At 39.0% G+C, this 121896-nt stretch overlaps 1 protein-coding gene across 2 annotated transcripts; it reads right to left on the reverse strand.

Annotated features, from left to right (window-relative positions):
- Window positions 1–17616: 17616 nt before the first annotated feature.
- Window positions 17617–119766, reverse strand: ELP3 (elongator acetyltransferase complex subunit 3). 2 transcript variants are annotated; one of them, XM_046657140.1, is made up of 15 exons: window positions 119664–119766; window positions 116409–116508; window positions 113563–113701; window positions 106780–106850; window positions 105911–105974; window positions 104117–104185; window positions 101574–101728; window positions 77673–77834; window positions 74610–74736; window positions 66002–66195; window positions 51553–51643; window positions 48996–49061; window positions 46869–47096; window positions 45823–45904; window positions 17617–18884 (listed from the first exon to the last, which is right to left on the reverse strand). In XM_046657140.1, exons 1-15 carry the CDS (start codon window positions 119680–119682, stop codon window positions 18808–18810), a joined length of 1644 nt encoding a protein of 547 aa, XP_046513096.1. In that variant the 5' UTR covers window positions 119683–119766; the 3' UTR covers window positions 17617–18807. The 2 variants fall into 2 exon arrangements, with proteins under 2 accessions (XP_046513096.1, XP_046513097.1); XM_046657141.1 differs by lacking the exon at window positions 113563–113701 and having other exon boundaries at window positions 119664–119695.
- Window positions 119767–121896: the final 2130 nt, after the last annotated feature.

Here is a 121896-nt window from a genome sequence, read left to right on the forward strand (position 1 = left end):
CTCTGTGTTTTCTGCCTCTAGTCTCATCACGATTGACTTCAGAGGGTTTGGGCAGCAGAACATTGAAAGAGTGAGCACAAACTTTATCAGCAAGTAGCAAACACAAGCTTGCTACAGATGAGAATTTGGAACAGGTTCACATGGGCATTCTGGCCTCAGGTTATAAAGAAGGTACAATTGCACCGAGGATTTGAGGGTGAGGTTCCTCAACATGTCTGTGTCTTGAGTTAGCCTGCTGTAATCTGGATTTGTTCTCCTCTGCACCGGGTACAGCCGTCATTCTAGGAATCTCCCTTCACCATCATCTAGAGGATTCCCATCTCCTCTCTTGCATGTTGGATATCCTTTATCTTGTCTCTAATGGCATCTTCTTTCTGGGGTTTATTCCATTGCTTTGGTAGAGCACATCCTCAGTAGCTTCTTCAGAAGGAGTACACACAAAGTAAATTTTTTTACAACTTAAATATCTGAAAATGCCTTTCTTCTATCCTTACACCTACTTGATAATTTGGCCAAGAATAGAATTTGCAAATGTCTCCCTTCAGAATTTTTAAGGCATTGCTGCCTTTCTACCTTGCTTTCTGTGTTGCTGTTGAGAAGTCCAAAGCCATTTTGATTCCTGATTCTTTGTGCGTATAACTTGTTCCAGAGTGCCATCAAAATTTGAGGATTATTTTACTCTCCAGTGTTCTGAAATTTGACAGTTCTGTACTTTGGTATGGGTCTGTTTTCAAACAATCACACTTGAAAATCAAAATTCCACTTCAATCTGGATATTCATATCCTTCAGATTTGAGGAAATGTCTTAAAATTTTTTACAATTATTTTATTGAGATCATAATGGTTAATTTCAGTTGTACATAAGTACTTATCAATTTCTGTATAGACTGCATTGTGTTCACCACTCGTGGTCTAATTTTTATCCATCACCATACATATGTGCCCTTTTACCCCTTTTGCCCACTGCCCAGCCCCCTTACCCTCTGGTAACCACTAATCTGTTCTTTTTATCCATGTGTTTGTTTACCTTCCACATATGAGTGAAATCATGCAGTATTTGTCTTTCTCTGTCTGGCTCATTTTGCTTAACATCATACCCTCAAGTCCATGCATGTTGTTGCAAATGGGTTGATTTTGTCTTTTGTATGGCTGAGTAGTATTCCACTGTATATGTAGACCACTTCTTCTTTATCCATTCATCAATTGATGGGCACTTGGGTTGCTTGCACATCTTGACTCTTGTGAATAATGCTGCAATGAACATAAGGGTGCATAAATCTCTTTGAATTTTTGATTTCATGTTCTTTGGATAAATACCCAGTAGTGGGATAGCTGGATTATATGGTATTTCTATTTTTAATTTTTTGAGACATCTCCATAGTGTTTTCCATAGTGGCTGCACTGGTTTGCATTCCCACCAGCAGTGTATGAGGGTTCCCTTTTCTCCACATCCTGTCCAACATTTGTTATTTTTTGTCTTGATAATTATAGGCATTCTGACAAGTATAAGGTGATAGCTCATTATAGTTTTGATTTACATTTCCCTAATTAGTGATGTTGAACATCTTTTCATGCGCCAGTTGTCCATCTGCATGTCTTCTTTGAAAAAATGTCTGTTCATATCCTCTGCCCATTTTTTAATCACGTTGTTTGTTTTTTTGCTGTTGAGTTGAATGAGTTCTTTATGTATTTTGGAGATTAACCCTTTGTCGGATATATGATTTGCAAATATTTTATCCCAGTTGGTGGGTTGTCTTTTTGTTTTGTTTATGGTTTCCTTTGACCAGCAGAAGCTTTTTAGCCTGATGTAGCCCCAATTGTTTTTCTTTTGTTTCCCCTGCCTGAGTAAACATAGTATCTGAAAAGATGCTGCTAAGACCAATGTCAAAGAGTGTACTACCAGGGCTGGCCCTGTGGCTGAGTGGTTAAGTTCCTGTGCTCCTCTTCAGTGGTCCAGGGTTTCACAGGTTCAGATCCTGGGCGTGGACATGGCACTGCTCATCAAGCCATGCTGAGGTGGTGTCCCACATGCCACAACTAGAAGGACTCACAACTAAAAATACACAACTATGTACTAGGGGTCTTAGGGGAGAAAAAGGAAAAATAAAATCTTTAAAAAAAGAGTGTACTACCTATATTTTCTTCTAGGAGTTTTGTGGTTTCATATCTTACATTTAAGTCTTTAATTCATTTTGAGTTAATTTTTGTGAATGGTGTAAGATAATAGTCTACTTTCATTCTTTTGCATGTGGCTGTCCAGTTTTCCCAACACCATTTATTGAAGAGCCTTTACTTTCTCCATTGCCGGTTCTTGGCTCCTTTGTCATAGATTAGCTGTCCATAGATGTGTGGTTTTATTTCTAGGCGTTTGATTCTGTCCCATTGATCTGTGTGTCTGTTTTCATTCCGGTACCATGCTGTTTTATTATAACTTTGTAGTATATTTTGAAGTCAGGGATTGTGATGCTTCCACCTTTGTTCTTTTGTCTCAGAATTGCTTTGGCTATTTGGGGTCTTTTGTTATTACATATAAATTTTAGGATTCTTTATTCTATTTCCATGAAGAATGTCATTGGGATTCTGATAAGGATTGAATTGAATTTATAGATTGCTTTAGGTAATATGGACATTTTTACTGTGTTTATTCTTCCAATCCATGAGCATGGAATATCTTTCAATTTCTTTATGTCTTCTTCAATTTCTTTCAATAACGTCTTGTAGTTTTCATTGTATAGGTCTTTCACCTCCTTGGTTAAATTTATTCCTAGACATTTTATTCTTTTCGTTGTGACTTGATTTCTCTTTCTGGTAGTTTGTTATTAGTATATAGAAATGTAACTGATTTTTAAAGTTGATTTTGGACCCTACAACTTTGCTATAGTTGTAGGTTATTTCTAATAGTTTTCTGTGGATTCTTTAGGGTTTTCTATATATATAGAATCATGTTGTCCACAAACATCAACAGTTTCACTTCTTCCTTTCCAATTTGGATACCTTCTATTTCTTTTTCTTGCCTTATTACTCTGCCAAAACCTCCAGTACTATGTTGAATAGGAGTGCTGAGAGTGATTGCCCTTGTCTTGTTCCTGTTCTCAAAAGGATGGATTTCACTTTTTCCCCATTGAGTATGATGTTGGCTGTGGGTTTGTCAGATATGGCCTTCATTATGTTGAGGTACTTTTCTTCTATACGCATTTTATTGAGAGTTTTTGTCATAAATGGATATTGGATCTTGTCAAATGCTTTCTCTGCATCTATTGAGATGATCATGTTGTTTTTATTTCTCATTTTGTTAATGTGGCATATCACATTGATTAATCTGCAGAAGTTGAACCATCCCTGCATCCCTGGTATAAATCCCACTTGATCATGGTGTGTGAACCTTTTAATGTATTGCTGTATTCAGGATGCCAGTATTTTGTTGAGGATTTTTGCATCCATGTGCATCAATGATATTGGCCTGTAATTTTCCTTCTTTGTGTTCTCCTTGTCTGGTTTTGGAATCAGGGTAATGTTGGCCTCATAGAATGAATTAGGAAGGGTTCCATCTGCTTCAATTTTTAGGAATAGTTTGAGAAGGATAGATACTACATCTTTGAATGTTTGGTAGAATTCTCCAGAGAAGCCATCTGGTCCTGGAATTTTGTTTTTTAGGAGGTTTTGATTACTATTTCAATCTCTTTTCTTGTGATCGGTCTATTCAGATTTTCCATTTCTTCTTGATTCAGTTTGGGGATGTTGTATGAGTCTAAGAATTTATCCATTTCTTCTAGGTTATCCAATTTGTTGGAATATAGTTTTTCACAGTATTTTCTTCTAATCCTTTGTATTTCTGTGGTATTGGTTGCAATATCTCCTCTTTCAGTTCTAATTTTATTTATTTGAGCCTTCTCTCTCTTTTTCTTAGTGAGTCTAGCTAAGGGTTTGTCAATTTTGTTTATCTTCTCAAAGAACCAGCTCTTAGTTTCATTGTTCCTTTCTACTGTATTTTTAGTCTCTATTTCATTTATTTCTGCTCTAATTTTTATTATTTCCCTCCTGCTGACTTTGGGCTTTGTTCCTTTTTCTAGTTCTGTTAGGTGTGGTTTAAGATTACTTATTTGAGATTTTTTTTTGTTTGTTGAGGTGGGACTGTATTGCTATAAATTTCCCTCTTAGAACTGCTGTTGCTGCATCCCATAAGAGTTGATATGTTGTATTAGTATTTTCCTTTTTCTCCAGGTATTTTTTGATTTCTCCTTTGATTTCTTCATTGATCGAATGGTCGTTCAGTAGCTTGTTGTTTAGTCTCCACATATTTGTGGGTTTCCCAGCTTTTTCTTGTTTCTAGTTTAAATAGCATTGGGGTCAGAAAAGAAGCTTGATATGATTTCAATCTTCTTAAATGTATTGAGGCTTGCCTTGTTTCTCATCATATGGTCTATCTTTGAGAATGTTCTATGTGCACTTAAGAAGACTGTGTATTCTGCTGTTTTGGGATGGAATGTTCTATATATATCTATTAAGTCCATCTTTTCTAGTGTTTCATTTAAGGCCACTGTTTCTTTGTTGGCTTTGTGTCTGGATGACCTATCTATTGATGTAAGTGGGGTGTTGAGGTCCCCTATTATTATTGTGTTGGTATCAATTTCTCCCTTTAGGTCTGTTAATAGTTGCTTTATATGCTTTGGTGCTGTGTTAGGTGCATATATATTCATAAGTGTTATGTCTTCTTGGTGGAAAGTCACTTTTATCATTATATACTGCCCTTCTTTGTCTCTCTCTCTCTCTTTTTTTATCTTGAAATCTGCTTTGTCTGACATAAGTATGGTAACACCTCCTTTCTTTTGCTTGCCATTTGCTTGGAGTATCATCTTCCATCCCTTCACTCTGAGCCTATTTTTGTCTTTAGAGCTGAGATGTGTTATCTAGAGGCATTATATTGTTGCTCTTGTTTTTTAATCCAGCCAGCTGCTCTGTGTCTTTTGATTGGAGAACTCAATTCATTTACATTCAGAGTGATTAGTGATATATGAGGGCTTAATGCTGCCATTTTATGTCTTGTTTTCCAGTTGTTCTATATTTCCATTGTTTCTCTTCCTTTGTATTTCTGACTGCCATTTCATTTTGGTGGTTTTCTCATTATTTATGAACTGTGGCTCTCTTCTGCTTTTTGTTAAGTGGTTACCATGAGGTTTGTATAAAAGATCTTGTAGATGACATAGTGCATTTTCTGAAAGCCTCTTACTTCATTAGCCTAAGCAGGTTCCATCCCTTACCTCTTCCCCTTTATGAATTATTGTTGTCATAAATTATTCTGTTTTGTGTTGTGAGTTTGTGACTAAGTTTAAGTGTTTATAGTTACTTTTGATACTTTATTTCCCTTTATCTTTTTTCCCCTTTATCTTTTAAGTCATAATCAAGTATTTGCTACCCTGTTCTGAAAGAGAGCTGCAATTTTCTGATTTTGTCTGTCTATTTATCTCCTTGCTCAAAGCTTTGTAGAGCCTTGCCTTTTTGTTTCAGGTATAAGGGCATCCTTGATAATTTCCTGTAGGGGAGGTCTAGTGGCAATGAACTCCCTCAGCTTTTGTTTATCTGGTACAGTTTTATTTCTCCATTGTATCTCAAGGATAGTTTCACTGGATAGAGTATTCTTTGCTGAAAGTTTTTGTCTTTCATTATTTTGAATATATCGTTCTATTATCTCCCAGCCTGTAAGGTTTCTGCTGAAAAATTCACTGAAAGCCTGATGTGGGTTCCTTCATGGGTTATTTTCTTCTGCCTTGCTGCCCTTAATATTTTTTCTTTGTCATTGACTTTTGCTAGTTTTACTATTATACTCCTTGGAGAAAGTCTTTTAGCACTGATGTAATTAGGAGTTCTATTTGTTTCATGCATTTGTAAGTCTGATTTCTTGCAAGGTTTGGGAAGGTCTCAGCTATTATTTCTTTGAACAAGTTCTCTGCCCCTCTCTCCCTCTTTTCTCTCTCTGGAATACCTATAATCCTTATGTTGCTTTTCTAGTTGAGTCAGATATTTCCCAAAGAACTATTTCATTTTTTAAAAGAGATTGGCATCTGAGCTAACATCTGTTGCCAATCTTCCTTTTTTAACTTTTCATCTCCTCCCCCAAAGCCCCCCAGTACATAGTTGTATATTCTAGTTGTAGGTCCTTCTGGCTCTGCTATGTGGGATGCAGCCTCAGCATGGCTTGATGAGTGGAGCTAGGTACATGCCCAGGATCCAAATTGGTGAAACCCTGGGCCACTGAAGTGGGGCATGTGAACTTAACCACTCGACCATGGGGCTGGCCCCCATTTAAAAAAAAAATCTTAGCTCTCTCTCCTCCTCCACCTGAAGCAGTTCTATGTTTATATCCTCTAAATCACTAATTCTTTCCTCCATAATGTCAGCTCTATGTTTTAAGGATTCTAGATTATTTTTTATCTCATTAATTTTGTTCTTCATATCCAGAATTTCTCCTTGTTTTTTTTTATAGTTTCAATCTCTTTAGTGAAGTATTTCTTCTTCTCATTAATTTTATTCCTGAGCTCACTGAACTGTCTTTCTGAGTTTTCTTGTAACTCATTGAGTTTCTTTGACAGCTATTTTGAATTCTCTGTCATTTAGTTTGTAAATTTCTGTGACTTCATGGTTGGAATCTGGAGATTTGTTAGTCTCCTTCTTCTCTGAATTGCTGCTTTAGGGGTTGGACCCATGGCCGAGTGGTTAAGTTTGCGTGCTCCACTGCAGGTGGCCCAGTGTTTCGTTGGTTTGAATCCTGGGCACGGACATGGCACTGCTCATCAAACCACGCTGAGGCAGCGTCCCAGATGCCACAACTAGAAGGACCCACAACGAAGAATATACAACTACGTACTGGGGGGCTTTGGGGAGAAAAAGAAAAAAAATAAAATCTTTAAAAAAAAAAGTTGCCTACTGGTAAATATTGAATTGCTGCTTTAGTTTTTCATAGTGTTTGATGAACTAATCCTTTGCTGGTGCATTTGTGGTAATGTCAGGTCACACATTCCACCTGCTACCACTGGGGGGAAGCAGGAGCTTTGTTTACTATCCCATCCCATCTACTGGAAGTTGTTTGAGTACAGTGGGCAGTCCCACCAGCCAGGAAAGTGTTCACAGATCAGCTCAGGGATGCCACCACCTCTTCTTACAGTTGTGCTGAGGCACATTCCCACTTGTGGGGCCACAGGGGAAATGTGGCTGCTCCTGCCATCTTGGAAAGTGTTCACATGCATGCATAGATTTGCCACCACCTCTTCTTACAGTTGTGCTGGCCACTGTGGTTAGCAGTTAGGGCTTCTTCACAGGGTCTGAGCCTGGGCCACTCATTGGGACCACAGCAGCATGGTGGGCTCTCCTGCCAGCTGGGAAATTGTTCACGCTTAGGCCCAGGGCTGCTGCTCCTTCTTATATTCGTGCCAAGGTGCATTCCCACTTGTGGGGCCACAGCAGTACTACTGTGTGTTCCCACTGGCCAAGAAAGTGTTTGCACACACGCATAGATCTGCTGCTGTCTCTCCTTATGGCTGCATCAGCAGATGTACTTTGTGGGCATGGCTTCTCCACAGGGTCTGAGCCTGGGCCACTCGTTGGCACCACAGTGGCACAGTGGGCTCTCCCACCAGCTGGGAAAGTGTTCATGCATGGGCTCAGGGCTGCCTCTGCCTCTTCTTACAGTTGTGCTCAGGCACGTTCCCACTTGTAGGACTGCAGTGGCACTATGGGCACTCCCAGTTGGGGAAGTGTTCACACACGTGCACATGATTGCCAGGGAAGGCTTGAGAGTGTCCATCTATCTCCACTACTTCCCAGAGGCCCAATCCATCCACCTGCAGATGTATGGCTGCTTGGGTCTCTCAGGTGTCCTGTTGTGCTGTGTGGGTATCCTCTCCTGATCAATGACTGTCCATTTAGTTATAGTTTAAAGAGGGAGAGATAAAGGGAACAGCTCACTCCACCATGTTGCTGACATCACTCTCTGGGAAAATATCTTAAATGGTTTTGCTACAGAGTCCTTTCTCTCTTTTTTTGGTCTATTACATCATTCTGTAACTCCTATTATTCAGTTGTTGGACCTCATGGACTGGTCTTCCAATTTTCTGTGATATTCATTTTATCTCCATGTTTTTTCTTAGTGTTTTTGTTTACCTTTGTGAATATATATACAGCATCTTGCTATTTCATGGATGTAATATCATCTCTTATCTCTTTGAGGCTATTAATGATTTTTGAAGTTTTTCTCCAATGTATCTGTTTTCTCCAAGTCTCTTTTGCCTGTTTGTTTTGGATCTGACTTCCACGAGAGAGGTTTTCCTCAGAAATCTAATAATTCTTGGCTGTCTGCTCATGCTTAAGAGGGGAGGGGAACTAAAAAGGTGATGGGAAGCTCTGGGTGTACAGTGGGCATCTAATTTGCTTGGGTTGCTGTAACAAAATACCACAAACTGGGTGGATTAAACAACAGAAATTTATTTTCTCACAGTTCTAGAGGCTGGGAAGTCCAACATCAAGGTTCTGGCAGGGTTTCATTCCTGGTGAGGACTCTCTTTCTGGCTTGCAGATGGCTGCCTTCTTGCTATATCCTCAACATGGTGGAGAGAGAGTGAGTTCTCTGTTGTCTCTTCTTTTTTCCCCCACTTTTATTGAGATGTAATTGACACACAGCACTGTGTAAGTTTAAGATGTACAGCATAATGATTTGACTTACATATATTGTGAAATTATTACCACAACAAATTTAATTAACATCCACCATCTCCATATAGATAAAAAAAAAAAAAACGAAAAAAATGTGCTTTTTCCTTGTGATGAGAATTCTTAGGATCTACTCTCTTAACAACTTTCACATAAACCATATAGCAGTGTTAACTATAGTCATCATATTGTACATTACGTTCCTAGTACTTATTTATGTTATAACCGGAAGTTTCTACCTTTTGAATACCTTAATCCAATTCCCTGTCTCCCTACTTCCTACCTCTGGTAACCACAAGTCTTACCTCTTTTTCTATGAGTTCAGTTTTTCCTTTTTTAAAAAAGATTCCACATATAAATGAGATCATACAGTGTTTGTCTTTCTCTAACTTGCTTCACTTAGTATAATGCCTTCAAGGTCCATTATGTTGTTGCAAATGGCAAGATTTCCTTCTTTTTTATGGCTGAATATATTCCATTGTGTGTGTGTGTATACTTTTTTATCCATTTATCCTTTGATGCACATTTAGGTTGTTTTCATGTCTTGGCTATTGCAAATAATGATGCTATGAACATAAGGGTGCACATATTTATTTGACATAGTGTTTTCATTTCCTTCAGATATATTCCCAGATGTGAAATTGATGCATCATATGTTAGTTCTATTTTTAATTTTTTGAGTGGCTGTACCAGTTTACAATCCCATCAATAGTGCATAAACGTTTGCTTTTCTCTACAACCTCATTTGTTATCCCATGTCATTTTGATCATGGCCATTCTAACAGGTGTGAGGTGATATCTCATTATCATTTTGATTTACATTTCCCTAATTATTTGTGATATACTATTCCATTCTTTCTTGGCCTAAAAAGTTTCTGTTGAGAAATTCATGGATAGTCTTATGGGAGTTACCTTATATGCAATTTTTCTCTTTTCTCTTGCTACTTTCAAAAGTCTTCCTCAGTCTTTGACTTTTGACAAGTGAATTATAATGCGTGTTAGTGTACCCCTATTCAAGTTCAATATATTTGGGGTCTTTGGGGCCTCACGGATCTGGATGTCCATTTGTCTCCCCAGATTTGGGACATTTTTAGCTATTATTGCTTTAAATATACTTTTTGTCCATTTCTCTTTCTCTTCTCCTTCTAGAATTCCCATAATGTGGATATTGTGTGTTTTGCTTGTGTCCTATAAGTCCTGTAGGCTTTCTTCACTCTTTTTCACTCTTTTGTCCTCTTCTCCTCTGACTGATTAACTTCAAATGACCTGTCTTTTAGGTCATTGATTCTTTCTTCTACATGGTCTAGTCTGTTTTTGAAGCTCTCTATTGAATTCTTCAGTTGAGTCATTGTGTTTTTCACTCTAGGATTTCTGTTTTTTCTTTTTTTTTTTAAATGGTTTCTATTTCCCTGTTGAACTCATTTTGTTCATGCATTGTTTTACTAATTTTGTTTAGTTGTTTGTGTGTTCTTGTAGTTCACTAAACTTCTTTCAGAGGATTATTCTGAATTCTTTGACAGTTCATAGATCTGTTTCTTTCGGGTCAGTTATTGGAGCTTTATTATTTTCCTTTGGTGCTATCATGTTTACCTTATATTTCATAATCCTTGACTCCTCACATTGGTATCTGCACATTTGAGTAAGCAATCTCTTCTTCCAGACTTTACAGGTTCCCTTTGGGAGAGATAGTTCTTCACTGGTCAGCCCAGTTTTGATTTCTGGACATATCTGCTGGTAATGTTCTTGGGCAGGTAGGACTTGCTAGCAGGGTCTATTTTGGGGACAGGTTGCTACCTGAGCTCTGAGGCTGGAGTAGGGTGTGCCACTCTCTGACTGAGAACAGTTAGATAGGACTGCTGGCTTGGTTCCGTGCCCAAGCGAGGCTGTAGGATGAGGTCACAGTTACCTGGGTTCTCTGGTCAGACTTACCAGATGGTCAGGACTGGGTAGTGTACTCAGCAGTAGGGGATGTCTGAATTAGCTTCCCTGCCCTGGAAGGGCAGCAGGACAGGTCTCAGGGCCTGCACATTCATTGGGAACCCCAATCAGGCAAGACTGTGTACTGAATTCTCTGGCCAGCTGGAGTCACTGGTTATGCTCTGAAGACAGGGAAAGCCACAGGCTGTGCTCTCTGTCCAAGTGCCTCTGTAAGCACTTCCCACGTGCTCTGCTTAGGTTCCCTGGTAGGGTGGGCTGAAGGCTGTATTCAGCAATGGGTAGGGCTACAAATTAGTTCCCCAGGTGGAGTGAAAGAACCAGCTCCAATGCTGATAAAGCTGTTTATTTGTTGTCTTGACTCAAGCTGACCCATGCCCCAAGTTCTCTGGCTGAATCGTGCCACTGGCTTTGCAGACAATCAGCTCTGCCTGCCATACTCTCTGCTTGAGCATTGCTGGGCTATGCAGCTTCCAGGTGTTCTGGCCAGGCTTTCTGGTCAGGCAGGGCTGGGAGCTATACTCAGCAGTGGATATGGCTATGACTCAGCCCCCCTGCCAGGGTGAGATGAGAAGGGCAGCTCCAAGCAGCCTCCCTGGCGTTACCCATCCGGTTCTCTGGTCGGAAGAGTCTGGGAGCTACACTCAGCAGTGGGTGGGACTATGAATTAGCTCTCCTGCCTGGGCAAAGCAGGGGAACCCTCCAAGCTTGGCAAGGCCTTTTGTTTGCGGCATTGACTCAAGCTGACCAATTTCCCCAAGGTCCCTGGCCAAATGGTGCCACTGGCTTTGCTCTGCGGTTCATCAGCTTTGCTTGCTGTCTCCTCTGCTTGAGTGTTGCTGGGCTACGCAGCTTCCAGGTGTTCCCAATTAGGCCTTCTGGTTGGGAGGGCTGGGAGGTACACTCAGCAGTGGATGTGGCTATGACTCAGCTCCCCTACCTGGGCAGGGGAAGACCAGGCTCCAGAGATAAAAAAAATGCTCTTTGTTTGAGGACTGAGATCAGGCAGACCTGCATCCTGCTGAGTTCCCTGGTCAGACTATGCCACCATCTTGGCTCTGCAGATGAGCAAAGCAGCTGCAGTGGTTGGGACTACTACTTGAGCACTGCAGGTAGGAACTAGGTCTGCCAAGATCCAAGCGCTGGTTGTTGCAAGCCCCTCCCCCCTTCCTCATCACAATCAGCTTCCCGGTAGTCAAGTCCCACAGATTCTCCTGCAATCCCCCATGGGGCAAGACCAGAGTGGCGCCTCCCATGAAGTGACCTACAACACTGAGGGAGCGTGATGTCCACCTAGGCTCTTTTCCCACTGAAAGAACTGTAGGCTCAGAGGTGACCTCTTGACATCGTGCTGCGCTGGCCTGGGGGAGGGACAAGGCAGTCAGCATGTAGCTGCTCCTTTGACCCCTTTATATGCTATCTGTCTTGGTCTCTATGGTGCAGGGGGAGTGCTTCGGCCTCTCCCTCATGTTCTAGAATTCTTCTCAGTGGTTTCTAGTCCATGAATAGTTGTTAGTTGTTCTTCTTGTGAGGGGGCACAAAGCCGGGAAGGACCTATGTTACCATCTTGGTGATGTCACTCTCTTTTGTTGTCTCATCTTACAAGGACACTAATATTATTGGATCAAGCCACATTGCAGGGGATGGGGATTCAATATATGAATTTTGGGGGAACAAAAACATTCAGCTCATAGCAGTGGGGCTTATTGATTTTGCTGTGGAGCAGCCATATGGGTTGTTTCTTGAGAAATTCTATATGACAGTATCTTTAGGTCTTTCCTCTGGGGCTGGTGAGATTTTCCAGAAGAGCCTTTCAACTTCTGGCCTGTAGGGAATAGGTCTAGCTGCCAGCATTCTGAAAACTGAGTCGAGGAAAACAATTGGAGGTCTCAGTACTCACTCTCTGGTATGCATGGGTCACTTAATCCTCCTGTTCTCAGTTACATTACACTGACCTTCAACTTTGTCTAGAGTTCTCTCATCCAAAGATCCTTTGTTTGACCCTCTTTAGAGAATAAACCTCCAGACTATTGCTGAGGTGGGAAGAGAGCATCTGCTTAACGGAAGGAATGGGATGGGGACCTAGGAACCTAACTGCTGTGAAACAACTTTCAGCAGTCCTCCTGATTTTGGCTTCTTCCCTTCCTCTCCAGTGTATGGTACAGTCAGTTCCTGTGGCTTTTGAAGTTTCTGACGTAGAAATTGTGTTGGCTGTGAACTTTCTCCACTGCCCAGTCTCGAATGCTAAGTGAGTTACTACATCCATGTGCTTTATAGCCTCCAAAATCTTACTACTTTTGCCTTGTCTTTTGCTCTTCCTGTCATTGTGGATTTATGTTTTTTTTAAAATCGCCTTTAGTCTTGTGTGAGGTTCGGGTGGGAGGAAAACTAGATGTGTGTATTCAAGCCTCCATTTTAACCCAGAAGCTTCCATTCTTTTCTATAACAGTAACTTCCAGAGTTAGTTTCAGTTCTCTATTTAAATAGATTGATTACTTACTGCTGGGTCTTTCTTTCCATATCGTTCTTATTCCCAATTTGGATGTATCTGTTGGCTATATTTCTTCAGCAACTAGTTTTTCAAAGAGCTCATTGGCAGTTGTGCCAAGAAGTGGCCTGAGGTAGGTGGGTGGAGGGCAAACAGTGTCTGCTAGGGAAACACAGCTTCAAAAGGATCCTTTTCCAACACAATCACCAGCCCGAAACCCTTTATTTTAGAAATTCTAGAGCCACCACTCCTCATAGGTATTAGAGCCCTTGAATCTTTGCAAGTCAGCAAATGTCAATCTGTTGCCTTTATACGCAGCTCTTCACTTACTAACTTTGTGGCCTTGGTTAACTTGCTTAACTGTTTTGAAGCTTGGTTTCTCCTTTGTAAAATGGAGACCGTAATTCCTAACTCAGAGGACTGTTGTGAGGGCGCCAACAGGCCTCTGCTCCGCAGACAGGACTTCTCTTTCTTCCTCCCTTTCCCCAGCGTTCCTTTCCTTTCCTTTCCTTTCCTTCAGGCAGATGTAAATGATCCTTTGCCTGCCGCCCTCACCCCCCAGACACGCAGTGGTCCAAGACCCTAGTTCTTGCCAAGCTAGCCAGAGGTGAAAGCAAGCTTCGAATCAGGCAGCTGCAGGCCAGGCCGGCCCTTCCTTGGGGGTCCAAGTGCTGAGCCCTTCCTCTCCTGCCCTAGTTGGGACAGCAGGTATGGTCGTCTGCTTGGGGCTCACATTTGCTAACCTCACAGACGAGATGGGCCCCGAGACAAGAGGATAAGCTTCTCTGCGGGGCTCCAGCTGGCAAAGGAATCTGACTTGAAGCAGTAACTTGCATCGGGGGAGAAAAGCTAAGGTGTGATCACCTCAAAGTCAATAAAAGCATGTTCATGCTTCAGTGCCTTTCAGTGAACCGGCAGCCTGACATTTGCATGACAGGACTTGTTCCCCATCAAACGTGCCGCTGTCTTCTCAATGAGAAAGGCCAAGTGCCAGGCACCTTTGCTCCTCCCCCACCTCCTGGAAGGTGGGTTTTGAATGAAGGGTCGAAAGACTTGGGGACAGAAGAACTAAAGGGAGGGACACAGAAGCAGCCTCCTGTGGATGAGTGAATGCTTGCAGAAAAAAGCTTACAGCAGCAAATCTTAGTATTGAGTCAATGAATGTGTGCAGCCCCACGCTTAGTACATGATCCTAGCTATTGTGACAATGAGAATATAAAAGAAGATACGAAAGACCTGCTTCAAAAAATTGTGGCATCTCAGAGAATGGAATATCAGGTATGCAGTCATTAAAAAGGATGAAGCAGATCCGTGTGCACTGACACGGGAAGATGTTCACATTACATTCTGTCCAGGAACACAGTTCCAAAGCAACATGCACAAGGTGACCGTTTTATGTCAAACGATCCGATGTGATGTTCGTGTGCAGGAGAGACAGCTGGAAGGACGTTCCTCACAGTGCTTACCACAGCTGTCTCTCTGATGGTGGGATTCCAGGTTATTTTGCACTTTTCTGTTTCACTTCGTTATAATGAGCATATGCAATTTTTAGGACAAAAAAAGCTCTATTTATTTAAATAAAAAGAGCAGACTCTTGGCTTTGCACTCTCTCTCACTAGCTGCAACTGTACAAGCTGGTTTGTTGTGAGGATGAAATAATACTGTGAAAGCACACACTCGTTGCTCAGTGCTTCTTTAGTGTCCTCTTTAAACATAAGCTGGCTGGAAACTTTATTTCTCCCTAAAAAAGGAAACGTGGGGTAGAGTGGAGTGAGAGAGGCTGTGTCACCGACTTGGGTTTGAATCCTAAATCCACTCAGTAGCTGAGACCAGGGCTGCCGTGCTGGGCCGCTCGGGGGCACTTTTCGTGTTAGTGTATGCGATCCGTGGACGGTGTAGGAATGGAACTGGGTAACATGATGGCCCTGTCTCTGACTTCAGGAAGACACCAGCCCCCGTGTTCTCATCTGTTAACTGGGGGAGACAGGCGTTCAGCTTTCAGGCTGCAGTGAGGATAACCCAGATGGGGAGGCTGCAGCCTAGGGTAGAGGCCAGCGCCTGCTGCGGCTTGGGTGGCAGCTCCTTCCCTGGGAGGAGGAGTTTCCAGGTGGACAAGAAGGGTATTCTGGCACGTGAGGACAGAGGCAGGAGACGACACTGCACAGCTAGATGCAGAAAGGCAGCTGGGTTGCTACTTCTCATGGGCATGTATTTGATTATCTGCCTATGTTAAAATCAGTTTCTTAAAAAAGTCTGTAAACTTAGTTTTTGGAACTGCTTCACAGAGTGAAACACAAACATATTGCCGGCATACACAACCCTAACATACAGAAATGTGGCCCCACCCCTCCCCACCCCGAAAGGCTGCCAAACTCCCTCAGAGACTCCCTGAGCGGACACGGCTGCCAGCACACACAGGGGACGTCGGCAGCCCATACTGATATTGGCCTGCTTTCTGGGAAGCCCCCAGAATGAGAGTCATATCTTAAAACACTGTTGTGCTGTTGCGGAGTCTGCCTCTCGTCCCTCAAAGCATGGATTTGACAGTCATTTGTAACCTTAGACTCATGTGAAGGAAACAGAAGGACCAACTAGAGGATGGGAGAAGAGAAGGCCTCAGAGCACCAGAGAATCTATTCTTCTGACACGGCTTCTAGCAAAATTTAGAGATTCTAGCAAAAAATCAGATTCTATTGCCAACTGATAAGAAACTCTCATTAAGATGGGCCAAATACCGCACTTGTCAGATATTAGTAACAAAAGCTAGTACTTCTAGTGTTTTATGTTCCACAGACCTGGTTCTAAGACCTTACACACACGAGCACACTCAGTCCTCACAGGTACTGCAGGAGGGAGGTGCTTTTATCATTTTCATTTCACAGCAAGGAAACTTGCTAAGGCACAGTTTACTTGCCGAAGGTCACATCTGTCAAGAAGCCACTTCATTAGTGTAACAACTAGTTATATAGCGTTCGTCCTGGTTTACGCAATACCTCTCAAATGTGACTACATCCGATCCTTGCTCTCACCCTGAAAGATGGCTCTTATCTCACGTTACAAACGAGGACCTGTAGCTCAGAAAGCTGCGGGGACTTGCCCAAAGCTTCAGAGTTAACAGAGGAGCCCAGGTTTTCAGAACCTAGACCTTGAGCCCTTTCATAAACTCAAGGGTCTGTGAGTTCTTTAAGAACAAAATTCTGTCTTCAATTAGATGATAATCTTTAAAAAACTCACAAAAACCTTTGGAAATGCAAACTTGCAATTTGAAAGATGTTTTCAGAGAACAGGCTTTGGGTTTTAAGTTGTACTTTTCAGTATTCTTTTGGGTCAATAGGTATTTTTTCCTTTAAAAGGGGTCCATTCATTCCCAACTTGGAGAAACAATGAGCTTTCACCAGGCCCTTTCACTTGGTGATAATGTATTTTTAAAATCTCATTTTCTATTCAAATAGATTTCAGTCTGTTTTTCATATGGCTTTTTTTTCTGTTTTTAAACTCTCCAGGTGATTTAACAAAAACCTGAACTGAAAGCAGAGCTATCTGACTGGGCTTGAGATGGTTGCTAAGGAGTCATTAAGTATAGATCAGAAACACAAACTGCAGCTTTACAGGTTTCATGCTGAGGCCGGCAGGATCACGCCTAACTGATCTATCTTGTGAGGCGGCCCGTTGGACCGAAGAGCACACACCTCCGGAGGGCCAGGCCATGGAGGTGCCAAGTACTGCGGATGCCAGGAAAAGTCCTTGCAGTTAGCAGAGAAGCTGAAGCTTCCAGTGCCAGAAAGGCTGCAGGAGCTCTGCCCCACTGGTGAAGCTTTACAAGCTCTGCAGCTGTGCACAAGGCTAGGAGACTCACTGCAAGGAAGGCTGAGGAAGAGCTAGAAAGGAGGTATTCTCAGGCCTAAGAGGAAAATACAGATAAAAAATGACAGATATCTAGTAGAAATGTGCAAGATCCTAGGCAATTGTTTTAAAATCTTGCTCTAAATTATCTTTTAAAGGAAAGTTTACATGTGAATGCCTTTTTACAATTTTATAAAGGACGTGTTTGTACATTACAGGTTTTGGTCCTTTTAGGTAGACAGAACAGATGGGAAACTGGAGGCCCAGACTCTTGTGTTAGCCAAGTCGTGCTGCAGGCAGAAGCGAGCCTGCGCCCGCAGTCAGAGACCAGCACACTGTCCACTCTATCTCCAGTTACATGTGCTAACAGCTAGTATGGTGTATGCTTTTTTAGTTTAATAGTTTCATTTTTATAGGGAAAACAAGCATAATTGAGAAGTAGCTAAATTCCCTAAACTGTACTCATGGAAAGCCTTTGTAGTTCCCCAGTGAGCCCACAAGAAAGCCAATGCCATCTGCCTTGTGGCAGTTTCATGAAATAGCAAACAGTACCCAGGAGGAAATAGTGTCACAGATGGGAAACTCAAACCTATGAATTCATGGCAAATGTCACTGCATTTACAGGGAGAGGAAAAAATCTTACGTGATTCTTCTTTGTATGCTGAAGACTTTATTTTTTGAAACTTTTAGGGGAATCAATTCCATTTAATAAGCATTTATAGAATGCCGCAGAAGCCCAGGGGCGCAGGGGTAAGCCACGCTCTGAAGAGCTGCCCCTCTCCAGGGCGCCTCCTTGGTAGGTTACCCGGAAGTCAGAAAGAGGCAGTTCTACAGGATGAGCCTTTGAAAACGCCAATCTGTTCCCTATTTTTAGGTTTGGATCTGTTTTCTATTTTTTGTTTTCATATATGAGTTGAACTCTTTACTTTTCTCCACTGAGAACAAACCAAAATCCATCTTAAAGAATTAAAATGCAGAGAAGAGCTTCTGTGGAAATGAATCTTGACTCAGGGTCACACAACCTCAGACACGTGCACGTCAGACTCTGCGTGCTCAGGACAGACACAGGGGAAGCCAAACGCTTCTCTGGGCCTGAGTGCTGCTCACATTGTTTTGCAGTTGTCAGAGTGTGGGAAGTACAGACAATAAAAAATGTGAAATAAAGGCTGTTTGTAATGGCCCATCAATCATGGTCGACTCCTGAATGGGGAAGGCTGGTTTCAAGCTTGAAATACAAACCTAAAACCTCAATTCCTCTCTCCCCATCACACTGTTATTTCATACATCAGCACAAGAACCAGAACGAGTTGCATGAAAACAAAAGCTCATTTTCCTGTACGGGAATGCATCCGTTGTTAAAGGCCAAAGATCAAAGCCTGACAGTTTTCATGTTCCAACCTGACCTACAGTATACTATAAACAACCTAGTCCTAAGTTTACTCCTCAAATGCTAACAGCTAGTTTTATTTCATGAATTATAGTGTCCAAATGAGTTGATTAATTTGCTTTTCTCACTGTGTCTGAGTCAAGCAGGCCTCATGCAGAATTCAGAAATTGGACAGATGACAAACTTTGAAAACTGAAGTGACTTCTTGAGAAGGGGCAGGAGAGGGAGGATGGGAGCTCTGTGTGCCAGAGGCTCGGGGGGCTTGGTCGGCTGATGCCCGGCCTGCTCCTGAGAGCAGTTTCCAGTCTCTGTGGCCACAGGCTGGGGGTGAAGCTCCTTGCCAGGAGACAGGGTAGGTCCATTTGCTTTGCTCAGCCTCTGCTGAGTATTCAAGATATCACGATCTCTTTTTCTGCCAGGGAGGATACTGCACCAAGGGGGACTGGTGTGGCTGTTACTTTAGCGTCTTTACCATGTACGGGCCTTGTAATCTGTAACCAATCTTTCTGTAATAATTCCTGGTGCCGACCCCTGTGAAGGAGCAGAAAAACAAAAGTAAGAAGAGTCTCTACTAAGCGAAACGTCAGTACCCCTCGAAAGCCAGCAGAGGCTCCCCTTTGAGCTGTCCTCCTCCCCTCTCCCACTCCCGTTCACAGACCAAATTCCAGTCAATATGAACCCCATTTCAATAAGTTCGGCACAGTTTCATTACTTTGGATTCCAGCTGTATTAAAATACAGAAACTCTATTTCAGAGCCTGCGTATTTCCAACCCTGCTGGCAGCACACAGCACTACTTCAGGCGTCGCAGGTGAATGAGAAGAGGTGGATTTAATGGGTTAGATGTCTACACTTGCAATGAAGCCAGACAGTATTATGGTTTCCTGGAAGTTTGAAGGAGAGAAGAGGGGATCCCGAGAGCTGCCAGCAGCAAAGGCATGCTGAAGGAAGAAAGAACTCGCGTATGAGTGTCAGTGCCACACTCACTCATCACGAGTGACAATTTCAGCAAAATCTCACCATCAGTCACATTAAATTAATGGTACTTAATTTGCGTTCTATCAGTTTTGTTTGTATTAATTGGTGTATTTGTCTTGTTATATTATCAGCAGAAGCACCGAAGTTTAGAGCACTTTTATGTTTGTAAACATTTAAGGAACATTAGCTGCTTTAAGTCAATACTGAAGTCTATGAACTGTTTTTCTTTAAAAGGAATCTATATATTAAGTTTGAGAAACACTATCCTAAATGCTGCCTCTAAAATAAAACACAGGATAAGAGGGTAAGGCAGGGCTTACACGGGAATACCCGTAGGCATGGTTAAGAGACGGGGCTTTTTAATTTTTACTGAGGTCATAATAGTTCATAACATTGTGAAATTTCAGTTGTACATCATTATTTGTCAGTCACCATACAAATGTGCCCCTTCACCTCTTGTGCCCACCCTCCCAATCCCCTTCCCCTCTGGTAACCACTAAACTATTCTCTTTGTTCGTGTGTTAGTTTATCTTCCACACATGAGTGAGATCATATGGTGTTTGTCTTTCTCCCTCTGGCTTACTTTGCTTAACATAATACCCTCAAGGTCTATCCATGTTGTTGCGAATGGGATGATTTTGTCTTTTTTTAGGCTGAGTAGTATTCCGTTGTATATATATAATACATCTTTATCCTGTCATCAGTTGATGGGCACTTGGGTTGCTTTCACTTCTTGGCTATAGTGAACAAGGCTGCAATGAACACAGGGGTACATAAGTCTCTTTGAATTGTTGATTTCAAGGTCTTTGGATAAATATCCAATAGTGGGATAGCTGGATTCAGCAGTGTAAGAGGGTTCCCTTTTCTCCACATCCTCTCCAACATTTGTCCCTCTTTGTCTTGGTGATTATAGGCATTCTAAGGGTGTGAGGTGGTATCTTAGTGCAGTTTTGGTTTGCGTTTCCCTGATGATCAGTGATGCTGAGCATGTTCTCATACACCTATTAGCCATCTGTGTATCTTCTTTGAAAAAACGTCTGTTCATATCCTCTGCCCATTTTTTGATCAGGTTTTTGTTTTTTTGTTTAGTTGTGTGAGTTCCTTATATACTTTGGAGATTAGCCCCTTCTGGGATATATGATTTGTAAATATTTTCTCCCAGTTGGTGGGTTCTCTTTTTGTTTTGTTCATGGTTTCCTTTGCCTTGCAGAAGCTCTTTAGTCTTATGAAGTCCCACTTGTTTATTTTTTCTGTTGTTTCCCTTGCCCACATAGACATGGTATTTGAAAGGATCCTTCTAAGACCCATGTCAAAGAGTGTACTGCTGGGGCCGGCCCTGTGGCCGAGTGGTTAAGTTTGTGTACTCTGCTTCGGTGGCCCAGGGTTTCGCATGTTTCAATCGTGGGCGTGGACATGGCACCGCTCATCAGGCCATGCTGAGGTGGCATCCCACATGCCACAACTGGAAGGACCCACAACTATGTACTAGGGGGCTTTGGGGAGAAAAAGGGAAAAAAAAAGTGTACTGCCTATACTTTCTAGGAGTTTTATGGCTTCAGGTCTTTGATCCACTTTGTTTATTTTTGTGTGTGGCATGAGACAATGGTCTACTTTCATTCTTTTGCATGTGGCTGTCCAGTTTTCCCAACACCATTTATTGAAGAGACTTTCCTTTCTCCATTATATGTTCTTAGCTCCTTTATTGAAAACTAGCTGTCTGCATATGAGTGGTTTTATTTCTGGGCTTCAGTTCTATTCCATTGATCTGTGTCTGTTTTTGTACCAGTACCATGCTGATTTGATTACTATAGCTTTGTAGTATATTTGAAGTTGGGGATTGTGATGCCTCCAGCTTTGTTCTTTTTTCTGAGGATTGCTTTAGCTATTCAGGGTTTTTTGTTGCGCCATATGAATTTTAGGATTCCTTGTTCTACTTCTGTGAAGAATGTCATTGAGATTCTGATTGGGATTGCATTGAATCTGTAGATTGCTTTAGGTAGTATGGATATTTTAACTATATTTATTCCTCCAATCCATGTGCATAGATTATCTTTCCATTTCTTTATGTCATCATCGATTTCTTTCAATAATGTCTTAGTTTTCATTGTATAGGTCTTTCACCTCCTTGGTTAAATTTATTCCTAGACATTTTATTCTTTTTGCTGTGACTGTAAATGGGATTATATTCTTGAGTTCTCTTTCTGTTAGTTCATTATTAGAGTATAGAAATGCAAGTGATTTTTCCAAGTTGATTTTGTACCCTGCAAGTTTGCTGTAGTTGTTGATTATTACAATAGTTTTCCGATAGATTCTTTAGGGTTTTCTATGTATAAAATCATGTCATCTGCAAATAGCGAGAGATTCACTTCTTCCTTGACAACTTGGATACCTTTTATTTCTTTTTCTTGCCTAATTGCCCTGGTCAAAACCTCCAGTACTATGTTGAATAAGAGTGACAAGAGTGGGTATTCTTATCTTTGTTCCTGTTCTGAGAAGGATGGCTTTCAAAAGTTTTTCCCTACTGAGTACAATGTTGGCTCTGGGTTTGTCATATATGGCCTTTATTATGTTGAGGTACTTTCCTTCTATTCTCATTTTATTTAGAGTTTTTAGCATAAATAGATATTTGAAACTGTCAAATGCTTTCTGTGTGTCTACTGAGATGATCATGTGGTTTTTATTCCTCATCTTGTTAATGTGGTGTATCACACTGATTGATCTGTGGATGTTGAACCATCCTGTGTCCCTGGTATAAATCCCAATTCATCATGGTGTATGATCTTTTTTAATGTATTGCTGTATTCGGTTTGCCAATATTTTGTTGAAGATTTTTGCCTCTATGTTCATCAGTGATATTGGCCTATAATTTTCCTTCTTTGTGTTGTCCTTGTCTAGCTTTGGCATCACGGTGATGTTGGCCTCACAGAATGTATTATGAAGTGTTCCATGTTCCTCAGTTTTTTGGAACAGTTTGAAAAGGATAGGTATTAAATCTTCTTTGAATGTTTGGTAGAATTCTCCAGAGAAGCCATATGGTTCTGGACTTTTATTTTTGGGGAGGTTTTTGATTACTGTTTCAATCTCTTAACTTGTGATTGGTCTATTCAGATTCTCCATTTCTTCTTGATTCAGTTTGGGGAGGTTGTATGAGTTTTAAGAATTTATCCATTTCTTCTAGGTTATCCAATTTGTTGGCATATAGTTTTTCATAGTATTCTCTTCTAATCCTTTGTATTTCTGTGGTATTGGTTGCAATTTCTCCTCTTTCATTTCTGATTTTAGTTATTTGAGCCTTCTCTCTTTTTCTTAGTAAGTCTGGCTAAGGGTTTGTCAGTTTTGTTTATCTTCTCAAAGAAACAACTGTTTCATTGATCCTTTCTGTTCTTTTCTTTCAGTTTCATTTATTTCTGCTCTAATTTTCATTTACCACCTCCTGCTTACTTTGCGCTCTGTTTGTTCTTTTTCTAATTCTCTTAGGTGTATTTTAAGATTGCTTATTTGATATTTTTGTTTGTTAAGGTGGGCCTGTATTGCTATGAATTTCCCTCTTAGGACTGCTTCTGCTGCATCCTGTATTAGTTGGTATGGTGTATTTTCATTCTCATTTGTCTCCAGATACTTTTTGATTTCTCCTTTAATTTCTTCAATTGTGGTATTTTCACACAATGGAATACTACATAGCAACAAAAAAGTGAAAGGACTATAGCTATCTGCAACAACATGAATGACTCTCAGAGACTTCATTTTGCATGAAAGAAATCAGATATAAATTCCATCAACACGAAGTTCAGACACAGGCAAAACAAATTTTATGGTGATAGAAGTCAGAATACTGGTTACATTTGAAAGATATGGACTGAGAAAGGAAAAGGAAAGTCTTTTGGAGTGCTGAAAATGTTGTATCTTGATCTGGGTTAGTAGTTAAATGGGAACAGATAGATGCAAAAATTAATCAAGTGGTATACTTAAAATGTTGTACTTTATTGCATATATATCTCAAAAAAACAAAAACAAAACTCGAGGAGGCACACCTATTTAATAGATGTTTCAATGTGTTTTAAGAGCTCAATTTGTCCAAAGAATTCAGTGAAACAAGGTGGAATGAGTAGGATGAGAGGCAGGTGGTTAAGAGCCATCACTATATCATACAGACGCATCTGAAGTCATTCAATGCAGTGCTTTCCGTTTCTAGAATCCCACTTGCTAGAAACTATTTTTCCACCTCCCTTTCTCCCACTTTAGCATCCACATTCAAAGTGAACTATGCTCTGTGACATGACAGCATTCAGCAGAGGCACAGGCACGTCAAAATTAAAACCCGACTTTTCCTCATCTTCAGGGACATGCAGAGGCCATTAGCATGGGCAGGTGAATCTAAGGATTTTTGTCAAAGGAGCGACATGACTGACTTGCATTTGAAAGAGATCACTCTGATTGCTGTTTTGAGAAGAGAAGGAATGCTCCAGAGGGCAGGGATTTTTATCTGTTCTGTTCACTGCAGAATTGCTGGTGCCCAGAGCAATGCCTGGCACATTATTAAGTACTCAATAAATATTTGTTCAATGCATAAGTGATCAAGGGCAGAAATAGGGAGACCAGTTAAGAAGATCTTGTAATAATCTAGGTTAGAGATGGTGGTAGCGCAAAGGAGAGTCATGGCAGTGAAAAGTAGCTGGAATCTGGAAATATCTTTTAAGGCAGAGTCAAAAGAATTTGTTGATGGATGTAGGGTGTGACATAAAGAGAGGGGTCCAAAATGACTCTAAAGGTTTTGGTCTGCATAAGCAACGGTTTGGAGAAAGAAGGAGTTGCCGTTTACTGAGACTGGAAAGATGGTGAGAAGAAGGGGTAGAGAGGGAAATCAAGAGCTTGGTTTTGGCTATGCTGCAGATGAAATGGCTATTAGACATGCAAGTGGAGACACTGAGTAACATGTGATTTTGGAAGCCTTTCTTTCTCTTAAAAAGAGACAGAGAAAAATGATCTCTTTTCTTGGACTGAGTAGAGCAGTAGCCTTGCAAGGGGAGTTGGCTGAGGAGGAAGCAGTGATATATGGAGAATGGCAAAGTGGGAAGATGGAGACAGTGGTATGAAGTACATTCACATGGTTGTGCAACCCTCACCACCATCCATCTCCAGAATTCTCTTCATCTTGCAAAATTCTGTATCCGTTTAACAATAGCTACCTATTCTCCCTTCCCTCATCCCTGGCAACCACCATTCTACCTTCTGTCTCTATGAATTTGGTTGCTCTAGGTACCTCAAAGTAAGTGGGAATCACACAGTACTTGTCCTTTTGTGATTTGCTTATTTCACTTGGCACAATAGCTCAAGATTCATCCACGTTAAGTTTAAGCCATTTTGAGCTGAGTTTTCTGTTACTTGTAACTGAAAATATTAGAACTGACATGTAAGCTTGAGGAGAGGAAGAGATCAACACATGAGGTCAAATCAACACTTAAAATCAAAATCCAGAGTGGTAATTCTGACCATGCCACTCTCCTATTTAAAACTGCTCATGGCACGTCCCAAGATAAAGCTCAAATTCCTCAGCCTGATATACAAAGTCTCTCATGTCCAGCCTCTGGTTCACCTCTTCAGCTTTAGTTCCTGCCACCACTGACTTTACTACTTACAGTCCAGGATTATCACAACAGGTATAATTTCACTAGTCTACCATGCTGGCTTTGCTGCTGCCCCTTCAGTGCTGTCCCTCAGCAGCAAGCCACTCCACAGTGCACTCCCATTCATCCCTGAACCCACAACTTGGACACCACTACCCAGGAGCCCTCTGCACACACTTCCCCTATCCACAGAGAAGCTGGAATTCATAACCCCCTCTCTCCATGCTAGCTGTTCTATTGCTTTAGTAATCATGCTGTGCTTTATTTTACCTGCATGTCTATCTCCCCTCCTAGAATGTTAGCTCTTTGAAGTCAATGACTTCTATCATTAGGGCTTAGTACAGTATCTGGCATATAATCAATATGCAATAAATGCTTGCAGATTTACTGTACTGTATTCAGTTATTGCTATGTTGTGTACATACAAAGAAAAAAAAGAACTGGCTGTATGTTAGGTGCCAGGTAGTGGGAATGACTCACTGTAAAGGGATGAAGGGCAGGGCTTCTTAATTTAGGTACAATTTCCTACCTTGTTAGCTAAAAATTTAGAGGCAGCTTTCTGATTTATACCATCACCTCCATCTAATAAAAACTGCCCCTACATTTTTCAGAAATATTCCTAGATTTTTATATTTCTACTCCAATTTTATAAAACAGATGTCATTTTCCACAGACAAAACAATTTCTTATGGAGAATTGTAAATATATAAAATAGACATGATAGTATATCGAACCTCCATATACCCACTACCCAGCTTCAACAATTATCAGTTCATCTACCAGACTTCTAATGCTTCCAGCTTTTTACTTGTGTGAAGTCACAAAATATATTCAGTGTTTCCTTTTGGTTCTGCTCAGCTCACTTAATTCTCCTCTTTCAAACAATGATGGTAATATTCCTTACAAGTAATTCCCAGACTGAAGATGTGCAGTTAGTCAGAGTGCCTTACTTCCCAAAACATGCCGCAACCACGTCTGTCCAGCGTAAATAGGTGCAGAGGTGAGAGAGCAGCTGCTCCTCACATTGAACACAGGACTGGACAGCCCTTGAATAAGTGCAGAGTTCAATGATCTAGAGTGCCCTGTTCTCCTAAGCTTGCCGGTGAAGAGAACAGCTTTATGGGGGTACCACCCACAACTCCTCAGTAATGATTCCCGCAGAGCACACTGCCTCCTGGGCTCTCTACTTTTGTTGTTATACAGGAGGTGGGCCCTAGAAACCACTACCAACTTGAAGAGAGGCACTCAAGCTTTGCTATGTGCCTTTTTGAAGGAAAGGCCTAGTTTTCAGCTCCTATCCTTAGTTTCAATAACATGCAGGAGCACTGAGATGGAAAGTCTACTTCCGGGCCCCCTGGGAAGCTTTAAGTATTCTGGGGAAAGAAGTATGACCTCTAGCCAGCCTGGATTCCAATCTCTTCTTACTTAAACAACTAAACAAAAATATTCCCCATTTGTATTTCTTTGTGCCTCTTGTTTTGTGAAAGACAGATTTCTCCTGTTTCTATAATCTGCAGAACAGTCTGGTAAAATTATTAGTATTCTTAGCCAGCTTCTACGGGAACGTGCCATCAGCTGGGCCGGGTGAAGGCTGCGCTCTGCTCTCCCCTCCATGTTTAGCAGGGCTCCTAGACAGTCCTCGTCACGGTAACTTTCCTTTTGTTAGCCAGCCAAGAAAAAGCAATTACATTTCACAGCTGACGTCAGCTAACCTCCTGGACTGACGTGGGCAGGCTGTCTCACAGGCCCAGTGGAACGCTGCTCCTGCCCTTGAGGAGAGACGCAGCGGGCTGCACAAGTAACGGAGTTCTCTACCCATCACCTGCATGTGATGCTGCTAAATCCTCAGGTTGGGGATTTATATGCAGCAGTCCCCAGGGTGCCCCTACTACAGAGCAGACAGTTGTCAGTAGAGCATTAAGGATGTGGAGGAGTGTGGGAGTCAAAATGCTTGCTTTGTTGTATCCTCCAAGTTACCTAACCCACAACCACAGAAGCTACCTCTATCACAAGGGCCTCTTTCCTACACTTGGAGGCAGGATAAATATGTTTATCTTCACCACTTTATCAGCTGCGATGATCATCAAATGAGGTAAGGTGAAAAAAAGAATATCTTGACATGTACCTGGAGTGATATTCTGAGATTTGGCTTTAGTGACCAGCCTCTGTATTGACCTCACTGGCCTCCACCTCTGCCCTAGGACACATACTCTTCTGGGAGGAGAAAATAAGCTTTTGTGTGTGTGCATAAGTTTTAGAGATTAAAAACTGAGTTATTAACATGATAGGTGATGTGTTAGCTGCAGGCACTTTAGATAGAATGCAGCCCGAGGGCAGAGTGTGAAATGAAAGGCAGAGGACACTGCCTGCTCCAAATGGATGAGGAGCAGAGAGCTGGTGAGCATCGGTGGGAAAGCCCCTTCCCCTGTCCCAACTACGATCTCTGGCTTAGTGCTCCAATGAACCTCCCACCTGCGGGGACCAGGGGCTACAAGCATTTCTCTGATTTTTTTTCCATAACAAATGCTTTCAAGCCTCAAGCCCTCAGAGTAGACAAAAAGTCCTCTGCTTTCTGACCCCCTCTCCCTCCCTTTGAAAGATACGTACCATTTAGCTTAAGACACAGTTTTGATTACTCTAAATATTGAGGAAAGAAAGGCAATCACATAAAACGTACATGCCAACTGCTTCAGCCACTGGCTATAAGAGCAGGTTAATTATTGGTTGATCAATGCTCTTTAATTTAAAAGTGGGGGAAAAATCACAAAACCTTAAAGATGATTAATCAAAGATGAAAATGGAACAAACCTAGCTGTTTACTTAAATTCTACTCTGATTCTATTTTAGAAAACAAGGGGAGGAAGCAGGCAAAAGGAGTAAACTAGTCAACGTGATGCCTGAATTGGCTGAAAAACAACTCTTTGCTTCTCAACGTTACTACAGCCTTGTCTTTCTAAGGGGATAAATCCAATACCACGTAAAGGCTTAGAACACGGAAAATAAACACATTTCCCTTTAAAAGAGAAAATAAGTCAGGAGCAAGAAATGAACCTAAACTCGACCCAGCTTGTGATTCTAACTTCATCTCAAAACAAAGGAAGAACAACTTTATAGTTGAGTGACTATAAAGTATAAAGCCGGAGGAGGAAGACATTTTTCTGAGCACTTGAATACATGCCAGCATTGCATGCTAGATGTTCAACATGCACAAACTTAATTTAAAACCTAACAAGATTGGAATTATTATCCTATGAGAATGTGATTTTCAGAAAGGGTCATAACTCAAGGTCACACAGCTGGGAAGCAGAATTGTAATTCAGACCCAGCTTGCCTGACTCCATGGCTCACTATTTCTAATGAGCTATGGCGCCTGTGTTATGGGTAACGCCCGACCCTGCTTCCCCAACTCTGGCTTTAAACATTGTCTGCTCTGGTAATAGCACAGTACAGAAAGGACATAGGACTTGTCTTGATCACCTCACCTCCAGTTTTTCAGTGTCCTCTATTTGATGAATAACTAGATGAAACAAATATGGTGACCTTATTTCCATTTCGCTAACAGCTTGGTAAGAAACAGAAGAATAAGTCACATAGAAGGGTCTAATAACATAGGCAGGCAATAAAAAACAGATCTTTGTAAACAGATAGGGCTTACAAATGTAAGAACAATTGGGAAGGGGGATACTTTTCAGTAACAGCTTGATAAACTGTGGTCACCCTTTTCAAAACGAAGAGAAATACAATATAGAGTTTGGGAGAAAAAGCAACAAAGATGGAACAATGATGGGAATTAGATCCTAGAGGAATGGCAGACAAGCCAGAAGTATTTAAGTTTATAGAAGAGAAGGTGACTTCAGGCTTGATTATGGCAGACTAAATGATTCTGATTAACTTTCCAGCTGAGGACAATTTAAAAATTTGAACAAAATTTAAAATGCTTCCACTTTAAAAAAAATATCAAAGGTCCAACAGTTATTAAATATCAGGCAGAGAATAAGACAATGTGAGCATCAAGAAGGGAGTAGAGCCTCTTCTGCCTCAGTAGCATTTGCCAATCCAGGAAGGGGAGCTGACATCCACAAAGGCTGGCAGGAGACAAGTGGGACTGGGTAGGAGTCATGTGGCCACCAGAAGACGAGGACTAGCTATAATACTCATCTCACTCCCCTCAACAAAGGGCTGTTGTCTACACTGTGGGAGGTGGAAGAGCAATGAGAGGCAGAATTGCTTCCAAGTATCAAGGAGATGAAGGAACAAGGGTTCTGAGTTCAGAGCCTGGCAAAAGCACAGACCCCAGCATAACAACCTTCTCACTTTGAAGTGAGGGGAGGGATTGCTGGGGAAGGGGTCACCTAGATGACCTAGATAAACCTCAAGCCTTATTCCTCGACAACTAGTGCTTTTAGATGCCTGGCAAAAGCAAAGAGAGATCCTCCTTGCAGGAATCTAATATCACCTAGGTCTTGAGTATTCCTAAAAGCAAATTCTCTCACAAAATGCTCAGCAAATAATAAAAAGCGATGAAGTACCCTTTGAGACAAGACACCACGATAAGAAACAAGAGACTGCAGGGACTCCAGATTTGATATAGACTGTAGAAGAGCTATGCTTACTATGTTCATGGAGATAGAAGGTGAATTTAAGAATGTTTAAAAGCATCAGGAAACTATAAAACATGATATAAAAGAGTGGAAAAAGATACCAGAAATCAGAGAGTTAAAAAATAAAATAAGGGCTCATTAATGGATGAGTTTAGCAGTAGATTAGACTGAATTAGTAATGGAGAAAAAAAAATGGGGGTAGGAGAAGAGGGTATGAGACACAATGGATACAATGAGTAGGTCTAACACATGTTTAATTGGAGTCCCAGGAAGAGTGGGGGAGAGAATGGGATACAGTCAACATATGAGTTAGAGGCTGAAAATTACTCAGAACTAAAAAAAAAAAAAAAAAAAATCAACTCACCAGTTAAGCCCAATGATGCCTAAGCAACCCAAGCAGAGGAAATCTATACCTAGAAACATCATAGTCAAACTAGAGAAAACAAAGACAGCCTAAAAACAAAGATGATATTAAAAAAAAAACATAAAAACAGCCAGAGGGATATCCTCAAAGACAGACATCTGATTTCTTAACTGCATCATTAAAAGCCAGAAGACAGTGGAAAGACAGCTTCAAAGTGCTGAAAGAAATATAAACGCAACCCCAGAATTCTATACTCAGTGAAAACTTCCTTCAAGAATGAAACAAAATAAAGACATTTCATACAATCAAAATGAATACTTTGTTACCTGCAGATTATTACTAAAATAAATTCTTTAGGTGCAAAGAAAACAATACTTGCAAATACCCAAATATCCAGCAACAGTAAATCAGATAAACTGTGATATCACCACATCATGGAATCCTGTATATCAACGAAAATGAATAAACTACCTTACAGATGCAGCAAGGATTGAAGAGCAAAGAAAAGTAAATCTGAATGAATATTGAGTGTATATAACAATAGTAATAGTAATAATATCTTGTGGATTTTTGAAAAAATATATCACACACACAGAAACTTCAGAAAAGAGGATATTTAAATGGACAACACAACTTCATTAGTAATCAGGGAATGTAAATTAAAACTACAGAGAAATATCACTACATACTCATCATATTGACCAACTGAAACTCTTTATACATTCCTAGTGGGAGTGAAAATTGATAGCACTTTAGAAGACCACTTTGCAGACTCCTACCGTTGAACGTATGTACTTCCTATAGTCTAGCAATGCCACTCCTACGTATAGATTCCACAAAAATGTGTGTTAATGGGCCCCAAGATACATAAACAAGAAGATTCATAAGCCCAAACTAGAAACTACCAAATATCCAGCAAGAGTACAACAGATAAATTGTGAGATACTTGCGTAATGGAATCCTACATATCAGTTAAAATGAATGAACATAGTCAGAGGCAATGTGTCTCAATCTCACAATGTTGCACAAAAGTAGCCAGAACAACAACAAAAAAACCACTAAAATGATCCCACTTATCTAAAATTAGAAACAATAAAACTAAACCATATAGTTAAGGGATTCATAATTAGGTAGTGAAAAATAGAAAAACATGGAAGAAAATACCACAAAAGTTAGGCTTCTGGGGAGAAGGAAGAAGGCAAGGCGTAGGGAGAGGATGACTGGGAAGGGCCAACAGGGGGCGCACTTCTTGGATGTCGGCTCCGTTCCTGATCTAAGAGGGGATTACAGAGGCACTGGTTCACAATTCATTGTTTAACATTTAATGAACTTTCCTATTTGTTAGTTTACTGTCAATAAAAATGAAAAAGAAGAGAAGGCACGATTAAGTAATTTCAACTACATGAATGCTTGTTTACATGGGGAAATAAACCAATTCTTCATGTATATGGTAAATCAGACAAAAAACCTAGTGATTTCAACTGGGAAAGAAAAAATATGAAATTACTAAAGAAAAATTCTGGCCTAATAATTTAGACATTTTCATGTCTGAAGAGGAAAATAAATCAGAAATCTGGAGGTGCACTCCTCTTCTTTGACACTAGCTTTGTTAGGACACGAAGCTGTCCTTCATCCCTAGTTACGTGTTGTACTGAATTAAAATTGAGCCCACATCACATTCCTAAAGACAAACTTTAAAAGAGAGAAAAAATATGCTAAATCTAGCCTTTGAAATTTAAATTTCTGATTTTTCCAATTAGATGCAAAAAATTGAGATGATAATTCATGATCATTTAAAAAAATCAGTGAAATAAAAACAAATTAAAGAAACTGTGTCTTAATTACTTTTGGGTTCAATTAATTAACTATTTATTGAGTGCTTGATATATATATGCCTAACAGTATTAATACAAGGCAAATGTATTCATTAGTTTCATTCAATTGCTACTGAAATGAGACTTTATTACATCTCATTGATCTCTTGGTAGGATGGCAATATTTCACTCTTCAACAATGCATACTGATACGAGAGTCAGGGAAAGGTTTTTATTCCGAATGTTTGAAAATGAACCAATTAACTCAATGGCCCTATATCTTTGAAAGAGAATTATTTTCCCCTTCTGTTAAAATAAATATCTTACAAGGTTATCCACGTGTAATCTTAGCTCTTCAAAGTAGTTGGTTATTGTAAGTCACTGTACAGCACACTAGCACATTATTCTCCATCACCTTGGAAGACACAGAGACTATCTAAGGAGAGGTATAAGACCCAAACCTGCTACCCAGCAGCCTAAAGGCTCCTCTATCCATTCTGAAATGGCTATACCAAGATAACAACAAAGTAAGGATGAACAAGGAAAAAAAGTAGGTAACTTATAAAGCAGGTATAGAGAATCTAAATAGAAGCTACTGTGGTAACTTAGAGTAGGATGATGCTGGTGGGTTATCCTATAGATCTTAGAAAGGTTTTTTTCTCACAGGGAGTCTGCTATAGGAGGGCTCACAACCATCCAATTAAAAAATGGAGTGGCTCTGTTCCCACCCGCCCAGAATGTCTGCTATGTCACAGATCATTCTCACTACTTTGCGTATGTCCCAAATCATTAGTGTGTCTCTGCAGAGGCTAAAGATGTGCCAACTATAAGCTGTTAGGAAGAGGGATCCCTTCTATTTATAGCCTTTTAAAAACAGACTTTAAGAAGGAAAATGGTAGAGTAGGAAACTCCAGAGACCAGTCCCTCCACTGAAACAACCATTAAGCTGGAAAAAGCAATCAGAAGCAACTATTTTGGGACACTAAAACCTGAAAAGACGCTCACAGCAACCAGGAGAGTGCTTGATGAAGGGAGAGCTGCTGAACTTTGGTAGGAGGGCAGCAGATGTGAACCGCCTCCATGCCCCATTCCTAGAGTGGCTGGCTGGAGCCAGGGCGGGCAGTAAGCCCTTGTCCTCCAAAACTCTTAGGCTGTGCACTGTTTGGTGTGCAGCTTCCTGTGGGGACTAGTGTGGATGCTTGCCTTTGTTTTGGCGCCCCACTGCTGTGCTAGCTTTCCCAGGGTGTCTATTGTAAGATTTGAAGAGACATACACCATTCTCTCCTTTTTCGAAGATCCAGACATTTAGGGAAATCCTTGTCAGGTCACAGGCTGATTGCAGAGATGATAGAACAGAATTTTTAGTGATCACACACAACAAAAAATACTGACTTGGCAAAAATAATTTGGAAAAAGTCACCATACAAATGGATGACTGCATCCCTCAAGAGCAATCCCTGAGGAGAGAATCTACTCAAATGTGCAGTTCTGAGCAAAAAATTGCAAAGCATACAAAAAACAGGAAAAAAAGAATTTGACAGAAACTATGCCTGAGAAAGCCTAGACACTAGAATTATTAGGCAAAGTCAACTGTGTTAAATATGCTCAAGGAGCTAAAGGAGACCACGGACAAAGAATTAAAGGAGCACAAACAACAAAAGCAAAAATCAACAAGTGGGACTACATCAAGCTAAAAGCAAAAGAAAGAATCAACAAAATGAAAGGCAACCTACAGAATGGGAGAAAATATTTGCAAACCATATATTAGACAAGGGATTAATATCTAAAATTTATAAAAAACTCAATAGAACTCAGTAACAATCTGATTAAAAAACGGGCAGAGACATTTTCACAAAGAAGACATCCAAATGGCCAAAAGGTATATGAAAAGGTGCTCAACATCATTAATCATCAGGGAAATGTAAATCAAAACTACAATGAGGTATTACCTCACACCTGTTAGAATGGCCATCATCAAGAAGACAAGAGATAACAAGTGTTGACAAAGATGTGGAGAAAACGGAACCATTGTGCACTGTTGGTGGGAATGTAAATGGGTGTAGCCACTATGGAAAACAGTATGGAGGTTCCTCAAAAAATTAAAAATAGAACTACCATATGATACAGCAATTCCACTTCTGGATATATATCCAAAGGAAATGAAAACAAGGATATTGAAGAGATATTTTCACTCCCATGTGTACTGCAACATTATTCACAATACCCAAGATATGGAAACAACCTAAGGTTTGTCAATGGATGAATGGATAAAGAAGATGCGGTATATATATAGAATGGAATATTATTCTGCCACGAGAAATTAGGAAACCATGCCATTTGCAACAACACAGACAGACCTTGAGGACCTTATCCGAAGTGATATAAGTCAGACAAAGACAAATACTGTATGATATCACTTATACTTGAAATCTAAAAAAGCTGAACTCATAAAAACAGAGTAAAATGGTGGTTTCTATGGGCTGAGGGATTAGGAAAGATGTTGTTTAAGGGTACAAACTTGCAACTTGTAGATAAATAAATCCTGGAGATCTAAGGCACTGTATAGTGATTATATACAACAATATTGTATTGTAAACATCAAACTTGCTAAGAGACTAGACCTTAATTATTCCCACCACAAAAAAAGAAATGATAATTATGTGACGTCTTAGCGGTATTGGTACTACTACATTGGCAATCATATTGCAATATATAAATGTATCAAATCAACATCTTGTACACCTTAAACTTACACAATGTTATATGTCAAATATAATTTCAAATAAAAAAAAGAAAAAGAACTAAAGGAAATCAGAACATTGTATGAACAGAGAAGGCATGTCGATAAAAAGATAGAAATTATAAAAAGAAAACAAATAGAAATATTAGAGCTGAAAAGTACAATAGCTAAAATAAAAAAATTTTGGACGGCTTCAATGGAAGTAGTTCAATGGGAGATCTGAGCAGGCAGAAAAGAGAAACAGTGAACTTAGAGATAATGAAATTGAATTTATCCAGTCTAAGGAGCAGAAGGAAAAAAGAACAAGGAAAAATGAACAGAACCTAAAGGACATGTGGGAAACCATCAAGCATACCGACATACACATCATAGGAGTCTCAGAGGAGATGAGAGCAATAAAAAGCAGAAAAAGAAATAATGGCTGAAGACTTCCCAAATTTGATGAAAGACATGAATCTACACTTCTGAGAAGTTCAACAAATTCCAAGCAGGATAAACTGAAAGATATCCACACAGAGGCATATTATAGTCAAATTGTCAAAAGCCAAAGCCAGAGAGGATCTTGAAAGCAGCAAGAGAAGTGACTTGTCATACAAGGGATCCTAAGTTAGATTAACACCTGATATCAGAAACCATGGAGGTCAGAAGGCAGTGGGATGACACATTTAAAGTGCTGAAAGAAAAAAGTGTCAATCAAGAATCTATACCCGGCAAAAGTCTCTCTCAAGCATGAAGGAGAAATTAAGACATTTCCAGATAAACCACAGCCCAGGAAGTCTGTTACCACTAGACCTTCCCCACAAGTATCCTTCAGGCTGAACTGAAAGGACATTAGACAGTAACTCAAAGCCATATGAATGAATAAAGAAAGAACACTGTAAAGGTAACTACATAGGTAAATATAAAAGCCAGCATTATTGTACTTTTGGTTTGTAACTCCTTTTTTTCTATATAATTTAAAAGGCAAATTTATAAGACAATATATACATTTATGTTAATAGACACACAGGTCTAAAGATGTAATCTGTTACGATAACAATGTAAAAGAGAGACAGATGTATAGGAGCAGTGTTTGCATACTATTAAAAGTAAATTGGTATTATTCAAACTAGGTTGTTATAAATCTGTTAACTGTAACCCCAAGGTAATCACTAAGAAAATAACTAGTAACTAAAAGTGAGATGGGATGGATATATTATTATCAAACAAAACACATTTTAAGTCAAAAAAGTTTACAAGAGACAAAGCACATTATATATTGATAAAGGTTTAATTCATCAAGGTTTAGCAATTATAAACATATATAAAGCTAACAAGAGAGCCCCAAAATACATGAAGCAAAAATAGACAGAATTGAAGGGAGAAACAGATAGTTCCACAATAAGAATTGGAGACTTCAACACCCATATTCAATAATGGATAGAAAAATCAGACAGATCAATAAAGAAAGAGAGGACTTAAACAACACTTTAAACCAATTAGACCTACCAGACATATACAGATCACATCACCCCCAAACAGCAGAATACACATTTTCCAAAGTGGACATGGAGCACTCTCCAGGTTAGATCATTGTTCAGGCCATAAAACAAGTCTTAATAAACGTAAAAAGACTGAAATCATACAAAACAAGAAAAAAAACAAAGGAAAAAGAGCAAGACTCAAATCTTTAAAATTAGAAATGAAAGAGGAGACATTACTACTGGCTTGACAAAAAGGATTATAATGTGTATGTACACCAACACACCGGATAACCTAGTTGAAACGGACAAATTCATAGAAACACAAACTACAAAAACCAACTCAAGAAGAAACAGAAAGTCTATACAGTCCTATAATAAGTAAGGAGATTGAATCAGTAATCAAAAACCTCCCAAATGGCTTTACTGGTGATTTCTACCAAATGTTTAGAGAATTACACCAATCCTTCTCTAATACTTCCAAAAAACTGAAGAAGAGAGACATTTCCTAACTCATCCTGTAAGGTTAGTAATACCTTGATACCACAGCCAGACAAAGACACTACAAAGAAAACTACAGACCACTACCTTTTATGAATATATATGGGAGAACATACTTGCAAATCACAGATCTTATAAGGGTCTAGTATCCAGAAAATATAAAGTATTCCTACAACTCAACAACAAAAAGACAAACAACCCAATTAAAAAATGAGCAAAGGACTTGAACAGACATTTTTCTAAAGAAGATACACAAATGACAAATAAGTACATGAAAACATGTTCAACATCATTAGTCATCAAAGAATTGCAAGTCAAAACCCTAAGAAAACATCACTTCACACCCACTAGGATGGCTATTAAAAAGAAGGGAAAATAACAAGAGTTGACAGGGACGTGGAAAAACTGGAACCCTTGTGCACTGTTGAGGGGAATGTACAACGATGCAGCCACTGCAGAAAACAGTTTGGTGATTCCTCAAAAAGTTAAGCAGAATTACCATTTGATCCAGCAACTCCACTTCTGGGTATATATACAAAGAAATCGAAAGCAGGGGCTCGAATAATTTTTTATAAACCAATGTCACAGCAACAGTATTCACAGTAGCCAAAGGATGGAAATAACCCAAATGTAAAAAGAGTATACATACACACACAACAGAATATTATTCAGCCTTAAAAAGGAAACAAAATCTGATACACGTTATAGCATGGGTGAACCTTGAAGACATTATGCTAAGTGAAATAAGTCAGACACAAAGGGACACATATTGTATGATTTGACTTCATAGAGACAGTAGATTAGAGGTTACCAGGGGCTGGGGAGATGGGGGAATTGGGAATTACTGCTTAATGAGTACAGAGTTTCTGTTTGGGGTGAAAAAATCTTTTGGAAATAATAGTGATGGTTGCACAACATTGTGAATGTAACTAATGCCCTTGAATTGTATACTTAAAAATGGTTATAATGGCAAATTGTATGTTATAATACAATTTACAACCTCCCCAAAGGGGAAAAAGAAATGACTTTAAGGTGCATTAACTATCAGCAGGTGTTTGAGGTGGAGAAGAGTAGATTAGGGTATCTCCAGGGAGAAACCATGTACCCTCAGTCCAAAGATGGTCTTTCTATATTCCATAACCTAGAAGGAAGATACAAATGGCCAATATCATAGATATAAAGCATCAGACATTTAGATTGGCTTGTAAGGGGGGATAAAGGAATGTCCTCATGGACGAGAGATGGCAGACAAAACGTCAGAGCCAGGTGCTTCTGTGCGGCCTGCCAAACTCTGCTTAGCACAGTGTGAGTTAATTGTGCTGCCATGACTGGCTATGTGAAAATCTGACACTGGGATTGGGACAAGAACTCTTGAATCTAGGTATGCCCAAAGAGAGTCCATCCTGGGAGAAGGCCTGTAGAAAGGAAATGGAAGCCTATTAATTCCAAGTTAATGAAAATGTATTCTATCACTCAGTATTCAAAGATGGTCACCACCAAATCCTCTCTCTGAGAAGCAGAATTTATTTCCTCTCCCTTTAAATCTGGGCTGGCCCAATGACTTCTTTAACCAAGAGAATGGGGCAGAAGTTGCACTGTGGTAGGCAGTCTCTAAGATGACCCCCAAAGTTCACTGCCTACTGGTATTCACGATCTTGTGTAATCCCTTCCGCTTAGGGGTGGGCTGGACTTGTTGACTCTCTGCTGAGACTAGGGTATAAAAACTATGGCTTCCATCTCAAAGGGCCTCTCTGTCTCTGTGATCATTCTGCTGGGGGAAGCAAGCTGCCATGTGATGAGCAGCCCTACGAAGAGGCTCATGTGACACAGTGAGAAACTGCAGCCCTAAGACCAACGGACTGTGAGGAAATGAAGCCTTCCAAAAACCACACAGTGAACTTGGAAGTGGATCCTTCAACCCCAATTGCATCTTGAAAGGATTACAGCCCTGGCTGACACCTTAAATGCAGTTTTATCAGATACACTGAGCCACGTGCACCCAGCTAAGTTACGTATAGATTCCTGACCTACAGAAACTATGAGATAACTGCCAGTTGTTTTTAGCCACTAAGTTTTGTGGTCATTTATTACAAAGCAATAGACAATGATGATCTGGGACTTCCAAGCCCAGGCCTTCACTTCCTTCCTCTTGGAACCTAGCCTTCATGCTATGAGAAGCGTAAATCACGTGGAGAAGAACCAGGGCGCTCATGCTGACAGTCTCAACTGAGCATCTGTTACCAGCTAGAACTGAGACTCCAGACAAGCTACCCTAGCCAGCTGCCAGCCATCTGAGCCACTCCAGCCAAGGTCCTAGACATCATGGAACAGAGATGAGCCATCTTCTCTATGCTTTGCTGAATTTCTGATCCACAGAATCACTGGGCAAATAAAATGGTTATTTTTTTAAGCCACTAAATTTTGGGGTGGTGTGTTACACAGGAATAAATAACCAAAACAACCACTAAGTAGTAAGATTTGCAGTAAGAGGTAACAGACCGCCTAGAGTATAGATCTTGGGCTTCTGGACTGGTATACTGAACATCAGTGATTCATTCATAAATGGTGGACAAACTGGACAACTAGATGCTTAGGGAATAGAGGATGGGGGTGCATGAGGAAACATTATCTCATGGCCACAATCTAAAACACTAAATCTACCAGTTAATTTCTTGGAAATGTGAGCTGTTTGGTCTGAGACAACAGTTTAAGCCAGGTTGACCAAAGAATAAGAAATTCCCTGGGTATGTCCTGTTGAAATTAGAAATGCCCTAACTAAAAGGTTCTATAAAACCAGTATCTTGGTTGCTGCTAAGGAAGGCAGCATCAATATTTTCCAGCATTATTTAGTCTGCTCACGTAAAGAGGAAGAATCTGCCAAATCTCTGCCTCTATAGATCTAAAAGAGAAAAGCTTTATCAAATTGAATGGATTATAGCAATGTCACATATTTAGAGAAAACAATAGTACTAACCATATGAAAGTTACATTGATAATCAGGAGCTAACACTGCAACAACTATAAAAAAGAGAGCAGATGGTGAGTAGTTTAGGCTAGACCACTTTGGGGAAGGCTTGTTTCCTCAGGAAAAAGCCTATGAAGTGTCTAACTTTACAATAAAGGCAGTAATTTATATCAAAGCTTCCAGACCTCTCAGGAATATTATCTGGAACCATATGATATAACACTATTCCTATTCCTAAGCATACAACCATCAGTCTCAATAACTATAAACTAAGCAGATCAAGAATGGGGATGAAAAGTCTGCAAGTATTAGTGTGTCAACATTAGCAAGGCTATCCTCCGACTTTTTTTTTTCTTTTGCTGAGTAAGATTTGACTTGAGCTAACATCTGTTGCCAATCTTCTTCTTTTTGCTTGAGATTTGTCCTCAGCTAACATCTGTGCCAATCTTCCTCTATTTTGTATGTGGGTTGCTGCCACAGCATGGCCACCAATGAGTGGTGTAGGTCCACACCCAGGAACTGAACCTGAGCTGCGGAAGTGCAGTGCATGCCGAACTTAACCACTAGGCTATGGGTCTGGCCTGCTCTGAGACTTTAACGTGCAAGACTTCACAGCAAGGACCTGGGAAGAGCAACAGCACTTGCCAAATGCTGTTCCTCAAGTGCCAACAAGCCACTATCTACCAGTATCACTAGCTTCTGCTTAGGAAACTTCACCAAAAATTCAGCTGCCCACAAGATCTAAACAGTGGAAACTCCCTAGTGGTCTATTTAGGAATAATTGAAAAACATGCAATAATTAATAGAGTCATGTGATGCCAAGTGTGCGATGGGTCTAATGCACTTGGCATGCAATACAGTATGAACTGGCACCTGATTCATGTACAAATGAATAAAAATCAAGTCAGGGAATGATAAATACTGAGAGGAGTTATGCAATAGCACCTTCGCAGTCCAGTTGCAATACAGACATCAATTAGCAAACATTTAGCCAATCTGTTATCTAGCAAAATAGTATTCTATGTCATCAATGTTAGTCTGATTAATAATGATGCTGAAATTTAAAAAGTTCTTGTAGTAAAGTAATATTTTATGTGGCATCTATTGTCTTTAAAAAGAAAGATATTCACCACCACAAAAACATAATCCTATTAGAACATGCACCAAAAAAAAGAAATATGTATGATCATTGTTGGAATAACAAAATGGAAGAAATAGAGGAATATATAGAACCCTAACAATGTGCATTTAATTAGGGGATAATTTATTAAAAGATAAATTATGCAAAGGGATGAAATAGAAAGCATAAAAGAGCAAACAATCTTTTCCTTTCTTTTCTGAGGAGTCCTATATTAACACATGTACACACAGCACAAACTGGTTTGCATTTGGCAGGCTTCCTGTATCCATTAGCAAATACCTAAGCCAAAATGAGGAAAAGCTTTTCTAGGCATTTTAGTAAGGATTATGAGTCCATTACCAGGCAGATCTGGTTACAAAGGTACCCTTCTTTTCAACTAGATTATAATGCAAAGAATAAAACTATCTTCACCTTAAATGGAGGGAGATGTGTTGCGGCCTGGAATACAGGTGAAGTTTTTGGGGTCAGGTAAGTAAATCCCTGTCATTTGTAGCTTAATGAAACAAAATAACTGCTATTTTCTGCCCATATACCATTTTACTAATCAGTGGTTCTGGGGTACAAGATCATTAATTTTAGTCTTATGAAGCCATATTGGACTATACAAGGTACAGGCTGTTGATTTTTTTCACTAGTAGGGATTGTAGATGTGGCTTTAGAGTCACATAATTCTGAGCATCATGATTTAGAATGCTCTCATCTCCATAGTGACTTGTTTACTCATCCTATATTTAAGTACTTCTCTCCTGCCCTCTTCTTTGCCTTTTTAGTAGGTTTAAACAAAATGACTACCACTGTCTGACTTCAGTGATTTCTGTCTTCAACCATTCAGACATTTTCCTCATTTCTCACCAACACTGTGTGATTTATCAGCCTTGTACAATTCTTGGCAAATGGCCATATTAATTTTCTACTTGAAAGAACACAAATAGAATACTGCTTATGACGAAGGTAGTGGGAGGAGCTTGGGGAGTAGCTGTTCATCTCGATGCATAGCAATTAGCCTGGTAAACAGAAGCAGCAACATGATTGGATCTGATACCTAGCCAAAATTGCCAAAAGGAAAAAAAATCATTCTGTTGGGGGTATTAAGTGGTTTTGAAATAGTGGCTACCGACAGTCATATTTGCCCTTTTGGAAATGGTACTGGCAATGTGACATCAGAGATCTCTGGTTTCCATGGTGATTATTAGTGACGGCATTTCAAATGTTGCAGTTAGGTTCTACAGTACAATCTCTTGCACTTTACACCATATGAGAGGGAAGAGAAAAAACTGCTTCACCTTAACATTTTTAAAGGCAAGAGTGCTGCTCATCCAAGTAGATGAACATCAGGGCTTTTAAGTAGATACGATTTGCTAACCTCAAACAGACGTGTAAGTTGGTGAGCGATACTAAAGTACTTGGACTTAATAGGGACTAATTAATTGCTTAGCTATTTAGCAGCAATTAACTTTTATTTCCTGCCTACACATTATTTTATAAACTGGTTGCTCTTATACTACTGATTTACCCATTTTTATATGTGGAAAAGATTATTTTCTTACTCTGAAGCAATTAATCCTGAGTTGAGAAATAGTGTAAGCAGGGAGAAACAATTATCTTCCTCTGCAGTTGAGGGCAACCTGCGAGGTGAAAACTGAGCTGGCTGTCCCGCCCAGGACGACATCCCTCAAAGGCGGGGCAGCATCTTGTACTTCCTCTAGCTGCACTCTCAGCCCCGTCCCTGGCACACGGGAGATACTCAACACACTTAAGTGATGCTGATGTTGATGAAGCTAAATATTTCATTTTGCGTTGTTTAATTCAGAGTTGGTGGTTAACTTTAAAACACAAAGTTTACTTACTAAGACAATTAGATATACTTAAAAAAAGAGTGAATAAACAAAAGTTTCTCTAAGAAAGTGCTTCATTTAACTCTGATAAAAAAGTTTTCAATTTTCTCATATAGCTTTAAAGTTAATCTTTTAGAAAAGATAAATCAGCTATAAAATATACAGTAATACCTTCTGTAATACAAAATATAGTGAAGTTAACAGTGAAAAACGTGTTTTTTAATAGGAAAAAACAGACTCCATGGAGTCTTTCTGACTAGTGATTCAAATCAGATCTACTGGGTAGTTAATATTGTCTAGAGGTAGAATCAAAGATTATAAATCCAAGTAACAGAGAAAATCCGCTGGCAAGATGAAGGGAAGTCATAATGAATCAGAATGTAATTAAAAAAAAAATTCTACATAAATGCATTACTCTTACAGTCACAGTAACCAGAATGATAAATGATCTGTCTCTCCCTTAGGACTCAACTACTAGTTACGCCGGGACAAAATATCTAGGCCACCACTGTGGATGGGTTTTACAAAAGCCTACAGACCAGAATAAGAATGAATTTACAAATCAATGACAAGGTCAAAAAAAAAAAAGGTAGGACACTTAGGTCACAAAGTACCACCCGTTGTGACTGAAGTTAACACGTATCCACAAATCATGGATAACATCAGCTACCTATGAGAAACTTTATCATCAAATACTGAAACTACTCAACGACTCAATGAGATTGAGATCAATTACTGATGAAATTAAAGGGTCTCCTAATATGATTTCAGAAAAGAATTTACGTAAAATATAATCAGTAAAACACAACTGGTCATGTTGAGAACTGACTGAAACTAAGACACTAAGGGGCAGGATTCTAGACTGTTAGAACTATCTTTTGATAACCTAACCCACTTGTTTTCAGTAAGGAAATAAAGGTGTACAGACATGAAGTAACATTATCCAAGATCACAAGGAGAGCTCCTGTCAACACGGGAGGCATCCAAACCCTCCTCCCGTGTCTCTTCACATAGACCCTATCTAATCAAGTGCTCTGAATACATGCAGCACAGTCACCAGTGTTGTCCAGAGAGATGTTCATTCTAAGGACCAATTCATAAAGTATAACTGTTTCACTTTTTACAAAAACCAATTAACACACAAACACACACATCATTGTATTCAAATCATTAAGTACCAAAGACCAAAGTCAAAATGAACAAACACGGAAGGAAAAAACATAACAAACATGCTCTAATAATAAACACTTTAAATCTGCCCTCCTGAAGTTCTGAATAATGGACCTCTCAGGTGTGTGATTCAGAAAGCTAGATAGAACAGTAATATACTACTAAATTAGAGAAATAAAATGCATACATAGACTAAATGTTCTAGACTTTTTCATTTGAAGGGTGACCAGATCTTGAGTCAAACAGAAAGTCAAGGCCTTATGTGGTTTCCCCAGTAGGAAGCAATGGTGGGGCTTACAGACTGGAGTGGCAGGAAGTAACACTTCGCTTCCTTCCTCTCACAGAAGTCACTTTAGTTCCAAGAAGGCAATCTAGGGCTGCTCCTATAGAAATCCACCAGCCAAAAGCAATCCCGTACAGAAATCTGGTAGTCCTATTGTAGCAGCTGATAGGAAGAAAGGTTCTTCCCTGTTATTTTTAGCAAGTCTTTTGTTATTTTAAAAAACCTACAGGTAGATGATCGGAAATTGAGCTATTATTTAGATTACGATAAAAAGCTAGAAAGAAGACAAATGCTGATTTCCACACAGAAAGACACTCCGCCCAGAAAAGGCAGAAACTGAGGCTCTTATGGGCAACTGAGTATGACCTCAGGCAAGCCAGAGGCCTTCTCTGCATGTAACATTTCTACAGAGATAGATCTCACAAAGACAAAAGAAATAATGGGAAATGATAGAATACTGATGCTCTTCAGTTTTAAAATTGATTAGTTTCCCACAGACACCAGAAAATCACATGACTGCATATCAGACTTTGGGAGTGCAGGCCTTGCCAGGGTCCCAGAGAGTATCCTTACCTTAATGATTTGGAAAAGAATACTAAAACCTTGCTACTGAAAGTGTGGTGTGAAGACAATCAGCCTAGGTATCACTGAAAGCTGGTTAGAAATGTAGGCTCTCAGGCTCCACCCCAGACCTAATGAGTCGGAATCTGCATTTTAACAAGACCTTCAGGTGATTCACAAGCACATTAAAGCTTGAGAAGTATCATACTGAAAACACTGACAGTGCTCTGGCAAAAGAGGCCACTGAAATTTCAGGTGATCTCAACCCTCCAGAGATACTTTGTAGAACGAGTATCAGGAAAGGTTGGCTTCTGGTCAACCACAGGTTCAGACAATTGAGAGGTAAACATTTTTTTGTTACAAAATCAGTATCAATCAGGTGAGCCTCATTTACTTCCTTTTTCTTTAGTGGGATTAAAGATAGAAAAAATATATAAAGCTAGCCATGTTAAGAAATGTTTTATGAATCTGTCTGGATAATGCCAAAACCCAAAGCCAGACTAAATGATTAAGTGTGCCTGGGTCACTACACTTTCATAATTATAATCATTAAAACCTGAGCAAGGGTACTGATTTATTGACCGGCAACAACTTACTGATTTTTTTAAAAAAAAATTTCATTTCAACTTTCATTTTCAGAAAAGACTATTTTCTTAGGAGAAAATAATCTGCCTTTAAGCATGCAGTAGTCTAGAGGGAAAACAAACGCTGGAGGAAAAATAACCTAAATTTTGATCATGGCTTTCACCACGTTAGCTTATTGGGAATAGCAGCTTTTGTAAGGATACAACACTAATGAGCAGGAGTGAAAGGGTGTGTACGCTATTTCTTGTTGCACTCATACTAGAATTTCCTTTTCATGCCCACATCCCCAATTACCTGATGTCCTAGATAAGGTATGGTACTTCCAAACAGCAGAAAGCTGTTCCCCAAGAGCAAAGCCATTGAGATCAACGTGTAAGGAGCAAAGGACTCTGCCTTTAAACATCTCACACTGGCAACTGAGGTTCTATTTTAATTTTTTGAACACAAATATTGATAATCTCCACATTGGTTTATGTTTTTCTTGGATCCAAATCATTAAAATTCATTTTCCCAGACAGAGTAACTAGGCACAAAGCAAAGAGAGAAGTTGACCATGATAACTAGTGTGACAGACAGTGATGATTAGTATGACAGACAGACAGCGAGGAACACAGGATACAGATTACTGGTCTTGCCACTCAGAGTTGGAGGGCTTCTGAAAGCTCTATTCCACCAAACTGCTTAGAGGAATTTTCTTGGTGTTTGAGCACAAGTCTTTCACTATCCAGTTCTGCCCGATTTTGAACATGATAATCATAAACAAGGGCAAGAAAGGCCTGAGGTAGTTTTAATTGTGGTACCAAATTAAACATGTGAATGAATCATGAACTTTGCCCTCCCCCAATTACCTGATATAACAGCTATTTTCCCAGATCCATGTTCTTCTCTAGCAATTCTTTCTGCTTCCTCCATCAGCAGCATGCCAAATCCCTTTAAGGAGCAATGGACAAGGGGCGGGGGGAGGGGAGGGGGAATTAGGGAATTAAGAAGGAAAGAAGTCATTAAGAGGGGTCTGTAAAACAAGACAGTTAATATTTAGTAGTTGCTAAAATCTGTTAAAATAAGAGTGACAAAAAGCCATTTATAGGAATAAGGAAAGAGAAACTTTTCAATTATACCAAAAATACACTGTAGCAGACTAGTAAAAAGGAATACCTTTGAAACAAAAGCCATCAAAAGGTATTTTGTGGATGATGTAATCTAGTCACAGTAAGGAGGTAATTGCCTCTCAACTTTTGTCTCTTTTTAAAGAAATTCTAGGCAATCTCCAGGTGATGGAAGTCTGGGGCATCTAATCTTGTATTTATTAGTCACCCCTCCAATTTCTAAAAGGCTTTGGAAACCAGGCAATATTCTTAAATCACCAATTTTGGGGTACAGAGCTACGCTATAGCTACCATTAGTGGTTTTAACCCATTTTCCTGAAATTTAAAAATGTGAGTTATTTATTTATTTAGGTTGTTTGGGGGAGTGGAATAGTGTTCCACTATATATCATATAGCTTGCACTTATGAAGTGCTTTAATATCTCATAAGTGCTTTCACATTATCATCTCCTTTGATACTATAATGGTTGAATCACAGAAATTGCCGGTATCGGGCCATTTCTGACTTTCAAAAGCAGCAATTTCGTATGGTTCAATCTAATATTATATTCCACTTGACTGAGTCTCAATTTGTCTTTCCCTCCTCCCCCCTCATACCAAAAAGGGTGCAATTTGGAGAGAAAACATCTCTGAATAACTAAAATATTGGTTCCTCCATTTCTATACTTCCCTTTCCCCTTTCCTCTTTCTGTTTCTTCCTCTGCCCCCTCCTTCGCCCTATTCCTTTTCTCTTGACCTCCTTTGGGCAATTTCCTAATTAGAGTCAAATGGAAATGGAATACAGGATACCTGATGCTGGAATTTAGTAGGATCTCGACTGCTCACAGGGACGACACTTCCATATACATGCAGCTCTCGGACTATGGAAACACCTCCAACCAATTCAAAACGGAAGGTTTCCTCTGAGCACTTTCGTAATCGCAGGAGGCCAATCAAAATGTCTTGATCTGGGTCTTCATACGACAAGAATGTTTCCCAGCCACCATTTGCAACATAATCTCTCCTTACCAATTCAACCTGTTTATTTTTAATAAATAACCACACAAAAAAGCTTTTTTAAATTAGAGAATAAAGTTCATTTTTATAATTATATGTATTTATTTAGACTAATATCCACAATTAGGGATAAAGAATGAATAATCATGAATTATGTTTCTTTTTACTTGTCTACTCTCAAATATCACTGATTAAGAGTTTGTGCCTTGTTCATGGGCTATTATAAAAGGAAAACAATTTTACAATTTCATAAATATGTGAACTTCATTAACCTTGAGATTCTCACAGAGATCCACCTCAGTAAATGCTTCCATGTATTTTAAGTCTTTGATCCTCTATGAAAAGTCTCTAAGATAAAATTACACATTACGTCACACATGCAGCTCTTGGGAGCACCGTGAGCCCCAGAACTGTCAGGTACTCGATGGTTTCATTTTGTAGTCCTTACCTCCTCCTCTAAAGCCTGTTTTCGGGGTGGGGGGTGCGGTGTGGAAAGTGCTATTAGTCACTTGTTCCCTGATGGGATTTTAAGAAAGTATGGTATCCCATAGGGCCTTTAAAATATTATGCCTAGTTATGAGACTAAAATGCTAAAGAAAATTCGATGACTGGAGAGTAGCTTTTGTGGTAGCAATCTACACAGGCTTTTGACTCTTTAACTCATTGTTCAAGTGGCCTTGGCAGTTTGCCTTAATATAAGCTATACGTAACAACATGCATACACAGAGAAACTTACATATGCGGCCATGGTCACACCCAGGTATACTCCAAAAATGGGCAGACTATACCCAGAGAGTGAGGTGAACAATTCAGACTAATACTTCTATTCCTTCTTTTTTTTTTTTGAGGAAGATCAGCCCTGAGCTAACATCTGCTGCCAATCTCCTCTTTCTGCTGAGGAAGACCACCCCGAGCTCACATCCGTGCCCATCTTCCTCTACTTTATATGTGAGACGCCTACCACAGTGCCAAGTGATGCCATGTCCACACCCGGGATCCAAACTGGTGAACCCCGGGTTGCTGAAGTGGAACGTGTGCACTTAACCACTGCGCCACTGGGCCGGCCCCTTATATTCCTTCTTAACTTAATGTTTGCTAAATAACTGGATTGCATGAGAATTTGGCAAAATGATTAACTGTGCTTGGGTCTACTTCTTCTCCTCAAAAGGTCCCAAATGTGAAAAATGTCAATTAAATAAATAATTCATTTTGAGAACAGAAATATTAATGCAGATATCATCAATTCTAGCCTTTCTCAAACAGGGTTCCACTAGAGAGCTAAATCCCACAGAAAATTTGGCACATGTATAGACATTATAGATATATAGGAAGGAAGCTGATTCATTACAAACAATGAATGCCTTCAGGCATTAGGCTTAAGTTTTGTGGAATCCCTGTTGATAAGGGCTGATCTATTCATTTGATTATTGCCAAGGGGCAATAATTTAACAGTTGCACACAGAGATAAGTAGATAGCATCCAAGTAGCTCTACCTGAAGATAGCTACCAGTCACATGTGGCTATATACATTTGAACTCATTAAAATTAAATAAAATTAAAAACTCAGTTCCTCAGTTGCGCTAGCCACCTTTCAAGTTCTTAACAGTCACATGTGACTGGTGGGTGATATCATATTGGCACAGGTTATAGAACATTTCAAACACTGCAGAAAGTTCTACTGGACAGTGCTGATGTAGAACAAAGTTCAGACTTGGTTTTCTTAACTGGGCTCTTAGAATTCAGCCACCCTCATATTTAGTTTTCCTGGCTTGGCATCTATATCTGATCCTCAATTACTCTTTGCTCTTAGTTTACTCATTAACTTGTAGACTTCAGTCTTATTGGTAAGAAGGTGTGGGTTCAGGCTTGACAACAATTTACAAATAGGACCCAATCTCTCTATAAAAGGAACAAACTAACCTGGTATGGCCGCACTTTGTGATGAATTTCTTGGATTCCAACCTCTCTGGTTCTCACATCTCGACACTGCCAAAAAAACAGAAACAAAAAAGGTAGGGGAAGCGGTAAATATAAAACTGGTAACTAATTAAATTTTTATTGAAACTTCTCCTCCAAACTCTGGGGTCAAAATTAAGTTTGGACATAATTTGCATTGAGATAAAAGAACTGAATTTAAAAATGAAGCCATCTTTAATAAATCTGAGGATAAGAGAAACAGGAATGGAAATGTATGAAGTTAGTGAAGTACTGCTTTTAACCGAAGTTTAGAATTCAAAGGAGATCACTACATAATGTAGTATTGTAGGTAAAGAACATACGCCCCAAAATCTGAAAATAGTTTTACCCAGGGGATATAACTGTTTCTGAAAGTGCAATACAAAACTATGCATATAGAAGAGTAAAAAGCAAATTCTGAATTTAAAACCTTCACCATTTTATGGCAGTTAATGTTTTTAGCATCACCATATTTCTATTACTTTAGAAATGTCAAAAAGAGAGATGCTAAAGACTGCTGTTTTTTGCAGAGAGGGGCACTGTAGAAGAAAGGGTGTAAGGAAGGAAGGAAGAGACGGAAGAAGAGAGGAAAGAAGGAACCTAGAGCGATTTACTATGCAATCTGAACCACAGTCACAAAGAGCTCTCTGAGTGTCCCTGGGAGGCACAAAGCTGCCTGCAGATGATACGGATGCAATGGTTGGTCTGCATGGCCCAGCACATGTGATGAAACTCTCACTTCTATTTCACAACCCAGTGTGCATGCTACATAGCCTGACATTTATAATTACAAAATCCTTACAGTACTCCATTAAATGTCCTATGGTATACTTTTCCCTATAGAACAAACTGTAAAAATTATTTTCAGGATCCTAACATTTTCCACTAGTGGAAAAAGAGCACCCTAGGAAATCTGATGATGTTATGCAAGCTATACGACTAACAGTGTATTTATGAAGGACTGCTTTATACGTATAGAATTTCCTAAGAAAAATAAGAGGTTATTATTTAGTTCTACGAAAACAAAGCAATTTCCATGCTGGAATCAGTACAAGATAACAATGATTTGTTGATGTGGATATCATGAACTCAAAAATTGTACAGCAAACAAGGATCACAAATCTCTGTAATTATGAAACTATTACATTTAGGTGTTGTCTTTTAACTATAGCCATTCTACATAGTAGCTTGCACATGAATGTACTATACTGAACGCTTGCATGCTGTTTCTTTCTTCTTCTTTTGTTGGGGAGGGGGATGCTTCTTTAAAGGCAGAGATTGATGTGCTTATTTTCTGGTAAACACATTGCCTGTGTAAATGAGATGTCTTTTGGCTATGAATGAATTCTAGTCTTCAGACTCCCAGTTTACTTTAAGAGAGGCTGTTAAGGTTTATGAAGGGGACAGGGTTAAAGATGATAGCTGGATGCTGAGGTTATCAGGATAACCAGGCCAGGTCAGTCACTTCGGCAGTGGTATTCTCAGAGGAGAGAGGAGGTGGAGAATGAGGACAGCTGGAGACTGGGAAGCAGAGCGGGTGTACAATCTTGTTTGGTGCTATTAATCACTGTAAATACATTTATTGTTTTTCTATAACTTAAAATTGTTTGGGGTTTTTTTTGGTAGAATAAGCCACTAATGTTCACAAACTCTACTTTGGATAAACAATTTTCTGAAAAATTTTCTCTATAATAATTCAACGGAGAGAATAAAATGTCTTGGGTAAGTCCACCAACATAATATGCAGTCCTCAAAATGACGTCTTTCAAAGTGCAGTCTATGTCTGTACTGTGCATGAGACTATCTCACAGCTCCATCCCAGACCTAGTGAATCAGAACCTCTGAAGGCAGAGCCCAGGAATCAACGCGCAGGACTCGATGCCGCTCCTGGCCTTTTCTCTTGAGCAGCTCCAAGAAGTAGTTCCTAGGGCACTGGGTTTCAGATCTTATTGTGATTTAAGAATCACCTACAGAGACTGTTAAAGTGCAGATTCCTGGGCTCTTTTGACTTCCGGGGTCCCAGAAAGGAGATGCTTGGTAAATATTTGTAAAAGAAAAAGTGACTAAATAGACATGGGGGTATGCTGGGGCGAGGGAGACTGGTCTGTGTGGGCAATAGCGCTGTTTGGTAATTATTTCACACATGTAATCCTTATTTCTTTGAACGTCATAGCCTCATATTCTTTTATGACCATGAGTCAAGAATCGAACACCCAATACTTCAAAAGGAAAAAGCTTTTTAAAAAAGCAAGTTGAGCACATGGTTGGCAATCTGAGTAGGTAGAAAAAACAACTATTAAATTGACAAACATACACTCTTTTAGAAGAAAGCAGAAGGGGTATAAGAGATAGGAGGCAGCTTTTGCAACCATTAGCTTCAACTTCAACACATTATACAGTAAGAATGCCCTCAATATATGAAAGCTTTTTGATCAATTTCTTAAATTTGTAAGTGTGATAGTATCAAACTTTTTTTTGTTTCAGATTACTTTGATCTCAACAGTTATGGTCAGACTCTTACCTGTATTCCAAGGTCTTTCATTCTTGCAAATGCGAGCTCTCTCAAATTACCATGCTCTACTCCGGAGCTGACTAAGGGCATTGGAATGTCTCTGTAGGAGAAAAACATCAGCTGTTGCAAAATATAAATCATTCTCTATAGCAGTAAGGCAGGGATATTAAAAAAAAAAAGAAATGAACAAAAACAAAAAACCTACAAAGCAGACCAGAAAAGCAGAGGATGAATGTCTTAACCAGGAAGCAAGATTCACAGCTTCTCTATCTCTCAGTTTTCCCACCAATCAAATTATGACTTTCACCTACCACTCAAGGTTTCTGTGAGAAACACCTGATGAAAATCACTTTAAAGTGCAAAACAAATGTCTGATAACCATTAGTAACCATTTTTGGCTGACGAGACATTTGTAGTAAACAAAATAAGAAATAAAACTTTTTTTTACAAAATCCAATTTGCTTAAAGAGGAGAAATAACAATTATTATTAATGTGCTGATTTACAGCTTACATTTTCCCACACAGTTGCTGAATGACAAGTAACGAGAAGTACAAAATCCTGGCTTGGCCAATAACTGGTCTCAAAGAATAAATTTTTTCCCTGTTTCCCAAAAATCTAAATTAGAAAAGACTCTGCATTAGAAGAATAACAGCTTGCCTAAAGATGAGAGGAAACAAAATTTATTTCCTGGCATTAACATAGCCTAAAGTGCCAGGCATCAAGGAAACTTCAATCAAAGCTGAAGTTACGAATTCCACTTTAGTAGCCCCCAGTACTCTCTTCTAAACTCAGATCTAAAGATAAAACAATTAAAAAAAATATAAAGTAAGAATATGCTCAGCACATCCGCTTCCTATTCAAAGAAAAGTCCTCAATGTGTTTGTCTAATATTTGGTTGATTAGAAGAAAGACTTGAAGAATACACCAAGTATCTTTTCTTCTCATTTTTTGCTTCTGAATCAGCTTGAGTCTTTTCTCTCTTTTTACTTATCTCTTCAAATGTTAAGTAACTACAATTAGCTAATTCATCCATTTGATTCTAATAAGATATTCCTTACTCAAAAGTATCAAAAGTCAATCAATTAGCATTAAAAGCTATATACACTAAGTCTATTAGGCTCTAGAAGCCAGCAGTTTCCACAAAGACACTATAAAGCAATGATAAGCCAAATTCTTTAGGACGACACACCAGGGAGTTCAAAGTGAGAGCGACATAAAAAAACATATTTTAGAGTGATTAGTTAATACATACGGTTTACTTTTAGTTTCAGTAAAATAAACTAACTTGCTATTTTTGCGACTAATTTCTTAAAATCAAATACATTTTAAATTAGTAATCAGATGGAATCGAATGAAGGCTAGTGAAGTTAAAAAATATGGTTTATTTTAGCAAGGAATGTGCAAATATACTGTTTTAAATATTTTACTGTTTCATATTCTATAAGCCAAAGTTACTGTCTTCTAAATGCCCTTTTTACCCTGATATATTTTATAAGTAACTCAAAAATACATGTATATACTTTTACAACTTAAAGGAAAATTTAAAACATTGTTATACATGACATGAAATTAATCTGATTAAAATCAATGGCAACCACTGTTAGTGTCCATTACGTGACAGAGACATTCTATTCTTGTTATTCACAGCAGTTACGTTCTGTAGAGGCCCTGAGTAAGAAATACTGAAGCATTGCTCCTAGGGAAAATGCAGGGTTAGGCTCCTGCGAGCCTTTAGTCATATTTTCTTCAACCAATCAATACATAACCTGTTTTATGCGTGTTTCCGTTTAAAGATACTTTATTTAACATATAACCGATTCATTAACATTGTACTTGTGACCAACGGCACTATAATTCATGCCTCAAAGAAGCTTGTCTAACACATTTATTTTCTCCATAAGGCACATCACAGTCTTCTTGTGCTTAGGAACACTAGACAGCACCTCAGCACTGCAATTTGGAACTATTTTAAATAGCAAAATCAACAAAAAGCAGAAAATGCAAAGAATGTGTTATTAAATAGACTACAAAAAGGACACGTTTACAGTATTTGAGCTGAAACAATCATGCCAATATCCTGTTCCCCATTAACCCTCCAACTACCAGTCTAGCATCCACCAACGACTCCGTCTGTATCACCTTCTCTATAACCGTTGTCAAATAGTGATTAATCTATTTCTATCATCCCTTCTACATTTATTAGTTGAGTCTGTATTGTAATGAAGAGCCTTCCCTTCTTCTCTATTTATTCATTTATTTATAAACTCATGGATTCCTATTTTATTCAGTTGTAATCTGATATTAACATTATTTATTTTGTTGCTTAAATTAAATTTGGCTAGTGGGCATGCATTCAGGAAGGCTTCTGGGTCCTTTTGACATGTCTCAATCGTTCTTTGAATATTTCCTTACTTTCTGGAACAACAAGATGTTCCAGGTTTATCTTGCATGTTTGCTGCCCTGGGATTGGCCATTTTCCAAGAAGCCCTGATTCCTTTTAGTGGTGAGTGATATTTAGAAATCAAGACACGGGCACTCACTGTGCTCATTACTACTGAGGTGTCACTGCCTCTAGACACTCTCAGTGTACACAATTAAGAAATTTATGTATGTATATTGCACTTTTTACAAATTGAAGGTTTGTGGCAACCCTGTGTCGAGCAAGTCTATCGGTACCATTTTTCCAAAGCATTTGGTCACTTTGTGTTTCTGTGTCACATTTTGGTAATTCTCACAATCCTTCAAAATTTCTCATTATTTTTATTTGTTATGGTGATCTGTGATCTTTGATATTACCATTGCAATTGTTTTGGGGCACCACAAACTACACCCATATAAGACAGTGAACTTAACTGATAAATGCGCGTGTTCTGACTTCTCCATTGGCCAGCTGTTTCCCTGTTTCTCTCACTCTCCTTAGGCCTCCCTATTCCCTGAGACACAACAATATTGAAATTAGGCCAATTAATAACCCTGCAAAGGCCTCTAAGTGTTCAAGTGAAAGGAAGAGTCACACATCTCTCACTTTAAATCGAAAGCTAGAAATGATTAAGCTTAGTGAGGAAGGCATGTTGAAAGCCGCGACAGCTCAAGAGTGAGGCCTCTTGTGCCAAACGGTTAGCCAAGCTGTGAATGCAAAGGAAAAGTTCTTGAAGGAAATTAATAATACTACTCCAGTGAACACATGAATAAGAAAGTGAAATAGTCTTGTTGCCGATATAAAGAAAGTTTTAGTGGTTTGAAGAGAAGATCAAATCAGCCACAAAATTCTCTTAAGCCAAAGCCTAATCCAGAGCAAGGCCTTAACTCTCTTCAGTTGTATGAAGGCTGAGGGAGAAGGAAGCTACAGAAGAAGTCTGAAGCTAGTAGAGGCTGGTCCATGAGGTTTAAGGAAAGAAGCCGTCTCCATAACATAAAAGTGACAGGTGAAGCAGCATGTGCTGATGGAGAAGCTGCAGCAAGTTAACCAGAGGACCTAGGTAAGATACTTCATAAAGGTGGTTACACTAAACAACTGATTTTCAATGTAGACAAAACAACCTTCTACTGGAAGAAGATGACATCTAGGACTTTCACAGCTAGAGATGAGAAGTCAATGCCTGGCTTCAAAGCTTCAAAGGACAGGCTGACTCTTGTGTTAGGGGTTAATGCAGCTGGTGACTTTAAACTGAAGTCAAAGCTCATTTACCATTCTGAAAATCCTAGAGCCCTTAAGAATTATGCCAAATCTACTCTGCCTGTGTTCTGTAAATGTACCAACAAAGCCTGGATGACAGCACATCTGTTTACAACGTGGTTTACCCAATATTTTAAGCCCACTATTGAGACCTACTGTTCAGAAAAAGATTTCTTTCAAAATATTACTGCTCATTGACAGTGTACCTGGTTACCCAGGAGCTCTGATGGAGATGTATGAGATTAATGTTGTTTTCATGCCTAACACAACATCTACTCTGTAGCCCATGGATCAAAGAGTAATTTCAAGTCCTATTATATAAGAAATACATTTTGTAAGGTCTAGCTGCCATAGATAGTGATTCCTCTGATGGATCTGGGCAAAGTAAATTGAAAAGCTTCTGGAAAGGATTCACCATTCTAAATGTCATTAGGAACATTCACAATTTATGAGAAGAGGTCAAAATATCAACATTAACAGGAATTTGGAAGAAGATGATTCCAATCCTCACAGATGACTTTGAGGGGCTCAAGACTTCAGTGGAGGAAGCAACTGCACATGCGGCAGAAATAGAAAGAGAACTAGAATTAGAGGCAGAGCCTCAAGATGTGACTGAATTGCTGCCATCTCATAACAAAACTTTAACAGACAAGGAGTTGCTTCTTATGGGTAAGCAATGAAAGTAGTTTCTTGAGATGGAATCTGCTCCTGGTCAAGATGTGAAGACTGCTGAAATGACAACAAAGGATTCAGAATATTACATAAACTTAGTGGATAAAGCAGCAGCAGGATTTGAGAGGAGTGACTCCAATTTTGAAAGACGTTCTACTGTAGGTAAAATGCTGTTAAACGACATTGCATACTACAGAGAAACTGTTTGTGAACGGAAGTCAATCGATGCAGCAAAACTGTACTGCTGTCTTATTTTAAGAAATTGCCACAGCCACCCCAACCTTTAGCAACCACTACCAGGACCAGTCAGCAGCCATCAACACTGAGGTAAGACCCTCCATCAGCAAAAACGTTTTGACTCGCTGAAGGCTCAGATGACGGTTAGCATTTTTTTTAGCAATAAAGTATTTTTAAAGTAAGGTAGGTAAATTATTTTTTTAGACATAATGCTACTGCATACTTACTTCTACAGTATAGTATAAAAATAACTTTTATAGGGGCTGACCCCGTGGCCGAGTGGTTAAGTTTTCACGCTCCACTTCGGCGGCCCAGGGTTTCGCTGGTTTGGATCCTGGGCGCGGACATGGCACCGCTCGTCAGGCCATGCTGAGGCAGCGTCCCACATGCCACGACTAGAAGGACCCACAGCTAAAATATACAACTATGTACTGGGGAGATTTGGGGAGAAAACACAGAAAAAAAAAAAAGATTGGCAACAGTTGTTAGCTCAGGTGCCAATCTTAAAAAAAACAAACAACTTTTATATGCACTTGGAAACCAAAAAATGTGTGTGACTTGCTTTATTGCAGTGGTCTGGAATAGAACTTACAATATCACCAAGGTATGCCTATATATATATTTGTATTCATATTTACATGCACATAAACATGTATCTATAACTATTTCTATATACAAATTAAAAAACCCAAGAGTTCATGCTGATAATTACAATTCTAATCTGGTGCCTCAATGTTCTTTTCAGCTTTCCTCCTTTCATATTTGTCAATCCTTTCAGACAGTGAGAAATCTGGCCCTCTTATCTTTAGTATGGTTACGTATTTGCTAGATCAAATAATTTATTTGTTCAACGTAAGCAATGTCCCAGCTACTCTAGCAGCCACCTCTATACTCTCTGCCCTTGCTCTCCATTACTTCAGATGCAAAGGATGCTGCTATCAATGCCTCCATGGCACTGCCTCCACAGTGACGGCAAGTAGAAATGGGAAGAGAAAGGTAGATGGGCACTATGAATACTATTAATAATGAACCAGTACTTTCAAAAGCCACTAAAATTTTCAGTAGAAGTAAACCCTCTGAGGAATAGGTTTTATCATATAGTGTTGTTAAGCAGAACTTTATGATAGAAAGCAAGCCAGAATTACCAGTAAAGCTGGCTAATAATTTGTGGGGCCTAGTGCAAAATGAGAACAAGGGGCCTCTTGATAAAAAATATTAATAATTCAAAGATGGCGAGAGCAGAGCATTAGGCCAAGTGCAAGGCCCTCTGAGACCATACAGGTCACAAGTCCCTGAAGCTGGCCCTGATTACTGCAAAGCACAAGTCAGTGAGGACCCGGTAACACAGCGCTTTATAATGATGCTGACACAGTTCACAGATGTCCTTAAATTTATGTCTGTCACTACAAAAATGCAACACGGCTTTAATGGTCTTTGGCAGTGACATGCCTGGAGTATAACAGATTGGAGTTCTTGCTCACTGAGGAGTAGAAACGTGGCAATCTCCACTTTCAGTGATAAAGTCTTTTTCACTGAAAATGAAGGGAGATAATTCTATATATGCTGAGCATCTTCTATGTGTTAAGTAATGTATTGAGCAATCTGTAATATATAAAGATAAACAGACACTGTTGCAGTCTTCTAGGAGTTCAAAACCCAGGTGAGATTACTGACCATCTGAACTTGCTACATCCATCTGGGTAGGAGTTAAAATTATTTTTAGGTCTTTCATTTCGTTTCACTCTAGTTTCACTTTCTTGGCTTGAAATTACATTCAAGAATACTCACTTTCTATTTCAACAGGTAAGCATTTCAAGCCGAGAGGTGCTAATATTTGCAATTTGCTCATCAAAAACCTTTCAAAGTGATGTCTAGAGCTTTTTTGGTCTGAATTTCTCACGCTTCAGAAGCATGTTTTGGTTGCAAATTGGTATTCCTATTCGAATGCTTCACAGTGATTTAAATATCACACGCAGGCAGACAGCTGTCAAATAGCCTGCGGGCAGCAGCAGTTTAATGTGGCTCCATCATGTGTCTGGACAGAATTTTACATTTAATTACTGACTGCACCCTTCAGGGCTGCAACACAGAATCACCTATTAGGATGCTGCTTCATAAAGACACCCAGGAAGATGTTATTGACTCAACTGTCATGAAATTAGAAGTGTAAATTAGTTAAGAAAAAAAGGGGGGGGGTGCAGTGGGGAAATGGCCAATTAAAAATATCAAGTAACCTGTTAGTAAAATATACTATTGAAAAAAGACAAGTGTAAAACATTGTATTTTCACTCAAAATATCTTTCCTCCTACTTTCCTTCCTTTGTTCCTCCCTTCTGACACCTGTCTAAAAAGTAATTCCTAGAATCCTCTTCTCCGCGTATGAGTTTAGATTCACTAGTCAACACTATGCATATTGCCTGTAGTTGGCAGGAGCTGTCACTAGGTGAACCTACATAAAATAGCCAGATTTCCTGAAGGCACAGAACACAGACACATATGATTTTCCTTTATTATGATTTAAAACAAAAATAAACAAACTGTAAATATTAAAATCACTTGGATTAAACACTCTGGGAGGAGGCTTTTCACCTTTGCCAATGTTTCCTTCTAGCAAGACATAACTGACTGCTTCCAAATTAAGGAAAGTAAGGTGCTTCACTGCATTCTTAGACTAGTTTCAGTTTTCTACATTCTCAGAATTGCTCTAAAAGTTTAAAACTGAAGATAGAAGAAACATGCAGAGTCAAAACCCAGTGATTCTCCTTTCCCAAATCAGAAGATTTCTCAGCCCCTTAACACTGTCTAAACACCCAGTCTTCTCTTGTGCACGTTTGTATATAATGCTTGAGTTACCCATTAACACTTTCCTTAGCACTTTTATTTCAAAATTATACAATCTAGCTCTTGATACAAGTTTCTTTCTAGAAGTCTAGATATAACAAATTCTAGATGTATCTGAATATAACTTTAAAACACCAGTAAATGGGATACAACGTTTTAAAACAGAGATATGAAGCTGTTTTACCAGAACACAGTATCAAATTGTTATTAAGTGTGCTATGCGAACATGGACACAGCTTTCTGTTCCCCTAGTCTCCTTATTTGTCCACGAAAGAGGAGATAATTCAAAAGGCCTCTGACAGGTAAAGGTAAAATTTATTAGTTTTTTTTGAGCTATTTCAATAAAAAGTACCATCTCCTTTATGACCCAAATTCCATGACTGGCCAGTTATATATAAACAGACAACTGATATAAGAAAAAACAAAACAATAATCATTTACATGGAAACAATGTTAATCCTCACTAATAACTAGTAAAATGCAAATTAATATCCCTAGGTAAATAAAATAAAAAATACAAGCATCCAATTCTATAGAGGTGATAAAACCAGCAAATATTTACTCTAAATTGGTATAATCTATTTGGAAAACCATATCAATATACATAGCAAAAACTATAACATTCACTTAGACTCCCCTTGTTCCAGAAAATATATTAATAATAATAATAATTAAAAAGATGCTTGGACCCTTATCAGGAGTAACCCTTCTCCTAGATTATATGAATCCAACAGATTATTTCAACAGAAGTAAAAAGTTCTACATACATGGATTTTAGCTGTAGTGGAGGCCAGGATAATGATCAACCAAAAAAAAAAAGTAAAGAATAGTTTACTGAGTAAGACAAATTAAAATGCTAGACTACTATGCTGCCATTAAAATTATAATTGAAGATTATTCTAAGTTTTTACCAAGAAATGTAATGCAAAAATGCAAGAACATATTTGCCAATATATAAAATGTACTGTTGTGTAAAGATGCATCCCAATTATACAAGGAAATTCTTGGAAAAATAATCTAAGCCTGTTATTAATAGATATATTGAAAGCGATTTTAAAGTAGCTTTATAGAGAAAATATTTTATTCATGTAAATATATTACTATATGGCTGGAAATTAAGAAGAAAATAAAAGTTCTGGATAATTAGTAATATTCTATAAACTCTGTTGGAAAAATGTACAAAATCACATGATCAAACAGAAATGTACTGGGATCAACTTGTACACAGCAGAAACCCATCATACCCTATACCTCTCAGCACTGCAAAGGCCGCGTCGAGAATTTCAGTGATTACTGATAACAAAAAGCAAGTCAATATAAAGTAAATGAGTCATTTTTTATGCAGTATATACAAAGAAAATATGTAAATATAAAAGGGGTAAAAAGCAAGCAGCAAAATATAATAAATCTGAATGAATTCCTACGCAAGTAGCCACAGTAACAGTTCATCAGTGTTCAATGCAAAACATAAAGTAACATAAAATATTTGAAGGAATTCTGCCCATGCTTATAGAAAAACAAATGCTTTATCGAACGTCAGTCCACAGTAAGCTACATTAAAAAAACAGAATTCTAATGGAAACTTCTATAACAATATCATAGGTATATTAAAAACATAAAAATATAAAAATAAAATAAAATGGAAAATACCATAAAGACTTGAATCTTTATACTAAAAAACCTAGAAAACAATCACATTCAAAGTTAAGAAAATTATCAGTCTCAAAGCATGAAAATCAGACATCACAGCTAGACTCCAGACGACTCCCTCCACCAAAGACATTTACTGTGTTAGGAACTGAGTCATCACTGTCTTCAAACAACAAACTGTCCTCAGACTCACTGAGGACATTACTAACTCCACATTTTTAAAGAGATTTTACCTCATTTTACAGTATTCCATTAAGTTTTAATTCACTCACACATTTATAAAGTAATAGAGTGTCACTTGAACATCTTAAGCCTTCATCCACCTGTATCATTTGTCCCACGTCAACCCTTTAAGTGATGTACTGATAGAGAACTATAACTGACAGGTTGGCCTCCTGGAATTAGAGCTGGAGGGCTCTTCCATGGCCAGTTCTCCAGAGAGAGCTGAAATGCGGTCATGATAAGAGAACTGAGAACAGGGAGCTTTCTTTAATCAGCCTCATGTTCGATATCCATATCATGCCTTTCTCGTATATGTTCAGGTTGTATTATATACATATTCTTAATTCTTCCTGGCATGACTCCTTTATAATTTTCCTACAGAGACTATATTGGCTGCTCTTGTTTTCTTGAAGGTTTTATTTTCTCGGTGGTAGGCCAAGATAATGTCCTACAGTGATATTTCACAAAGTCCAGAAAATTAAGCTTTTAATGTTATAGCAATGTCTCTGTTGCTTTTGACTCACTGGTTACAGCAGTAAGAAATTTAAAGCTGAAAACGAAGGGGGTAAATGCAAATTCTTCATCTGACTGCCTGTGTGCTCTATGCCTTGTTACTTTTGGTAAGAAAACTATGGTATCTACAGCTGTAAAATTTCTATCTATTCTGTGATGTTTGTTGCCATGCTTTGCTGCTGGGAAATATCTTCACTATTCTCTGGTTGCCCTGTAGTCTAAGTGCCTGACATTAAGCTTTTTGATTGTAGTATAAGTGCTTGACATTATGTTTTTTGTGTGTGTGAGGAAGATTTGCCCTGGGCTAACATCTGTGCCAATCTTCCTCTATTTTGTACATGGGATGCCTCCACAGCTTGGCTGATGAATGGAGTAGGTGTATGCCTGGGACCCAAACCCATGAACCCAGGCCGCTGAAACAAAGCATGTGGAACTTTAACCACTCAGCCACGGGGATGGCCCATTGACGTTACCTTTTTGACTACTGAGGCATCCATTTCAAAACACACTCATCCTAAATAAACATATTGCCAGCTGTATGACACAGCTACAAACAAAACAGCCAGATAAGGAATTAGGCTGCTCCACCAATGAAGGTCCCTCTTTCAGAAAGCCCTTGGTAACCTAGATAATTGACCATTTGAATGACCCTATTTCTCCCTCCCTGCACCCTAATTCCCATTCTTATGCTTTAAATTAGCCAATAAAGAGTGAACCCACAAAACCCTAGACACTGCACCCTTGGATCCTAATAAAAGCAGAACCTCAGGTTCATATCCCTCACCCTTGCCATGTGCCCTTGGGGCTTGCTGGGTACCCTCCAAGACCTGTGAGTAATAAATCTTGTTCCTCAACCTTCCCTGAAGGTTTTTGCTGAAGTGCATCCTGCAATCATAATAAGAAGCCTAACAGCCAGTCCAGCCACAACATTGGCCCTGTGGGGGAAATGTCTGGGGGGATCTCTAGCAGTAGTGCCTCAGGCATTCCTAGCTGACAGCATCACTATCAACAGGTTGAGACCAACACAACAGTGATATTTGTTGCCAGGCTTTGCTGCTGGGGAGCAGTATCTTTACTGTTCTCTGGTTGCCCAAGTCATTGCATTTCACAAAGCAAATGATCTTTTTCTTTTGTCTTTGTTAATACTACTTATTACATCTTTCTTTTCTACTGTATTAATTTAAATTTTTTGAAATAATCTCAAAGTTACAGAAAAGTCCCAAGTGCAATACAAATAATTATTTTCCTGAACTATCTGAAAGTAAATTGGAAACAAGATGTCCCAACAGCCCCAGGATACTTTACTTCCTACAATAAGGATATTCTCTAACATAACCATAAAACAACCATCAGAATCAGGAAATTAACACTGATGCTTTACTATTGTCTAATCCTAGACTCCATTCCAGCTTCACCAGTAATGTCCTTTCTAGCAGAAGGAGCCAGTCAGAACCTTGTGTCGTGTTTAGTTGTCATGTCTCTTTCATCTCCTCCAAAATGGAACTCTTTCCTTTGTGGGGGCCTGGAATTGGCCACCCCAAGATATGTCTCTTTGGCATGAGGATTATTTGGGGTTGGTTACTCTTAATAAACTGGGACAGGGAAGGAGGCTCTGAGGAGTGTAACCTGCTTGCCCTTTGTTAGGAGACATTTACATTGTAAAGGAAATCTCCATCTGTAAAGTTGTCTCCCTCTCTGTACCAGGAAGAAGGGGGGAAACTCCTATCAATACAGAATCCAAGGACTTAAATCTGCATAATAATCTTATTCCTGTTTATTGTGCTTGTCTGGTAACCTCCTGTAACTGACTCCCTCCACCCCCAACATCCTCCTTTGTCTTTAGCTGGATATGATATTTAAGGTGGGGGCTTCAGCCATTTTGGTGAGTTGCTCAGCTTGCCTGAGCCTCTCCCATGTATACGTTATAAAGCTTTGTTTAATTTTCTCCTGCTATTATGTCTCATGTGAATTTAATTCATTCTCCAGCCAGACGAACCCAGAGAGGGTAGAGGAACTGTCTTCCTCCCCTACACCTTGATCCTCATACTTTTGAAGATTACAGGCCAGTTACTTTTTAGAATGTTCCTCAGTTTGGGTTTGTCTGATGTTTCCTCATGATCAGATTCAGATTATGGAGTTTTGGTTGAGTAACACAGAAGTGATGCTGTGTTTTCAACACATACTGTGAGGTGGCACAAAACTGTGATTTGTACTATTACTGATGATACTCACTTTGATCAGCTGCTAGGCTTCTTCATGGTGAAGTTACTCTTTTCCACCTTGTAATTAATAAGTATATTGTGGGGAGGTACTTTGAAACAATGTACAGTCAATTCTCATTATTTGCGGTAGTTAAGTTGTACAAAGTTGCCACAAACACTGAACTGGTAAATATTAAAACACTGCTCCTAGGGAAAATACGGGGTTAGGTTCCCGTGAGCCTCTGGTCACAATATTTTCATCAACTGATCAATACATAACCTTGTTTCACATGTGTTTCTGTTTAAGGACACTGTTTATACATACCATTGATTCATTAACATTGAACTCATGGGCAACAGTGCTATAACTCAAGCCTGAATGAAGCTTATCTAACACATGTATTTTCTCCATAAGGCACACTATAGCCTTCTTGCATGTAGGAACACTACACAAAACTTCAGTATTATGCTTAAGGGCCAGTTTAAACAGTGAAATCACCAACAAACAGCACAAGAATGCAAAAAAAACCATGGCATTAAATAGACTGTGAAAAAGACACACATTATATTTACTACATTTACAATTATTTCATATCTACCTATATGTTGAAAACCACGAGTTTACACCAATATCTCCTATTCCAAAACAATAGAGGGTACACTCTAATTTTCTCCATTTTCACATTTGTAATTCCCTTTTCAGATAACAAAAAAGCTAGCTCCCATTATCCTTAATATTATCTACTTATTAGATCAACCCCTTGCAAGTAACCAATCTTTTGTTGCTGCCCTCCTCTGTACACCTGCTCAGAGACATCCTCCTCACCCTGCTCAGCTCTGACATCCTGTGCCAGATGAGCCCTCTGCAAGAATGCCCTTTTTACCACATTCAGGCTGCAATACCCTGCACCACACCACTGCCTCCTCCACCAAGAACAACCTTCTCACCCTGCACTGGGCCCTTTGGCTCCCTACTTCTTCTGCACAGAGGCCTGCATTGTTCAGCACCTCCTAATGTCTTTTGGACTGAATTGTTCAGAAGAGTTGAAAAAGAAGGGGAAGGACAGTGCAAACAACTGAATTTTCTATTCAGTATCTCCTTAGTATTTTTAAGTGTATTTTAAAAAATAGAGATCATATAGGCCCAACTGAAGGGCCAATACAGTTGGCCCTCCATATCCATGGGTTCCATATTCATGGAGTCAACCAAGTACAGATGAAAAGGCCTACGATGGTGGCATCTGTCCTGAACACGTGCAGACTTTTTTTCTTGTCACTATTCTCTAAACAACAGAGTATAACAACTAGTTACATAGCATTTACATTGTATTAGGTATTTTAAGTAAGTAGATATGATTTAAAGTATATGGGAAGATGTATGTAGATTTTATGCAAATACTATGCCATTTTAAATAGGGGCCTCAGCATCCTTAGAGTTTGGTATCTGCAGGGGGTCCTGGAGCCAATCCCCTGTGGATATCAAGGGATAACTAATTTAAAAATTTTAAGAAATCAATACGTTATAGCAGAAGTACAGTGTAAACATCCTTCGGCCTTTAAGCAAATTCATTATTTTATATCCTTGATAATTTTGTTTTAGTTGATAATTCTGCTTGTTTTCAGTACTCACTGTTTTACATTATTAGTAACACAATTTTTGTGCTCAGTGGAGTACTAGTCACAGCAGTTGATTGTACATGCATTTGCTAGTCACATTTTGCTCTTCTATTTGTAATACTGGAATCAGGGCAGTTTCTGGTAGAGTGGTGGAAATGTGCCTTAATGGCCAGCAAATACAGGAATTGCTTTGTTAGGATTATAGATAGATAGGTAAGTTTTTGGCTTTTGAAATTTTCCTTCACTGTTATGTTATGTTTCTAGTTAAAAAAAGATGAAAGGCCCAGGACTGCAAATGACATCTTAGTTTCTTTCCTAGGAAAAAGACAGTTAAGATGATTTCCTTCATGCTATCAGGAATATGTCACACTTTCTCCAAATTTACATTAATATCTATAAAGAATGATTACTGCTACTCTTTCTTTTTTCTTCACCAGCTCTGCAACAGTAGGACACACGGCTACACTTTCTCCTCCCTCTCTCACTACTGTGTCTAGATTGAAGTAGACCAGGAAAAGGAAATCCTGATGTAGGATCATAAGCTCCTGGAACTAAGCACCACACCCATTTACCACCATCACTCCATTTCCTGGCTCACAAATGAATGGCAAGATAAATACTTGAATAAATATGATACTGGCAAAGTGGCTTGGACACGTTGTCTTTTCACTTCCATCCCTCTCTATTTACACAGAGAATGCCAGGTGTCCTATTTTTAATTAAAAAAAATTCAAACCCCTCAATATGAAATCAGACTATTCTTTTTAAGCATTCTAAATAGACAGACTAGTCACTGATTATTTCTGGCATAAAAGACAACACACTACCTCTGCACTCGGTACACTCGAGTCCATGGAGGCACAAGGGCAAGGATCCGAGCCACCAACTCGATCAAGTCACTAGGAGAATAACTCTTGTATCTTCCTGATTTCCAAAGCTCATAAAGCCCCGTTCCACGAATCACCAGGGTAGGGTACAGTTTCAAACCATCAGGACGAAAAGCAGGGTTCTCAAAAAACTCCTGTGAATAGAGAACAGAAAATTACTTCTCCATCACTTATGTAGAGATTACCCATGGGGAAGTTTCAATGCTGGGCCAGCTTCTCTCACATAACTACATGGTACTTAGGCTGCCTTTGGTTTCCTCCATCAAGGGAGGGGATGCAGACAGAACAGAAACTCACTGTCTTTACAGCCTCACTGGAGCAAAGCATGTGTGTGCTGGGTTACAAAGCCCTCACTAATCGAGCCCCTACTGCTGCAATCTCATCTCACATCACCCTCACCACCTTGCCTCTCTGCCTTTGCGAAGGCAATTTCCTCTGCCGGGGAAGTTTGTCAATTTTTCTTCATCTAGCTAATCTTCAGGTCTCAGCTCGATTGCCAATTCTTCAGAGAGGCCTTCCTGACCTTCAAACAAAAGTTACTTCACTTAAAAAAAAAAAATCCTATTGAATTATATATTACTGCTTTCTTATCATCATACTGACAATTTATTCAACAAATGCCTTCACCTCTAGGCTGTATCCTCCCTTTTAATAATGGAATATATTTAATTGTTTAAACTTTTAAGAAGTTGTGACAGAGATTATCATTCGGCCTGTAAAACCTAAAACATTTACTATACGGCCCTCTGGAGAAAACGTATGCCCATCTCTGGATATGACCATTTTGTCCTCAGGCCAACTGGCAGTGTTCCTAACCCAGGATATACACGTGGCCCATTTGTTATCTTGACACTGAGCAATACATCTAATTCATCTACTTTGACACAGTCATTTCCTGTACTCTATCACCCCAGCTGGCTGCCTTATTTCTTTATTTGGGATGCAGCAAGGAGTCACCAGGGGTTCTCCTTTCCATGATTTTGCACTGCTAGTTTGCTCTTATCTTGCTTTTGCATGATACGTGATAGAGGAATGAAGGGGGCTCATCCAGTTTCCTCTAACCCCCATTCTGGCATTAGTACCCATACACCAGCAGTACTATATTTTATGAACTGTAAAAATGCTTTTTATCTTGTGCTACATTGTTCTTGCAGAGCTTTCCATTGTTTAACTTGCTTTTCAAAGAAATGTAACTGTAGGCTTTTCGATCACTCTCACTGATTTCTGTCATATTCTTAAATGTTGTATTGTTCGTGCACCATTTGGTTTTAGGGATATTCTTCTATAATTGTGTGTAATTTTCCCTGTAATATTTACATATTGAAGATTCATCAGATCTTTAAAATATATATTCTATAGCCATCCACAAAGAGCATGTATGCAAATTATTCTCTACCTAGTTTGAATCCACATTGGAACATACGATTTCAGAAAAGTACTTCTGGTCCTTGTATAATAAACTTAGGAGACATATAGGCTGATGTACCCCTTTCATAACAATAATGATAGATGGAAGTGGTTCTGGACTTCTGGGTAAACACGGAGAATTCAAATGTGTTTATTTCTGTTCCCTCCAACATCACACTAAAATAACAGGAAATAATTTTTTAAAAAGTATAAACCAGAAGAACAAGGAGAACATCAGAGGAGATAAGAGAGGGACAAGTGATTGCAATAAATATTTGGAGGACAGAAAATGGAGGGGGGATTGGTAAATGACTTTGCAAGTGAAGAAAACCGCAAACAAAGTATCTGTAAAAGGGGATACCAAGGAAAGGCCAGCTCAGTCCCTCCAAAGTCCCAGAAAGGCTCACGGATCACAAGCACCAGGAACTGAGCAGGATGGAAGAGAGCACTGGATCAAAGTCTGTAGAGAGAAGGATTCATCCCTTATTCCTCTGCCTTTGCTACAGGCAGCCAGCTGCCTGTTTGGTTCCTGGAGAACCTGGAAAGCTGCTAGACTCTAAGAAAGGCCTGTGAGATCAGGCTGAAAACAGGAAGATTAAGTGAAAGCCAGCACACTGACTGGTGAACTCCCTGTCCTGCTCCTCAGACACCAACAGCCAATTTTCTGTGACCTATGCACACCACCCACCCCCAAGCAGGAAGCTGGAGAGGTCATCTCTGGATTAATCAAAGGGCCCTAAACAAGAGTTTAAGATACTGACATTTGGGAATCCCCTAAAGAAAGGAGGGCTGATTATATGAACATCCTTCAGTAAGGCACAACAGCTGCTAGACACAGAGAGCTTGCAATCTGGTTTTTCAGTCCCTCACTTTTAAAGTATGACCATTTGGCTAAGGATCACCAGAAAAGCGAGGAAAGCCTAGAAGATGAACGGCAGATCAAAACAAAAAGAAGAAAGGGAACTTGGAGGAAAGAGGAAAACAAAACAACAACAACAAAAAACCAACTATAATTAATTCCTTCAGACGGATAAGAAAAAAATATATTACATTCATAAAACAAGAACAGAATGCTGGAGAAAATTGGACAACCAGAATATAAGAAAAAACTCTTGGAAATTAAAACTATAACCAAAATAAAAGCATTTAATAGAACGGTTGAAAGATAAACGTGAGAAAGTAATAAGCAGCAAAAGACAAATAGATGAAAAATAGAAAAGATAAGAATATTGGATGATCAACCTGGGAGATCCAACATTTGTTTAACAGAAGTTTTAGAAACAGAACATAGAAAATAAAAGGGGAAAAATTATCCAGTAGTATAAAAAAATTTCCCAGATGACAGGGTCCTTCAATATCTAGCACAATTAGTTAAAAAAACTCTTGCCAAGATGTACCGCTGTGAAATTTCACAACATATGGGATAAAGAGAATTTCCTAAAATATTCCAGAGTGAAAAAAACCCAGGTTATCTATATCATAGGATTAAGGAATAAGGCACACAGGATTAGGAAAAAAAACGATACTGTGCTCCTTAAGAGCAGTGCTAAAAGCTACAAGACAATGGTGCAATACCTTAGAAACATCTGAGGGAAAACGACTTTATAGAATTCTCTAAGTGTGAAGGTAGCATAGAGACATTTTTGAGCATGCAAAAGGCTTGCTTCCCATGATGAATCCTTTCCTAGGAAACTGCTAGAGAATGTGTTTTAGTAAAGGAATAAACCAATAAAAGAGATTAACTTGGGATCCAGAAAACAAAGGATCCAATCCAGGAGAGTAGTGAAAAGCAGTTCCCAAGGAGGATACCTGTGAACTAGGCAAAGACTGCCAGTCCCACTTGGAGCTGTAAGACAGGACCTCCAGGCGTTATGTCTCCGGCTGAAAAAAGGAACTGATAGAGTATTCGCTAAGTTAGGCCATTGACAGACAGGATTCAACATTGAGAGGGAACATTTGAAAGTTACAGGTACACAGAAAACTAAGCAAATAAAAAAATAAGACAATTGTTAACTCTAGAAAAACAAAGGATTATTCAAGAAAAGAATTAAGTGTAGTATATTACTTGGCTCCATGTGAATAATAATTTATATAAAAATTATAATGTAGACATTGACTACTAAAATAACTAAAATACTAATATAACAATATTGGGAGAATGAGAGGAGTGTATAAAAGAATTAACTCTTCAACTACCCTAACAGTAAGACAAGTGACTCAGTGTAGAACTGATAGGAAAAAGGAATCCCAGCAGAGTAGTAAGAAATATAGAGGTAAATAGCAGGAAGAAACTCCCAGCTACAACTGAAAGTGGCAGAAGACTACTGTGTTTTGATATTGGATTTTCAAATATTGTTTGATAATGATTTTAATTATTTAATAACTTTTACATTATAAAGATAAAAAAAGTTAATTTAATAAACATCATTGTGGTGGCAAGGTGAATGATATATTAGAAGGGAACACGGCTGGTGGCAGTGTGACTTAGTTGAGAAGCTGTTTAGCTGTGCAGGTGAGCTGATGGAGCCATGAACTAAAGCTGTGGCAGTGAGGATGTGGAGGAGGTGACAGCTTTGAAAGATATTCAGAGGGGGTGACTGACAGACTTCTTGTTGGATTAGATTCAGGGTATGAGGGAACAGCAACAGCAGCAGTGGCAAAGATGTACTGGGTACTCACTATGTGCCAAGCATTTTTCTAAGTGAGTTGCACATGTTATCTCAACTAATCTTCATAACAGGTAGCTTCTATAATTAGCCTCATTTTAGAGATGAGGAAACTGAGGAACAAAGCAGTCGAACAATTTGCTAGTAAGTGGTGGAACCAGGATTCAAACTAGGCGCAGCCTGGCTCCAGAGTCCAAATATTTTCTACTTCCTCTTGAATGACTCCTAAATTTCTGGCTCGGTAGATTATGTGGATGATGGCACCACCAAGTATGACAGGAGAGTATAAGAGGAAGAGGCCACTGGGGGAAAGGATAAATATGTCCATATTTGGTGTATTTAGTTCGAAGTACATGTAAGACATCTGGTGCTAGTTGAAGAGTATTAAGTAATTGATCTTAGGAGCCTAAGGATTAAGGCTGGAGAGCACACGAGAGTCACTGAAGGGTAAGTGGTACACTTACAACAACAGAAGAAAGGCAAGCATATAGAAGAGAGCAAAAGACAGAAGCCACATTGAAGTGGTGGGAAGGAAAAAGAGACTGAGCAGAAAAGAAATGGTCCTGGAGATAAAAAGAGAAGCAGGGGGCAGTAGAGTCGCTAAAGCCAGGGAGATGAGAATTTCAAAATGGAGACCATCTTTAACAACAACAATGCTAAGAATGAATAACATGACAGCAGAGAAGTATCCTTTGGATTTGGAGATTAGGAAGTACTTTACAACATTTTGAGAGAAGAGCTTCAGTGAAGGGTGGATGCCAAACTGCAGTGGATTCGAGGAATGAACAGGAGAAGAAAGCAGACCCTGGAGCATTTGTAAAATGACATGGGTACACTCAAGGAAAAGGAAGGCAGGCTACTGACTGCTGTTTTTCACTGTAGACCTTATAGTAGAATTTGACTTTTAAAATTATTCATATAGTACTTTGATACAAATAAAAAATAACTAAAAACAGAACGAGGTTTAAAGTTTTATTTCTGTAAGATCCAACTTGCCCTGAATTTCAACATCATTCAGGTCATGCATAGTCATTCATAATAAAATAGACTTCCTTTTGCCTAAGAAAGGAAACTCGGAAAGGCACTTGATCTCCTCTCATCGGCCTTGTTTCCTCATCTGGGGAGGCCACAACACACGGTCTTTTCTGACATAATTCTACACTTACCTGTACGCTATGACAATACCTTAAGTAACAAACCTTTACATTAAAAACAAACAAACAAAAACAAAGGCTTCTGACCATCCCCACTAAACTGTAACTTAATCCCACTGGTTTTTGGGAAAAACTGCAGTAGGAAAGAAAAGAACTTCTGAGTGTCAAAAGTGTGGGGCAAACATTAATGGCCTCTGAAAGATTTCTAGTTACTGACAGGAGATTCTGGAGACAAATATTTCCTTGAGAGAAACAGACATTCTTCAAGCATTTTCAAGTAACCTGAGCTTGGATAACCAGGAGCAGTCTAATTTTTAAAAGAATTAAATACCAAAAACAGCTAAAAGCTATTTTGAGTAATAAATAAATCCTAACGGAGGATAGGTGGAAAGGGTGGAGTTATGCTCGTAGGATAAATTCCTAAGATGTTAAACATTCTCTATCACAACAAGGACTTTCGGCTTTATGAGAAAAAAAGAAAACATTTCAAAAATAAATCTTTGTTACTGGAAAATATAAGCAAACACTATTTATCACACAGGGCTACAAGCTCTGCACCTATCATTAGATAAGAGTGTGAATTTGCAAATCAACAGCTATACTCTTAGTGACCCAGAAGTGACCTAAACAACAAGGTGTGAGATCTAAGCCAATTTATAACTAACACACGTAGCCACACAATCCCAAAGATACGGCTCTAACATCTTAGTGGACTGTGCAGTGGCTTTATGGATCTGTAAAAGGCGAGGCTATCCTTTGCAATCATATGAGCAGACCCCTGATTTAGCAACCCTTCCTATGGAACAAAACACATAAAGGGAAATATATCTGTGGGTTGCTAACGATATGACATTAAAATAGAGAAAAAAGTTTTTAGAGTGTAAAATATACTGTCTACGAATTTAAGAAAGGTTGTGAATTCCAAACAGGCCCAAACGAGGACATTTCCTAAATAAAAACTAGCTCTGAAAGTTTTTATGCAAACTTTTTACTGAAGTGTGTCTTAGATATAGCAAAGTACACAAATCCTAAGTGTACAACTTGACAGATTTTTACAAATCATGTAACCCGCACCCAGACACTCAAATCAAGAAAAAGAACATTATCAAAACCTCAGAAGCCCACCTCATGCCTGTTTCTGCTTACAATTCCAACGTAAGTTTTTGTACTTCATATTCATAGAATTCTATATTAGGCAGTCTTTTGGATCTCGTTTCCTTTGCTCAATTATTATTTGGAATAGAAATCAGCCATGTTGTTGCATGATGTTGTAATTAACTTATTCTTATTGTTTTTTAGTATTTCATCATATGACTACAACATAATTTATTTATGCACTCTACTGTTAATGGACATTTGGGTTGTTTCCACTCTGATGATATTACCACTAGTAATTTGTGACCATGTCTTCCGGTAAATATATGCGTGCATTTCTGTTGAGTATACATCTAGGAGCAGAATTGCTGGGTCATGGGGTATGCATATGTTTACCTTTAATGGATACTATCAGTTTTCTAACATGATGGTACCAATTTACATTCCCATTAGCAGTAAATCAGAGTTCCAGTTGCTCCATACTCTCAGCAACACTTCATACTGTCTTTTTTCATTTTAGCTATTCTTAGTTATTCTGGGGAGTAGACAGTAGCAACATACTGCAGTTTTAAATTTCATTCCTTTGAAGATTAATCACTTTGAGAACTCTGAAATAGGTTTATTGGCTATTTGTGAAGTGCTTGTTCAAGTTTTTTTGCCCATTCTCCTATTGGGCTATCTGCCTTTTTCTTACTAATTTGTAGAAATTATTTATTTGAAAGCAATTTATAAGTTAGTTTTGCAGAGAATTCTTCTCTAGAGAGAAATCAGATTTTCATTTTGGCTCTACTTTGTTACCCATTTGTTGGGATGCAGTTAGAACAGGGATATGGTCTGCTCATATTCCCTAGGCTTCTCTGAAAAGAATACAAACAAGCAGATAATTCTGTTTACAGGAAGGGTTGTCTCTTGTAATATTATTATTATTAAACTATTCTTTATTTTGAAGATACTAAGGAAAATGAATAGTGAGACTCAGCTATTTGCTATTACTTGAAACATGACATATTTTTTCCAAGGGCACTTAAAGTTATGAATTCTGGCTATACCACTGGTCCACTTAGAAGCTGTGCTAAAGAAAATATGTTTCAGGTGACTTTTAGGCTTAGAGTCTCAGTACCTGGCTATTAACTACTGAGGGGACATTATTAGACTCAAAATCTATTCCACTGCCAATATGGGGGAATTAGTAACAGGGACATCTTTGAATTAATGTCATCTTATAAACAGGCCTTTAGTTGTAACTCACCGGCTTAAAAATAATAAAAATAAACTTCTTAAAAAGAAAGAAAGAATTAGTAACTTCACAAATAAGGCATGGTAAATTCTATTTTTCTAAACAGAGTAAAATAAAAGGATTTTTGTGGATGAAATAACTTGATAAACATTTTCACCCTCTTCTCTAAAAGAACATTCCTAAGACACTTTGCCTAGCTGAGAATCTGAAGAAAAAGTTTTGATCAATCTCACTTCCCAAGAAAAGCTAATATGGATCAAGCTAAAATGTGATAGAGTTAAAGAAAAAAAAAACCAAACCCACACCGCAGAGTTAGGTATAAAACTTCAAAGAACAGGTGCCGGCCCTATGGCCAAGTGGTTAAGCTCACACGCTCTGCTTTGGCAGCCCAGGGTTTCTCCAGTTCGAATCCTGGGTGCGGACATGGCATCGCTCATCAAGCCACGCTGAGGCAGCATCCCACGTGCCACAACTAGAAGGACCACAACTAAAAATACACAACTATGCACTGGGGGGCTTTGGGGAGAAAAAGGAAAAATAAAATCTTTTTAAAAAAAAAAAGCATGGCATATTTATTCAATGGAAATTAAGCAGATATTTAAATATGTTAACATTTTAACAGAGACCAGGCTATAAGTTGGGTAAATGCTTGTCGTAATGTTAAGGGAAAAAGCTATTGAAATAATTACCTATCATATGTGTAAGTCTAAGTGTATCTGTGTGTATATATGTATAAACCACCTCCTCCTCCAAAAAAGCCCAAGCATAAAAAAGACCTGGAAGGGAGTATATTAAAATGTTAGGGTTGTATTTGGTGTTGTGGCTGTAAGTGACTCCTCTTTCTCTATTGTGTTTCTACTGTTCTATTATGAGGATGTACTGCTTAAATAATAGGGAAAAAATCAACAGTAAATAATTAAAAAGAGCAGAGAGGGTAAAACCGGCATGCAGAGGTATTCTGAATTAGCCTGGTTTAAAGTAATACTTACTATAAACTGTTCGATGTCTCTCTCTAGCCCCACATTTGGCAGATCAGGCATCATATGAGCCACAACTTTGAAACCAGAATCTTTGGCTAGGTGAAATGACTCACATACTGCCTTCACAGTGTGGCCCCTGAGGAAACAAAATTCACCACCTGTTACACAAATAAATGAACAACAAGCTTAACACAAGGAACAGAGAGGAAAAACAATCTCTGAGACATGTAACAGTAGTTCCATAATGCAGAATAATATGGGTAGGGAAAAAGAAATCTCAGAAAGTCATTTTTACATCTCCACCCCTGAGAAGGCCTGGAAGAAAATCATTTTACTTCTGTGATATTTCTCATAAATTCCCTCACGCAGCTACTCAAAGTTCTGGCAGTAAATGACAGGTAACAAGAGTTAATGTATACTAAAATTATTTGGTTTAGCATCATCAGCCAAAATAAGCTTAATATAAGCTTATTTTATTTAAGCTTATTAAATAAGGTAAATATCTAAATTTAAAACAAGAACAACGAGCTCAAAATCAAGCAGAAGCAGCATCTTGTTATGTTCTTTAAAAATCTTTTGAAATTATTTGTAGAGAGGGAGAGGAAGAGTGACACCTACACACAAAACAGATTTCACTCTGGTGGGCTGGAGGGTCCTTAAAAAAGCGAGAGGAGAAAATGATTCAGTGACAAGGCAGAATCATTTGGGGCCTGCTGGATAAGCATCTGAACATTCTAATGCCACATCCAAGCAGAAAGCAAGCCCTAATAAGGGTCTGGGGGCTGTGAGAAGGATGACTAAGCACTGAAGCCCTGCGTTAATCCCTTTACCACCAAGACATTCCAATTCACCACAAAAGAATCCTAGAAACCACTGACTCTGACCCTGCCCCTTTCTCTCTGCACGCTCCCGTCCATTTCCATGGCTTCCATTTCTAATCTCTTTTTGCTAATGACTTCCCAATTTATACGTACAGGCTAGGTCTCTATCCTGATACCACTCCCAAGCATCAATACTCTAAAGTTGCACTGTACTGTAGTCAGCAGGCACACGTGGTTACTCAAGTTTATATTTAAATTAATTAAAATGAAAAATTCAGCTCTCAGTTGTGCTATCATATTGGACAGTGCAGGCAGAGAACTTTTCACTCACTGCAGAATGTTCTGTTGGACAGCCCTGCTCTAAAGCAAACCTTCAACTGGCTGTTCCACAAGTATCTAACACTCAGTATATCCAAAATAAAACTCATCTTCCCTCTAAGCCTCCTCTACTTCCCATTCTCTCTTTTAACCGAAAGAGTTAAAAAAGCTTTCTGAAGAAAATGACATCTAAGCTGAGACTTCCAGGAAGAGTATGAGTTAATCAGGTGGGGAGGAGGTTAGAAATGAGGGTTTCCCATTACCCTCATTTCTACTCAGTCACCAAACACTGTCATTTCTTTCTTTTTAGGACATCATTTCTTGCTTAAATTACTGCAACAGCCTCTTAACTGGTCTTCTTTCTAGCTTGCTCTTCTTGATCCACCCCCCATACTGTGATCCCCATGAAGTGACCTTTCTAAAATGCAGATATGCTCATATCACAACTTAGCTTACAGCTTGTCCTTGGATAAAAGCCCAAACTCCCTGGGCTGACTCCTGAGGCTCCTCATAATTTGGCCTGTTCACCTTTTCAGCCTCACCTCTTACCACTCTTCTCTCTCACGCTTTACACTCTTACCAAACTAAACTACTCCAAATTCCCTAGATATGCTATGTGCTCCCATCCTCAGGAGTTTGCTCATATTTTTCTTTCTGCCTGAAACAACCTTCCTCCTCCCCACCTGATTAACTCATACTCTTCGTGGAAGTCTCGGCTTAGATGTCATTTTCTTCAGAAAGCTTTTTTAACTCTTTCCATTTCCACAGGCACCTCTAGCACAGCCCTTGATTACTGCAGTAGTCCCCAACCAGTGTCCCCAGTTCGAGTCGTCCCCTACATGAATGACTTTATCTCAGGTTTAATCTTTTTCAAACCTGACATCCATCAGATTCTTCCCTGTGCTCAAAATCATTCAACAGACTTCTATTATCCTAAAGGAAAGATTCCATCCTCCTCAGCCTGGCATTCTTCTTTGTTGTTTCTAAGACGTTGACCAGTCTTTACTTCCTTCTCCTAGTACAACCCCCAATCATGTCTACCCAAATCGAATGTGCTGAATTGGACTTTAATGTCCATTTAATGACATTAAAATCCAATTCAGCACATACATACTCCCTGAAGCCTGCCTTTACCATCTTAGGTCAAGGAATCCTGCTGCCTAATTAACTCCTGAAATCTCTTATTTTTCACTAATTTACCAATTAATCATAAAGTTCCTCATACAGTTAAATCTTTCATGTGTATATTTTCTGCTCAAGTTTGTACCCATTGCTAAGCAAACGTCCCTGCCAATTAGCATCGGCTCCATAAAAACTAACCTCTTAAATCTCACCTTGACTCCCTTTTTGTTCCAACCCCTTTCTTTGTTCCCATTCTCCTTGGCCTTCTTTCCTGCTTTAAACTACTGACCTTGAGCCCTGCCTTTTGTTTTTCACGTGGGAAAGGCTGTTTATGACAAGAATAAGAGACATGAACATGTTTAAAGGTTACTGGAAAAGAGCCAGTAGAGAAAGACCAAAAATCAAGGAAAGAGGGAATGGAATTAAGAGGACAGATAGAAGAATGATTCTGAAAAGCAGGAATACTGATACCTCTTTCTCTAAGACTTGCAGGAAGGAGGAAAGGATGAGTATGCATGTGGATAAAATCAGCGGGGGGCCGGCCCTGTGGCTGAGTGGTTGAGTTTGTGTGCTCCACTTCTGCAGCCCAGGGTTTCGCTGGTTCGGATCCTGGGCACAGACATGGCACTGCTCATTAGGCCACGTTGAGGTGGCGTCCCACATGCCACAACTGGAAGGACCCGCAACTAAAATATACAACTACGTACTTGGGGGATTTGGTGAAAAAAAGCAGGGGGAAAAAAAAGAAGATTGGAAAAAAAAACTCAGTGGGAGCAAAAGGCTTATGCAAGATCATTTGCCACCACCTTACCTGTTGGTATCTCTGGCCACATCTTCGTAGACACTCTGCACCCCAATCTCCAGCCGTGTGCAGCCATAGGTCAACATGTCACTTAAATGCCGCTTCATGCAATAATCTGGTCTGGTCTCAATAGTAATTCCGATACACTTTGTGAGGCTTCTCTCAGAATATCTATAAAGCAAAGCTAAAAGTAAACAAGCTGCTACAGCTTTCGGACATTTGCTCCCACTAAAGGACTATCTTCTCTTAGTCCTCCCAGGACAAGACAGTGGTTAAGAGGACAGCCTCTGGAGTCACATGTCAGAGTTCAAATCCTGGCTCTGCTATTTCCTGACTGTACAAACAGGAACGTTATTAACCTCTCTGTGCTTTGATTTTTTTATCTGCAAATTGAGGGTAACAGTACCTATACCTCACAGGATTGAAGTGACTGAACTGGCACGCACTGCAGTAATGTTATCATCATCATTATCATTATTCTCCTGCAGTATGCTGCAACCATAATCTCTTTGAAAGCACTGATTTCAACTGTGAAACTCTATTTTTCAAATCCTAGCAACGATTTTTCACATTAAGTGGAAACCATCTGCATTATTTCCCACTCCATATTTTAAAAGTCATGTTAAATAAAAGAAAAAGAAGAGGAGAGGGTATGTATAATGATCACAGGAATAATTTAGATAAAACGTCTTCTACATACACAACAGTCTTTTTGCCAAGCCTATTAATCTTAGCAATAATTTACAAAGTTAGGGATCATTTTTCTCTTTCACTAAAACCAGATAGCAGAGTAGTTAGTACCACTTTAGATTCAAGCTGTTTGAGTTAATGGCCTTAATGCCAGCCAAAAATCCACAGACGTAAAAATGACTTGCTGAGGGGGCTGCTGATGGGAGGCAATAGGAAGTAATGTTTACAGAGGCCATGGTGGCCAAGTACTGTGCTATACACTCCACACACACTGAACGCTTCTGTCAGCTCTATGAAGCATGTCTTATTATCTCCATTTTACAGATGAAGAAACTGATGTGCAAAGGAATTAAATATTCTGTCCAAGGGTATAGACTTCATAAAATCCAAGTCAAGATTTGAAGTTGGGTCCGTCTGACTTCAAAATCCTTGCTTTGTATTTCATTTTAGCACGCTGCTTAGACAATTCAGCACGGGACATTAGATTTCTCTCCTTTTCAACTTCTGTAACATTCTAGGACCCAATAATTCTCAGTGCATCCTTCCACAACTGTATCAGTTCTTTGGGGAGGGTGAGAGAAGCCTTTTTTTGCCATTTAATTTCCTTCTTTCCAAAGAAGTTCATAGCTATTTCTTGAAAAGTAAAAATCATAAAATTTCCATAATTTTGTAATAACTTCTTTAGGCTCATGCCTTCATTCACTGTCGATAAAAATTGACTTATTTAATATCATTAAGAAAGTTAAGAATCAATGAACTAGAGGACTAATTCTGAAGTCTTTTACTCTAAACATTCATGCTCTTTGGCCCGGTTTACTAGTGTATTGCATAAGATTTTCCAGACATTCAAACTTTTTTGCACTGTTTATTATTGTATTACATAAGATTTTATATAGGATTACCAGAGGCAACAAGATTAAAGGTAAACAATGAGTCCAAAGTTGCTAAAAGATGAATTGTAAGACAGAAAAAGGGCTCGGATCTTATCAAGTCTTGCCTAAGACAGGATACTAAATCATTTGGTTTCTCTGAAACAATCAAATCAGAAAGTCCCATGCCTCTCAAATAGGTGGTACGAAGGTATGCGTATATGCCATACGATAAATGTAACTCACCTTTTTCAAATACCAATTACTGTGTTTGGAGAAAACCACTACTTTTTAAATTAAAACAAACACTCATATACTATGGAGAAAGCAAATTACATGAAGGTTAATTTAAAAAAACCCAAAAAGCAGGAAACTCTAAATGAGTATATTTAAGAAAGTAAATGAGAACGTCTTAGAATCAAGCATTCAAAAAGTATATCACAAACCTCCCTATTAATTGATATTTTTATAAAGCCTATAGTATTTCTTAAAAGGATGCCACTAAGTTAGCAAGCTCAGCAGCACAATAGTACCTTGCATCACTGGGAAAAAACTAGAGGGTAGGCAATTGCACAAATGGGAATTTGTCTAAAGGAAAGAGAAAATTACTAGCTAATCTTTCTATTGCACAGATCATCAAAGGCCCAACCAAGACGTACAGAGGAAGCTGCTGCAAGTATGATAAGGTCTCCTTATAAGTAGTCAGAATATGATATAGGACATGGAGGCAAACCTTATTCTCAAACAATCATTTAACTCCGTTTCAAAAAAGTCTTTCCTCTGAGGGGAAAACTCATTACCTTTTGCAGGAGCAGAAATGGAGAAATAAAAAATTCAACTTTTTAAAGCCAATTTATCTTATATTTACAAAAGGCTTTTACCACCATCTTCTTTTCAGAATTGTATTTTCATCTGAAAAGCAATTAAGCAGAAATTCTTATCAAATTTGAATGAGAAAAATAATGGAGTATTTTTGTGAAGAACAAAATATAAGGTCATCTTTCCTATTAGAACATTGCATTTTTATTAGAATTTTTTTGTTAAAGCTATACTTAGTCTTACATATCACTGAATCTTGCCTGCTCATTTAACAGAGATGTAAAGATAAAAATATAGTTGTTCTTTAATATGCAAATACATGCATACGGGCTTTCAACCAATCTAAATAAAGTATCTGAGCTAATGTTTTATGGCTGCTATAATCCTCCAAATCATTTACATAGCCATGCAATAGTATGGCTCTCCTTTAGTACCTAGTCCAACTCCCATATCTTCCAGGAGGGCCATAGACTTCTTAAGTTCTTCGGCATCTGGGAAATGTACCAAACATTTCTGAACGCTGATCATAAGCTTGCAAGAAGCAAAGTCAAGACTTGTACCCAGGTCTTCTGATTCCAATTCCACTGCTTTTTGTGGTATTACAGGGTCATCTTAACTAAGTTTGTACCCCACCAGTGTGGGGTTACGTTGAACCTACACTTTTTCGTATGCCATAGGAGCATCACTAACTATAAAAGATGCTAATGTTCTCTGTGAAGCATAACTTAAGCCAATAACTTATGCTGACAGCATTTTTGTACAAGAAAGTAGGGAATGGGACAATAACCTAGGAATCTAAAAGCAAAAAAATCCAAACGCTACCTTGAAGAAAACAAAGCTCAAATACATTTCTCCTCCTATGACATCTTCCCAGTACCTCTCAGTAACTCTGTGCTCCCGTTCCCAAAGTACCTTGCCCATACTATGAATACAGATCTCCCTTGACTTATGATGGGGTTACCTCCCAGTAAACTCATTGTAAGTTGAAAATGTATTTACAGTCACGTGCCACATAACGTTCTGGTTAATGACGAACTGCATATACCATGGTGGTCCCATAAGATAAGTATCAATAGCCTAGGTGTGCAGTAGGCTATACTGTCTAGGTTTAAGGACAGTCTATGATGCTCACACAATGCTGAAATCACTTAATGATGTATTTCTCAAAATGTATCCCCATCGTTATTCCACACATGACTGTAATACACCTAACCTACCAAGCATGGTAACTTAGCCTAGCCCACCTTAAATGTGTTCAGAACACTTACATTAGCCTACAGTTGGGCAAAATCATCTAACACAAAGCCTATTTTATAATAAAGTGCTGAATATCTCATGTAATTGAACTACTGTAGTGAAAGTGAAAAAACAGAATGGCTGTATGGGTACAGAATGGTTGTAAGTGTATTGGTTGTTTACTCCCGTGACTGTGTGGCTGACTGGGAGCTGTGGCTTGCTGCTCCTATCTGGCATCACAGGAGAGGATATCGCTAGCCTGAGAAAACACCAAAATTCAAAGTATGGTTTCTACTGAATGTGTATTGCTTTCACACTGTTGTAAAGTCGAAAAATCGTAAGTCAAGCCATCTTAAGTTGGGGATTGTCTGTATTAAGGCAAATTGCCTTAATAATGGTTGTGGATATGTCTAGCTAGACAGGAAGTTCCTGGAAGGCTGTAGGCTTGAATATATTTAGCGGTAAGGGCTTCAGCACTAAAATTTCTCTTTCAATAGAAAAAAACACAAATGAAGAATAAATAAATGAATTAGGCATAACTGAGGACACAGGAGGTCTCTCTTCATTCCCATGGCAGCCTCTAGAAAATTCTACTGGTTATCTTTCCTCTTGCAAAGAGTCAACCCTAGAAGGTGCCTAGCACTACGCCAGGTATTTTACAGAAAAGTAAAAATACAATAGTTCTTATCCTAGATGCTTAAGAATCTAGCTGCATGGATAAGACACACAGATAAAACCAAGAACCACTTAAGAACAAAGAGCTAGAAGTGGCAGAAATATAAATGAATACAGATTATTTCTTGGGAAGCATGCCTTTAATTTCTGGAAGGAAGAAAGTGACCTATAAAAGTTATATTTATTATTATTTATTTCTCCATGCATTAAGGGCCCCGACCAGATGGACACCAAAGGAAGACAGCAACCCAATGTTGAAGTCTCTTTATTATCTTCTGTAAACTGTTTTTTGATTCACTCCCAGAAGGCTATGGCATCAAAGAGCATTTCTCATTATTATTAACCTGCTGCAGTCCTTTTTTTAAAATCTGTCATTCATGCAGTAGAATGTGCCTTATTCTGGTCCTGTGTGAAATCTCACCAGAGCTCTAAACCCTGAAAGGCTTATGAAACTCACCTGGACATCCGTCCACCTCAAACTCAACCTGCTCAAACCAAATAATGGTATGTAGATGAAACATTAATTTTCATTTATCAGGATGCACAAACTCTTCTGCATTTACAGTCCCAAAATGAGTAAGCAGAATTTAAAAACTTCTTTGGAAAGCAAAGACTTGTGTGAATTACCAAATAATATCCGGGGTTATTGGTATAATTCCTCAGTAGTAGAACCACACAACACATTCTTTTGTTGGCTATAATCATATCTGGAAAATATCTCAACAAACTTTTATATTCACGTATATGTTGTACAATGCTGTGGTAGAGATATCCTAGACATAAGAACGATTGCACTGGATGTTTGGGTTGTTTGAGGATTTAAAAATAACTTTTTCTTTTTTCTTTTTTTTGAGATGTGGTCAAGTTTTCTCCCTGGACATTGGTGGTTACGTCAAGAGGATCTATAAAATAATAAGTTCTGCCCGACACAAACTTGAGGAAAGAGAGAGGAACAGAATTTTTTTTTTTTATTAATGTTATGATAGATTACAACCTTGTGAAATTTCAGTTGTACATTTTTGTTAGTCATGTTGTGGGTACACCACTTCCCCCTTTGTGCCCTCCCCCCAGCCCCCCTTTTCCCTGGTAACCACCAATCTGATCTCCTTATCAATATACTAACTTCCACCTATGAGTGGAGTCATATAGAGTTCGTCTTTCTCTGACTGGCTTATTTCGCTTAACATAATACCCTCGAGGTCCATCCACGTTGTTGTGAATGGGCCAATTTTGTCTTTTTTTATGGCTGAGTAGTATTCCATTGTGTATATATACCACATCTTCTTTATCCAATCATCAGTTTCTGGGCATGTAGGCTGGTTCCACGTCTTGGCTATTGTAAATAATGCTGCGATGAACATAGGGGTGCAACGGACTCTTGAGATTTCTGATATCAGGTTCTTAGGATAGATACCCAGTAATGGGATGGCTGGGTCATAGGGTATTTCTATTTTTAACTTTTTGAGAAATCTCCATACTGTTTTCCATAGTGGCTGTACCAGTTTGCATTCCCACCAACAGTGTATGAGGGTTCCTTTTACTCCATAACCTCTCCAACATTTGTCGCTCTTGGTTTTGGATGTTTTTGCCAATCTAACGGGTGTAAGGTGATATCTTAGTGTAGTTTTGATTTGCATTTCCCTGATGATTAGCGATGATGAACATCTTTTCATGTGCCTATTGGCCATATTCATATCTTCTTTTGAGAAATGTCTGTTCATGTCCTCTGCCCATTTTTTGATCGGGTTGTTTGTTTTTTTGTTGTTAAGCAGTGTGAGTTCTTTGTATATTATGGAGATTAACCCTTTGTCGGATAAGTGGCTTGTAAATATTTTTTCCCAATTAGTGAGCTGTTTTTTTGTTTTAATCCTGTTTTCCCTTGCCTTGAAGAAGCTCTTTAGTCTGATGAAGTCCCATTTGTTTATTCTTTCTATTGTTTCCCTCAACTGAGGAGTTACAGTGTCCGAAAAGATTCTTTTGAAACTGATGTCAAAGAGTGTACTGCCTATATTCTCTTCCAAAAGACTTATTGTCTCAGGCCTAATCTTTAGGTCTTTGATCCATTTTGAGTTTATTTTGGTGTGTGGTGAAAAAGAATGGTCAATTTTCAATCTTTTGCATGTGGCTGTCCAGTTTTCCCAGCACCATTTGTTGAAGAGACTTTCTTTTCTCCATTGTAGGCCCTCTGCTCCTTTGTCGAAGATTAGCTGTCCATAGATGTGTGGCTTTATCTCTGGGCTTTCAATTCTGTTCCATTGATCTGTGGACCTGTTTTTGTACCAGTACCATGCTGTTTTGATCACTGTAGCTTTGTAGTATGTTTTGAAATCGGGGATTGTGATTCCACCAGCTTTGTTTTTCTTGCTCAGGATTGCTTTAGCAATTCGCGGTCTTTTGTTGCCCCATATGAATTTTAGGATTGTTTGTTCAATTTCTGTGAAGAATGTTCTTGGGATTCTGATTGGGATAGCATTGAATCTGTAGATTGCTTTAGGTAGTATGGACATTTTAACTATGTTTATTCTTCCAATCCATGTGCATGGAATGTCTTTCCATCTCTTTATGTCATCGTCAATTTCTTTCAAGAAAGTCTTGTAGTTTTCATTGTATAGATCCTTCACTTCCTTGGTTAAGTTTATCCCAAGGTATTTTATTCTTTTCGTTGCGATTGTGAATGGGATTGAGTTCTTGAGTTCTTTTTCTGTTAGTTCATTGTTAGTGTATAGAAATGCTACTGATTTATGCACGTTAATTTTATACCCTGCTACTTTGCTGTAGTTGTTGATTATTTCTAATAGTTTTTCTATGGATTCTTTGGGGTTTTCTATATATAAGATCATGTCATCTGCAAACAGCGAGAGTTTTACTTCTTCGTTACCTATTTGGATTCCTTTTATTTCTTTTTCCTGCTGAATTGCTCTGGCCAGCACCTCCAGTACTATGTTGAATAGGAGTGGTGAAAGTGGGCACCCTTGTCTTGTTCCTGTCCTCAGAGGGATGGCTTTCAGTTTTTGTCCATTGAGTATGATGTTGGCTGTGGGTCTGTCATATATGGCCTTTATTATGTTGAGGTACTTTCCTTCTAGACCCATTTTATTGAGGGTTTTTATCATAAATGGGTGTTGGATCTTGTCGAATGCTTTCTCTGCATCTATTGAGATGATCATGTGGTTTTTGTTTTTCATTTTGTTGATGTAGTGTATCACGTTGATTGACTTGCGGATGTTGAACCATCCCTGTGTCCCTGGTATAAATCCCACTTGATCATGGTGTATAATCTTTTTGATGTATTGCTGTAATCGGTTTGCCAAAATTTTGTTGAGGATTTTTGCATCTATGTTCATCAGTGATATCGGCCTGTAGTTCTCCTTCTTTGTGTTGTCCTTGTCAGGTTTGGGGATCAGAGTGATGTTGGCTTCATAGAATGTGTTAGGGAGTTCTCCATCTTTCTCAATTTTCTGGAACAGTTTGAGGAGAATAGGTATTCAGTCTTCTTTGAATGTTTGGTAGAATTCTCCAGAGAAGCCGTCTGGTCCTGGACTCTTATTTTTGGGGAGGTTTTTGATTACCGTTTCTATTTCCTTACTTGTGATTGGCCTATTCAGATTCTCCATTTCTTCCTGATTCAGTTTGGGGAGATTGTAGGAGTCTAGGAATTTGTCCATTTCTTCCAGGTTGTTCAATTTGTTGGCATATAGTTTTTCATAGTATTCTCTTATGATCTCTTGTATTTCATTGGTATCTGTTGTGATTTCTCCTCTGTCATTCCTGATTTTATTAATTTGCGATTTCTCTCTTCTTTTCTTGGTGAGTCTGGCTAGGGGTTTGTCAATTTTGTTAATTCTTTCGAAGAACCAACTCTTTGTTTCATTGATCCTTTCTATTGTCTTTTTTGTTTCAATATCGTTTATTTCTGCTCTTATTTTTATTATTTCCCTCCTTCTACTGACTCTGGGCTTTGTTTGTTCTTCTTTTTCTAGTTCTGTTAGGTGTCGTTTGAGGTTGCTTATGTGAGCTTTTTCTTGTTTAGTGAGGTGAGCCTGTATTGCGATGAATTTCCCTCTTAGGACTGCTTTTGCTGTATCCCAAATGATTTGGTATGTCGTGTTCTCATTTTCATTAGTCTCCAGATAAAATTTGATTTCTTCTTTAATTTCTTCAATGATCCATTGTTTGTTAGGAAGCGTGTTGTTTAGTCTCCACATTTTTGCACCTTTCTCTGCTTTTTTCTTGTAGTTGATTTCTAGTTTAATAGCATTATGATCAGAAAAGATGCTTGATATTATTTCAACTCTCTTGTATTTATTGATGTTTGCTTTGGTTCCCAAAATATGGTCAATCCTTGAGAATGTTCCATGTGCACTTGAGAAGAATGTGTGACCTGCTGTTTTTGGATGAAGTGTTCTATATATATCTATTAAGTCCATCTGGTCTAATTTTTCATTTAATTCTATTATTTCCTTGTTGATTTTCTGTCTGGATGTTCTGTCCATTGGTGTTAATGGTGTGTTGAGGTCCCCTACTATTATTGTATTGTTGTTGATGTCTTCTTTTAGTGCTATTAAGAGTTGCTTTACAAATTTTGGTGCTCCTGTGTTGGGTGCGTATATATTTATAAGTGTTATGTCTTCTTGGGGGAGAGTCCCTTTTATCATTATATATTGTCCCTCTTTGTCTTTCTTTATCTGTTTTGCTTTGAAATCTACCTTGTCTGATATTAATATAGTGACACCTGCTTTCTTTTGTTCATTATTAGCTTGGAATATTGTTCTCCATCCCTTCACTGAGTCTGTGTTTGTCTTTGGGGCTGAGGTGTGTTTCCTGGAGGCAGCATATTGTTGGATCTTGTTCTTTGATCCATCCTGCCACTCTGTGTCTTTTGATTGGGGAGTTCAATCCATTTACATTTAGAGTGATTATTGAGATGTGGGGGCCTACCACTACCATTTTGTGTCTTGTTTTCCGGTTTTCCTCAATTTCCTTTGTTTCTCGTCCCATGGTTTAATCTGTTCTGATGAAGAGCTGCTACTCTCTGTTGTTGTCCTTCTACTTATCTCCTCTGCTCTTGGTTTTGTAGCCCCTTTCCTTTTTTGGATTTTTCAGGAATGAGGGTTTTCCTGAGGATTTCCTGAAGAGGAGGTTTTGTGGCAATGAACTCCCTTAATTTTTGTTTATCTGGGAAAGTTTTTATTTCTCCATCGTATTTGAAGGATATTTTCGCTGGGTAGAGAATTCTCGGCTGTAGATTTTTGTCGTTCAGATTTTTGAATATATCATTCCACTCTCTTCTAGCCTGTAAAGTTACTGCTGAGAAATCTGCTGATAGCCTGATGGGGGTTCCTTTGTAGGTTAGTTTCTTTTGCCTGGCTGTCCTTAGTATTTTCTCCTTGTCGTTGACTTTTGCTAGCTTCACTACTATATGCCGTGGAGTTGGTCTTCTTGCATTGATAAAGTTTGGAGATCTACTGGCTTCTGTCACCTGAAGATCCATCTCTCTCACCAGATTTGGGAAGTTCTCAGCCACTATTTCTTTGAATAGGCTTTCTGCCCCTTTCTCCTTCTCTTCTCCCTCTGGTATACCTATAATCCTTATGTTGCATCTCCTAATGGTGTCTGATAATTCTCCGAGAGTTTCTTCATTTCTTTTTAGTCTTGCTTCTCTCTCCTCCTCTGCCTGCAGCAATTCTATATTGCCATCTTCCAAATTGCTAATTCTTTCCTCCATATTATCGGCCCTACTGTTCAGAGCATCTAGATTTTTCTTAATCTCCTCTATTGTGTTCTTCATTTCCAATATTTCTGTTTGGTTCTTCTTTATCGTATCAAACTCTTTTGTGACATAGCTCCTGAACTCGTTGAGTTGTCGGTCAGAATTCTCTCTTAACTCATTGAGTATTTTAATGATGGCTGTTTTGAAGTCATCATCATTTAGGTTATATATCTCATTTTCTTTGGGATTGTTTTCTGTGTATTTGTTATTTTCTTTCTGTTCTGGAGATTTAATGTATTTTTTCATATTGCTTGATGTTGTTGATTTGTGCCTCCGCATGGAGATAGAGTTTAGTTGCTCCTTTCACTTGTTTCAGCTGCTGCGGTGGGGGAGCAGCTGTTTATACTGCACCAACCAGGAACCCTGTCCGCAGTTGCTAACTGGGCCTGGGCCCCTCCTCGTAGTCACAGTGGTCCTTTGGATTCCCTCCTCTGCCGTGGGGGCCATCACAGGGGGGCTTCAGGCTGCTGGTGCCTACTGTTGCAGCCCACCTAGACGTGCTCCCTCCTTGGGGTCTGTAACAGTGTTATGGGCTTTTCCAGCGGCCAGGGGTGGGATCACTTATATTTGTCGCTCCGTTGCTGTCGGCACCCACAAAATCTCACTTGTCCACTATGGGTCGCAGGAGAGCTATTGGCATCTTCTACAGTCTGTGGTTAGTTCACCTAGCTATGCTGCTTTTGTCCCGGGGTCTTCCAGCCTTGTGGCTGCTGGCTGGGTGCTTTCTACTGGTGCTGTGCAGAGGCTTTCCCTGAGGCTGCTGTGAGCCTGTAGGGTTTCCCCCTAGGCTACGGAGCTGGGTTGCTGGAACTCCCCCCAGCCCCAGTCCTGTTCCCCAGGAACTCGGGGAGCCCTTTGCCCTGTCTTGGGGGGATAGCCGGAGATCCTGATTTCAGTGGTAGCTGGTCAGCTGCTACCCTGCCTAATATTCTCCTCTCTGGGACCCTCCCGGTATTGTGGATGCTGGGAATGGCCCCTCCGCTAATAGCAGACAGAGAGTTTTGTCTGCTGCCCGGGCAGAACTCTGGATCTTCCCCTCTGGGGCACGGAGCGGGCCTCTGGAGCTTCCCCCAGCCCCAGTCCTCTCCAAGATCTCTGGCAATCCCTAGCCCCACTGGGCGGGCAACGGCAGCTGGAGGTCGCCCCACCCTCTGTGATTCTCTCCGGGACTTTCCCGGAGTTGAATGCTGGGCGTGGCCCCTCCGCTAATGGCAGACAGAGAGTTTTGTCTGCTGCCTGGGCAGAACTCTGGAGCTTCCCCCAGCCCCAGTCCTCTCCGAGATCTCCGGCAATCCCTAGCCCCACGGGGCGGGAAATGGCAGCTGGAGGTCGCCCCGCCCTCTGGGATTCTCTCCGGGACTTTCCCGGAGTTGAATGCTGGGCGTTGCCCCTACGCTAAAGGCAGACAGAGAGTTCTGTCTGCTGCCCTGGCAGAACTCTGGAGCTTCCCCTCCGGGGCGCAGAGCCGGTCTCTGGAACTTCCCCCAGCCCCAGTCCTCCTCGAAATCTCTGGCAATCCCTAGTCCCACGGGGCGGGCAACGGCAACTGGGGGTCGCCCCGCCCTCTGGGATTCTCTCCGGGACTTTCCCGGAGCCGTGAATGCTGGGAGTGGCCCCTCTGCTAATGGCAGACAGAGAGTTTTGTCTGCTGCCCGGGCGGACCTCCGGAGCTTCCCCTCCAGGGCGTGGAGTCGGCCTTTGGAGCTTCACCCAGCCCCAGTCTGCTCAGATATCTCCGGCAATCCCTAGCCCCACCGTGCCGGCAGTGGCAGCCGGGAGACCTCCGTACCCTCAGCTACTCTCTCTGGGACCCTCCGGGCGCCGCGAACACCAGGCGGGATCTCCCCGCCAATGGCGGGGAGAGACTCTCCCCACGGGCCCAGGTGTGCAACTCCAAAGTTTCCCTCTGCGTTTAGGAGTAATTGTGGGGGATTTAGGTAGGGTTCTGGTCACCTGTTTCCACCGTCGCTCCTCTGTTGTGTGCTCGCTCCTGCCCTAGATGTGTGTTGATCTTCTGGGGGCGTCCGTTGGAAGAAAGCCGCTTGCGGGTACTAGGCTGTTCGGTCGGGGTCGGAGAGTTTTCACCTATTTCCACATCCTCCCGGAGGAAAGTCCGTCTGCCTTCCGATGTATAGTCGCGTGGGTATCTCAGACGTCCTGAGATGCTGTCTGGATATCCTTTGTTAAGCGATAAGTGTCCAAATAATTGTAGACTCGAAGGGGGAGAGACAAAGAGGACTACTCACGGCGCCATCTTGGATCCGGGACCGAGAGGAACAGAATTTTGATTTTTAAATGAATACTACCTATGAAAAACTAACCTGGTGACACTGTAGCTTAGAGACTAATCAGCAACCCTTGCTCCCTATCACACTGGTTGACAAACTTTAAGGTATACAAAAACAACCCATAACATTTGATTCTTTCAATAGCTGACAAGAATGCTATCATTTTATACTCCTAATCAGACAGTGGAAGAACCAACAGCAATGCACTATTAATAGAAAAAAATCACGTTATCACACATTCTTTTAACATTGTATTTACATTCTAATTTAAGGTCTATATATAAATGCATTATAGGAAAGTTGTTATTGTCAGAAAGTGAATGCTAGATGAAAAACAACTTGCAAACACATCTTTTAGATAAAAATTCTCATTCCAATAGAAATCTTCAAACCATAGAATGTCAGAGAAAGAAGTAATTTCAGAGATAATCTAGATCCACCTACTAATTTTCATAGATGAGGAAACTAAAACACAGAATAAGTGGCTTGAAACAGGTAATAATGTAGGATAATAACAGAAGTAAGTCTAGAACCTAAGTCTCCTGATTCTTAATGCACAGTTCTTTCCACTGCACTCATGTAGCAAGATTTACTAAGTACCCTCTGTCCTTAAGGCATTGTGCTAAATATGGGGATCCTCTCTCTTAAGAAGACAGTCCCTATTAAAAAATATAGAAAAAATGCCTTATATAGAATTAGACAGATGAGTGACCTCAGCATGATGGAGGAGTGTGCTGTTCCCTTAGTCTCCTCACCATGAGATACAACAAAAAGGACATTCATTAACCGACAGAGCATATGTGCACAACACAAATAGACATCTGAGAGATCCATGCAACCATACATCTGAAGGTGGGGGTACTGGATCCCCCGGGAAGCAGTGGAAGGAGGTAAGCGGATCTCCTCCCTCTCCCCAGCAGCAGCAACCTAGGGCATAGGACCTCATGCAGCAGCCAGGGTATGACTCTGTGAGGAGACAGGGGAAAAGGCAGTGCTCTGTGGGAATGCTTTTGCTCTCAGAGTTGCTTCCCAACCTGCAGGAACACCCCACACCAAGGCAGCTCAGTCACCATGGGGGCGCCCCCATCAAGCCGAGCAGCCAAGGTGGGCCGCCAGTCAGTGTGGAGCGGGAGCATGGGCAGGAAAGAAGGCAGCCCCTCCCCCGCCACCTCGCCTGGTACACCAGCTCAGCTGGTTGGTCAGGGCAGGGGATCCCCACCAGAGTGCCTGTGCCTGAGTGTGTGAAGCAGTGGTGGCCAGACGCAGAGAGCCCTACTGGCACAACTTCCAACAGAAGAGCACAAGTCTCAGGGGATTCAGTGGGCTCAGAAAACAGAGCTCCCGCCCTCCTCAGTGGTGGCAGGTGGAATGTGATCAGATACTACCATTATATGCCAGCAAAGGTACACCCATCAAACAGCATGCAGAAATACATTAACACTCCAGACCAGAAGGAAAATGACAAGTGTCCAGAAACCAATCCTGAAGGCACAGAAATTTATAATGTAAATGGTAGAGAATTGAAAATAGTTATTAAGAAACTCAACAAGTTACAAGAAAGTTCAGAAAGACAGTTCAATGTCTTTAAAATTAATTTTAATTTTTTATTTTAAATGTCTTTAAAATTAAAATTAATGAGCAGAGGGAGTTTCTTCACAGAATTAGACAATAACAGTATTCACCAAAACTATTATTCTTGGCTACTGAAAACCAAAGTGAGGGGGTGACTAAACCAACAGATGCAAACACAATCATTATCATTAATTACATTAAATGTTAACAGATGAAACTTTTCAATTAAAAGGCAGACATTGTCAAAATGGATAAAACCACAAGACCCAACTACTGCAGACTATATCCTACAAGAAATCCACTTTCAATACGGAGATACACATGGGTGGGAAGTAAATGGATGGAAAAAGATAATATATAGGGCAAACAGTAAGCACATGAAGGCTGTTAATGGTTAAATTAACATCAAATAAAGGAAACTTCAAGACCAGGGATAAAGGACATTTCATAATGATAAAAAGGTAGTTTCATAATGATAAAAAGTTGATACATTAGGAAAATATATGAATCATAAATGTGTATGCACTTAATAACAGATCTTGAAAACGAATTAAGTAAAAATTAATATAACTAAAGGGAAAAATAGATAATTCTTCAATCATAGTTGGAGATTCTAATATCCCTCTCTCTTAGCAACCGATAGAACTAAACAAAAAAAAATCCCCCAAAACAAAGACAAAGACCATCTAAACAACACTATCAACCAATCTTGATTTAACAGATATAACACTACATCCAATAATTGCAGACTACACATACTTTCAAATATACATAGTATGTTCACCAAGAGAGACCATATATGTCAGCCCACAAAACATCTCAATAAACTTTAAAAAACTGAAATTGTATGTAAAAGGTCCTCTCTGACCAAAACAAAATTAAATGAGAAATCACCAATACACTATCAAGAAAAACCCCATATTTTTGGAAATTTGGAAATTACACAACCCATTTCTATATAATCCATAAGTTGAAATATAAAGGATATCAGGAAATATTTTGAATTGAATAATAATTGAAATACAACATATCAAAATTTGTGAGATTCAGCTAAAGCAGAGCTTAGAGGAAAAACTTAAAGCTTTAAATACTTCTATTAGAAAAAAAAAGGTCTATAATGATGGCCAAGCTTCTAAACCATACTTAAGTCATAGAAAAAGAAGAGCAAAATAAGCCCAAAGAAAGTAGAAGATAATAACAAAAATAAAAGCACAAATCAATGAAGTAGAGGATATAAACAAACCCAAAAGCGAATTCTTTGAAAAGAATAATAAAGTTGATAAACCCCTAACTAGACTAATCAAGAAAAAAACAGAGAACACAGATGATCAATATCAGAATTGAAAGGGGTGATCACTAACATCCTACAAATATTAAAAGCATAATAAGGGAGTATAATGAACAAATTAATACTGAAAAGTTTGATAACATATATGAAACAGACAAATTCTTTGAAAAATATAACTATCAAAATGGACACAGACGAAACAGAAAATCTGAATATCCTTTTATCTATTAAAGGAATTGAATTAATCATCTAAAACACTCCCATAAAGAAAATTCCAGCCTTGAATAGTCCTACTGGTAAGTTCTAGCAAATACTTAATGAAAGAAATAACATTCTTCTTATATGAACTCTTTCAGAGAACAGAGGAGGGAGCACTCCTACCTTGTTTTATGGGGCCAGCTTAACACTAATACAAAAATCTGACAAATTACAAGAAAGGAAATTACAGCCCACCATCCCTCATGAACAATATAGAAAATTCTTTTCAAAGTATTAGCAAGTTGAATCCAGTGATATACAAAAAGGATAATATATTATGACCAAATAGGTCTTATCTTAGGAATGCAAGGTTAGCTTAACATTAAAAAAATCAATCAAAATAATTTATGTTATCAGAATAAAGGAGGAAAATCATGTGATCATTTAAACGGATGCAGAGAAATCATTAGACAAATGAGTTAATGATAAAATCTCTCAGCAAACTTCTTCAATCTAATAAAGGTATCTATGAAAACTCCCACAAGTAACATTGCACTTAATATTGAAATATTAAATGTTTTCCCTGTATTACTAGCAATAAGACAGAGGCCCACTTTCACCACTTCTATTTAACACTATACCAAACGTCCCAGCCATTGCAATAAGGCAAGAAAAAGAAAAGCATACAAAACCCAAAAGGAAAAATTAAAACTCACTGTCTTTGCAGATTACATGATTGTGTATGAAGAAAATCCTAGCAGATTTACAAAAACAACTTTTAGAACTAAGTAGTGAATTTAGTAAGGTCATACAATGTAAGGTTAATATTCAAAAATCAACTGTATATCTAGATACTAGCTGCAAACAACTTGAAAATAATACTTGTAAAAATTTCACATACTATATCATTAACAAACATAAAAATATTCTGGAATAAATTTAATAAAAGGCTTACAAAATCTCTACACCGAAGACTGCTAAGAAAAATTAAAGAAGACCTAAGTAAATGAGGAGATGGACTATGTTCATGGACTGAAAGACTCAATATTGTTAAATTATCGATTTTCTCCAAATTGTTCTATAGTTTTAACACAATCCCAATCCCATCACACTTTATAAGATGATTCTAAACTTTATAAGGAAATGGCAAAGGACCGAGATTATCCACAGCAATTCTGAAAAACAATGACAAGGTTAGAAGATTTACAGAACTTGACTTCAAGATATACTATAAAGCTACAGTAATCCAGACAGTGTGGTACTGGCATAAGGATTGAAAAATAGATCTATGGAACAGAAGAGAGCCCAGCCCCATATTTATATAGACAACTGATTTTTTTGACAAAGGTGCCAATACAATCTAAGTGGGAAAGGGAAGTTTTTAAATAAGTAATTTTGAAACAATTAGATATCTATAGGGGAAAAAAGAAACCTTGACTTCTATCTCACACTACTCAAAAAACTGATTTATGATGGATCATAAGACTAAATATGAAAGCTAAATACAAAAGCTAAAACTGTAACTAGAAGAAAACACAGGAGAACATTCTCTTGCCTTGGGAGTTGGCAAAGGTTTATTAGAGACAACACAAAAAGCAGTAATTGTGAAAGGAAAAAAGTGGTAAATTAGACTTCATCAAAATAAAAAACTTCTGGGGCCGGCCCCATGGCTGAGTGGTTAAGTTTGCATGCTCCACTTCAGTGGCCGAGGGTTTCGCCGGTTCAGATCCTGGCCTGGACCTAGCATCGTTGGTCAGGCCACACTGAGGCGGTGTTCCACACAGCAAAGCCAGACAGACATAGAACTAGAATATACAACTATGTACTGGGGTGTTTTGGGCAGAAGAAGAAAAAAGAAAAAAAAAAAAGGAAGATTGGCAACAGATGTTAGTTCACGTGCCAGTCTTAAAAAACATTTAAAAAAATAAACTTCTGCTCAAAGATATCATTGACACATTGAATAGACAAGCCACAGACTTGGTTTCCATATTTACAAGATATAAATCTAACAAAGGACTAGTATCCAGGATATATAACAGTCCTATAAAAAATGGGCAAAAGATTTTAACAGACACTTCACAAAGGAAATATTACAGAAAGCATAAGCACATAATAAAGTATTCAACGTCATTAGTCATCAAGTAAATACAAATTACAACCACAAAAGATACCATTACACACACCCACTAGAATGGCTAAAATTAAAAAGACTGACAATACCATATGCTGGTGAGGATGCAGAACAACTGAACACTCATATTACCTGTGGGAGTACAAATGGTACAACTACTTTGAGAAAATGTCTGGCAGTTATAAAATTAAACACATGATGTACCAATTCCACTTCTAGTTATTACTCAAGAGAAATAAATGCATATATTCACAAAAAGACTTGTATAAGTATGTTCATTTAAGTTTTATCATAATAGCCACAAACTAGAAACAGGCCCAGTGTCCATCAATGGAACAGATAAACAAACAGTAGTCTATGCATACAATGGAACACTACTCAGCACTAAAAAGGTAGTAAATACTGAAATAGCCGACAACATTGACGAACCTCAAAATAAGCTCAGTGATAGAAGCCTTACACAAAAGAATATATGCTATATGGTTCCATTTATATGCAGTTCTAGAATAAGTGAAACTAATCTATGGAAGGGGAAAAAATGAGAACAGTGGCTGCTCTGGGAGGTGCAGGTGAGGATTCACTTTCTGAGATGATGGTAATGTTCTATGGCCTAATAGGGCTTTGCTGTACAGGTATATGCATTTGTTAGAACTCGTCAAATGATATACTTAAGATCTGTGCATTTCATTGTATGTAAATTTACTTCAAAAGAAAACACCACAAACAATAAACTAGTTAATGATGTGCATGACGACATATTTGGGGAGAAGTGTACTGAAGTCTGCAACTTTGAAATGCATAAAAAAAAGAGGGATAGATGGATGGACATAGGAATGGATAGTTGGATAAGTATGTGATAAATTAAGTATTGTAGAATCTAAGTGATAAGTATGTGGTGCTCACTGGAAAATTTTTTCAATTTTTGTTTGTTTAAAATAAAATATTGGAAGAAAAACAACTAATATCTCTTTTGATGACTAAGATCGCATCCTAGCTTGGACTGGTAATGTTAAGGATCCTGGTCACCATCTATGAAAATCCGGTTGACAAGGGAGGAAGTAAAAGTGGTCAATACATAAAGTGAGGGGTGGGGAGTACTAGAGCCAAAGCCCAGAAATGCAGGAGGTTCTGAAACCTGCCAGAAATAAGGTCCAGGGCAGCCAACAGTCACTTTCAGGCCTTCTTAGGCTGCTTTTGCTTTCCTCATAACTCTGCAAGCAAGTCTATGAAACTGACTTCTGGGCCTGGTACCCAGAACTACCTAGCACTCTAGCTTTTCCAAGACACATAAGGACATAGTTGAAGGATTTAAAGTCATTGATGGGGGGAAAAAAGAGGAAGGGATAGAAATGAATTAAAAATTCCACAGGGAGAAGGTATGACTCACCCACTTCTTGATGGGTAACTACCCTTTTAAATTGCATCTTGTGAAAACAGTCAAGGAGCATTAAAGATTGAATGTAAAACTGCTTCTGGGCAAGGCTGATTAGAAAAAAAATAAAACTACTTTAAAAGGTTGTTCTGAGTTACTTGGCAACATTTGCATTCTGGTGAATGGGTGACTCAGATCCCACTACCAGTCCTTTTCATCTCCAGAGCTATGATTTTTAGAGGAAGATAGTCACCAGTAATTGTTGCTCTCTGGAGACTACTGAAGAGCCTCAGTCTGGCTGATAATAATGAGTGATTATCACTTTGCTTGATTTAATGAGCCTTCACAGAAACCATACCTGCTTTGTCCTTGAACTCTCTGTTCACTCGGCTTTCTAATTTTCCCATCTACAATGATATAACATACTGCTTGCCACTAACTTGCCCTAAGTAATAACCAGGTTCACCTTGCTAGGCTTTTCGTTACCCTGACTCAATCTTTTAAGAAAGAAGCAAAAGTTAAATCAGGTTAGACACATGCTAGCAAAGCAGGGACACTCAAGCTGATAGAAGAACTTGACCCTAATTTGAACAGATACTTTCAACCTTAAGTGTTGTTGACTCTGTCACAATATGTAAACTTTAACTTAATTTAAAATTAATCTTAAAAAAAAACTCTGCTAGGCTAATGAAAGTCAGTATTACACCTGTGTAGTTGTACTAATATCAACTACTACTAAAATAAACATGCAGTTTATCACCTTACAACTGAGAAAGGTGGGCCACACTGTACGGTAACCCAACCAGTTTTCACGAACACCCTATGTGCAAGATAACACAGAGAACGGCAAGGTAAATATCTCATCCCCAAATTTGGAAAAAAACATGTTATGTCCAAAACACAGTATCTCTGGGCTGCTCTTTATTTCACAAAGATGTTAACTTTTGAAAATAGTTTTCTATGTCTCTAGTTCTATAGTACAAACAAGACTATTTCTTCAAATTACACAGTTTCCCTAAAAAACGAATACCAGAATTGGTAGTAAAAATTTATCTCAACAAAGCAAACAAGATGCCACAAATTGGCTTTTTCTAGATTATCTCATAAAAGTAGAGAGACCAGGAGAAAGGAGCAAAACATGTCAAGTGTGGGTTGGCAGGATTCAGTGTAACATTTATGGATGGTTTTATGGCTCCCAGATTGTACTTTTATTACTTCCCAAGAGCCACTCATGAGATTTGTTGCAATGAAGGCTCAAATCATATATACATTTTTATCTGAAAGTAAAGTGTCTGTTGCCCTCTTGAGGTAAATTCAAGAACAGAAACTAAACAACGCTGGCTTTGCCTAGTCTATTACAGAAAGAGGCTTTCTTCTCCAAAGGGGTTTGCCTACAAACATTTCATGATCTGAAGCAAGCTAGTTCTAATATAGAAGTCCATTTTCACCCCAACAACTTACAAACACCTCTAGGCACTAGAAAATTTCTGCACAAATAAAGCTAAAACTTTAGACTAGGAATAAAGCAAAATTTTTTAAGTTTCAACTCATGCAAATGTCAAACTAGCTGCATCCTAAAATTTCATTATGCAGATCTACAGTTGGCCTAGCTCAAATGACCCAGGGGACCCACATGGTAGACTGTGAAAAGCTTTGTGGAAACTTTTATGAGGGTCAGAGGGACGGGGCAAGTCCAAGACATTTATAGCTCAATTCCACTTAATATGCAAGGTCTGCAACACAAGAACAGCTGCACTGAGAAAAGAGGAATATAGAAGCATGGGTAGAAAAATTTAATGGTCTTGATAGATTCTCCTGCTAGGGAATTCTCAGAGTTGAATGAATTTTAGTCAGTAACACTCTGAGGTACTGTTGCCATTCTAATGTCATGGGGCTTTGAACTAATTAAGGTTGTTTTCCTTCAAATTACATTTTATTCTAAATTATCATTTGATTTTCAGTATCATTAAGAAGAATGAGTTGGATTACATCATTACTCTTCTAAAGTTTGAAAGACTTCAGTGTTTTAGTAAGCATGACTCATATTCATAAATGATCAAGGTTTTGAATGAACAGTAAAAACATGATCACCACCTCATCCTGCTTCTAAAAGACCCTGTAGGAGGAAGAGATCACACTGGCCAGCTGTTGCTAAAAGTCTAGATTCATGGGCATATAACCTGTTATATTCTCCAGAGACAATCAGACAAAGTAGGTTGCTCATACATACTCTCCCAGCTGCCGAACTCTACACAGATCCCTCCAGCTACCCTTGATATTTATTTAAATTTATGAAACATCCTCTCTATTCTTTTCATTTTTACAAACCCAAAGGAGAGCAAAAGAAGTGCAGGGGATGGGAGAAGTAGGGAGGGCACAAAAAATGTCCCTATCCTCAATTCCAAGAGGTAGCCCTACCAAGGTCATTAGCTGTCAAAATTTACCCACATACTAATCATTCATTCCAAATTCATTCACACATTTACTTATGGCTACTACACGCCAAGAAATGTTTCAATGACAGTGCATCCTTAAGTTAATTAAAATGTGGTCCTACTTACCCTATAAAAAACTCTCTAAAAGGAGCATTATTTGAACGACCTTAAAATTAGCTATATGACTGCCCCCAACATAAAAGAGAAGCCAGAAAAAAGCCTGAAGGCAGCTTCCTCTAAGCTATCATTCGATTTTCAGTATTATCAGGAGAGGGAGTGCAAGAAAAAAGAGACCATATTTCTTCCAACATTTTGAAGCTCTGATGATGCACACATATGTGTGCTTCTACACACAAAGACATACACACTCATTCATTTTTACACCTACCACAGTTTCTTGCATCATTGCAAAGTTCTGAAAGCAAAGCTGCCTGGCTTTCATAGCCCCTCTCCACCACCAACTACCTGTGTAACTTTGGACAAGTTGCTTAATCTCTCTGTGTCTTAGTTTCCTCACCTGTACAATAGGAATACGTTAAATACTTAACTCTAAGGTTTACTGTGAATATTAAATAAGTGAATAAATACTTATCACATTGTATTCAGAGTAAATGTCCCCTTTTACCCCCATTTCCCATGTTCCTTCCTCCTTAGCTCTAACGCCTATGATGAGCATCATTCTACCACCTCTCCTACGTATTTATACTTACATGTGCCTGTTCACAAAAATGATGGGATCATACTATAAGAATTGCTCTAAAAATTGTTTCTTCATGCAGTATTGGAGATTGGAAACTCTCCCATTAGGTGATCTTACCATTTGCATGGCTATAAATACCATCTATGAACTCATAATCCTCAATTCTGTATAGCAAGCCCAGACGTCTCTTGCATAGCCTACATGACATCTCCAGCTGAATGTATCCTACGCATTTCAAACCTAACATATCCAAAGTAAAATTCTTGATTTTCTTCCACAAACCTGCTCTTCCCTGTCTTTTCCATCTCAGTATTCAGCACTACCCATCAACCATTTCCTACAACCAAAACCTGGGTGTCATCCTTGATTCCTTCCTCTTTCTTACCCCTAACCCAGTCCAAAGTCCTGCCAGTTGCAACAACAAAATACAGCTCTAATTCATCCTGTCTTCTCGCCCACCCTCACGTGAACTAGGAGGGATACCACAGTCTTCTGTCTGGCTTCCCTCTTTCACTCTCACACCCCTCTAATCTATTGGCTAGACAAGAGCCAGAATGACCTTCTTACTCATCAACCTGAATATGTCAATCTTCTGCTTAAAATCCCATCTACTTCTTACTACATTTCAAATAAAATTTTAACTCCTCAAAATCATATACAATCTGGCCCATACCTAACTCTTCAAGCTCACCTCATGACATTCTCTCCCTTGTTCACTGGAGTCTAGCCACGTTGGCCTCCCCTCTGTGCCTAGAATACCCCAAGTTCTTCCCCATTTCAATGCCTTTCTCTTATTTTTTTCTGCTCTTGGCCTGACTGACTCCTCCTTGTACTTCAGGTCGTAGTTTAAATATCACCACTTTGTCTAGGCAACCATATTCTTTATTCTCTATCACAGTAATCTGGCTATCTCCATCACCATACTTACTGTTGATTTGTTGAAAAAGTAGAACATAAGCACCACAAGGGCAAGGACAACATCTGTCTGTTCCCCATGTTGTTCCCAGTGCCCACAGCAGTGCACAGTACCTGGTGGGCCCTTATTAAACATTTGGTAAATAAGAGGGAATAGTAACCTATGCAGGAATTAGCCAGGTGTTTCTGAAACTTCTGAAAATAAAAACTATTTTAAGACTTTCACTTCTTAAATCATTGAACTATATATGAAACCTTAATATTCTTGTTGCTAAACACTGAGATATGAGGTATCAAAGAAATGCATAATTCTCTTCTGCTTTGTCAACTAGAATTTGGAATGAATAAATGATCTCATTCATAAACAGAAATTATTTAATAGTTATTAAATAGCAGTTATTAGTAAATAATACCAAGTAATGGTCACTTGTTTTGTTGATTTTATAGCAGTTAAATGTTTCAGATAAAGTTACCCCCAGTGCTCTTTTCGGGTGGGCTGAAAACTCAACTAGCCCAGTCAATACTACTCTTGCAGTTTAGACCAACCTAAGGCTGAAAAGATCTACAGTGATTTTGTGAATTACTCTTTCTCTGAGAATAGTAATGCCAATAATCTCTTCCCACAAAACAGAAGTAACCACAAGAACTAGGAACATATGAGATAAGGGTACTAACTAAACTTACTGTAGTAATCACTTTACGATATATGTAAGTCAAATCGTGATGCTGTACACCAAACTTATACAGTGCTGAATATCAATTAAATCTCAGTAAAACTGGGAAAAAATGTACTAAACCTTACAACTCATCAAATATATGCAAATAAAAATAATAAAATCCTTCCCCACCCCCAAAAAAGAACTCGGAATGCAGATGTAGAGTAGAAGGAATTCTCACAGGCTACTGCTAGGATAACTGACCACCACTTAGGAGAGTACAATAAAATTCTTACTTGACTGCCTCATAAATATTGTTGGAGGTATGTCCTGATAAGGCATCATGTAAATTTCGAATAAAATAGTCTCTGTATTCTTCTGGAAGGGCCATAAATGTTCCACCCATCACAATAAACTCCACTTTATCCACACTGTGACCAAGCTGTTTTAACTGAAAGACATAAATTCATCACCATTAGAAAGATACAGTCAATTACTCTAAGAGAGTATTGCAAACTTTGAATTTTATTTTGCAGTGTTTTCATCAGTATAGTTTAAAAATGAGAAGCAATTAAACATATTTAGTGAATAGGGTAGATTCAAAAAAATAGATTCCAGAGTCTGGAGGAGAAAAAATAATTATAGCTCAAATAAGGAAGGAGAGTGAGAATTAAAAATAAACAAACTTGGCATCAATACCTGCAGAGTTAAGTAGAAATTTAAAAGCACAGAGAATGTAAACTAGAAAGCAGTAAAGGGAAATATAATAATATGTAATAAAATAAATATTTATTGATCATGTCTTTTACGCCAGACTTTGTGGTAAGCCTTGGGGACAAAGAAGATGACTATATGCAACACAATCAGGACATGATGCAAATGAAAGAAAAATAATATTAGAAAGAAAAATTAAGAAAGTTTTAAGTTAAAACTAAATTTTTAAATCAATTGTGAAGATTCTGGGTACAGGTGGCACCTCAAGTCTGCTTTCCAGACCAAAAAAAAGGGAAAATAAAAGTCTGATAAAATATGAAATACGATGTCTCCTCTACTAGGGGACAGAATGGTATGGATCTTTCATTTTGTCAACTACAATAAGCCAAGATTCTAATTTTTAAAAATAAGCATTTAAATCTCTTGTTATCTTAGGCCTGAGAAAAATGGGATCAAGTGGACTACCAAATTATGAACTCAAATTAATGTATGTAAAGCATGTCTACACTTCATATAGACAAAAAGGAATGTTTTTTATACTTATTTCTGAAAACAGGGAATGATTTATACATACATACATGTTCATGTACACATATTTATATTTATACATACATACATGCAATGTATATGCCTATACATGCAAATATACATACGTAAGCATGTGTATATACATATTAACACTAAAAGAATATTCTATATCCATGGTTTTTCATAAGGGATACATAACAAAATCATCCTGGTAGCTTTTTCAATTATCTTGCCAGGACTCTAAACCAGATTTAATCAAAACCTCCAGACGTGAAGACCTGGTTTTTTGGAAAAGTTACTCAGATGATTCTAGTGCATTTACAGTCAAGAAAAGAATCACTGCTCTGTGTAGTTTCTAAATCTTTTAAAATTCATGCTCCTTTTTGGTAAACATAAATATTCCATACTCTATTGAAACTTTTTTTTTTCTGAGGAAGATTGGCCCTGAGCTAACATCCACTGCCAGTCAACTTCTTTTGCTTGAGGAAGATTGTCCCTGAGCTAACATCTGTGCCCACTATCCTCTATTTTGTATGTGGGATGTTGCCACAGCACGGCTTGATGAGAAGTGTGTAGGTCTGTGTCTGGGATCTGAACGCCAGGCTGCTGAAGCAGAGCATGTGAACTTAACCACTATGCCATTGGACCAGTGCCTCTATTGAAACATTTTAAATGAATTAAATATCATGGCTAAAAAAGAAATTGAAGCAATGGTTAGTTTAGAACATGCTTTTCCAAACTTTGCAGGCTCCCCCAAGGTGGGGTCCTCTCCTATAGCTGACAATCCTGACCCATATATGCTTGGGTGACAATAAAGTGAAATTACAACTGGCTGATATTCACTAATGATGCTAGTTAAATAAACAAAGAAGCGACTCACTGACTATGGTATGTACTACCTTCCATTTGAGATTTTATAGTTGCCCTACTAGATGTCACTGTAAAAACTATGGACAGTGCTCATTATTTTTTTAAATTGGACAAGTTTAAAATAAATTGTAAAAAAGAAAGTCTGTATTAATGTTCAGATTTCTTGAACAGGGCACGGCCATTTACACAGTACTTGTTTTTTAATCAGTTATATTGAGGTATAATTTACATACCATAAAATCCATTAACTTTAAGTATATAATTGGATGAGTTCTGATAAATGTTTAGAGTTGTGTAACCACCACCACAATCACGATATCAAATAATTCCACAACCCCCAAGACTTCCTCGTACTCATCTGCAGTTGATTCCCTTTTCCCACCAAAGCAAACCAATCACAATAGGTATGTGGCTTATGGAAGCTAAAGTTCAATCCATCCACCTATTATCTAAGAACTTCTACACATCTATATTCCATCAATTTCATATTATAAATGACTTTCTACAAATAAAAGATTTAGACAACATAAAAACCTTAAAGAAAATAATACAGTCTCTAAAGGAAGAAGCGTTTTGATTACAGTCTGCCTCCCTCGGATGGGTATTAAAAACTTACAAAGTGAAAAAACACTCTCTTAGTTCTTATTTCAGGTTCAACTCAAATTAAACAATGATACCTTCTAACCAAGCATAAAAAGCTAATTTAAACATGCTTTTTAAAACTTACCTGTTCTATTCGGTGTCTTGTCTGTAGATAAGGGTCATATCTAGCACGAATAGCTCGCATGGAGGTTGGCTAAGAAAAAAAAGAGAAAAACATCCTGTTATGCCCACATTAAATTAAAAAGTAGTTTCAAAAGGGTTGTATTAAAAATAAAATTTTCTCATGCTCCTTTCTTCCTTTCTCTGTCTCGTCAGGGTTCAAATGAATGTTCTGACTAGCATCTGGCTAGTCTCCACCCCATCGTCAGAAGTGTTTCAACAGCAGGGCATCTCCTCAAATCATACTTATCTTTGTGCAAACACTTGTAGAATCTCCAGGGTCACCAAACTGATATACTACTCAAAGACATAGCTGTGCATACATATTCAAAAGACTTACTTGGTAAAATAACCTTTAAACAAGGTCATTAAATACAACATAGTTTGTAATGGTAAACAAAAAGCCTTTATGCTATTATACAACAATATGAATAGTATGAATTTCAATAGCATGAAACAATGTACTCATATCAAATCTTCTCTGGATATACTGTTAAATGGAAAGGCAAGGTGCAAGGTTACGTGTAACTTATGCGTAAAAAAGCAGGATAAAGAATACATATATGCTTATATATCCATATAATATTTTTGAAGGGTGTATAGGAAAGAGAGAATACTGATTGTCTGTTGGGGGCAGTGCTGGAGCAGAAAGGGGTGGCTAGAGGACAGGAATAAGAAGGAAACTTTTCACTGAATAATTCCTTTTATATTTTTAAAAATTTGAACTATGGAAAAGAGAACAAAAATAAAAAACCATATACAAGAAGAAAAAGTCACCTGGTTTGCTGGCTGCTGACCTATTCTGAGGATGACTGCTTGAAAAGCGTGCTCACCGGTCCCCTGCTTTTACTCTTGCCGCCACATCAATCCTTTCCCCACAGAGCCATCAAATCATCCTTTAAATACTTATATTGAATTATATCATTCCCTTGCTTTAAACCTTAATGGCTTCTCATGACACCCAAAATAAAAGCCAAACTGCTACCCTTGGCTGACATCTGTCTCTCCAATCTCATTCTTCCCCTTACCCACTATGCTCCAGAACACCCCGTCACTCCTACCACAGCTCCTGGTTCTGGCTATTCTCTCCACGAGGAATGTTCTTTCCTGCTGTTCTTGAAAGGCTCCTTCTTGACATTCAGGACTCAGTTTAAGTCTCTCCTCCTCAGACAATCCCTTCCGAGCTACCACAGCTAAGTATCCACCCAGGTTCTACACCTTACTTGATTTTACTTCTCTGCTTAGCACTTACTGGCACCTGATATTTTTTTCTTGTTTCTTTATCGTCTATTTTCCATTATTAGAAGATAAATTCCACCAGACCAGGGACCTTACTTGTTTTTTCACTGCTGCAGAAGCAATACAATGTAGCGGTGGGGAGCACAGAATTCAAAAGCTGGCTCTGTCACTTACTAGCAGCGTGTCTCTGGGCTGGTTGTTTAAGCCTTCTAGGCCTGTTTACTTATCCAGAAAACTGGGATAATAATAGTGTCTACCTTCAAAATGCTGCTTTAAGGTTTAAATTCGTAAAGCACTTAGAATGGTATTTGACATATTAATAATAAGCGCTTACATAAGTATTTCTCCAGTGACTAGAACAATATATGCAGTCATTCAGCAAATATGTGGTGAATGAACAACTTTTGTAATTGGGAAAAAAATAAAAAATAAAAACTTTAAGAAAGCCAGTACTTGTAAAAGCCCAGTACAGGTAAAGTATGATGTAACATTTCCTCAGGACAACCTCACATCACTTTACCTCATATCCAGTATAAGACTGGGTCGAATATTCAAAATCTGAATCAGGTCCACCAGGACAGTATCTGCCAAGACAACAAAACAATGAGGATGTCAGCTACACAACTCAGTTCAACAGCTGAGTTCAAGTACCCTACAGGCTCCCTAAAATCCTGCTATCAAATAAGCTTCATTTTCTAATCCTAACAGAAGAGTCTACCTGTGCAGTATCTGCAAATAATATATTTTCTACTAACGAGTAAACAAGATAAGCCTAAAGAGGAACATTATTACAGTCATTTTCAGACTATTGCAGTCGCTGTTATTTTAGAGGTTTAAGCTTTTAGGGGCAAACAACAGGACTTAAGTTTTCCTAAGTCTGAATTGATACTCACAGTACTCTCTTGGTAACTATACTTAAGAAAATCCTACTCCTGTTTAATCTTCCTACCTAGTACATACACATTCTTCTGCTACTTTTTCCAATTATCTAAATCTAAGAAGTCTAGAGGTTATTTACATAACTTTTATTTTGATAATTTTCTGATCCAAATTCATTTTAAATCTTTGATATTTGGAATTTAGGCAGCTCATAATTTCACATTTCATTTATCAAGTTAACAGAATGTCTACTGTTTTGAGTTCTATAACCTATATATTTCTTTACTATATATTGCAACAAATTACAATCTTTATTTGATTCATTTTTAAAGCACTGAAATATCCTATCAATGGCTGCTTGTTTCAAAGAACTAGCTTATGAATCTATCAAATTACAGTTTTAAATACTACCAGCATGCACCAGCAAGGCCTTAGGGGAATTACTAATTCAATTAAAATACACACACACACACACACACACACACCCCTTACCAAAATCATCATACTTACACACATATATTTCCTGTAAAGCTGATGTGTGGACATCTGTGGGGTTTGCACATCACAGCCACAACAGCAATCTGTGAAAGAAAGATTAATTAAAAAGCTATTATGGAATAATTAATACAAAATTCTGGAGAGTGGTTCTCTCTCAGAAAGAGGGAGAGGAATGCAGAAGCAGCACACAAGAGGCTTCAAATGTATTGGTATTGGGTAGGAGGGTGATCTCTTTTCAATGTTATTAATCTTTAAAATGTACATATGCATTGTATATACTAGTGTGTATTATATTTTACAATAAATTAAGTGCAAAATAATGAATTAATAATTTTTTTTTTGCTGAGGAAGATTCGTCCTGAGCTAACATCCATGCCAGTCTTCCTCTATTTTCTAGCATGTGGGCCACCAGCACAGCATGGCTGCTAACAGAGCAGTGTAGGTCTGTGCCTTGGAGTGAACCCAGGCTGCCAAGGCAGAGCACACTGATCTTAATTACTAGGCCACTGGGCCTGGCCCAGGAATTAATAATTTTTAAAGTCACTTAAAGTAATTTTTATTCTCTCTTGCTTGCTCTGATTTGTTTTACTAAAATAGCCTATAAGAAAAAAATTATGCAATTCTATAAAATTATATCTAAACCTAACCTTTGTAAGTCAAATTCCTCATGGACACACTAGATCTCAACATTTACAGCAGAGACTATCAAACGAGAAGCTAGACTTCACAGAGTGTGTGCAAAATATTCTCAAAGGGGTCTATCAGAGCTCAAGTGGGGCAAGATGAGTTATCTGCTTGAGAAAAGAGGTGATGGCAGAGATGGTGTACTGGTTACACATGAGGGTGGTTGGTCAGATAAGGGTATACACTAAGGCAAATGTGAGCCAGGTGTCTTACTGTCAGAGAACAAAGTCATAAATATGGCAAGTGACAAAACTAGAATGAACTCTGTAGGTTGGATAAAAATGAAGCTATTGTTGTGAACTCATAGTTTTCAATATACATAGATCGATATATCAATAAATATATAATGTGTAATGTATATGTATGTGCATGTATGTATGCCTACATACATATATGTGTCCTAGCTTGGTCCACTGAGAGGGTCTGGGAGCAGCAACACGCTAATAGCAGTGAGCACACCAGATCTTGGTTTCTAAATACCCTTCTTTACTAAAAAGCTCCTTGGAGAAATGGCTGATTCCAGGGCTGGGGTAAGAAAGCAGATGAGCCTGGAACATTTTTCTATGACAGAAATCTAGAAACTGCTCAAAGAATGATGGGGACATTAAAAAAAGACACAGAGACCAGCTTGAAAGGGCTCCCACTAGTCAAATATGGGATAATTTACACATCAAAATAAACAATGAAAGTAACAGATCATAATTCACCAAATAGGAAACCATTAATTCATTCGTACAAATAAACAAATGAGTAGACAGGAAGTCTGATAAGAACAGGATATTTACACAGTTTCAAAGGATTAGCAGATATTTGATCCTGTCCAAAACATCCATTAGACATTTGGTCTAGGCCAAAAAGTCCTTGATATTTGCAGGACCATTTAGTCCTGTCCAAAAGGTCCATAAGACATTGGGTCCACACCAAAAAGTCCTTCATATCTGTTCATTTTTGGTCCTATCCAAAATGTCCATGGAGACACTGGGTCCACGCCAAAAGGTCCTTGATATTTGGTTCTGTCCAAAACCATCTGACTGACCAAATATGTTCATGGACATTTTGGACAGGACCAAATGTCCAGGAACTTTTGGAGTGGACCGAATGTCATAAGATGTTTTAAACAGGACCAAATATCAAGGAACTTTTAGGGTGGACCAAATGTCTTATGGACGTTTTGGACAGTACCAAATGTCCTGAAAGGTTTCAAAGTACTTCACCACACAAAACTTCTTAATTACAAAGTGAAAAAGAATAACTTTACAGAGGAGAAACCTAGTGGACATCATCTTGATCAAAATGAACATCAATGAAACTATGCACCACCTGAGAGGATATAATAAGAACACAGTATCACTTCTGTGGTTTTCCTGCCAAGGATGCATAACCTGTATCTAATTATGAGGAAACATCTGATTAAGCCAAATTAAGGGACATGCTACAAAATAACTTGCCTGAAATCTTCAAAAGTGTTAAGGTAATGAAATCAAGGAAAGACAGAGGAAGTATCCAGAGCGAACGGACATAACAACTAAATGTCACACGTGATTCTAAACTGGGTCCTGTAAGTCATTATTGAAACAGCTGGTGAAACTTGAAAGGGTTCTGAGGATTACATGATAGAAATGTACCAGTGTTAAATTCCTGATTTTGATGGCTATACTGTGGTGATGTAAGAAAACGTCCTTGTTTGTAGGAAATACACACGAAAGTATTCAAAGGCATCAGCTTTGCAACTTCAATGGTTTAGGGGAAAATGTTCTTTGAACTGGACTTTAAACTTTTCTGTAAGTTTATAATTATTTTTCATAATAAAAATTACTAAAGTTTAACTTAAATCATTAGCGATCTAGAGAAACTCCAAAATAAATAATTTTGCAAATGTGAATTAAAAACTTAGATTTTCAAACAAATGTTTTTATTTAAGATGAGACACCACCACATATGCCACTGATGGGGTCAATCTAATTAACCATCTTTTATTGAGGGCCTACCCTACAGGCCAGGTTCTGAGCTACACAGAGCAGGTGGGTGCCGAGACTACAAAAATATTAATGCCCTGCCTCTATCCTCTGAAATCATATTACCTAGCAGGAGAGGAAGACATACAGAAATAAGCTATTTTAAAACCACATAGTAAGAAGCATGTAGAAAATACTAGGAACGCTCAAAGAAGGCAATTAATTAGCCTTGACCAGAGCTAATCAGGGATGCCTTCCGGAGGCACTCACAATCATGCCGACTAAGAGTTAACTGAGCTAAGAAGACAGGGGAAGTGGAGGCCAGGGAAGCAATGTGCAATAGTTTTCAAACATTTTTTTCAAGCAGGAGAACTCACCTTTCACATAACATTTTACTTAGAACCTCAATTTATAAAAGAGATAAAAGAAACAGCCCTGGGTGAAGTAGAGATGGGACCTGCTCCCATGGCTTCTCCATTATTCCCCATAGTGGCTCCTAAAAAACTTCTAAGAAACCCTGTAGTTTTGTAGAATACAGCTTAAAAATTACTGATAAAGTAGAAAAAGCAATGAATTTGGAGTCAGCCAAAGAGATGTAGGTTTGAATTTTTTCTCTGTCCCTAACTGTGTATTTTCCTATTTTGTGAAATGAAGACAATACTACCCACGCCTCAAAACTATTTTGAGGACTAAATTAGAAAACATACCAGTACAGTGACTGGAATGTAACAGGTGGGCAACACATGGTAGGTATTGTTGTAATTAATAGGGATATCACTAAGAATAATAACAATCATGGTGTTCTAAGAAAAAAAACCCGCACAGAAACTCAAATACAAACAAACTCAAAATGGATAATAGACCTAAATGTAAAATGCAAAACTATAAAATCTTCTAGATGATTACATGGGAGAAAACCTATGTGACTTTAGGTTTTGCAATGAGTTTTTAGATACAACACCTAAAGCAAGATCCATGAAAGACAAATTGGTAAGCTGGTTACACTAAAATCTGAAAGTTCTGCTCTGAGAAAGATACTGTTAAAGAGAATGAAAAGATAAGCCACAGACTGGGAGAAAATATTTGCAAAACAGACATCTGATAAAAGACACACATCTAAAATATACAAAGAATTCTTACAACTTCACAATAAAAAAACAAACCACCCAATTAGGAATAGGGCAAAAGATCTGAACAGATACCTCACAAAGAAGATATAGAGATAACTATATGAAATAATACCAAATAATTGTATGAAAAGATCCTCAACATCATATGCCATTTGGGAACTGCAAATTAAAACAATAAGATACCACTACACACCTATGAGAATGGCCAAAATCCAGAACATTGACAACACTAAATGCTGGTGAGCACATGGAGCAAGAGGAACTCTAATTCATTGTCAACAAGAATGCAAAATGTTACAGCCAATTTGGAAGACAGTTGAGCAGTTTCTTACAAAGCTACAAATAGTCTCACCATATGATCCAGCAATCATGCTCCTAGGTATTTACCAAATGAGTTGAAAACGTATAGGTACACAAAAACCTTCACACTAATGTTTATAGCAGCTTTGTCCATAATTACCAAAAGCTGGAAGCAATTGGGATGTCCTTCAACAGGTGAATGGATAAACAAACTGTGGGACATTCAGACAATGGGATATTATTAAGCACTAAGAAAAAATGAGCTATCAAGCCACTAAAAAGACACAGTGCAACCTTAAATGCACATTGCTAAGAGAAAGAAGCAAGAAGAGGCTATATACTGCTGGATTCCAACTAAATGACATTCTGGAAAGGCAAAACTATGGAGACAGTAAATAGATCAGTGGTTGGCAGAGGTTTGGAGCAGAGGAAAGGATGAATAGGGGAGTTTTAGGGCAGTGAACTACTCTATATGATACTGTAAAGGTGGATACATGACATTACGCATTTGGTAAAACCCATGGAGTGTACAACACTATGAGTGACCCTAATGCAAGCTATAGGCTTCAGTTAATAATAACACAGCAATATGGGTTCATCAATTATAACAAATGTATCAAACCAATGCAAGGTATTAATAATAGGGCAACCCAGGGAGGGGAAAGGAAGTAATGGGAACTCTCTGTACTTTCTGCTCAATTTTTCTGTAAACCTAAAACTGCTCTATAAAAAAGTAAAAACAAATCACACCAGAGTAACAGCAGGAAGAAAAGCATTGAGAATAAACAGCAGATAAGGAATGACAATCAGCTGTGTACTTCTGATATTTTTAATAGACTAACAAATGACAAGTAATCTAAAGAAGAAATAAAGGCCAAAACATTCCTACCAGCGATGGTAGGAATGCACAATGCACTTCACATCTTTTGGAAACTGAGTGGATGAGAGCACCATGAACTAAGATGGACAAGAAATACAAACGAGCAAGTTTGACGTTAGTTTTGGTTATGTTATACTTAAGAGTGTACAGGCAGTCAAAGGAGAGATGTCTAACAGGCAATTTGACATGAGCCTGAAGCTCAGGGAGAGATCGGAGCTGCGAGTCAGTATATGGCAGTACTTAAAAACATCAATGGATGAGATCACCAGAGAAAGCACATACAGTACTAAAAATAGTGGGCCTGGGACCACAAAAAACAGAAATCAACTTTTAGAGGCAAGCAGAACAAGAATAACCCTCAAAAGAAAGAAAAGAAATGATCTGAGGTAGGAGGAGAAGTTGGTTGTCATGGAAGCCAGGTGTATTGGTCAGGTCGAAAGGTTGCTAAATCTTTGTCTTCCATAGTGGCAAGCTCTTACATAATGCCTAAAACTAAAAATTCAAGACTTATCTATACAGCATGTTATTTAGAGATATGGAAGTAAATGCTGAGAAATCAGCAGAGTTAAAAGTGGTTGCTTTAGGGGGAAAAACAGGAAATGAAGGGTCTGAAACTGTTAGTTTTTCTTAAAGAGCCTGTTACACTAGGTACAACCAACCAAACAAACAAAACAAAAACACTTAAACACAAAGGAGACAAGACCAGGACTGGTAGTACACTGTATGCAAAAGTTCTGGGGTTTAATTAGCCACAAACGCAATACGATCCAGGAGATATGACTACCAAACAAGGGAACATAAGCTGCAATTATTAGAAGTATAACATCTCCATCCATTTAACAGACTGAACAACTTAAATCACATTAAGAACACAGAATTTATTCTGGGAACCACGTTTTAAGAGGATCCAAACCCTAGCTCTCACACTCATCCTTTTTTCCTGGAGCCCCTACCCTAATTCAGGCTCTTAACCCTTCATACCTAGGTCAAACCAAGAGTATCCTAACTGCTCTTTTTGTCTCCAAGCTACCTTATATCTTGTATCCAAATTAATTTGAAAAAATCTATTTTGTTCATATCACTCCCCCTCTAAAAATCTTTACCAGTTTCCTATTGTCCACCTTCTTTATGGGACATTGAAGATCTTTTACAAGCTGATCCAAAACTAACCGTTCAACCCAACGTCCTGAGGCTTTCCCAAACGACTGATCAAGTCCAGTCAGCCTGCTGTACGCACTGCTCCCTGCACACCCACACCTCTTCTATCATCTCTACCTTTGTGCCTTAGCTCCCTGTGCCCTTGCTCCCACCACTCCTTGAGCCTGTTTTTCTCTGCTTATAGGAGCACCATTCATAAGTTAAGCAAAGTTCCATGCTTTCAACTGGGCTTTCCCTCGTCCCTTTAACTGCAGGGACATCTCTGTCCTCTGGACTCTCATAATGCTTCCTATTGTGTCAATTGTCTCACAATTACCATATATAGAACGGCTCTGCACTATTAACTACCTTTTAAAACTATCTTTTATAAGTATCAATTATATTGAAAGCCTTAAGATACTGGCTTAAGATGGCCAATAATATTTATCATACTGTGATAGTCACCAAGCCTCAATCTATACCTTTAAAGACACCAAAACATCATGTACTCCTTTAAGCACAACATATTTTTTCCCTCTCTATGCCTCCTATCATTCTGCACATATCTCCACTCCAGCACATATCATAACATACGGATTTTATTAGTCTGAATCGCCCACCTCCACCTTACTAACTGGGTGTTGCACGGAGGCAGGGATTTCTGGGACAACAGATACACAATCAATATTTCATGGATCGAATCACTCACCCCACTGGCAGTTCTGATAGGTTTTGCCTTTAACTTGGGGACCAAGACCTTTCGATACTGAGGTGGGACTGCAGCAATGATATCCACCAGGCGAGGCTGTGCTGAAAGGCCATATTTGGCAGCTGTCTTGGTTTTCACCCTGAAAGTAAAGCATTTAGTATTATCAAGATCACAATATTCCAAGGACAAGCTACCAAAAGGATGACCTACAAATAACACCATCAACTCCTGTCACTCCCCTATGCTTTCACCAGATGACAATCATGGCTTTACCATCTGTGAATATCAGAGAAATAGAAGAACAAAATTCATGAATGTATGACTTCCTCTTCTCACCCTGGAGTACCAGAAAGAAAATTATATCTACAGGGAAGGGCCCAGGATAGTGACACAATGTAGGCATCATTCAAAACAGTGCTTCAGCTTCAAAGGATTCTACCCTTTTCTCAACCTCAGCACTACTGCATTTGGGATCAGATTAATTGTGTTGGGGGGGACTGTTCAGTACACTGTAGGATGCTAAGCAGCATCACTGGCCTTTACCCACCAGCCCCCTTCTTACTATAGTAACACCCAAAAATGTCTCCTGTGGGGGAAAAATCATGCCTGATTGTGAACTACTATCTTAGACCAAACAAGCAAACAAACAAAGAAAAGAACAATTCAAAGGAAAGCTATGCAGAAGCAAATAGGAAATAAAGTATATATTTTTTAAAGCATTTTAAAACTTCTTCTAATACTAAATATTATATACATAAAAAACAGAGGACAGAATATATAAATGTACTTTAACAATTGTAAAGCAACCACTCGTGAAACCACACTCCAAGAAAGAGAATATAACGTGTACTTCAGAAGATCTGTTTGCTGCTTCCTGATTGTAACTCTATCCCTAACCCCCAGAAGTAATCTTTATCCCGACTAATAATTCCTTGCTTTTCTCTATAATTTTACCAGCTTTTCTTTTCTTGGCTGTTAGCCAAACCCTAAGAGTCATCTTAACGTCTCATTTTAATCCATTTAGAAATATCATGGGGTGTTTGCATCATTTTCTATAAATGTTAACTGAGTACCTGACATGGACAAGAGACTACCTAACTACTTGGTATGTCAGGAGGTATAAGGCATAGTCATTTCATGCTCTGTGTTTGCAGACAGGCATGCACATCTGACTGATAAAAATATATGTGATACAACACACACATAACAATGAATGCTTCCAGAGTTCCAGAGGAACTCAGTGTGTGCTGAGGAGACCTTCACGAAAAATGGGCACAGAAAAAAAGAGTAGGCTTCACAGACGACGAAAACACGAAGACAACACTGAGTATAGGCTTACGGGAAGACTCAAACACAGGAATGCACATATTTTAAGAAATATGGGTACACCAACTTGACAGAAAGCAGCTTTTCAACGTAGAGAAGTTTAAAAAGTTGGAAAAGTAAGGTGAAGCCAGATCGAGAGGCCTTACATAATAGGCTGAGGAATCTGCATCTAATTCCTTAAGCTCTGGGGACACGCCTAAAGTTTCTGCACAGGGAAACGACAATGATAAAAGATAAGAGGAAATTAATCCATCAAGAGATTAACAGGGACTGAAAGTATAAACTATTTCTGTAGTCTAGACTTTAAAAAGGGATGGAATAGAGAGTTAGCAATGGAAATGAAAGTGAGAGTCATAATGAAGAAAGAGTAGGCAAAATTTAGATTCTCATTGGACCTAAGGGAAAAGATTCAAAGATGACACTAGAGTTTCAAGCCCGGAAGAGGGTTAACACAATTAAGCAAAGAGGACATCCAAGTAGGGGCTGGTTTTAAAGAAGATGCTAGCTTTAGCTTTAGATGTGCTAAACTAAAGAGAAAAACAAAAATATACAAGATGTTGAAATGTTCACTAGAAATAAAAGATTGGTATAATTAGCAGTATAGCCAACAAAGACAGAATAAAACTGTTAAAGAAACGGTAGAAAAATCAGTAAAACACAACGTCTTCATAGTCAAAAAAAGGATAGTTACCTATTCTTGTAGCAAAAGTTTATTAAGCACAATGTTCCAAGGAAGGCGTCAAATACTGTAGTATCTCAAGTAACAGAAAATAGTCTAAAAAAAAGGTCATGCATGCAGTGATTAGATCATTGCTGACCTGGGAGGGGGAGAGAAGCTTTTCACTAGAGCAGATCTATATAATGAACACGCAGTGAAAAGAAGAGATGCAGAGAGCAAAGACCACTCTCATTTGAGGGTGTAGCAAAGTCCAAGCTGAACCTGCCTGTGGAGAAGCGGATGAACACGGTGAAGGGGTTCTGAAGGAGGTAAGGGTTGGATTAGACCAAAGGCCCCACAGGGAGGGTTTTCCTGGCAGAGAGCTACTGCTTCATCTGAGACAGCAGGGAAGACAAGAAAGATGTGAAGTGATGTGGCTCAGAAGGTGAGAACGTGGGCTCTGGAGACAGACGACCTAATTCCAAATCCCAGCTCTGCCGATTCCCAGTTATTTACTCTTGAACAAATTATTTAACCTCTCTCTGTTTCAGATTACCCATCTGTCAAATGAGGGTGATACAGGCACCTACCTCATACAGCTTTTGAGAAGATCAACTGAGCTAGTACATATAATGCCCTAGTAACAATGACTGGAATATAGTAAGTGCCCAGGAAATGTTAGAAGTTATCACTATTATTAGTCTATGAGACAACTTTGCCATAAATGAGTGACAGGGCAGAAAGCAAAATTTTCAACTGAAAAATAAAATATGAGATAGACAACAAGCAGTATTTAATAATTTCATAAAAGAGATCTACTACCTAAGAACAAGATTACCTTCTTTTTTATAGATCCACTTACTTGTTTAGATCGATGTCTTTCCCCTGTTCGTGTGCTTCAATTAGTTGTTTAATAACATCTCCTATGGTCAGCATCATTAGCTCAGCAGGGCTGAGATCTCCTGGAAAGACAATGTTTAACAATGTAAAAAAATCACATTATTCAGTAAAGATTTTTGTATATATTAGCAGTTTTCCTTCCAAAATCATTCCAACCATGCCAAATGAATAGCTCAAGTTCACAAGACATTAAATCTCCATTGTTTACAATTTGATCCTATCTTTTGTATCTTTAACTTAAACAAACCTGGCTTCACTTACATATGGGAAGAGCTCACTTTAGAAGCACATGCAGCAAGAAAATGATAGATACAGAAAAGAACAGAGACAAACAGGAGAAAGAACCTAATCACATAGGAAAGCACCAAAGTAGTTAAAATAGCTTCCCTTTATCTCCAGTTTTGTCATTACATTTAGACGCATTATTTCATCTGATTCTCAGAATGGTATAAAATAGACAGAACAGCATATTTGCCTGTCTCATAAAAATGCTACCAAGGGGTGAAGCTGAAACTCAAATCCAGGTATCTGCAGAAGCAGTACTACAAAGCAATGCAGTATTACTTTGTAACACAAAGGACATGGGCTCTATACTTGTCTAAGGATCTTAACCTCTAAGATACAGTATAGTCTGTCCACCATCATGACCTTCTCCTGGCAACTGAGGCTCCCCTGCTCATCTCAAAGGCAACAGCAGAAGCTGACATGCTCTTACATGACCTCATCCCCCCAATTACAGTTGACTGGTTCAAGGATGGGCACCTATCCAAGTCAGGCCAATCTGAGCTCTTTTCCTCAAGGCAAAAAAACCCCAGTCTCTCTCCAGTGAGAAAAGCTGAGATTTCAGCTTGGGAGCTGCTAGCAAGCATGCTTCCTGCCTGTAAAGAAAGCTGGTGTACAAAAATGACGAAGTCATCAGAGAGAAGCACAGATGAGAAAGGCCTGGCAGTTATGGAGCCCTTTCATTTACTTCATCTCATTTGAAACCTCACAACAAGACTGGAAGTTAGGTATTGTTATCCCACTTTACAGACGTGAAAAATTAAGGCAAGTTAAGATGCCATTGTAAACGGTATAGTTAAGACTCAAATCCAGGTCTTTTCTCCACAACTTCCATGCTTTTTTCACTGTACCAAGCCGCCTCCAATTTAATGAGGCAAGGTTAACACATACAAAGCAATCTGAGAGAAAAAAATGTTCACCTATAACTAAAGGCTAAACGCTTTTCAAACCATGTAACCCAGCACTTCAGAGCTCCACAAAGGCACCTCGGGGCCATGTAACAGGGGTAGGGCTGGCGATGGTGGTGGAAGAGGAAGGGGGAGGGGGAGAGAAAGAGGAAGGATAAAGAGGGTCTCTTTCTCCATTTCAACCAAACAGCTTGGCTTTCATCTATTTATATATTGAGGTTCTGCATAAGAATTTATTTGGAGGGGAAAAGGGGACTCAGGTGATAAAAACAGAATAGATAAAGATTTAAAAACCACTTGTCTTAAGAATTAACTGGAGAAGTAAACTAGTAAGGAAAGGCATCGTGGAGGAAACGGCACAGGGGTCTTTAAAGAAAAGGGCAGGATTTGACCAGGCAAAACAGAGTACAATCCAGAAGAAACAATGTTGGATAGAGGAATTACCTATTGCTGTACGAAGGTGTGTCATCTAACTAGAATACAGGGCTTCTAACACGGCTCAGTAAAGAATAGATTACAGGGTACATCAGCCACTAGGCAAACGGATTTAAATGAAATGCAAGAGACAGTGGAGAACTATATATTCTCAAGTTTGGGAGTCAAAAGATGAAATTAGTTATTTAAGAAAATTAGTACACAAAACACACTAAAGAAAATGAGGATACAAAAAATGATTCAGAAGATGAAAAAAATACATACTATCTGGATACTAAGTAAAAGCCTCTTGAAAGGCAACATTGTAAAAAAATCCCCACAAGATTTATAGTAAAAAAGTTGGATAATAGGCTCCTCTCCCTAGCTCCCAACTCCTACAGGATGCGTGATAATGGGAAGATCAATGAATTCTGACCTCCCATTTCCTTGCCTGCATAATTGGCAAAATACATACACATCTCATAAGACCACTGTAAGAATCAACTGAAGTAATGTATATGAAAGCCAAAGTACTATTCAAATATTAGTTACTGATGAAGGCAGGTTAGGAGAATGGTGGCTGGAATGATGAGAAATAAACTATTTCAAGAGGTGATTTCTAAGTAAGAACTAACAAGGTTTGGTGATAGATGAAATTAAAAGTGTAAAGCTGTCTGGCCTGACAGACTGAGGTGGAGCAAGTTAGAGGAAGAAGACAAATTAATTTGAGGCATGTAGAGTTTGATACCACAAGAGAACTGAATGACACTTGCAGCTGTTGCTCCAAGAAACTGCAGTTTATGCCAAGAGGCATACTGATTAAGGACAGATTTATTTTTAATTTTATGTGTTTTGGGTTCACAGAGACAGCCTGACCAACCAGTTCCACTTCCTAAGTATAATTTTGGGCTGGGAAAGCAACTTAACTCTTTGAACCTCAGTTTCTCCATCTGTAAAATGGAGATGATATCGACTCCAGAATTAATAGCAAAGGCTCAATAAATAGTAGCTATTATTATCATAACCATCATTATTATTAGGCCCACTGCTCAAATGAGTGCACAGAGATAAGATTAGAACCTGTGAAAAAACACTAGAAATCTGACTCCATCCCGTCGAAAAACTAAAGATGGAATTGCTGCATTCTAACTTAGGAGGTAATACAAATGAGAATAACTGAATAATTGTCCCATAGAATCCAACAATACTTTAGGGTCTTTCTTCTTTCTTAACTTAGGATTAAAAAAAAAAAAAAAATACGTGAAATGTGTCCTAAAACAAATCTTAGCAAACTACAATCCGAGAACGCGTTAAATCGACCGACCACGTTAGCTACTTGGAGGGCATACCCTGGAATAAAGCTTTTCCTGCCACTTACGCAAAAGACATCAAGTGACTGCCAAAGAAGAAAAGCAAGGGTAGGTTGGTTTAAAAACCACAATAGATAAAACGAGAAGGCAGGGAGCCAACAGACAGGCTGACCCCAGGCGGCGGGGCGACTGGACCAGGCAGCGGATTCCGCGGGAAAAACTGGGTTCAGCATCTGACCTTCCAGATGTTGGCTCCTTCCCTACTACTCCCCTTCCCCCTCTGCCTCTCCGTCCCTTTCGCACCTTTCCGCTTCTGCCTCATCGCTCAGCTGTCGCAGCAGCCGTCTCCACAGATAATGTAGCTACCGACTCAGACCACGGGGAAAGTTGACAGCCACAAAGCAACCCCGGCCTGTCGTAAAAGGACGGTCAGTGTATCGTAAAGCTGTTCCCAGAAAACGGCGAGCGCCAAGGTCCGCCCGCCCCCCAGCGGCCGGTCGCGGAGCCGCAGGAGGAGGAAAGCCGTGGCGGAGGCGATCCTGCCGGGGGTCGAAGGGCTGTAGAGTGGGAGCGTCTGAATGCAATGGCATCTGGGCCTTAGAATGCTCGACCTGGACAGTGTGGCGACCGGACAAAGCCTATGTACAGAGACTGCGCCAGGAAGCCTACATGAGAGAGTACAGGGTATAGGAGCCCAGGGGGCGTCACGTCACGGGGCTAGGCGGGAAGGGGAGCGGGAGATCGCGGGAGGAGAGCCCGCTAGTCCCAGTCAGAGCCCGGGAGAGACCGGCAGCATCGAGTAACAGTGTGAGGTGCAGGCTTTGACGCCAGTGGTCACCGTGGTCTCCGACGAATGGCACGCATCGTCGATGGCCATCGTGAAAGCTACGGAGGTCTCTCCAGAAAAACGCGCACACGCACGAAGTTTGGCAGAGGTTGGAGGCAGGACTTGGGATAACCCATCCATGATCTCCGTTGTTCATGGACCAGAAATTAAGAACCCCTCTCATTACATAAAGCCAGGAAAACATGCTGTTTCCAGTTCCTCACTTCCCACCAGAATTCACGTAACTCCAAGTCTTTGACCCCACCACGATACTGAAACTGCCCCGGTCAGCTTTTCTGCCTTCCTCAGGCCAAATTCAGTGGTAGTTATCTGTCCTTGTCATCCTAGTATTAACTGACATGAGTTAGCTTCCTTGAAAGTCTTTCTTCTTAGGACCCTCCACACTCTCTTGATTTCTCTTCTACTTTTTCTCAGTCTCTGGTGAACTCCTCGTCTACCTCACCTCAAGGTATTGGTGGACCAGAGGCGTCACTTCTCAGCCCTGTCTTTCAGGGTTGTCCCCAGAGCACCATAGCTTTAAATACCGTCTATCTCCTCCCATTTTTATAGTCCAGCCCCAACTTCTCCCCTGTTTGATATCTTGTTAGATCTGGGCGTCTAATATGCATCTTGAACTTAACATGTGCAAAACAGAACTCAGTTTTTACTCCAAATCTGTTCTCTCCCCCCGCTCTTCCTTATCTGAAGGCACTGTCATCCACCTCATCCCTCTTTTACCTCACACAAGAGAAAGATCGAGGTGGGTAGGACAGCTGTAAATTTTAAACAGGGCTTAGGATAGGCCTTACTGGGAATGTGATATTTGAGTTAATACTTGGTAGGCAGGTATCTGGGGGAAGAGTATTTCAGGTAGAGGGAACAGTTAGCACAAAGGTCCCAGGACAAGAGGTTGCCTGGTGTGTTAAAGGAAAGTAAGGAGGCCGGTGTCAATGGAGCAGTGAGTGAGGGGAAGTGTACTAGAGGTCAGAAAGGTGATGGGGTGGGACACAGTGCAGCTCCTATGAGACCTAGTCGGCCATCATAAAGCTTTGGCTTTTACTCTAAGTGACTTGGGGAGCCATTGGAGAGTTTTTAGCAGAGATATGATCTGATTTCTAATTTTAAAGTATCTCTTTTTGCTGTGTTTAGAATAGACTATAGGCCCTATAGGGGGCGAAGGACAGAAGCCGGGAGATCAGTTAGGTGGTTATATCATACCTATACTGGTAATTCTCAAACTTGGATGCACTTTAGAATCACCTAGAGAGTAGTGAAAAATCCCGGTGCTCAGGTCCCACCCCACACCAATTAAATCAAAATGTCAAGGGATGGGAGCTAGACATTAGTATTTTCTAAAGATCCTTGGGTGGTTCTAGTGTGTAGCAAAGTTTGGGAACCACTGATCGAGGCCAGAGATGATTTAGACTCAAATTGGGGTAGTAAGCAGTGGAGGTGGTGAGAAGTGTTCAGATTCTGAATATATTTTGGGGATGTCAGTAAGACTTTCTGACAGGTCAGGTGTGGGATATGAGAGAAAAAGAGACATCAAGATCAAGGGTGACACTGAAGCTTTTGGATCAAGGGACTGGAAACACGTAGTTGCTGTTTGCTGAAATGGAGGAGACTGTAAGCGGAGTGGGGTTGTGAGGGGGTCCATCTGGACATAAGTTTGGCATGCCTAAGACATGAAGAAAGTTGAGACTGGAGATA

Source organism: Equus quagga, chromosome 3, assembly GCF_021613505.1.
Source record: "Equus quagga isolate Etosha38 chromosome 3, UCLA_HA_Equagga_1.0, whole genome shotgun sequence".
NCBI classification, from domain to species: Eukaryota; Metazoa; Chordata; class Mammalia; order Perissodactyla; family Equidae; genus Equus; species Equus quagga.

What these genes read in the sequence shown, in the direction of transcription:
- ELP3 (XM_046657140.1), bottom strand. An exon ending in AAAGACATCGATCTAAACAA is followed by an intron (nt 113,702 to 116,408) that starts GTAAGTGGATCT and finishes CTTTACTTTCAG; the next exon opens with GGTGAAAACCAAGACAGCTG. An exon ending in CTACTAAATTCCAGCATCAG is followed by an intron (nt 45,905 to 46,868) that starts GTATCCTGTATT and finishes TGCTCCTTAAAG; the next exon opens with GGATTTGGCATGCTGCTGAT.